The sequence below is a fragment of the Odontesthes bonariensis genome, chromosome 21, assembly GCF_027942865.1.
Source record: "Odontesthes bonariensis isolate fOdoBon6 chromosome 21, fOdoBon6.hap1, whole genome shotgun sequence".
NCBI classification, from domain to species: Eukaryota; Metazoa; Chordata; class Actinopteri; order Atheriniformes; family Atherinopsidae; genus Odontesthes; species Odontesthes bonariensis.
In genome coordinates this window covers 14,577,701-14,720,184 of record NC_134526.1, presented here as the reverse complement: position 1 = coordinate 14,720,184, position 142,484 = coordinate 14,577,701, and the positions used below count along the sequence as shown (strand labels likewise).

The window sequence follows — 142,484 nt, the reverse complement described above, 5'->3', positions numbered from 1 at the left end:
CAGAGCAGAAGAGGAATGATGCAAATGATCAAAACATTTGATATGATCGACATGAGGGATTCTCTGGCAAAGAATACTTTTGTTTGAACAAGCACTCTTAGAGGAAATTTTTATTCACAGTTTTATGTTTATTGATATATATATTTGTTTTTTTTCAATTAACTGGAATGGCATTGGTTGGATCTAGTTTTTTAAAGTGATTCCTAATGTTGTTGTTTTTTTTTTCTAAAGTGTCACCACACTGGCTGACTCAAAGTGTTGAATTAGCTGGACAGAATTTAAAGAAAAAAAAGGATTGGACTTGCTCGGTCTATGCACTCAGTCTGTTTTCTATTCTATAGGTGTTATCAGCTCACATTCTCCCAGTACAAATGGACTTTATTTTACCTTATTTGAACACGCCGTAAAGTTTGTAATAGATGGAACTGGAGAACACTTCAACAACTTAAACAACCAATCTGACATTTAAGTTTCTTCAGAAAAGCACAAACGACGGCACTGCTATCAGGCATTGACCAAAAATGGTTTTGAGAAGAAAATGAACACTCTTTGTGCAGATTCACTGCTTGGACTCCTAATAATGAATTTAGCAAAAAAAGAAGAGTCAAAGAAATCTTCAGTGAACAACCTAAAATGACATATAGTACTAATCAAAAAGTTTGGACACACCTATTCCTCAGTTTTGATTGTGAATGTCTGCCTACTACTCAATATCTATATAAATATGTATCAGGATCAAAATAAGATTAATGTGATTAATCAAAAAACTTTATAGGCCTGTGATTTTATCATCACACGGTGCGTATGCCTCACCCTAGGTTGCTTCTTTAGCACAGTGTGCCATTCTGCATGTTCCATGTGTACAGACTTTGACAGCAAGGTGCTTCATAGCTTGAGAAATGGGATAAAATAATAGAAAAAATCTATAATTTTCTCATCTATTTGAAATTATTCACTGCCTCATGAAAAGTCAAACATGAGATTTTACTGGGGCACAGCTGATCAATAATAGGAACACATCTTAGAAAAAAAGGTATAGAGTATCTTAAAGGAGTTTGAGGCTGCTCTTTCAGATAATCTCTTTGGTAAACAAGTTCAATGACTTAACCAAAGGCTGTCTTGAAGGTCCCTCTTTGAAGTAATTCCACTAGAGTAGTACCGGGTCTGCCTTAGATCTTCTACTTCTGTTTTCCTCTCATTTTGATCTTTGTCCAGCTGAGACATCTCTCTTTCTCTCTGGAAGTGACAGAGGAAGAAGTGGGTGGAAGAGGCTGGCCTTACTGCACGAGACAGACTCTGTGGTGTTGAAATGGAGTTTGAGCTTGGGCAGTGCTCAACTCTGGACAACAACAAGTGTACTAAATAAAGAGAAAAGGCAGGTTTCCAGCTGTCCACCTACACACAGTGGTACAAGCTGCATCAATGACAGTATAAGGTGACTCCTCTTTAAGTCTGCTAAACCAAAAAGATAAACATGTTCACTTCAGATTGTTGAAATCATTCATTTTTAGTTAATTAAGTGAGGTCTGGTGTTATTTAAATGGGCAGAAGTCACATTCTTAAGTCAAAACATACATTTTAAAAGTACAGTGTATGCACTCTGTAGTGTACATTGGCATGACCATGCAGAAGGTGTAAAAATGGGATGTTGACAAAGTTGACACACTAAGCTTTACTCTGTCTATCTGGACCTCTTTTCCACCCATCACCCTCTGCATTTCATGGCCAGTACCACATAGTTCCTGTTATGCTTAATTAGTACATGACTACAGAATCATAGCATATGCTCTGTTGGGTTGTGGCTGCCCAAAATGTGTGTTTCTATAACGAATTGTTGGTGGGAAAGTGAAGGTTTTTGAACAGTAATGAATGCAACTAGTGCAATGGTGGTAGTGAGTTTGGTGGGCGGTGTTTGGCAGTGGTGCAGCCCTGTGGGTTTGGAGGTCCCCCGTGTTTATGCTTTTGACAGACACTGTACTGGCCCCCGGGCTAGGTCTCTGAGGGACCCCCCTTCTGGCTGCTGCTCTCACTTCTGTCTGCTTTCCCTGGCTGATCCATAAAAAATAAGCAGCTGTAGGCCTGGACATGCGCTGTGGACTTTCTCTGACATCCCACTGTAAATGACAGGGCTCAACCTCGGCACTTCACATACAAACAGCACTGCTATGCTTACTGTGTTACACCAGTACCAGCTGAAACCTCTATTGCACCTCTTACATTGCAGTGCAGTGAACCAAGTTTGCTCTGAAATTTTAATTTGTATAAACTATGTGATTCAACTGATTGGTAGGTCTAAACAATATTTCAAATGTCTTCATGCAGCTGTGTATCACCCAAGCTCCACCTCTGAGCCTCATTTTCAGGACCACCTCACTGTGGTAGTCCTGGCCAGACTCACACAAAACATGCTGGACTGCATCTGAGTCCAACAAATGGGTCTTGGCCTCATCTCACCAGAGAATGTGATTCCAACATTTATCAGGCTTCTTTTTATATTCTTCAGAAAAGGTTGACCTTGCACTTTGGTGTAAGAGAGCAAAAGATTTTTCTTGGATTACATTACAATACCTGCACCATGTCTAGTGACCTTGCCCATCAGTTTTTCAGTCATTATGGGGAAAAGGACAGATTTGACCTGTGGGATTATGTCTTGTTCTAACCCTCCTGACTGTGTTTTAATTAATCAGTATTGTTTGTATTACATTGTTGTCCTTGTGGAGATGTACAATCCTTTCGTTTTTTTTGTTCATTTGGTCATTTGTTTAGCCAATGTGAAGCCATGAGCCAGAAGTGCTGAGACACAATCTATAGGTCCAAAACTGAGAAAATGCTGGTATTCAGAGGCTATTTTCTATACAAGTTCATGCAATTAGGCCAATTGGGATCAAAGCTGTTATTGATTTTCATTCATTGATTACATAACTTCAAAATGATGGGTTGGTGAGTATGTTTCCATGCACAGCTGAGCCAAGTTATTGCCATTATTAATCCAGTTGTTATACATATTGTACTATCACTAAATAAACACAGACATATCCATGAAATGATGAAATACTTAGGCTTTAATAAAGTGTGATTTTATTCCCTTGATATACTCAATGAATTCACGCCTGTGGTGAATATATGAGGGGGCAATAATTTGATGAAAGGCTACAAACCACAAACCAAAACTGAAGCAAAGCATAGTTCCTAAACTTCTAAAATATTTCCCATACCGCCCCTCTGATCAAACAAAAACATATTTTACCATAGCAACAAGAGAAAATCCTGCGTTTTATATCCACTTACCTATGTATCATTTTTCTAGCAATCATAAAGCTGCAGCAATTTTATGTGTCAGAATGTTTTTTAAAACCTGTGAGTACTGCACAATCTTCAGATCTACGTTCCCCTGGACCCTATCAGAGCAAGCTGTCTGGAGGGTACTTCCACGCTTCAGAGAAGTATCATAATTTTTTGGCATAGGAGCCTCAGTTACGGTGCTGAGTCTGGCCTTTTCATGACACATGTAAACACACAGATATAAGTCAGCTCCTCACAGTCAGGGGTTCATTTTCAGGCAAGGCCCACAGTTGGCTGAAACCACAAAGCAGTCATATAATGCACAGAGTGTAAAAGCCAGTCAAATGGGCCTTAGAAAGCACCTTGGGTATGATTCCCTTTCAGCTGAAAACTAGAAAACTCTGGCAATCAGGCTGGCTGTGAGCCTAACTTGGTTTTATAAGAGGTCCTGATGACAGACCTTTAGCTGCTCACTGAGTTCTATGTGACCACACTCTTCAAGTCTGTGCAATCAACACTTCATCTAGATCGGATTCTGATAAAGGTTCATGTTGTTCTGCGTGCAACTGAACTCTCCATACAGTTAAATTCCTTTTTCTAAAGACTTCTAAATCTTTAGGTCTCATGTGGCCTTTTTATCATTTCAAAATTATTGCCAAAGTGTGGCTATTTCTTTCTCTGAAAGAAACCCGAAGACTGATATAAGCTTTTATATCCAGTGGAATACACAGCTGCATGCTCTCCTTTCTGCTTCATTGAAAACAGCATAAATCAGGAAAAGTTCAATCACAAATCAGCTGCCTGACTGATTCATGTTGGACTAGAAAAACACAGTGTCATCATCACTCTTTACTTAAATCCCTTACAGTGGCAACCATAAACAGCCACGATATGAGTTTGATTTGTGACAATATTTCTAGGACATGAATACAAATAATTATCTGATTAATGAAGTTTATAATTTGAAGAAAGGCTGACCAACATAGACTCTGACTCTATTGCAACTATTGCTGCCAGTTGCTGCAGCAGTGGTCGTGCAGTTACCACATTCATGTGTTAATCGCATAACATACCAATTTGGTTTGCTGTTATGCTCTTTGTCAATTAACTGTCCTAATTTGAATGTTTTGTGAGTTTATGAGGACAACATTTTATGTAAACACTAAACTGAAAGACCCAACGCACAGTGTCATGCCAGATATTCTGAAGTCAGCCCACGCAGCCTCCATCGGGGCCTCAGGGGAGAGCCCAGATATGCCTCCGTCAGGGCCAAAGATGGTTTTGAAGTCTTAAAGCCTTTCCTCCTTACATGAACATCTTTACAGTTGTATCATTAGACAACTGCTGAACAACAAAAGTGTTATGTTCTCTGATAGAAAAACAAAACATCCATGAAAAGTGCTGATATCTTTTAGATGTTTACTGAAAATCACTTGTTGTTGGAGACCTTTATGTTTTCTCATGAGGACAAGCACTTGCTCACTGTGAATCTGGGATTGTTTTACACTCAGAGTGTTCAGAGTGCAGATATTGAAACACAACATCTGGTGTTTAATCAGACAGGAAATTTCTGATTATATGTCTTCTTTTTTTTCTCTCCGTATTGCGTGTTTGCGTCTGTGTGTTTGCATGCACGTTTGGAGCCTCTGAGTATCTACATGTGTACACAAGAGGAAGCAAGGCCTCCAGGAATGTGATACACCATCCCACTCAGGAAGAGAGTCCAAGTCACACACCAGATAACACCCCAGTAGAGTGGGTGCAGTGGATGTTTAGTTAAGGTTGCATGCATTATGCATGTCTTCTCACTGTAAAAGTGCACATGTGTCAAATGGCTCCCATCATCATCACTCTACTCAACAGATCCGCTTCCATGCTACAGGGGTCTCTCGAGGAGACCCAGGCTCAATATTGGAGGGGAAATCAGTCATGACACTAATGAGGCCCTTGAAAAATGCTGCGAGATCCAGTTAAATTATCCTTATTCATAATACTCAGAGGGCTTTTATTTCAGATTGATTTCATCTGTCAAATAATCTATTCAAAGAACAAGTTGTGCTCAAAACACAGAGTATATTGTATATCAGAAATCATTCATTCTATCTTTCATATTGCATGCTTTAACATCTCATAAAACCCAGTGAGATCTACCTGCCCATCTGACCTCTTTTTCCCTTACATCTGCTCACTTCCCCCTGGGGTCGGCTGATAGTTATAGATCCTCTGCTTATGTATCGACCTGTTTTAATAGACTCAACTTTCTCAGTATCAAGTCACTCACACAAGATTTTATCTGCTGTGGTGTTTTCTGATGCACAAAGGCAGCTCTTCCTTTCGGAAGGTTTCAACGCGATTCCAGTAGAGCTGTTGTGGGAAATGCCTCGGCAGCAGGCCGTCGCCTTTGACCTGCAAATAGCAGGAAGAAGCCATAGTTTGACCCTCAGGGGGCCATTTCCAGACAGGGAATCTAGAGTGCTGAAGGAACTTGTGCGGTTTTGATATCCGTTTTCTGCTGAACAGGAAACAGAGGTGAATGGTACGAGGAGTCATCTGTTGATCATCTGGGATATTGTGCCAGAGAGGGCACCACCTGTATCCCATAGAAAACGGTTTTATAGTTTCAGGAGGCAGAAAAAGCTCCTCTCTTTCTTGGTATAGTTGACTCATCTAAATAATTTCAAATGTAAAATCAGCTGTCATCACATCACATACTGTATGAAACCCTCCAAAGCAAGCAGCAATGTGTTTCATTCCTGCAGTTAAAGTAAGTGGTCACCATGGAGGTTATGGACATTATATATTATTGGCTTTGCCCACCCAGTAAACTAATTCATCACACTGCACAAAAAGTCACATAAGGTTTGTTTCATTTTGAGAAAAGATTGATGAGCCGCAGTCTGATGAATATTCTGATACTCCAACAGGTATGCTAACTGGGAGCATGTCTCGGTGTGAGGTTGCCTCTATTTTAGTAACAGACGGGGAGGCTCAGGGGCTGCTGCAGACACCGTGGCGCTACAAGTCCCAAGCAATGTTAGTCCTGCTGTGCTGGCTGAGGGGTTTTACACCTGAATGTGATAGGGCCCCGGGACGTGTGTCTTGTAAGCTTAAGACCCCCTACAGCGCCTGTCCCTGCCTCAGCTGTGCCTACCTCCACAGCGCCTGTCAAAACAAGGATTTCTATTGCTGGAGGAGTTTTAAGTGAGTTGTGGCTCTGACAGTGATAAATGACCTTGTCCAATGAAAATTAATTTGAATGACTTTATTTGTACAGCACAGCTGACAACAAATACAAATTTCAATTGAGCATCTGATGAACTGGCACATAAGTGATGTGTATTCTGCAAGAAATTCTCCTGGTGATCCTTCAGGGAATAAAAGAGTAACAGTACAGTTTTTCTTTTCCTTTCAGTCACTTCACATGTGATTTACCTTTGCTATAACAAAAGAGAGCCTGTCACTTGAAACAGAGTCGTGTTACAGTTATGTCATTTGATCTGATGCACTTATGGGCTGTGAACAGCAGCCTTACTGATATTTGGAAAACTGTCGATAATGTCACTTTAAGCACAGCACACTGTATCTGTTTTCATGGAGCTCAGCCTTTTGCGCCAAAGTAAACAAACTGATTTGGGGTGGGGTGTGATAGAATTTACAGGGGGTAGGATCGTGTTATAGACTGTGACGCATGCAGATCTTGCCAGGATCAGGAGAAGCATGTTGGGTTGATGACAAGGCAGAGGTGGTCAAGAAAACTGATCCTTTCCCTCAGAGATGGACCGAAGCATCAAGTCCTCCAGTTTTGGGACAAAGCCACTGTGTACCTTGTGAGGTTGTATCACCTCTCCCATCCCATGTTAGCCCACATCACCTCCTACTCTGCCCCGTCCATCCCCACCTCTACTTGTACTTTGATTCCAAGCCAAAGCAAACAGTAAACTCCTGGCAACCGCGGCCCGTGTTCCCATGGCGACGGTGCACAGCACCAGCGTAGATGATTTGGATCTGCTGCAGAAGACAAAGAGGCCAATTCAAAGTCGGCCGCAAGGTTTGGATGCAGGCTGAGGTTTCTGCTGGACACTGGGCCTTAATACACAAGAAGAAGAAAAAAAAAAGAAAAACAACCACACAGGAGCGTGCAAGACTTATCACATCCAATCAAGCAAGTGATATTAACACATCCTGTCACTTGAAGGAGACTAAGTGAACAAAGAGGCCACTTGTCAGAGCTGGATTGGTGTAATAGGGGTGTAATGTAGAACTTCAGCAAGTGTAATTAAGTCTGTGTACTGTTGACAGAGTCGTGCTGTGCCTGGCTTTAAAATACGGTCGATGTGTCAGTGTGTGGAAGGTGGGTACATGTAAGGTTTGTAAGGTTATTTCAAATTATGTTTTTCAGCCAATGTTCTTAAAAAAATAATCATTATAACTCATCCACTGTATAGCTTTTTTAGCTGTAGCATGCAATTGCTAATATCCAGTGAATAATTAAGTACAGGGAGTTTGAGAAATTCTTTCATTTCAGGTTCAATAGTGTCAGATCAAAACGATAAAACCAGACTAAGTTCGAGGATACATTATTCCAAGTTCAAAGTTTAAAGATGTTTCCTTTGGTGGAAAATGAGGAGTTTTCATCGAAATCAAATCAAATCAAATTTATTTGTATAGCACATTTTATGTACAAACAATTCAAAGTGCTTTACATAAAATAAAAGCATTGCAGCAGGGAAGCATTAAAAATACATAAAAGAATATAAAGAGAAACAAATAAAATCCTTTAAATGAATTTAAAAACAAGCAACAGTCAAGATAAGTTAAAAGATACCGTGCAGAAATATTAGTATTATTATTAATATTATTAGAAATATTAGTTTACATATCCAGAGAATTAAACTAATCTTAAGAAATTAATTCTTACTTTAATTTATGTGTTAGACATAATAAGACAGATGAGAGACATTAACAGAAATACTGTAGCATACTGTGCTACTGTATAACTGTGATAATCTGTGACACATTTACATTGTCTGTGACATTAATCAATTTTAGAACATCTTACGAAAATAAAAATCCCTTTAAAACATCGGACTCTAAACAATTTTTCAAAAACCTACATAGGGCGATTAGATGAAAAAATAGTAATCAAAAAGAGTAGCTATTCTAGAAGCTTAAAGCAAACTGTAGTGGTAAAAAATGTTCCTGTGACATCAACCTTCTTTTGCAATTAAGCACACCTCAAAGTATTTTGGATGCCTGGGGGAAAAAGGCTGAACCACGTGATCTGTAACTCAGACAATTTGTGCCAAATAAAACCTGAATAAATCAAAGCCATATTTCAGTGTTGCCTCACAGAGATGTAAATCTGGGGCTCAGAAAGGCTCTGTGGCCTCGCCCTGGGACTGGATGTAGTGTGTTATTGTTGATTAAAATGGATTATGGCTGAGATTACAGTCTGTCTCCTCCCAAAGTCCGCTCTAAACTTGCCCAGCGCCAGCGGTCCAGGTCACGCTGAAGAGAAATGGAGTCAGTGAGAGAGGCTCTTTCAAACGAGCTCCCCAGTCTGTCTGACTGTGGTTTAGTGACACAGTGGCTTTTTTATTTTTTATTGCACCACAGAAGGAAGAGGGGTTGATTGAGAAAGGAGAAGGAAAAGGAAAAAAAAAGAGGCAGGCTGACACAGAAAAGACCAACAAAACAGAGTGACAAACATTCAACACCCAGGCAGAGGAAACTATCAGAATGCACTTAAGAACTATTCAGCCTTGTCCCCTGGGTGGACTTCTACTACTACTACAATTAATGTATCCTTTATGCATATGCAAGTATCTATCTATAACACTCTATGAATCTTACAACTCTGACTAACCGATCTCATTTATGTGAGTACGTTTACCTCAAATATATTTTTTCAGCAACGATGAAGTGCAAACTCATTTAATAACAATTGATAGCATGAGACATCAGCCTTGGTTTCAAAATGAGGTTCTCTTAACGTAACTTTGTGGAAGAAACATCAAAATAATAGATCAGAATGTTAAATGTTACAGAAACGAGTTTAAAATGATCAAAGCTTAAAGAAGCTACCATATGTCTAATCACGTTTGTATTAGTAAAACAGTACACAGTAATATCAGGACACATCATAAATCATTTCAGTTTAAACTTCTCTGTCTGTCATGTTTTTCGTCATGGGTTTTAAATTAGAATAACAGACAAAATTTTTTTTTAAAAAGACAAGCTACAATTCACTTGATTACCTCTGGCTTAGCGAGAGAAATTTTGTCTGGGTGGCTGAAGTGTGTGTAACAGCCAGAGTGGTTTTGTTGTCATACGGCAGTATTTATTTCTGTTTTTAATTAAGGAAAATGATTCCCATCTGTTAAAAGGTTATTGTTGTGCTCGTTATAAAGAGTTTCAGCAGAACTCTTGATTAATTGAGCATGTCTTCGGTGCTGCACTCGAGCTGACGCTGACCAACCAATTATCATAATCCAGGGCTGTTTATTTTCTCTCCACTGCCAGTCATGACACGTTGGCTGAGCCAGTGGTTCAACAGAGCAAGACCCAGTGACAAGAGATGCTCAGTAGCCGGCATGATAGAGGGAGGAGACAGGACTAGGTCTGTTCAGTCTGTCAGTCAGCCATAAGGCTGTAGAGACTGAAAGTTGATCTGTCTGGGTTGGCTGATCTTGCTGCACACTGCAACAGGGATTAAGAAAACACAATCAGATCGAAATTAGTTGTGAGCTGATTTACTGTATCAACTGTGATTTGTGATTCTAATTTTCAACTTTATTGTGTGGCCTTCAGTCTTCTAAGAGCACACAGACAGAGCGTGTTGTGTGCTGCCACAAGGGCCACAAGAAATGCTTTTGCTTCATTTTTTGGTGCTGCAATGCATATATGAATCTTACAATGAGGAGTAAAGAAGGTTTAGTCACGACTGTTGAAGAATAGGAAATATTCAATCAGCCAAAAATAATAACATCCAACACTTGGAAAATAAAGCAAAAAGTTTCATCAAGGCCTTATTGTATGTTAACATGTTTTGGATTACAGTATACGTTTGCTGTCCTCCTTTCGTCAAGTCACCAGTGTTGCTGTGGCATGTCAACAAATGTCTAGAGTCTAAATCAAAGTTTGCTCACGATTGTTTTGCTTTCCAACAAAATGGAACATTTACTGTGTGTCTTCCATTCAAATTTTTGGCAAGAGAGAGTAAATGTCAAAGTTAATATGAGGTTATCGGGAGGGAAAAAGTAATTAAACTCCCTCACCTCAGAATGAGTCTTTTTACCGTACATGCTGGCAGATATTTCTCCCTTTTCCTCTGTCTAGACATGCAGGGCAGGACCACAGCTTAAATACTGGACAAAAGAACCATACAGGTCTCTGGAGAGTCATGCAAGACCAACCTAATATTTTAGAGCGCTCTACTATGAGTTGTAGAAGTGAATCAAACTGGATGAACCACCGTGTTTGCTGCTAGTTAGTCTGTACAGTGGATTAGAGTTGTAGAAGAACAGAAGCTCCTCTAATATAAAAGCATGCAGGTGAGGATCGTCATCACCCCAAACCTGCTTTTGTTGTCTGGTATTTCAAGCTCCTGTGCAAGTAGCCACGCAAGTTTAACAGCGGCCAGGAGGGAAATTTCATTTCCTTTCCTGTTTTACCTGTTTGATAATGGCCTTTTCCAGAAACCTGCTCCGTCCTGACCTTTATTTCCACCTGTTATAGTCATGGTCTGCCTCATGTCACTCACCTCATAACATTGACAACAACAGCTAACAGGGTGTTAATTGCTACATTTACTACTCAGGACCTTGGTTCAATTTCTAGCAGCAAGCATGCCTTCGCTTTAAACTAAAAGCACAACCCATTGTTGAAGTCGACAACAGCTCGTGTGTATTTGGAGAATTTTCTAAACACCTATTATGTACTGAAAGAAAGATACCCAATTTAGCTCAACAGAGTAGGTAACTGATGGTTGTAAAAAATATATATATTTCTCAAGAGACAAACTCAGGGGGTGTGTTGTTTTGCTTGGGAATAGTTTGCAAGAGACCTGGAGCAAAGCATGAAACAGCCATTGTGCCCCCACTTTAACAAGTTGTTCAAATACAATTTTCTTAACAGCTTCTGCAACTTGTATTTGTGTGGGAAAATATCCATCCCAGTCTCACGAGAAAACGTGTAATAGGTACATTTGACAACATGCCCAAAATAATGTGTTACAATAAAGACAGATGTGAGATGGTATTGTTTTTCACTGGCTTTTGTTTTGTATAAGGAAGCCTTCAGGTGGTGTTATGAGTTCATGTGACATGATCTAACCATATATTGATATCATTCCTATCTATGTATATACATATTTTTGCTTAACCTTTACCAACCGTGACTAACAGCCAATTAAAAAAGTGAATATTTGTTGTTCGATTCAAACTTGGTTCTCTTGCATGGCACTCCATAGTGTCGGACCACCAACCACCCACTCACATGTCCTTTTTCTGTTTCAGCACACACATTTTTAACAATGTTTTACAATTCCAATTCCAAATGAAGTTGGGACGCTAAGCAAAAAGTAAATAAACACAGTATGCAATTATTAGTTCATCTCATTCAACAATACGGTAACCATGAATATTCATAATCATAGTGTCTATGGAACTGGCAACTTGCACATCTGGAAGGCGCCATGAACCCTGAGAGGTAATAACAGGTTTTATGCTCCCATCCAGATTATGTACTGTATTTTCCAGGGAGGGTCTTGCATATCTAAGCAAGATAATGCTTAATATTTAATATGTTAAATTGAGACATTTCATATTAAAAATGTTGGTTTTTACAGTATACAGTATGGCGAACACTAGCTCTTTCTTGGATACAATGCTAGAATTTGAAATATCAGTTAAAGTGATTCTTTCAGCAGCTTATGCATTTCACACATTGTACCCTCTCTGCCAAGAGACTCACAATTTTCTATTATTCTAATCTTGAGCTGGCTGTCAAGTAAGGAAATTAAAGTGAAATACATCCCCCTGTGTAGCTCTTGCACTTCACAGTGATTGTCATCTTTACAGCCAACAATGTTGCTGTAAACATGATTTTTCATGTGACTGAATAAATCAGCGCTCAAATATTTGAGATCTGCCTAGCAACAGCAATCAAATGGCGAGAGCTTTGCTGATGGTAAGAAGTGTTTTGGGGGCACTAAACGCAGCTAAGCGTAAAAACCAAGCAAGGTAAAAAAAAGTTTTATTATGAGCTTGTAGAATTTGTACATTTTAAAACTCAGTTTCATAAGGTTTTGGGTCTAAGGCTCAGGTCAGTGAGGACAAAACTCACACTTCCTGACATTGACCTCTTCTCAGACTTCTTTATCCCTGACAGAATGAATCAGGAGCATAGTTTGGAGAAAGCTGAAGACGGAAAATAATTTCGGAAAATATTTGGATTTTCATATAGCTCGACAAACACATCATATGTTGAAAATACAAACACATGCGTGACAGACACAGGAGTCTGCATGTCTTGCCACCCTCTTGTCTCAATCTACCCTCCCCACACACTCTGTAAACATCCCTAAATGCTTAGGAGGACGGGGGAACTAGTCAATGCCATAAATAACAGTATGACAGGCACATACTGTTACCCAATCTCATTCCACCCATCATCACATATTTAAAGGGAACTTTTCACCAGTGTGAAGTGCCCTGAGATGACTTCTAATGCAAATCTATGAACTGAATTAAATACTTATGCGATCCCAATGAATCCCCGAAAATGTAAATATTACGGTTGTTTTTAATACATAAAGTTGTGCACAATAAAGAAACAGCTGAACAAATAAATTGATAACTAAACGGGATCTTAGTGAACTCACAACACATACCAGTACTTAAGTTCCTTATTTATTTCCTGAAAGAATCACAATTCTATTGGACCGTCCAACCCGCAAAGACAATCGCAATATCTCACTAAAGACACAAATGAAGATGTTTATAATGCACTGATTAATTAGATACTCAGCTGTATAATTATGGTGAAGAAATAGGTTACGAAAGTATCAAAATCATGAGAGATAATAAAAGAAAATATACAAAAAAAATATATATTTTATTTATCTTTAAAATACCACATTCATGTGGCAATCTCAATAATGGATAATAATTTTGGGTTTATATTACTTTGTATAATGGCAGCCTTTAGTCTCAACATAAAGCTTTGTTTTGGGAATTAACAGGTTTAATATTGTTAAAAAATATATCCAGCATTTGATGTATTCAGAGTTTTGGTTTTGTAAAAACAAGGGAATCAAGATAATTAGGTTGAGGTTTGTTTGTTTTGTTCTTTCCATTGCGTACATATGCTTTGTGCCTTCTCTGATATTAATTAAGCATACAAAGATACATGCATGCATAATATCCTGCAGGTCCCTGCATGTGCATGCATTTAGAGTTTGGCTGAGGGTTGTAAATCCAGTTCCACTTTTGGAAAATAGTGACATGACAAAGCCTCTGCGTCAAAACAAAAAGTGGTCATTGCGTAACAAATAAAGGTAAAAGGGCTATGTGTTTATAATCATATTCACATGAAAGGATTTAAAATGACATATTTGCAATTTTGCAGCATGATTCCTCTTTTTAGTATTTTTTCTTGTCCTTAAAAAAAGACTAGGGCCAGAGATACAAACATTTACATTCACAAAAGTCTGTTTTTTACTGATGCAGAGGGACTGTATACAGTAGGACTGCCATGGTCCATAAATGTAAATCAGCATAGCTTTTCTGAGAACGAAATACACACTGGCTGTGGGTCAGGCCTCCGAGGATTGGCATTTTTTTTTGCAAGCTTGATTCACGGTGATGCAACAGTGCAGTAGTCAAATGCTGCTGGCTGTCCACTGCTCCACTGAGATTATGGCCTGGTGGGATTTAGGAGATTTAAATTATCTCAAGTGGAACATTACCGCTGTTTGGTGCCTAATGTAAACTGCTCTTAAAGTGCTCTCTTTGAGAAGCTCACTGGTTCTTAGCCCTCATGAGAGACACCCGTGAAGAACTGTATCACAGCCATCTTTAATGATTCAAATGCTCAGAGGAGAAACAAAAGTGTTCGCAGTGGACCTGCAACCAAATTAAATGAACCAGAAACATGTGGATTTGAGTTTGCACGTACACTTTTGAGCCTGCGCACCAAGTTATTTTGTACGTTTGTTAAACAAATATTTATTTTCTCCTGCCAGATACACAAAATTGCCAAGATTCATGCAAGCCACTGAACATTAGCCTCCATATGCTTGCATATGTTCAGATCATTCCATTGTGAATTTTAAGGCCTAATGGCCTGAGTTGAAATCAGTGAAGTATTTGTAAATTAGAATCTGATAGTTATAGTTGGTAACACAGTTGCTGGCAAGGGTTAAGGTTTGAGCTCTTGAGTAACAGAGAACAATGTTTAACAACTCTGAATCTCTAACCACTGTAACTTTGTGCAAATGGACTGCAAACATTCAAGATAGACATCACGCAGATACTGAACAAATCTGCTGATCTGCAGATGAAATAGCCAGTTCAGCTATTAACAAAACAGGGTACATTTGTGTGCTATTAGGGCCATTTATGTTCAAAGAGATGGAAACAACAAGCTGATTTGCTTAACATCACACAGCCCTCGTTTCAATCTACAGTAAGAGCCTGTGTGTGTGTCTGGGTGTGTGTGTGAGTCAGCCCAAACTGAGAGGAAAATATTCTTGCTTTAGATTGGATAATAACATTGCAAATCTGATAAATTCAATCTTACTCACAGCTTATTAGATCTGGCGAATTTAACACTGAATAATGGTCATTTAGTTTTGACCAGCAGTTTGGGTGCATTTAAAGGTTGTACATAATGGTTTAAAGGACAAATCCAAACTTATTTTCCATCACATAATGCTGCATTTTGCCGACTCATTGCTGCTTTTAATGAGTGATGCGGTCTGACTTGGAAAGAAGAGGGAAAACAAAAAGCTCAAAACTTATATCAATGTTTCAACATGTTGGAAATCAAGTACAAAACTAACAGAACTCTGCGTCTACACTGTACATGTTTGACTATGTGTATTTCAGTGTGTGTTTCAGCACTCATCAAAATTCCTGAGGGATAATCCCATAATTGGAGCAGATAGCACAGGAAGTTTATTCAGGTGGGCTTTTTAAACAGGACTGTCTGCTTCTCTACTGTATAAGAGAAAGTCAAGCACAAAAGCCTGAAAAAGGAAGACTGTTTAGGTGTTTTCCACAGGTACAAGATAGTAAGTTTATGCAGAAAAAGAATTGCTTTAAACCTTGCTGTCTCAAAATGTTGGGTGTATTCAGCGAATATGTTCAGGTCATTGAATATCAACATCCAAAACCAAATAAATTGATGGCGTATCCTATAGATACAGTACATAATGCTGAGGACACAGGCATAATACTTGGTTTAAACTCAATGTGCAAAAAAAAAAAATTCAAGGCAGCACTTTGGGCACCCAAAACAAACTCTCTGGGTCAGAGACAGGAAGCAGATGGCCTTCCTTCACCCTCCGCGTGGGATCATATACCCTCCATAAGCCTATTAACACCTCAAATACAGTAGCTGCGCCATCAAGGTGTGCATTAAACTATCGCTGCACATCTTTAGTTTGGCCCTCGTTGTTGTCTTTCTTGTAGAACACAAACACAAACTCACAGAGGCTGAGATAATTACTTGTAAACTGAAGAACAGTGTGAAAACCCAGTTGAAACCATGTGGTTTTAAACTGCCTCCTCCTCACCATGTTTTTGGAATCACTTCCAGCTGCTCCACAGCCACTAATGGCACCTTGGGCCCACGTTGCTGTTTTAACACTGGCCAAGTCTCAGACCCCTCCTGCCTGCTAGAAGCTTAGGAGGTTTTCAACTACTGTTGAACAAATGATTTTAGCCCACATTACGAGCAATAAAAGACATCCTGCTGAGTGTCCTGAACATTGTGTTCATGCACATTAGCAGATCTTAGCATTTGAAAACAGTAGCTTTTTATTTATTTCATTTCAATATTTTTTTTTTCAAATATAAGTTGAAGGAAAGCCTTCAACGTGTGCTGTGCACCATTCAAAGCTTTCAACAGTAAGTGGTGTAGGTGTGTGTGAGTTGAATGCATTATTCTGCTTATTTCCACAATAGTAACTCTGTCTTTTATCCTACTGTCTGATTTTAGTGATAGGCATTATACCTGCAAATCCTACAAGCAACCCTACAAATTACTGTATCATCAGGGACCTATAGAATTTAGAATAAACAAAACCTGAGAGACTTTTTTCCATCCAAATGCATCCTCGCATGGTTCAAAACAACCTTTGATTTTGTTTGTAGTATATGTTACCTCCCGTGGTTGTGAAAGCAATTGCATGTGACTTAAAAGAAGACCATCTTTGCAGGGGTTGAAAAAAGATCATTTTAGCCTTAGCCATGATATTTTTCTAACTCTTACCAACTAATGTTATTTCCTAAAACCAACCAGGAAGAGACAAAAGGTATTTTCGTCAGGTGTTGTGTTATCAATTGAACATAACACAAAAGCAGAAATGCTTTTGTCATATGTTCGTCTTGAACTTGTGTCAAGGAAAAAGATATAATGACTGAAAGTTTTACGTGTTACCATGCCATCCAACTATATTTTGAAAGTATCTCCCGAACAATGTCCTCACATTTTGGCGATAACGGCTCCACAACTGTCAGGCCAGACTGAACAGCTTTGTGCTCTGTGGATAAAAGTTTCTTAGGTGACTTCTGTAATAAAGGAAGTCCTATTATTCTTCTCACCAGGCCAGAGTGAGATTTGAAAAGGTATAAACCACTGCCATTTTTCCGTAACCTGAAAATAATAAATCACTATAATTGATACGTGTAACAATCAATTATAGTGATGTCCTTGAATCTGTTCTAAACATTCTCCTGATCTGCTCAGTTTGTTGCAACAGAAAATATACTCCATGACATTAGGGATAATAGTTGTATACCAGATTAACTTTACTCTAACAGGATAGATAAACATGACATGTTTCATGGCAGGGCTATTTGTATTCAGCTTTCATCATTTTTGAAGGGACCACACTTGGTGTGCTGGAGGTTATCAAAAACATCATCTGAGTAAGAAGGCTCAAGCTGATAACCTCTGACCTCACTCTGCTGTCAGTTGTAGAAACAAGTTTTACAACTTGTGTTAAGGGTCAGAGTGAAAGAAGCGTGTAAATAATAATTCAATATAAATGACAGCAATGTAAAAAATTCTATTGTAGAAAATGTGTCAATAAGTCTCCACAGTATAAGGTTGTAACATGCTGGACTGCAAATTACAGCTGACGGAGCTGCATATTTCTTCATATGTTAAATCTGTCCATTGATTTTCTGTAAGGACTGTGAAGTGAAAGCATGGCAGTTAGAAGAAGAGATACTCTGTGTTTACCTTACCTTGTTCTTGTCATCGTGTCAGTTACTCAGCAGCATAAGTTTGTATTAGTGAAAACTGAAAGCTTGACATGTGAATACATGCATTTATGCTCACATGCATATGTTCACATGTTCTTACGTTGATGACTGTCTACAAGCTACATTGGCCGGTCAGATGGCCAATTAGTGCATGAACCCTTTTGCCCCATCTGCAGAGTAGGAGCAGGGCACATCTGGTGTCAATACATCTTAATAAACTTATTGTAATACTCCTTTTCCTGGACTGAGCGTGCTGGGGCAGGAGCCCATTTAAAAACCTGTCAAGCTGCTGCGGTGTCTGTTTGTGTGGAGCCAGATTGCCATCATAAGATCAGCAAAGGTACTGCAGGGTAGTAAAAGCTGAACTTCCTCTTCATTTAACCTCAAATTAAGTGCTTTGAATTTCCTGTGCAGTGTGTTTTTGAGATTAAATACCAGTTCTCATAGGCATGTTCTATGCAAGGGTTTATTTTATGTGGGGTGTTTGAGTGATTGCGGATGGTTGAATCCTGTCTCTCATTGAAAGCTTTTGGAATTTCAGAGTCCACGGAAAATTAAGATCAAAACATCAGATAAATAGAGCTTTTCTGCATAAGAACCTGTGTCTTATTTAACAGTTAGAAAATAACAGGTAATACTGTAGGAAATGAACCGAATAGACTAAAGGGAACTTAGAGAGTAAATCTATCCACCGTGCAACGTACAGAAAAGGTTATTAGATACCCAATGTTATGAAATTATACACGTGTTCCGCCGTAAAATATCTTTCATTTAAAAGCAACCAAAACTTTATGGTTTGTGTGTTTTCCCTTGATTGTCTTGGAGCATGATAATGCATACATTTCAACAATCCCAGCAAAAACCAAATGGGCCATTTATAGTATCAAAAAGGAAAACCAAATATTGACGTCAAAGATGACGAATTGGCCGATGCCATTGGTAATGCCCAGGCAGAAATGAAAGTGGTTTACACAGAAGAAGAAAAAACCTCAGCAATTTTGTTACGCTGCCTACATGTGCTTGCCAAACCCTAAATTAATATGCACAGGGAGGAATTCCCCGGAGTACAGATTACCTCATGCTGTCCCACTGCAGGCATGCCATCATCTCCTGGCATTCTCCATCTTCCTCAGGATGTGATGTTTCGGAAGGCTGACGTCTCTGGGGTTAGAGGCAGAGAGACACTGTAGATCTCCAGGTGGGTGGGATGCTGTGTGAATATGCCACATGCACTTCCAGCGCCAAACATAGACTGGATAGTTACGGGCCTAAAAGAATCCTCTGACCTCAGTATGGACTCAATAATCTTATTGTGAAAAACATAGAATAAAGTGGCAAGAAATACTATTTTTCAAATCTGTTATGATCTTTTTCTGATGTCTTGCCATCAGATTTTTGTCACTTTACTTATGTAAATTCTCAAATCATGTTGTTTGTATATAAACAGACTTCAGTTTTATAATGCATTTGTAGAATGTTGCACTAAGATACTGTACTAATAAAGATGAATTGATTCAAGAAGCACTGATTGGATCGATGCTTAGATGAGATTGAATAGGCGCATTTGTTAATGGCTATATGGAGCTTTAGCCTCCATGTGAACAACAGGATGCTTTACTTTACTAACTATCAACCATCGAAGGAGGTTTTTTTCCTCCCAATCGTCACCCTGTGCATGTTCACGTTCAGTTGTTGCAGCTGCCATGAAAGAAGATGCACTGGCTTTTGTACAAGAATAGAAATAATCCTAAAGGTAGTTTGTTCCTACCCTTAAATGTGACCCATAACGGTACCCGGTAAAATAAGGCCTCTACAAGCAGCGGGAGGTACATATAGGTACATCAGAGCATACTCTTATAGCAAATGTTCATGACCAACATTTGACTTCCGCTGGGTTTAAGCTATAACAGTAGTTGATTGGGGTGAGAAAAACAATCTAGTAAGTAAAAGAATATATTTTTATTTTTCTTCTACAACACAACCATTACCTTCACGGATGCCATTTTTTTACATTTCACTTCACATGCAGTTGCTCTCACAACTACTAGAGGTTGCATATTGGGTGGAGGACAATCTCCTATTATAACAGCAACAGTTCTTGCTAAAATTATTTTCAAAGGACAACCAAGGTAACGCAAGAGTTTACGAGGAGCTCCTTGTGACTTTATGGCTGTGTATGAACCCTCGTGCTCCAGGCGATGCTTTCACCCTCAGGACCAGAATTTATTTGACATGTAGGTTTGCTGTTGTAGAGCACTGAGACCCTGAGGAGCTGCTGCACTGACAGACCCACAGAAAATAAAGGGAGGGATACAGGGCTTCCTCCCAGAGAGAATAATCACCCCACCAAGAGGATACACATAAACACATCCTCTCTTTGCAGCTGCTGAACATGTGCATTTCCATACAGCTCAACTAAAGACACTTAGTTGGCGACACATTCACACCTGTTAGCGCCGTCAGTGACAGCCGGCCCTGACTGACAACTTCCCTCTGGCCATCATCACCTCTCAATCGCAGGAGCACAGTCCAAGCAAACAGTCCATCAGCAGCACCTTGGAAGGCTCTGCCATACGGCATTAGTATCAACAGTCTTTCTGCATTTCTGCTGATTGCCACACAAAATGCTCTTCTTGTTAATAGAAGCTTATTTATAGAATATGAGACACCAGTTGGGGATAATTTGATGTTTATAAAACTGGACACAAAATTTTGTTGTATGTGATCTCTGTGCACACGTTACTGTATTTGGACTCTTTTATGTATTTGGGGCCAAAGAAAAAGACGATTATAGTCTGGCATTCAATTTTGGTTACATGAAAAAAATTACATTTCTTCCATTTATGTGTTCAAGAGATTTAAGACTGGACATTTTTTAATGATGATTTAGACAATGATAAATCAGGAGATTTCTGATCAATGTCATCATAGCACAACACCTTGTTTTCATGTGCGTGAGATTTGTTTGATCTGCGGCGAGTGATGGGTGTTGTTGGTGAAAAGAAAAGGGGGAGAGAAATAGTTTGTGATGGATCAAGGTGTGCAGGGGAGACATTTACGTATACGGATGGGTATAAATCTGAGATAGCACCTCAAGACTCAGAGGCAAATGACAGCTTTACATGTTTCCAACACAGAAACAGATCAACAGAATGCCGCTGCTCAGCACAGGATTTCATGGATATCACACTGTATATCCTGTGCAAGCACATCCAGGCTGAAGAAAGCAACCTCAATGCTTCTGTCTCTCTTCATAACAGGTAATAAATTGGCAGCTCATTCTCTGCAGAGGGAGTCAGGATGTTAAACGCCTTTCTAGCATGAACTCTGATCCCTTATTGTCTGCTTATCTGCACTAAAGACCTACAGATGAACGAGTCTAAAGGGGGATGAAGGCTGTGTGGTAAAGTCATCACACAGTGATGTAAAGCAGGCACATGCCGAGACTTCTCCGCAACAGTTCAAAACAAAATGAAATACTTGTTTGAGTTTTGTCTCACTTTTTTCCACAGGCTGCCTCCTTCCCTTCCATCTTGCCCTTTCCCAGATTTATTAATGTTATTCTAGACATCATCTGCATAATGTATGTTAGAGATTTACATGGTTGACCACATTTTGGTTCAGTGTCAAGGTCTGACACAGTGAGCCTGACTCAGGGAGCTGCTGAGCCCCCCGTTTGACCCAGAAGATGTGAACTACTGATGTGTCTAAATGTACTTAAAATAACAAACTGTTCATCTCCTCTCCGTGAATCCTACTTGTTTTCCAAGAGGGGGTGCACAATACTTAAAAGGCTGATATATTACCCACTGATAAATGTAATAAATATTGTGAACTTAAAAGGGGTAAAACAACTGCACATGGATGTGTCTACATCTGGATACATTCTTCATTTATTTTAGTTTTTACTAAAAATTCACTGTAAAAAGTTGTAATATAAGCATTATGATTTTCAATGTAATTTTAGCAAAGTATTGTATCTTTTTGTTGCTTACTGCATTTTAGAATCACATTTTTGTTCCTTTTTTTTTACTAGAAATAAATCACTGTACTTTATTCTTGAAAATTATTCCAACACAGTGCTGGTACAATGCACTAAATTATAGTATCTGAATCTGTTTCAAACAGCCATGGCAAAAAAAGAATAAAGAAAGATATGTAATACCTAAAAGTATATAATACTCAGATATGCGTTTTAAATTGTTTTCATTTAATTGTGACAGACTGTTTCAAAGCTACAGTGTGTAACGATAACTGACAAAGGATCTAGCTGGAGAAAGCAAAACCACCTCAAATGGCATTAATTTACAAACAAAAAATTGCATTTATATCAGTAGTCTAAATTACCTATTGCGTGGAAGACAAGCAAATTCGGTCAGTGATTTCCATCTTGGAAAATCTGTTAGTGTTGACTCTGCATATTCATGTTTTCACCTCTGGAGTTCATTAAAAGGGATGTGAAAGAAGAGTCAGTCTCCTCACATTCTCTCATGCAGATAGACCCACTACGCAAATAGATATAAATGGTTTATTCTAAGGTTACAGAAACATAATAATTCATTTACCAAAGCGATTAGATGGTCATTCCAAAGCTTTTTTTTTGATAATATAATTATTTTTGTTTTAGTCCTTTTACATCCATGACGTAAGCATGAATCTGAAAACCTCTCTCCAGAATTAGCTTTGTACACAGTATAATCAAAGAGTGTTTCTTGTGTTTAATTTTCTTCATGATTTTCATGATTTCAGTCAGAAATTACTTTACAAAATCATTTGTTGAAAACAAATAGAAAGTAATTATTGATCATGACAATCAGTCTTGACTATCAATCATTCTTATTTGTACTCACTAATAAGTACATTAACAGTGGCCCAAAATGTCTATTTTCCATTTCTCATTTTGCTCCGGCAAGTTCTTAAAGAACAACTTGTCTCCAACAAGTTGAACTGACCTTGGTTATCTGACAGTTAGGAAACTGTTATCTGTGTAGGCCGGAGGCCTTCCAGGTTATCACCCTCTCCCCCTCCACTCATCCTCTCAGCCCGGAGAAGTTCAACCTTTTTGCCTAAAGCCCCAAGCTTTACTGATAACGGGATCTTTGGACCACTAAAAAAAACAAAACTGTAAACAGTATCACCGTATGAGGTTATCTAATGTTTCCCTGAGCTCATTGTTGATATTCCTTACTGTTGAATCTGGCAGCAGAGAGGAAGCCTTCAGAGAACCCTTAAGGTCAACAAGCTATCCTGATACTTCCTCCCTCTGTGAGTGTTTTCTGACACCTACGGGCTGTTGTCCCGTTGTATCACTGGAGTTTCTGAGAACTTCTTTTGATACCATATCACATACAGTCATAATGCAGCAACACATAATGCAACACACGCAGCTTCACAGACTCCTTTGTCAGGATTTTAAAAGTGCATGAATTGTCTACACCAATGCAATCCCCTTTGTTTTGTTGATGGACCCAGCTGCTTGTAGCTGTTTATACAGTCGTTACTCTTGTTGGTGTACAGCCCACATCACCAACTCTGTTGCTGATGCTCAGATGTGAGAATGAACCCATTTGTAACTTTAAAATTGTCAAGGCTCTCACATTGTTCTGTTACATAACTGTGATCTCTTCCAAACACTCATGCCAGGATAATAAGCAGCTTTATAAAAGAGGTTGGCATGGATGTGTCATCAAAATGTGTCTTTTTTTTTTTTAATGACAAATTTTAAATGTAAGGCTTGTTAATATATTTAGGCTTACAGAGAGCAAAAAAAAAAAGTTTGCATTTACAGTTAAAGACGTTGCTGCTCTGAGTTACACACACTGAGAGCTGACCCTTAGATGGTTGAATGTAATCTAAGCAGAGTGAGACCCCATCGGGACACTTTATTTTACAATCACATTCAGAGAGAGGAGGAGCCGATTTACTTTCGATACTTAGCAACATTTATTTTAGTCAGAACACTCATTTATAACATCTAATTACATGTGACCCTCCTGTTATCACCAGCTAAATATCATGTAATTCAAGATAAGTTGTAATTAGTCAGTACTGATTGTGCAACCTTTATGTATACAGTTTGGAAATCCATCCTATGGGGCATTACAAGATAGAGTAAACAGACTATTTTTCAAAGCCAGAAGCACTACTGAAGAATATTTATAAATGGTCTGATTCAGGCATTTCATACATTTCATTATAAACTCAGGTTTTCTAAGACCCCAAACCTTCTTGAACCGCAATCTTGATTTGCCTGAAAATATTGCTGCTGTCGACAAAAGAAAAATATACACATTTCATTTTGGAAATCAGAGACAGAACATGAGCAGCCTGCCAGTGAGCAGCAGTAATAACGAAACAACTGCCCCTGGCAGGAAATGACACGCATGTCGTTCCTGGGCATCTCAAAGTGGTGCTGACTTGCCCAAAATAGGCCCTGCCAGTAACAACAACATTACACACAGATCTCTCTATGTGTGCAAGTTAAAAAATCAGCGGTTGGCAGCTGTTCCTTCCCCTCATTATTTCCATCTACTTCCCCTGCTAGAAAATCCTCAGTCCTCTGATGCCATCTCTAATAGCCAAGACAACCAACAAATCACAGAATGATCCTCAACAAGGGCTCAGCTTATGCTGGATACTGGCTGAGCAGAAATGAGATGGATGATGTGAAGACATATTGTACCAGGTGCCTCGGTTTGAGGCTATTAAGTCTATAGGTAATGGGAAGCCTACTCACTGATGGGCCAAGTTAAATATTGCTCTTTATGTACAGATATTGGCCTTTCATTAAAACTACACATGCTATATTAAAATTCCTCTGAGTCACATTGACCTGATCATTCAAATCATGTAAAGAGTCGGTGGAAAAACGTTTTGTTCACGATGCTCGATGTTCACATCCATTTTTAAATAACAAATTTAGACTGTAAAAATACTGAAACTTAAACCTTTGATAGTTCATATTTTCATATTAACAAAGGATCACTTGTCTCTTCTAAGTTGGTGAAATTCACAGAGAAGCTGCAGCTTTAAACACTTTTCAGTTCCTTGTTGTGGTTTTTAAGTCAAAGACATTCCCAAATTACATAAGTGTTTCTGGAAAATGCTGCCGATGTCACAAGATATGCTAGATATTGGGGTTTATTTGGCAGATGGGGAACCATACTTTTTTTTTTGCAGGAGACTGCTGCTACCAAAATGACAAAGAATATTAGACCTGTAGTGAGCTTTACCTACAGTCTTACACAGATTTTTTTTCTCTCTTTTGTGTTATTAAGTCATTTTGATTGTTTTGTGTGAGTTGCCCAGTCTTGACGATATTGATCATTTATGTCTGCTTTCTCTTAAAAAAAAAGGTTTGTGACACCAAAAAAATGGATTTGAACATCTCAGTTTCAATGTCTCTGCGCTGAAACCATGACCATGATCCAAAAGAAAAAAAATCAAGATGTTGACATAGTTTCATGTAAAAATCTTATTCTTTTTTGAATTGCAAATTGTAATATAAACTGCACCATTGCACATAGAATCAGCTACTTTTACAGCATGACTGTAGGCAAAAAAAGGAGAAATTTACAAACAAATCCACGATTAAAAGTAATTTTCCTGTACTTTCAACAGATACAGAAACCCAAGAATTCCATTTTAGCAAAGAGGAATGCTGGACAAAGTGCTAATCATTGCACACCTTCTAGCAACATAGTGTGTAAATGGCGGAATGTGTTCAGTCAGAGGCTTCTGCACCACTGGGGCACAGATCGGTACAGCAGGTTTACGCCTGCCTTTTAAACCGCACAATGACCGCTTACAATGACTTATGACTGTTATTTATTTTATATATAGAATAAATTATGGGTCTGTGGTGGTTAGCACTGTCGCCTTACAGCAAGAGGGTTCCTGGGTCGAATCGCAGCCGAGGCCTTCTGTGTGCAGATTGCATGTTCTCCCCGCGCGGGTCTGGGTTCTCTCTGGGTACTCCAGCTTTGTCCCACCATCCAAAAACATGCATGTTAGTTAACACACCCTGAGTTGAGAGGACACACACCAAGTCTCATTTTGAAAACTGCATTTGCAACATTGACACAATGTCTCGCTGAATAGTTCTGCGTAATTGCAGTGTATTTGATAGATGTGCATACATTGCAACACACACTTATTACTTTTAGGCCCAGCCCCAGAAGTATGACAATGTCATTTGGGGGAGTATCTACCTGCTGCAACACTATAATTTCTCATACCTGTATACATATGTTTGACCATTGCATGATCTATGTGGTTCTGTTCAGCTGAAGTCATCATCTCACATATCTCTGGCAACACTTCGTTTCAGAGGTTAATGCAGGCGAGACTGCAGCTAACAAGGAGCTGGACTGATTTATTTAAACTATGTCCACTTCTCACATGCAACAGCAGTGTGTATTCTAGGTGGTGTTGCGTTTCACTATAGCAGTGCATGCACTCATCACAAGGACAAATATACAGCTAAACGTTTCTGCATTGCATTGGAGCTCTTAATGGCTACATTGCTTATTTTGCACCGCTGCCAGGGAGAGCAAGAATTGTCTGGGGCGCACAAAGAAAGCCGCCCCAGTGAGCCATAGTTGTGGGCTCAAGGCTACTTTGCTTTGTCTGCAGCCACTGTACTCTGCTCAAGAATCCCTATCTGTGGAATTATAATTGAGGATAAATATTATCTAGTGAAATCGGAGAGGGTGTTGTGTATTTGTGCTGGGGCCAAGAGGAGAAGCTCTGTGAAACTGAATACCAGCTCAGGCCCTGACTATAGGAGAGCTTAGATGGAGGCAGGGGACCCATCTCCCTCTTTGGCCTGTTGTTGGCATCAGGGAATACTGAGGTGAAAGGTCGAGGTAGAAAGTAACATGCTCTCCTCAGCTAAAACTGCATATCATGGGCTACAGTTAACATAACTACTGAAAGATGAACAAGCCAATGTTTATAACAAATACAGGGGCAGGGGATTACTTTCACTCAAGACGAGCCTGGTACTGAGGGTCTTGGCTTTGTGACGTACAGTCTTTTCTTCTAGTCTCTCATCACCAGGTGGAGAAAAACAACCCATAATCCAACTTCTCTAATCTTGTAGAGGATAACTGTCAGCACCTCCATACACTATGAAATGCTTTCCTGGCTTGTTACAACACTGGCACCAGTAGTAATCACTTCCAAATCCTGTTGTATCCATGATAAACAAAACCTCTAGCACAGTCAATATCTATTCACAGCCAAAGGCCGTCTGACAACAAAGACCATCAAGGACAAGAGAGAGAGTGAAAGGAGATGGAAGAAAGCTAGAAAGAGAGAAGAGTGTGAGAGGAAGCAAATGGTGAAAAAAGACAAGGGAACAAAGAGCAGAGACAGAGGGAGAATTGTATCTAATTGTATTATATAACACTCTCAGTGGTGTGCCAGGCAGCAACTGTTTTCTCTCTTTCAAATAAAGGTTGTCTGTTGTAAAAGCTCCAGGCATTTCTCAGTCGTGATGTAAGTGGATACTCTGTTGTTTGATTTATGCAATGTAATCCAAACTCCTGCAAGAATAAAAAACTCGACACGTCAAATTTCTGGAAACCTTAGAATAAAAACTCATAGAATCCAAAAACTACACAAATAGTGAGCACCTCAATCTTTTTTTTTTACATTTCTTTATAAAGGACACCACTGGACAGAAAGGATAAATAAAGCCAGGACTCTCAGGGACAGACACAGTCAGAGTGGAAAGACAGTCTGACATGTAAGCTAAATCATTCTGTCTAATTTGGGAATGTTTGCATAAGACCAGAAAGGTAGGTGGCTCTAAACACCATTTATAATCCATTTCACTTTGCAGTGTGTAGAGTTGAGAAGCGCAGCTAAGGATCTGCTGGAGCAACTTACTGTAGGAGCCGCTGCCGAAGCACCTTTATGCAGCATCTTTTCCAAACAAATGTCAGTGAGAACAGCAGGAGCTTCTGACAATGTAAATGTACCTGACATATAACCTAACCTTGGCTTCTTCTTATTACTTAGGATATGGTAGATGCATTTCTTGGCTTCTCAAACAGCCTCTCATCTTACAATAACAATTTGATTCAATATGTGGTATTATTGTTATGGAGCGCAAAGGCAGAGCTGTTTGGCTGTAACAGACAGTTAGTATTGAAATTCAAGCTGCAGTAACGAAGCAGGTGAAGTTAAGTTTTCTCACTCCGAGGTGAGTTCAGCAGGGGACTTGGAAATGTGCAAACGCAGACATTTTCAATGGAGGAAAGTTCTCAATTTCACTTTTACCAGTAAGCAGTTAGAATGAACAGCAAAGCTGCAGGAAAGAAAAAAAAAAAAAAAAAAAAAAAAAAAACACCAGAAATCGTATGCTGCCTTGTTCTTTTCACATTTTAAGAGGAACCAAATCTTAATGCTCTTCAGTTTGCATGTACTTGCTGGGAAACTTGTCCATGCAAATGGAATAAAAGAAAAAAAAAATCTCAAAATGCCATGCCTCTCATAATCCCATGTGGTATGTTCCCACTTAACCAGTAATTGTATTTTCTCTTCACATATTTAATAGAACAACATGGCAGCAGCGTTCTTAATTTTTTCCTTCTGCTTGGAGGACAACTCAAGTGTTGAGTGCAAGGAGAAGTGCACACAATTAACTAATATAATTCACAGATGTGCTCACAGAGTTTTTTTTCCCTCTCTGTTCTTCTCTGCATTGCACAGCAGGCTGGACAACTTGAGAGATTAGACACGGCCTCTGCGCTCTCACCCTATCGTGACCTACTGGCACATACATTTCATATGACGTAGTAATTAAAATACACTAATTTGATAATAATGCAATAACAGCAGCACCCTAAAGGGCTAATTTAAAGAAAACATTTCCCCAGACCGCCAGTAAAGCATAAAGCCCCATAGAAAATACAGTAGCCATTTGGTGTGCTTGCTGAGGTCTCCGGGGTATTTCAGGGTACTGATTTCATACCACAGTCATTAAAATATTTGTTCCCTTTTGGCTGCGAGCGCCTGCCTGGCGTCAAAGCCTGTGAATGATATCGGATCCCCAAGGTGTAAACTCGATGAATATCTGAGGTTGTTTTGGAAAGGGTTAAGTTTGAAGCTCCTCCACGGCTCAAGGCACAGCAGAGATTCAAAGCCAAACCTCACATTAAAGAATCTCAGAGGGGTTAACAGATGCACAAGATAAACTCAAGACAAATGTGAATGGGGAAAACTGATTCCGACCAGGAGCTAAATTGAACTTTTCTTCATTTTAAAATATTATTTTGTGACACCAACTTCACATAGCAGTTCACAGGAGGGCAACCAGATGGAGAAAGAATGCGGGATTACATGTGATGAAATGAAACCTACAAATCATGCATGAGGTTTTGTTGTGCTCTGAAACAAAACCAAAACCATTACTAAATAGGTGGGTTAAATTTCACGTACAGTCTTCAGTTACTCCTGTTCAAGTAATGTTTTTGCTTCTTTAAAATGGACCACTCTTGACCCAGTTTTACTAGATCTGGAGACAAAACGTACCAGTGTAGTCCATGTTTTTTTAGATTGATTGTCAAAAAATGCTAGAATATCATTATTATTATTATTATCAACAGTGCACTGACAGTTCTGAAAGCACCCCACCATGGCACTCAAACTCTCCAGCATGTTATCCAGCTTTGTTAATCACTATCATTTCCCCATAAAAGTGTCATGACCTGATCCAAAATTCTCATCAACCTTCAATGCAAACTGTGAACCATGATGCAAAGTAATTGTGTCCCTAATTCCTCCTCATTGAGAAACGTAGAAAAAAAAAACAACATCTATTTTTCTATGTCCCTTTGTACCGTTAGGATTGTGGCTTTGGAGCCTACAGAAGTGGAAGTGAACCGATTGAGCTTGCTCAATGAAGCTTGTTCTGCAAGCATGTGCAAATCATGCCTCTGACCCATTTGTGGGCATGTTTATTGACCCCGTGTACAGTTCTTCTTTACTAATGAGCATGGAAGACACAACTAGATAGCATCATGCATTCCTGGTAAAAATCATCTGGATGATAGCTGTGGCTGTCAACTTAAAATAAGACTGTACACACTGATGCGAGGGCCTAACATACCCTTCTTTTGGTAGAAGATAAAACAAAGTGCATGTAAAGACCATTTGAAATACAATGGTAAAAACCTAAAATGCCAATTCTTGTAGAAAACATTTACTTCAGACTCCCGGAGGGTGGTCACTGATATGGTTTATGTTTATAGGCAAAGTCTTCCATTTGTCATTGTTATGCTAAACACTACTTTGGCACAGAGGAAATTGAATCAAGAAGCCGTCCAGCGGCAATCTTGAGGCTGTCTTGTCTTTATCATTTCCATCAGCCTGATCAGAAACACATTGAGCTCCCACCAACAGAGGGTCAAAAAGTCACAAAACCTTTGGCAGGCAGACATTTCCTGAGCACTGCATCATATCTAGCCTGTGCTGAATTTTGGCAGTGATGCAATACGTACAAAGGGAGTGATGAGCTTACCCAATATCACTGAAGCTGTTGAAAACTATACATCAATAACAGGAAGCAAGTAAAATTTTTAGATCTACCTCACAGATTTCTTTGATAAATGGTTGTTCCAGTGAAATCTGCTGTGTAATATTAGTAGATTAATTACGTTACAGGACATTCCTGCCTAAATGTACAGTACACTTTTTTTTTTTATTTGTTTATTTAGTCATTTATTATTATTATTAGTTAGTAGTAGTATTTTTGACTAGAATTGGTATTATTGTTGTTGTTGTTAATACAATCATTGTAAATATTTAAAAAAAATGTTGAGCTACTTGACTAATTTGAATTTCCCCCATTGGGGGATGAATAAAGTATTTTTCTATTCGTCTTTCTATTCTATACTTAAACATTGTGCTGTAAGCACCAAAGCCTGAACGTCACGTATCCCTGTTCTACAAGGAGAATGATCGAAGTGACACATACGTTTTATTGAAAGCATCACCAAGTACAGATTTGAAATAATGAAACTAAGTGTTTCCTATTGATTTCTATTCAGTAAATATCAACAGTAAAGAAAAGTTGAAGAAAACGAAATGGAAAAAAGTTGGACTGTCGGATATCAAATTAAAAACTAGAATAAAGGTACATCAATGACATAAGGAATGGAAGCATAAGAAAGCTAAACAGTGATAATAATCTTTTTTTTTTTTTTTTTTTTTCCTAAAATGGGATTCAATGACCAAAACTGTTTAGGGACACATAATTCCTGATAGCTCTAAGCTGGAAGTTTAATTTCCAAGTCCCCAGATTTAACCCATATTTTTTACCTGAGTGAAAGCAGATTTTTTTTTAAACTCACAGCAAAAAGACTTCAACTGTATAGAAACTTACTCCATGTTGAGTCCTACAGAAAGTTATACAAAACAAAATAAATCCCCAAATTTCACATCTTCATGTACGTACATAAACTGCACGCATTATCTTTCCAGAGGCAGTCATTAGTGTTCTGGAAAAAAAGGCACATCTGCTATGAATAAATATGAGCAAAAACATGATCTGTCAATACTGTCATTTCAAGATGTAAACTTGATCCAAGGGATTTAATGATTTTAAATAACGAGGGCAAACAAAAGATGTTTTTGCCACCTCCCCCCCACGATTGTTTGTCATCATCACTGACCACGCTCCTGCTTGAAGGTAACAATGAACTTCCAGGCTTCGACATAATGTGACAGGCAAATCTCCTCTGGGAAAAGCTCCTCCACATCTGGGGGAATGTCCATGTCTTTGCGCTCCATGTAAGAAACCAGCGTGTCTTTCAAGCTTTAAGAGACAAACAAAGCACTGTAAATCAGATCTGGCCTTGCAACGGTAATCCAAACAGTAACGATATATTCATTTAAGCATACATATCTAAAGTGTTTTGACCTGCACATAATCAGCAAAAAAAACTATCAGTTCTCAAGTCAAAATCACATAAGAAATAAGTGCAGATGATAACATTTTTGTATGTTACTGACATCATTAGTGAACCAAACGGACAGAAACCAACTCCAAGTTCAATAAATGCCACAAACGTAGGCTGAAGGCGCCGCTGAAAAACATTCACTTCGCTTTTGTTTGGATCCAAATCCAACTTATGTGGGTATACACCAACCATTCAAACTGTTGTTTCATATGCTTTCACAATAAAAGGATGGTCATGAAGGCTTATCTATCGCCTCCTTGTGGCCCTTTTACACACTGCACCACTATGTTACCACTGTGTTCTGAAATCCATTATTTCAAGTGCTGGAGCCAGGCAAAATTAAAAAAAAAAAAAAAAAAAAAAAAAAAAGGATGGTTTTGTTAAATTAATGAATTGTTTAATTCATATGGCAGCATTTAATTGTGTCAACACCCCCAAAGAAAAGCCTTCATCTTGGGTACACTTTGCCATCCAAGCAGGCAATTAGCTTGCTGTGGGGTAATATGTAATGCGATGTACAATAACAAATGACCCAGCAGCAAACGGGGCAGAAATCACATAGCCTGAGAGGCTGTAGTTTCCAAATACGTTTTCTATTTTCTACAACCTAAGAGGAATTTCAAAATAATTCTTTTCATTATCCAAGATATAGATCTCAGCCTCGATGAGCAACAAAAATGACAAGATGGTAACTATTTTTACCCCCAGTCAGGCCTGTAGGTATCAGGAGCGTTGGGCTTTTTGAGGACCAGCACCAGGAACTCGTGCATCTCCAGCAGGAAGGTATCAGCGCTGCTCTTCGAGAAGAAAGCAGTCAGCAGCCTGTGCTCATCCTCACTCAGGGCCTCTTTGTACTTCTCTGAAACTCCCACAAATGGATCCTAATGAACACAGAAAAAGCACGGAAATAGCATTTACTGAATCTATAGCACCACACATCACCACTACTACAAATGACAATAATGCAATTTCTACCATTGTATCTGTATGCAGGTAGAACAAAGTCACTTACTCTCTTGAGCCGCAGCATATTTTCTGATTTGAGCGAGGCCAACAGCTGCCATAGAGCCACACAATGCTTTAGACAACACATGCTCAAGGCCTGCGGGCAAAACAAGGGGACCATTCAACTTAATTGCATGTAACGCACATAAACAAGACACACCAAATAAGTACATGTTCGCTTAAATCAAATAAAGTAGCATTTGAAGTCAGATAACTAAAAAAAAAAAAGAAACTTTTATATGGAGGCAAATTTTGACAGTTTTCATATACAATTTAACCAGACTGTCTAGACAACTTGTTCTGTGGATGAGAGAGAACATGCAGCACGATAATATATCTAGCGTCTCAGATATGCCGACCTTGAGGATATGCTGAGCCATCTGGTTTCCCATCTGCAGCACCTCCTCCAGGTAGCAGGACAGCTGCATATGAGGCTCTCCCCCAGTCATGGCAAGGAAGCCGAGGGCCACTTCCAGCGTGGACAGGGCTTCACACACCTCACTGTAGGAGTGCAGCTCTCCGGCCACAGAAAAGAGGGTGAGAGTCTGAAGAGGCTCCTGTTGAAACACAGACACTCATGAGCCTTTGCGACACATGTGTGACAAATAAATACCGGCAATGGTAGAGAAACGACTGTATATCACAGCTTACTTGTTTGACTTTTGCTTTTACATCCTTGAAGATAATCTCATAGTTACGGTCATGTCTGTTCACTAGTGTTGGAATGCCCTGTGATAAAAGGTCACACATGAAGGGGAGAAGTCTTAATGATTTTGCACCATATTTTTCCACATGCAGTGATTTTGCTTTTCATTTTACTTACATTGAGAGTGATGAGAGGTTTGCCCAGCAGGAAGCGGGAGATGATCTGCTGCTGGATCTTTGGCAAATCGTACTCGTGAACCGTCTCCTGGCCCCTCTCGATGCTGTACTGGGTACTGGACAGAACCAGGGGCATCACATCCCTCTCCAGCTCGTAACGAATCACATGCAGGTCTGTGAGATCTGCAGGACTCACTTTGTAGCTGCGATGTAGATAAATAGAAAAATCACTTCAGAGATGGAGTGGTGCTGTTAATAAGCTATTTTCTGTCTCCTTTACATTTAATTCTCTTATTGTCTCATCTTTAAAACATGGAGTGTGCATTTGCAGGGGAGATTCACACTCTGTCCTCTTACAGCCAAACGATTGCAAGTGAGAAAAATGTGACATGAGCGCCCCCACCTGGTCTCCTCTCCAGTGTGCTTATCTACACAGTAGACAAGGTCGTTGTGCAGAGTAATTAAGTAGCTGACAAGGGCCGTAGAGCACAGGCCTGCGCCTTGTCGCCGTGGTATCAGGACCTTGAAGTCGCTGCTGAGGTCCAGGTCCTTTTGGCAGAATTCAGCTGGGATCTTAATCTCACCTAAATGACATTTTAATTCATGTGAGATGATGAAGTAGGACAGTTTATGGTAACAGAGTGGGCTGACTGTTGGGGTTTGCGTGTACCGTTGGTTGCCAGACACACTCTGAGCTGATTCCAGGTTGTCAAGAAGATTCGGATGTACTTCTCATACCAGGCTTTAAGTGAAACTGCACAAAAAAAAAAGAAGAAAACTTTTTTTTTTTGTAAGCGTACAGATGTCAGCCAGAAAAATAGACATGAGGCACACTGAACTGGCTGAACAAAGCCTATTTACAAATAGCTGTTATCATCAGTGGCTGTCATGTGGGGAAGAGATTTTCCCTCTTTAACAATATTCAATCGTTGTCTCTTTTCTGCCTAAATAAAGAATCACCCCTTGTCAGGTGGATCTATAAACTCTATGCTCCCAGCTGTTTTACTTTGACATTTCTGAGTAAGCAGTAATGAGTTTCGTGGAGCTTTGCATCCCTTGTGTTTGTGAGTCATTCAGTTGACAAGGCTAAGATCCAGTGGTGCACGAGGTGTCAGTACCTGCTTTCTGACTGTCAAGAAACTCAGCAATGGTGTCGCAAGTCAGCTCAGCAATGTTTTGAAGCTTCTTAACCAGATCCCTCTGGAGCGTGAGGATGTCGGGAAGGTGCTTCACCAGTTGGACCTCCGCTTCCTATGAAAGAAAAATAAATCACAGAAACTACTGTATTCCCCCTGAAAAGAATACAGCTGAACCATAACGCTGATATTGAACAAGTAATTGTGTAGAAGTAAACTGTTTGGATGCTGCTTTCTTACCCGATGCAGAAATCTCCATAGCACTGGCAGCGTGTCTTTGCCATCATTCTGCTCTACGATGTGGGCGAGGCTCAGCAGAGACACCTTCTCCCTGCAGCTCCACACAGCAGAACAATGGATCAGAGAATTTGCCGGAATGGACGACAAGAAGAGCCGAGGATCGCCAAACACGAGCTTCATGACTGGACTGGCAGAGATGCGGGAGTCAGCCCGGATGAATGTGTTCACTTCCTTTAGCCGTCTATCCAAGTGCTGTGGAAGATAAGGTGATAAAAGAAAACATGTTGCGCGAAGATCTTTGAGAACATGTGACACAGAATCAATTCTAAAGAATGATACCACGTGCTTTGATTCATTCATTACCTTCAGCTGAGGTGTAATGATAGCATTACTCATTTCAGTCTCCCATCCATTTCTAGCCTCTTTGGTGGAGAGCAGATTGTCATAAGGAACAGGCCCTGAAAAACAAGTCCACATTATTTAAAACAGTTTTAGCAATATAATGTAGGTTTGATCCATTAATTGAGCAAGAAATTCCACATAATAACCGTGACCAATAAATCGTACATTTGTTTCAAGTGTCACTCTAAAGTTGCATAGAAATTACAAAATGGCTAAGGATAATTCCCGGCCACTAGAGGTCACTCTCTGTTTTCTCCTGGACATAATGGTGAAAGCAACACACGATGTGCCTCTTTACAGGATAATAATGAAGCAGAAGGAAAAAGATACCACATATTAGAACACTATAGTGAACTTCTGTTAAGGGTTAGATAACAAGTGTTGTTGTCATTATGTCTTTGTAAATACTCCCAAGCACATAATGAATGTGGAATGGCTTGTGTGGAAATGTAGCATTAAATTAGCTGTTTCTTACATTTCTGTTGGTGGGGTTCCAGGAAGCTACTGATGAGAAGGTGAACTGTGCTGATCGTGTCATCGGTCCCTTTACCCAGAGACCTGATCAGATGTTGCAAATCTTTTCTCAGATGTGCAAGAAGAAATGGTCCCGGGTCATTAACCGGAGGATTGACGATTGCAGAAATAGACTACAAAGCAAAAAAACAAAAAAAAGAAACAGAGAATGACTGAGCAGACAACCATATTTTTATTAAAGTTATCAGACTTGGACTCAAACACATTACTTGGATTATTACATTATTTTTTGTTGTTAAAAGCAGCACCTTTAAGACCAACTACCTGTATGTCGCTGCAGGCACCGAGCAGCATTGCCATGTGAGTGAGCATCCGGACAATGGTGAAGGGAACAGGGGACATGCTCTTTGTGTCCATCATGTCTGGATTGTCCCTGCGTGTAGGGTCACCAAGGATGTGGCCTCTCTGAGTGCGGTCACCCCTGGCAGAAAAAATTGGAAGACAGAATTAAAGGAAATATACAAATAAATTCACAGTCATTTTTTTATTTTGCTTTACGTATTTTTGCCCAATTTTGGTAGATCACTTACTGCAAACCAACAACCCGAAATCCCTGCACAGGCGCGTGGTTGTTTCCTCCAATCACAGCGCCACAGTCCACACATCGACTTGTTTGCATTGGCTGGCCACACTGGAGAAAGAGAAATTGGAAACAGATAAAGTCATTAAAAATTCTGAGAAAAAAAAAAAAGAAAAGAAAAAAGAAAAAGGAATTATTACAATCTTGTTAAGAATCAGATCAGAATATACCTCGCCAATGGTGCAGGGATGACCATTAGGACATGCTGTGAAAAGATTACATTAAAAATACTACTGTAAAATTGTTTAGCATGGCTGTATGACTTCTTAAACTGACACAAATCAAATGGGACATAGGAAAGGATAGTTCCTTTGTTCATTACTTACTGTACCACTGCACATGACCCAGAGCTTGTTGAGCCACAGCTACCATGTCCTCTGGCATGGTGGGCAAGAAAGCCGCCTGTACCAAGAGAAAAAAAGGTTTAAATTCATTTAAAAGAAAAAGAGGGTTAGATATTATTGCTTACAGCAGCTATTATCTGTACCTGCATTTTGGCAGGTGCCATTGCTAGTTGCTGCAGGGGAGCCAGAATCCCCTGGTTTGCACAGAGCAAGACGACAGCCAAGTGAATAGTTATTTCCACTGACAAACTATGAACCCCTGAAACCCTTGGATGGACAGACAAAGGCCCCAATTTATTGGTCACCAGACCCTGGGCAAAGGCCTTTGCCTCTGGGCTGGCAAGAGCTTTGGATGTCTGGATGTAAGTCGCCAGGGATTCCAGTTGCTGTTGGCAGAAATGTACAAACAAATATGCAACTACTGTATAAAAGAAAGGAACAAATGTGACATGAATGAATACATCTACTGTACAAGCAATTGGAGAAGGCACATTTTTATTTATTTAACTTAGGAAGCACGTGTGGGTGTGTAACTCTGAATAAATTAGCCGTTCAAACTAATACAAGTTTCCATTGTAGAAAATTTATAATCAGTTTAAATGACAGGATTCCTTGGTTAATTCCGTTTTGACTTCCGAGTATAACCAACTACTGTTTGTGAGATAGCAAACCGGAAAAGGTTCCTGTAGAGAACAGTAAGATAATGTTGCTTACTACTCAAAAAAAACATGCAGAGTTAATTCATATAAGGTTATTAATGTCCCTATGACACAGTTAGCAGAATGCTATTTGCAGGCAGGCAGCCCCCCTTCAGAAAAGCCCTGCCTGTTTTGGAAAAATCTAGCCAAGGCTTTGGAAAAACCCTATCTGCTTTTAGATTGCTTTTCCAAAGTGTGGTTGGGCACTGCCCACACAAAGACCTGATGTATTTGTGTGTGACATCAGGTCTTGACTGGTTAATTGAAGGACCTACCTCAGGCTTGGGATGGAAGCTGGCGTTGGCTTGCTTGTAAAGGGTGGTGACTTCTCTGTACAGTGCCAGCAGAAGATATATTGTTTTCCGCTGTGGTAGGCATTTGCACCCCTATGAAAAAAAAATAAATAAATAAATAAATCATACAAGCAAGCCCTGAAATGAGGAGTCCTGACCCGATGCCGAGTTACCAACAAAACAGAGGAATAAAATTACCTCACAAGCGTCGTCCAGTCCGTCCGCTTTCCCTTCCATTAGGGCCTTTGCAACAGCCTCTCGGATAGTCTTGTAATCTTCTCCATGCACAAGATACTGGTCTAAGGGGGTGTCCTCTTTACTCTGGATGTAGTGGACCAGAACATTCAATTAGCACCGCATTTAAAATAGAACAACCTCGTCTTCATTTGGCCACTAATACTGAAAATCACTGAGTGGATAACTGAACCTGTTGAAGAACTTCCTCAGGGAAGATCCAATGCATTTGATCCATTTTGAGGAGTTTCTGGACAAACTCCACACCATGTTGGCTGCAAATCTTTCGGATCAAATATACACGATACCAGTTGTTCCCACTCCGCCTGCACAGGTTCACTGCACTGTCCAGGAAGGCTGTGGTTCCACCTTGACCACATTCCTGGGAGCCTAGTTAAAGGTTGACAAGAGAATGAGAAATTACTTTACGGGAAAACAAACACATTCTGAAAGGGGAAAAAAAACAGAAAGTAAGAGTAGGTGAGAAACTACAGTGATTAAGTCACACACCTTTGGCTCTTAGTTTTTCCACAATCAAGCGTGCAGTCATATCCAGGTCCATTCGCACTCTGGCCAACTGCTGCAGGTACTCCACAGTAGCATTTTCAGCAGACTGAGCATGCAATTGCAGGAAGTCAGTCAGGAAGGCACTTTCATCTTGCAGATAGGTCTGTTTATCTGCATTGGATCTGAACTGTAACCTCTCAAACATGGAATCCTAGACAAAATGACAGTAAAATCATTAAAGACAAGGTAACATACTGCAATCCAACTGGAGCTTTCGAAACCACACATACCTCAAGACAGTTGATGTACAAGCAGGAGAGCTCGGATTTGTCCGTCTCATTCAAGAGGTTGCTCTGCTCAACGGCCACCAGGTGCTGCTGCAGATATTCTTTGACGTTGTCAAAGCTTCAAAAGGAGGGAAATTGTTATAAATGAGAAACTCCATCAAAAATTTTAGAAGCATAGCCAGTAATACAACTAACGCAACGGGTAATCATATACGTCACCTATATTTCAGCAGGAGTTTGAGCACTACTGAGCGAACCACTGGATTTTGATCCACAGAGTCATCAAATGGAGAGAGCACTTTTGTCAGCATTTGGCGATTACCTGTAAAAAGGATATCCAGAGATGACCAAACATATACTTATACACAACAGACATGGATGCACGTACATAAACACGTATGTAAGATGAGAAGATTGCAGAACCTCTGAGGAAGGGAATAGTATTGGCCTCCACCATGAGGAAAGACAGCAAATGAAGAATGACCGCTGCACATGGTGGAGAGTTGTCCTTGAAGCACATGGTAGACACCAGGTCTATAAAGAATGCATTGCACTGCTTCCTGAACTGAGCTTGCTGGTTGACTAAAACCCTGCACAAAAAAAAGAGCCACAAAGATGCTCGTTGAATTGTAACACGGGCAGCACGATAGTTTTCAGAACCTCTGGCACTAATACCAAAACATGAAAAGACTCTGAACTAAAGTAAATATCTTTATCAGATGTAAAACTAATCAAAATCAAATTACTAACCTTATATCATCTGAGGGAACGATGGGAAACTCATCGTTAACTGGTTGCATACAAAGGGGACAGAACATTTGACCTGGGACCAACCACTGTTTGATGCAGGCCACACAGTAGATGTGATCACAAGGCAGGCAGAGTGGATCTTTGGGGTCTCCCATGCACACAGGACACAGTGTGCGCCCAAACCTGGATTAAAAAGATTCACCATCAACTGAAGATCCAGGTTTCACTTTGAGATTAAAAGGATTCTGCATCTTTTACTGAAGCAATGTCACAGAGGACACAATCTGAAACCTTTTTTCATGGCTGTACCAAATACAACACAGACAGTTTCATGCTGAATTTTACCTGAAGATGCGTTCCACTGCTCCATCTTTGCAGGTTTTCAGCAAACCGATCACTGCCTCAAATGGCTGCTGAGTTTTGAGGTCAGAATTTTTTTCCAGTATCTTGATGGCAAAGGGCGTGTAATAAGTTTATTAAGTTCATTTTTAAAGAGAAATCTCATGGAGGTGGCTTCTAATTTACTGAATTTAAAGCGAAAACAAACCTGGCCAAGCCTTCGTGTAGTCTCCAGAACTAAAGGTGACAGCTTCTTCTCCAACTCCTCGATTCCCAGCAACATGTGCTCAACAAACAGAGAGAGAGAATATATCCGATTCCAGCCAGATCTAAAAACAGAGGAACAGCAAAAATTGTTAATTCAAGCACAGCTCATGCAGTTATCTAATGACAAACTAAAATCTGCTAGACTTACTGGACTCTGCTGGCGATTATCTTGCTCCTCTCTCCATAATGTCTCATACTGTCTTCTGAACAGATCAGCTCAATGGGAACCTGGAGTTTTTTCACCTGCCTGAGCCAGGCTTGTCTTTGAGCATCTGTGTCCAGAACTCTGGGCTCCAGGTGCTCCAAACAGGCAAAAGCAGCATACACGTCGAGAACCTTGGAAACAGGCAGGATATCATCACTACACATTACAGGCCCATATAAGGGCAACTCAGGCAACAGAAGAAACCATTAAGTCAAACACAAGTTTTGAATAAGTTTCCTTATCGTGCCTGACGAAAAAGCACAACTAGTCGATTGCGCCTCACCAGTTCAACATCCTCTTTTGCACGAGGATTGCCCAGGAGGTCCTTGGTCACCTGGGGTTCGATCTGCATCATTCTTGAGAGGTTCTGCAACCGGTTTTTGAACTCATGATAAGCAACATGGACCCACGGGAGAGATATCACTGCCTCCGTGTCATTTAGCTGCAGTCGCAGCTCACTGACACAACAATTCAAGGCACCACAGAGGAGCTAGAAAAGCAGATAATGTGCATTAATATATATATATGCCTGCAGATCTTCACACAGATACAGTGTAAAATGTCAGGGCTTAAAGTGTTTTTGACAAACAACCTCGAGATCTTCGTGACAAGTGACATTCATTGACATGGAGATAAAATCCTGAAGGTAGCGCTGGTAAAACTCCATCTGCATCTCTGGATCTGCTTTCGATATGTAGCGCCCAAGTGGTGTCTTCCAGAAGAACTTAACGAGCTTTTCTTGAGTTTGTCCTGACAGGCACATAAATCAAATTTAAATACAAAAAAATTTACAATATCAGCATAGAAGAAAAGACCCGATAACGTGCCATTACCTTCATGTTGCAGTGAATGAACCCAAAGTTCCTCCAGATAATCCTTAATCCTCCAGCTGAAGGGCATGCTGCAACTCATGCTTCTGTCTTGGTTTATGTAGTTCTGGACGAGGATTGTTCTCGTCTCAGAGCTGTGGATAGTTTGAATGTTACTACCTACAGGAGATTGGTTTCTTTAAAGACATGGTTGGTAATCCTGTTCAGAAACACATTTTGTAATACTGGGTGAAATGGTCCGTCTATCCTGAGAGAAATCTATACAAGATGTATTTAGAAAAAGGGACGAAAATAATCAGACCTCTGTGGCAGCTGCAGGACTGAGAAAAAGCTGACCAATCCGAGATCAGCGTCCCGCTGATCTCGGATTGGTCGCCTACAAAAAACCAATCAGATGCCTCTGCTTTCTGCCTACGCCCCCCTCTGTCGGCTCCCTGCTCCGTGTGCGCACGCGGTTCTACCGGCTTTGGAGGAAGCACTGACGGAATGGGGAGGGGGGGTGGAGCTTAGAGGAGGGGACACTTTCGAATCTTGCTAGCTCTCTTGCTAGCTCTCTAGGATTACCTACCATAGCTTTAATAGAAAGAACTATAATGCTATGACTTACTTGCGGTCCATCTTTATGTGTAAGATTTCCAGCAGCTCTTCATTGCTAAAGATATCCAACCACAGCCTCTTCACAAACTCAGAGCAGTTCGTATCCAGCAGCAGGTCCATGTTTTGGTCACGGTCGATGATTGAGATTAGATGTGCTAGTAACGGCACAACCACAGCCTGAACACGCTTCCATAAGGTGTGCCTGTCATGAATGCGAAAAAAATAGATAAATAAATAAAAGGAGGTTAACAGCAGTTCTCAAAAAAGCTACAAAAATTAAAAAAAAAAATACTTATTAGGCAGTTAGGACAGTATTTTTCTACATACATAGCAATATTCCTACTATTGGCCTTATTCTGCATAAGTCATTTTATTCTAATTACAATGCTAACATGAGGAACAGTCATGCTGTCATTTACATTTCACAGAGCATTGTTCCATTAACCTTTCATGTCTATGTTACCAGTGCAGAGTGCGCTTATTCAAACCCTTCACTTTTTTTTTTATCAAGGCCATCCTGTTTTGCACAGAGGGGAGCTGCTTCATTCAATGAACCTCACTAATGGGAAGTCAACACTTGGAATCATGTCATTTTCAGCAGGCAGCCATGTTTTAAAAAAGACAGATGCCTTTGTTTTGGCTTTAACAAAGTCTAATTAGAAATTATTCTGTTCACAGAACCTTAGAAAGAAACTAGTTCAAATTTATTTTAAAATTCTTTGTGCAGCGTTTCATCAGATCTAAAATAACAACTGGTGGTGTTATCTTTCATCCTTCCGGTTCCCAGTTGTCATCTAATGCAACACTAAGGCGAGTAGTTGGCAAATGCTGTGTACGTTGCAAAACGTTTGGTAAACTCAAGGTGTTTTTATGTCTACATAATGTCACTTTAAAAGGGAATAGTCCCCATAGCTTCATTTGATTATTTTTTTACCATTTTCTGGGTTAATGTGATCAGAAATAGCTGTTTATATGGTCAGAGTAAGGTCTCAATAGGTTAATAATGGAACATTGTTGTCCATGTAAATATAATCAAAAATGATTAAACAGAGGGTAACTGGACTTAATTTATTGATTATTGAATATGTTTTAGTTAGAACTGAAAAACCTTTTGCGGATGAGAAGTGAAATGCCTTCAAAAACCAAGACAATAAGTCCAGTGTGTTTCTATTCAAGCTACCGTGACCTGGTTGACTCAGACTCTACATCGACACATGTAATTTTACCCTTCTAGACTGATACACTCACCTGAAGGTGCCTCCTTCTTGTAAGGCATCAATGTTTGAGGCCTCCTTGAGGACCCAGTTGCTTTTGATGGATGAGAATGCGTTGCCATCATGTGTCGCCAACAAAGAGTGAAGATGTTTCTTCACCATTTGCAGAAATTCCCCTGACGAAAGATGCAGTGATCAGCACTGAAACCAACCAAAAAAAGCAATCAACTAAATTCAATTGTGGTTTGTACCTTTCATTTCATCACTGTCACTCAGGAGTGTCAGGAGGATCTCAACTCTCCGAGTACTGCGGAAGCCACTTTCCACTTGGTCCCTCAGCATGCCGACAGCACTCTGCACGCAGCTCCGCAGCAGCGCTGTGGTGTCCACAACGTTATCCGAGCCCTGCGGTTGAAAAGCAAAAATACGTGAAAATCGGACTTTTGAAAACCCAGTGCTACATGATACATTGTTGTTCGACAACAAATAGCAAAGTAACAAAGTAGAAATAGTATCATGTGAATTTGTTTTCTCACATTAAAAGAAAAAAAAAAAAATACTCACACTTTCTTTGACCTCCTCTTGCTCAGTCTCGGTGTACATGTTTTCCACCTCCATGGCTGCAAAAACAAGGGTTTTGGAATTTAATTCCGCAAAACACTGAAATTTGTAGGAAACATAATAAGAAGAGAGTATGTTTCTCTATAACTCTATTAAAACGTTCAGTTACCTTCAGGCTGAATCATCGGCATTTCAAACATTTCGCTGATTGTCATGTTTTGTAAGGTTTTGATGTCTGAAACAATGTCTTTTGAGCGTCTGAGGTCATCGATATGGACTGATCTCCAGGGGCCTGTAAATAGTGATATATCTTGGATTATTCTCTATTCTTCAGTCATTGTGGTAAAAACAAAACAAAAAAAGACAATAACAACCAATAACAAGTCGCATTAATCTTACCTCCATGAAAGCCGATGTAAGAAGTCCCTCCTTCCATTCTTGGCAGTCTTGTGATAAAGTAGACAAACACCTTGCTTCCCATGCTCCCCTGAGTTACCTTGTTGATTTCATTTATTGATGAATACCTAAAAATGGGCAAAAACAATCATTATGGCTATATGACAGTGGTGAAAATCTTACAGAACAAAAATACTGGACCTACTTTGCAGATGCAATGAGATTGGCACTCTGAGAGTCTTCATCAAAATCACACTGAATGATGAGGATCCTGTTGCATGGTTCAGTGTTTCTGACTCCACTTTCACTGGTGAGGAAGTTTCTATGACCAAACAGGGATTCAATCAACAAGTTTCAACCTTCAATCTCAGACAGTCAAGTACATTCTTGTTAAAAGTTCAATTGAATGCTTACAGCAAAGCTAAACTTACAATGAAGAGGTCAAAAGATCTGAATAGCTTTAATGCCATTGCAGTAACTAAATAGTGAAAGTTGTACTGAATCAACAATTGTATTTCTGATTGCTTGTGAGTATGAAGTGGGAAATATACTGTCATTAAGAAACAAACCTGATCTTCTTCAGAAATGAGTGCTCTGTGTCAAACTGCTGCAGTGAGAGAAGCTCAACACTATGCAGCTTTTGCTCAAGAGGTTCCAAGTCAAACGCCGTCAGAAGTCTAGAGAATGTCGTCACCTATGGTTTAAAATCATAATTAGACCTTATAAGATTAAAACCAGCAGGATAAATCTGAAAATGGTTAGTTAGTTTTAGTTACCTCTGTATAGAAGGAGCAACAATTGACTTCCTGTCTTGTGTGAGCAAGGATGTAATCAGCCAAACAGCTATTATTCTGCTCCTCAAAGTAGACCCTGGCAAAGTATTCACTCTCCACTTTTGGTAGACCTGTGCAGTCTAATCGCACCACTGAGTCTGGCGTAGCACATTTAAGGAGTATGAGTTTGGCCTCATCCAACAATCTCCTCTCAGCATCTGAGATATCCAAACTGTCCTTCTGCTCTTCAATAACTTGAAGAACCACAGAAGCGCAGGTGTCTGAATGGTAGCCAATGAAGACATCTGGGGGCTGGTAGTTGTACGTCTGAGCCGCCGCTGCATGCTGATTGTTGAGAGATGCAAAAAGCTTCACCCATCTCTCCAGTTCCTCCACCATCCTCTTCTGTTCAGTTCTGAGGACAGTGTGGATGTCCAGATAGTGTTTCTCCAGCCTGTTGATCAGAGGTATTGGGAACTGTTTGTAGACCACCTCTCTTTCCTCTATGACAATCAGGCGGAAATCTTTGTGCACCCTGCATTTCACACGATGGGTTCCCAGTCCCAGGTCCACATATTTCTGCCCTCCCAAGCAGACGTAGTATTGGTTGAGGGCATCGTAGAGACTTTCGTAAAGGTTTTGCAAGTTTAGGAGCACAACTATTTGGCCAGTCTCCATGCATATCTTTACTCTGTTGATGTTGCGACAGATTTGGGTATACTCCTGGTCTTTTGGGAAGCTGGACCCAAAGATTATTTCTGGTTGACCGCCCTCTGTGAAGAACGTTTGCTGCAGGATCTGTAGGGCAGCATAATTTTTTGTTAGCACCAGGAGGTAGCGACACTCTTCTTCCTGTCCAACTGCTTGAATGTTTTCTTTCACAAACTCAATGGCGCTGATGTTCTCCAGGTTTGGTGTAATCTTCAGTCTTGTGGTAAAGACAGTAACTGCATCGACATCATCCATGCCGCTGAAATTTCTCATCACCACCTTCGCGGTCTCTTCTGCTGTGGGCTTCCGTTGAGAGGCCTTGGCCACTGCAAAGATCATCTTAATCAAGCTGTAATAGTCACGTAGGCCAAAAAAGCCTTTCCCTTGTTTGCAGCAGACGTCCAAATAGGCTTTTGCAAAGGATTTGAAGAAATTCCGAACTCTCTCCAAAACCATTAAATCTGATGAGCATATGCCTTTAGCACTCTCAATGAGCTCCCTCTCATCAGGGTCACCACGGGAGACAAAAATGCCTCTGTTCATCTTTGCAGGGTCTAGTGCCCAGTTGGAGATGCCAATGAATCCAACCTTTTTGTGTGGTAGTGGCTCATCATCAATGCATCCCTCCTCTAGCAATGGGTGAAGAGTCTTCAGTGGCATCTTTGGAGAGTCCTCTGCTAGGCCAATCTCATCAAGAACCACAACTGAAATGTACTCATTCAAGTTTTTTCCTTCCTGGAAGCGTCCACATTGCTTGAATGTATTGATGATGCCATCCGGTGTTGAGTGAGGGCTACACTGAAAGGACACCAAATGGATCTGTTTGAGCATTTTGTAGAGGTCCGAATGAGCAGCTTGGCCCTGCATTGCATCTGCCACCAGTGTTTTAGACAGAGATTTTGAACTTCCAGGTTTTCCAACCAGGAAGAGAGGAATTCTTAACTCAATGCAGAGAACCATCATGAACACATTCTCTTTGAGGGCACTGTTTCTTGCAATAGTATCCCCCATTGGCACACCACTTAAAAGTAGATCCTGCATGAGTGAGATTTCGTGCATCACCCTTTGAGGTGTTGAGGTGTATGGTGCTGGCAATCGTCTGCTGATTTTCTGTCTGTATTTATCCTTATTTTCGAGGCAGGCATGATAGCAGACTCCTATGGCCAAGACTAGAGACCAGAGGACAGGATCTCTGATGTCAGGATACATCTCATGCCCTTCATTCATACCGTCACTTTGACTACTCTCAAATTTGTGAAGTTCTGAAAAGAACATTTCGTGGTGGTCATGGAACCAAACAAAGGCCTGCATGCAGCGTTCCACATCTCTCAGGCTGACGAAGCTGCATTCATCGTTTCTTGTCCGCATGTACTTCTGTGAAGCTGAAAGGACATCAGTGATGCACTTGATGTAACTTTGATCAATTGCATTGCTTTTAACCACTCTTTGAACAATTTGTTGAATGTATATTTCCTCTGTGTGATCATTCAACTGTCCAAAGTCCCACACCAGAGGGATCATGCTTGGTGGTAATGCTTGAACTCTGTACACAAGCTGTCGGAGAGGGATGGACCCCAGCTTTTCATCTGTCTCTTCGGCTCGAACTCTGTACCCAAGGCCTGCAGATTCTAATCTCTGAATCATCTCGTCTGTGTGCTTCCGGTATGGGTTGCATGCAGCAATGATCCGCAATCCAGAGTTGGGTGTCAAACATGTCCCCTTCACGGTCTTGTCGCAAAGGATCTCCTTGATACTGCTGATGGCTTCTGTAGTGTTGGCCTCATCAAAGAAGAGAACAGAGTCAAATCCATAGTCTTGTTTGTTGATAGAAGCAATATCCTCCGCTTCTCTGACTTTGGTGTAGATCATCTCTGAAGTTGTCCCTCCATGTACCTTGACCAGCTTCATGTTCTCAGTGGCCACCCCACCCCTCTTCAGTTCACAAAGGAACTTGATGAGCCTTGTTTTACCACATCCTGTCTCACCCATAATAATGACAGGGATGCCACACCTGAACCGCATGTGGATTGCCAGCATCTTCAATATATTGTCAGTTGTAAGTTCATATGTTTCATCTGGATCAATAGGCCACTGGATACCAAGGACACTGCAGATTCGCTCTATTTTGTCCCATCTCGGAAGGCAATCAAAGTTGATGTTGAAAGGGACTCTCTGAAGCATTAAGCCTTCATACAACGCCTTTGTCATGACATTGTTTTTTATCACCCTTCCAGAGGTGGGGTCTATGGCATCAACATTGTTCTGCTCATTGGGCTGAAGATGAAAACCAATGAAGGTCATTGACACGTGGTCGTCATTAAAGAAGATGTATGGATGCGGTTCTGTTTCCCATCTTTTCCTGATAAGAAAGGGAGCCAGGTCTTCATCCCTGACATCAGTCAGATTGCAGTGCATCCTGCCAGGACTCTGGTCAGAGATGCTGAGAGATGGCGTGGCAAAGTCCTTTGCCATCAGAATCATGAAGTCCACCACAAATGTTTTGAATCCACTTAGTGTGTCTCCAGTGAAAGTGGCGTCGCAAAAAACAGACGTCTCACAGTCTTTCAGCTGAAAGTTAAGAAACCAAGTAAAATTTCTCAGTTCTGCCCAGGAAGGGTCCATGATGCCACAGTACATGAGAAACATCTGAAGACATTCCACATGTGAACCCTCAACACCCTGATATGTGAACACATCTAAATCACTGTGGTTATGAAAGCGTGTGAGGTACTGGTATGGCCGCTGGAAGGCTTCACTCCTGAACTCCTCATCATCCATAAGTGGGTCATCACTGCTCACGATGGTAGGATCCTCTTGCTTCATTGTCTCTAGCATCAGAACCTCTTTGGGTGATCGGCAGAAAATATTTGGGAACACATCAGTGAATGTGCTGTTCACGGTTTGATCCTATGGAGAAAAACGGCAAGAAAGTCACAGCCTAAGGTAAGCAACAATTTAAAAATGACAAAACGAAATGATTCATGCTGGGACCATATCCTTGTAAAAAAAAAAAAAATAAAAAAAAAAAAAATTATTATTATTATTTTTTTTTTTTAAATATACATTTATCCTACCTGCCGAGTGACATTTCTGGTCGACTTGACAGTGGGCTCTAAGATTTCAATGACATACAGCTGCTTGTCATTGCACCTCCACATCTTTCCGTCAGAGTCCATCAAATAGCGCAAAATCAGCATTTTGAAAAGGAACTCCTGAAGACCCTTCTGCACCTTTTCAAAAAACACAACATAGCCCATTGAGACTATTTCTAAGGTGTCAAGACGTGTTGTACTAAAAAGCCTGCAGAGCTACACACTAAGCATTAACATAGTTAGTTACCGATGACGTGACATCAAAGTGGAACATAGCGAGTTCTTTCCGTTTAGGGGTGTCCAACAAAGATTGAAGGATGACAGTCTCATCAACGTTTGGTTCAGTCAAGCGAATACATTTCATCGTGGATTTTTTGGTCGAGTGCTTCAGTTTTTTGTAGAGCCTCTTGACGTACAGAGATTTGCCTTCAATCAAAAAGGTTATTACAGCAGTTAATACTTACATGAGTGAAACACGGTCTATGAGTGAGTTTTATCAATTTGAAATAGTTCATATACACACCGACACCAGCCCTTTTAGAGGAGATGACACCAACGCAAAGTCTGTCTTTAAATGCTGCTGCAGCACTGCGCCGCTCTGCTGGAACAGTGTAGTGTTCCTGGAGGTACCTCTGGATCTTCACAAATGGCTCCTGGGGGACCATGTGCAGTCTGTACGGACTGAAGGCTGACGGAAGGTAAGCGTTTTCCCTTTCTGAGCTGCAAATGATAACAAGTCGGTAGTCCTTCCTACTCTGCAATTTCATACGCTGGAAAAAGTTTTCAACTCTGGAGCTCACATCATAAGTGAGGCGATCCCCATACAGCAGTGAATAGATCTTCTGGCCCCTGTACCCTGTGCTTAGACAGCGTCTGAGGAATAGCTCCACCTGTTCGTATGGAGTTGAGGAGTTGCACAGTAGGACTTCATCGTACGTGGGAAGTCTTTCATTTGCACTGCTCATGTAAATGGAGATGCAAGATGTCAAGACATCGTCATGTGGACAAACAACAAGGTTCGGGTTTCCAGTGACCAGACCTTGAGGTAGCTGTCTCATAATGAAATTCCCAGTGTTATCATCAGAAATGTCTTCTTCTTCGTCGTCTTCTTCGTTCTCATCTTCTTTGTTGGCCAATATTTCCAAGAGTCTTCCGAGATTTTTTATGTCAAGAATGTTTGGGAGAAAACTCTTCATGTTTTTCATGTAAGCATTCCATATCTGATCAAATGCTTGAAGACCCTGTGCTTGTTCCAAAAGACTCGGCAAAGAATCTAATGTGTTGGCCAAGTCTGGCTCTCCCTGCTCATTAGTCGGCACCACAACAAAAGTCTGAAACTCAATGTCTTCATTTTGCTCTTGTGGTTTGGTGATGATTTCATACTGAAGTACATGCCAGACTTGCCTCAGGTCTGAGGATGTGCAGTTTGGCTTGATGAAGGAAAGCATCATGAGAACTTGGTCATCTACACTGGTCACATTTTGCTGAGTAAGCTCGCTGCACAGGTAGACAATCTGTTCAGCTGTGTAGTAGTTCAAATAGTAATGGTGGGATCTCTGTTTGTCTACAAAATCCATCCAGTAGTCCAGACATTTCTCCATTTTCCTGCAAAGTTCAGGCAGCTGCTCCTCTATGCTGCCCTCCACAATGACACTGAGAACGCTGTCCAAGTTGAAGTCCATCACAATGCTGGGTTCCTTGCTACTTAGAGAGCAGTTCATCTGCACCTCCCAGTTTCTGAACAGTGGATTTCCAGCGTTGTAAAGAGCAATGAAGGCCTCAGCCAGTCTCTGAACACTGGCAAAAACCTGTAAAGCAAAAACAATCCTACAGTCAGATGCAATCGAGTATATTCACGAGCATAAAAGATTTCAAGGTTCTGTTAAAAAGTGCAAAATTTTTGTGACAAAAATCACTTATAATTTAGTCTAAACTAAGCAAATAATTTTAGAATACCTTCAACACGGGTAACACCAAACTGATGACTAACAAAAGCCAGATACATGGGCGTTTGTTGCATTATTCAACAGCAACACAAGCTGGTGAGCTTAACCTGGAATTTCTGTTGCTCTAGAATGCAACTTTTTTGGTGTGGTTGTTTTCACCATTGCTGCACGAGTGTTTCTGCAACATTCTATCCAGATCAGAACATACGACTAGTATCGTAGTCATCTTCAAATACAATCCATTGATGTCCAATACAGTTAGTCGCAGATGGGCTCAACTAATTATGTCTAAACACATTAAAGCAAACAGGATGAACCACAATGCGGAGTGCCAAAAGAGAGAGTCTCGATATTTTGTCACAATAAATTTTGATTTTCTCATTGTGGGTTATTAGTTATATATTGTAGCGAACTGCAGATATTTGTAATACATTTGAAATTTAACAAACATTGTGAGCAGAAAGTGAAGGGGTCTTAATACAGTGTTTATGAAAGGAAAATGAGTCAATATACCTCTGCAAAATGATCAACTTCATTCTGCCCTTGATCCCCTTTCCCAGACATGAGCATCAGTTTGTTCTGTAACTCCCTCAGCTCCTCAAGAGAGTAGCAGCGCAACAACCGACCCTCATCATGCTCCTCTGGAATCTGCAGCTTTAGAGCCGTGTCAAGACTCAACTGGATCGAAAAACAGAAATACGCTTATATAAGCATCATAGACACAGTATATACAAAAATCCTTATTTGTTCCTTTTTACCATCATTTACCTTTTTTACATCGCGTGCATTGATCAGGTAGATGCCCTTGTTGTTGATAGCCGATGCTAATGAGAGAGATGACAGCTCCACTGACCCATGACTGTCTTTCACAGTCTTCAACCACTCCAGATGGCGTGCACTGTCCCGCTAAAGGAAATAATACTCCTCTTTACCTTGCTGGGTAATTATTATTTTCTCTCTTTTATAATTAGAATTAAACAAAGAGACTTTACTGCATTATACAGACATTTATATGGACCCCTGTAGTTAGATATTAATACCGTATAATTTGCCAAGAAGAACACGGAGAACCTGATGAATAGTGCCGGTTTTATATCAAACCTCATAACTATGAGGTGTGCTTTTACCAGTTTTTGTGGAAGTTTGCCATCATTCTCCAAAGATCTCCACAGCTTCTTGAGCACTTCTTTGAAGGCACGAAAACCTGAGTCTGGTTTGAGCTCATAAAGCACTGAAGAGTAGCCAAGGACCGCATCGTGGAAGCAAGCGACCCGATCCACATCCATGTCATTCTCCCCCGCAGAAATGGAAGCCAGGTCAACAAACACCTTCAACTCATTGATATCTAAGGATGACATTCAGACAAACATTTTTTTTTTTTTTTAAATATCATTTTCAAATTACACCTGAAAGAAAATTGATGCTTTGACAACTATACTAACCTTCAAGAGCATCCTTCACCCATTTTACAAAATGTCCTCTGAGTCCCAGCTCCTCTAGACACAGTCTGCGGGGCTCCGTAATGTCCACCAGAGCCACCTTTGCCTGCATCAAGTCATTGTCAATGCGACTGAGTGGCTCCTTCTGAAAATCTGTGTCAATCTGAGGTGAGAGAGGAGTCAAAGTTAAGGTTAAGTTTTCCCAAATGAGTCTGGGGACAGTATATTCCATTTCCGCTCAGTGTAATACCTGTACTTGTATGCATCATGTGCACTAATCCCAAAACATGGTCACTTACAACTTCCAGCAGCGTTTCCAAAACTCTGAAGTCTCCTTGCAGTCCCAGCGTCTCTTTGACCATCGTGATAATTCTAGCGGAGGCCACGGCTAGATGAAGCTCGTGATATTGTTCGATCTGTTCTACCCTGCTGTGGATCCACTGTTTGTCGGTTGATTTATCAACTTTGCACATGATGTCCAGTTCCTGTATGAGATCATCGTACTTGCCCTTGTATGCTTTGAAAAGCTGGTTGACCTCTTCCAGCCTTATGCTGCCATTCTTCAGACAACTGTACGTCTCGTTGTATTCGGCAGAACAACCCATGAAAATATTTTCGTATATTTCTTCTGGTGTTGCCATTATATCCACTACTGAATGCTCACTGGGTTCGTCATCCTCCATTTCTTCAGCAGCAAAGTTTTTTGCATGTTTTTCCCAGCACATTATGAACAGATAACTGTCTTTAAATGTGAACAGGACTTCTGCCATCTCTCTGATTTCCTCATTCAGGTCGAAGTAGGTGACTCTACCGGCCATTGGAGAGGCCATTCTTTCAAACTGATGAACCTCCATGAAATGGTCTAAGGGCATCATCTCCATGTTGACTCGACTCTTGTCCTCCAGCTCAGCCACATCGACTATAATGAAAATTAAATAAGCATGTATTACATCTCTGCAGCAAACCACAGGGACTAAATCTACTGAGATGGCAACTATACCCGTCATGTGTTCCTCAAGTTTGTGGCTCATTGTTAAAATCACATCCACAAGCTCCTTTTCATGGTATAACGCTTTCACTTCATTTTGTCTGCATTGCAACAGCCGTCTCATTTTGGCGATATCCCTGTACTGCCCATTCTCAGCAAGGCAGTCTGTTCATGTCAAATAAAAAAAAGAAAACACTTAAATATCTCAGCATTGTGCACACTATCACGCCATATCACTTTAAACAGCAATTCCAAAAAAAAAATTTTTTTAAAAATGGGACACTTTGTAAAATCTAAATAAAAACAGAAAAAAAAAAAATTCTCATAAACCAATATTTCATTTACAACGTAGAAAACATATCAAATGCCAAAAGTGAGGTTTTTTTTACAATTCCCTGAACATTATTTGTTCATCTTAAATTTGATGGCAGAAAAAGAAAAGTTTGGATGGGAGCAATAAAAGGATGAAAAAGTAAGTGGTACTGAAAAGAAACTGCGAGAGGAACATGTTGCAGCTAATTAGGTTCATTGGTAACTGGTCAGGAGCATGATTGGGCATAAAGAGAACTTTAAGAAAGGCAGAGTCTCTCAGATGTAAAGATAGATAAGAGGTTCAGCCATATGCAATTTTCAGAAGGATTGTTATATTGTGCAGACTTTGAATATGCCATCATCTACAGTACATTTGTTCATGGGAAACCGCTGATAATCAATATTTCTGGTCTGATCTTCGCGCACGCAGGCACCATTGCAATAAAAACAGGCATGATTGTGCCATGGTTATCACTGCAAGGACTCAAGAACACTCAGAAATCATTGTCTGTGAACACAGTTCACCGTGCCATCCGCAAAATGCAGGTTGAAGCTCTATCATACAGAAGAAGAAGCCACGAGGGAGCATTCACAAATGCTGCAGTCTTCTCTGTACAAAAGCTCATCTGAAAAGTTTGCGAGATTCCCTGCATTTACAGTTTTTATTTGCACCTTACACAGTGTTCAAACTCTTTTGGAATTGAGATTTGAAATTTTAAACAAATCTCTCTAGAAAATCCCGTTCTTACCGATCTGCAGGAGTTCTAAGAAGACATCTCGCCTCTCAAGAATAATGCTGAGGAGGCTGATCTTAATGCGTCCTCCGACCAGCCGATTGTTTATGGCAGTGAATGATGATATTGCTTCGGAAATCCTGTCCGTCGCATCCCGAGTGAGATTCTCAAGCGCCTTTTTGTCTGAGCATGGAAAAAACAGCATTCAAAAGGTCAGTTCTGTTTATTTATTTATTTACTAGTATAATTAGAGCATATTTCTACCCTACAAAATATTTCTGTTGGGTTTTTTTTCTTATATACCATATAGCTTGAAAATTTCTTTGGCAGCACTCCAGGACAGAAGGTGTCGAAGGACCTCTTCTTCATCTTGCTGATAACTCCCTCGTCTGTCCCTTGGCCAGGATTTTTGGATAATGGTAGAGATGAGTTTCTCAAACTTCCAGTTTATGTTGAGCCTTTCAAACAGTTTGCCTTCAGACTTTGTCTGCATACATTGAGAAACAATAAAAAAAATTTTAAAAAATTTATTTAAAAATTGATGCTGTGAACCTCTGAATTTCAGAAGACCTATTATTTCCATCAACCTATTTTTAGCATCAGTAATCTGTCATCTTGGCATTTGAATAATGTTGACATCATTGCTGAATACAGCTGAGACTGTGGGAAACTATGCAATCAAGAGAAATGTTCGAATAGAATCGTAAATCTTCTTACCTGGCACAAAGTTGTAACCGCTTCAAGAGCGCACTTCTCAATGCCGGCAGCAACATGTGGATGGGAACCACTCAGTTCCTCTATCTTTGTGCAGTAGAATTCAATTTGATTCATAGCAGACTCCTAACAACACACAACCACATTAATGAATGACAAATATTGCACTTCAACCAAAAACATGTCTAAAACCTCTCCGCGTGTCACTCACCTTCTTGTATTTTCCCTCAAAGTCCACAGTAAATGTCTGCTTCCACTCTTGGGTGCAGCTTTCATCTTCGAAGTTGATGGAGATTACGTTGTTCCAAATCTGTAATTTACAAATAATTAAAGTCCCATGGTTCAGCATAATCTGAGAATGATGGATTCTAGACATCCAAATGTATACTTAATGCTTGAAAGAAAAAAAAGGGGAAAAAATATAACAAGCTGCTCACTTCAATCTCCTCTGTCATCTTAACTTGGTAAATGGATGATGCAGATATAGCCCTGCTGAGCATATTCTGTCTGAAGGACTGACTCATCCACTTTCTCATGATGTCCATGGCCTGAGAGATCACCATGTCTTTGGCATATTGTCGTTCTCCATTTTGTTCTTGAGTTTCCTGAATGTAAAAATAGTAGCGTTTTTGAGTACAGGCAATTGTCAGAAAAACCAATGCTGACTGGTATAAACTATACTTTATATGCTGTACCTGTTGCTTGTTACATCGAACAAAGTCTGACACCGATGCAACCAGATTCATGCATGCCACAGGAATATCAGGGTAGTTTTGAGTATATAATCCTGGCTTGACCCCTTTGCAGATTTTCTCTAACAGTCTCACTGCTATTACCAGGCACTCTTTCCTGTAAGCCTCTGTGACATATCTATGATAAAACAGAAACAAAAGCAGATGAGAATAAAAATACACCCATATAGTGGAGCTTAAAACCATGTAAACCTTTGGAAATTTCTATATTCTGGCAATTTTGTTTTTATCAAATCCTAAACACAGTCTGTGTAATTGTGCAGTGTTGGCGCTCAAACTCTTTGGAAATGCTTTTTTGAATCTCATTATAAAAAAGACTCCAAGAAAATGACGTTCACTCTCAAATGTATAATTCCCCTGAATACATAAGCGATTGGCTTCTCGTCACTTAAAGTAATGAAAACCTAAAGATTTTTTTAGATCATACATATGCAGACATATTGGAAATTCTAAAGGGCCGAGTATAGAAAATCAAACATATGTATAGACAGAATTCATGGTATACCTGTATTTTTCCTCAATAAGACGCACTTGGATGTGGGCCAGAATTTCAGTTACTGCCTTTAAATAAATAAAAAATAAATACATTATTATATAATACATAATATCATGTCAAATGTATTAATTCTCATTGGATTGAGGCTGTATAATCAAAGGAAAGTAAAAACACACAATTATTTTGGAGCTATAGCGGTCTTATAATATTCCAGTGTGAGGTATGTGATGATATCTGAAAGAAGACTCAAGTTCAACACTTCTTGCTTCCAATACAGAAGCATCTGTGTATATGCACTCACCTGAAAGTTGCTAGCAGTAATATCCTGAGAAACCTTGTAAGTGAAAACATTAAGCATGTCCAAAAGCTCAGGGTTTATGATGTTGCTACAATCCAACAGGTCATCAATTGGCATCAGATACAAGCAGGATCGAACTGAGAGCGAGTCCACCTGCATCAAGTGACTGTGGCTTTTCATCACGTTTAGAAGCGCTCTAAAAGCAAAAAATAATCACAAAAACACAGTGATACAGATCCATTTGCAAAGAACTGAAGCAATGTTATACAGTAAGGCCTGTTAGTGGATGCAGTGGGAGTCTTACTTCCTATCTTGACTGCTGATGTATGTTGAATTGACAATGTCAATTCCTTGCAAACCCGCCCAGGCCAAGACACTCTTCGAGTTTCCAGAAGTCTGTACTTCAAAGGGCTTTACGGTGCCTTTGAGGAGGTGCAGAAGTGGTAGTACCAGAATCCATCGAGGCATTCCAGCTGTTTTCACAGCTTTTATCAGAGCCACCAACATTTCTGGCAAACTACAACAAAAATTTGTTCAAGCTTAAAGTCTACCAATACTGTGTACTTCCAAGAGTACCACAAACATAGGTGCTTACCTTTTGAGAACAGACACACTCTGGGAAAAGTCTGTCCAATACTCAAGGAATTTGTCTTTCTCTAGTTTGGGTAAACACAGAGCATTACAGAGCCCATGGAGCTCAGCATTATCAAATCTGATTTGGTACTGCTTCATCACATGAAGCATGATCACAGCTGCTCTCATCGTGTCCTGAATGTAGAGACTCTTTCCATCTCCATCCTTCAGCTGAGGAATCACATTTGTCAGCATGAACTCCTTCAGCATTTTCTTCACCTATGATATTACAAAACAGACGCAGAGAGTTGAAGTGGCATTACCGGGGGGGAGGGGGGGGGGGTGTCTTGATTCTGCACAAAAACACTCAATACTTACATCATCTTCCCCAAAGTCTAAGGAGTACCATTTCTTTGATCTCTCTTCATACACAAAAGGATTCCCAAAAACCTGAAAGAACTGAGTCAGCTGGATTTGAAAACTCTTCAAGTTGGTATCACTCCAGCTCCTGAGAAGATCAAATATGGTCTCCAGCATCAAATTCCCAGCTATATGTCTGCCTTTAATCAGACTGTCACGTTGTTCAGGCCAAATTTTTTCCTTTACGCGTTTGAGTAGGTTTTTTGATGGCTCAGCACAGATGATGTCATCATATTGATGCCAGTCCCCTTTAAAAAAAATAACACAACAGTACATAACATGGGTAACTGTAAATGGAACGCATGTGGAAAACATTGAATGTAAGTGAAATTAAAATTAGTTTGATTAAGTGAGGGTTAGATTTACCATCCTCAGTGATGAGCTGGGATTTCACAAACAAACATCTGTTGGTGTTGTGTTGGGAAGAATCAAGTTTGTATATGTACTCGTACTCATACTCTTGCTTTTTGTGCTTGTAGACAACATATTTGTATGGTATCGACACAGATGCAGCATCACTTCTTCTGGTTGTCAGACTGCCTTCGACCAGAAACCCGTGCTCTCCAAGATCCCTGCAGGAATGCATGAAAAGAAACAGGTATTACCAATGTATATGGTGGTTAAAAATAAATAAAAAAGCAGTAACAGCCCTGCATGTCCATGCATACACAAAAGAGCTAAAGCTATTAATCTAAACCACTGGCAGTTCTGAACCCATAACAACCTTTTGAGGGGTTTTTATCTTTTCCTCAGCACAATGAATCAAACTTACCAGCCAAGCAACTTAATATACTGTATATCTATACTGTATATTACAGTCTGTTCAAGAAAACATACCTGCTCACAAACAGTTCAGACACATTTTCCTCCCATGTACCAATGTGTTTCCCTGCTCTGATAAAGATTTGATCTTCCCCTGGATTAAATTTGAAGTCCTTTGAGAGAACTGCATGGAAGTAAATCGTGAGTCTGTCGCGTGCAGAGATGGTCTTGTTCTGCGTCGGCCTGCACAAAGCATGAACAATATAAAACTGCAGTGTTACATTCAATGCACAAGACAGAAAAGTTCATGAAAAGCAATATATTGTATTGACAGAGATGGATCACCTTTTGGGGGGCCCGGCTGGGCTGTTAGATTTTGTGTTATCCTTTCTGCCCTCTTTGGAGTCTTTGTCACCATCGGAAGACTCCTCAACAACCACCACTTCCTCTTTGTCCTCTGGATCCACACTGGAGCCTGAGTTTTCAGCCTGTGATATTAAATATAAACACCTTAAACTCATGAGAACGGTTATATAAAATGTATAAAATGTAGGTGTAATACCTGTAATACCTTTGATTGTGCTTCACTCTGCTTCGGTTTCTGCCCCTGCTGACCTTTCCCCTTCTGTTTCTGCTCCTGTTGACCCTTTCCTTGCTGTTTCTGATCCTGCTGTTTATTTCCCTTCTGTTTGGGTTCACCTGTCAGTTTTGCTGTCGAATCCTCATTGGCATTCTGGTCCAGCATAGCTTGCTCAGTATTTACTCTTTCTTTCTTGTTCTTTGAGTTTTTCATGGCAGTCTTTTGGTCTTCGGGATTAGTGGGCTGTGTCCCTTCACCTGAACCTGGCTGAGAGGTCTGGTTCTTTGAGACGGAAGGCTGAGCTGGAGTGTCACCTGGTGCTGCCTTGAGCATCTGATCCTGTGCTGATTTCTCTGCATCGTTCTCTCCCTCTTTCGGTTCCTTAGACTGTGGACCACCTGTAGCTTCCTCAGACTGCCATCCTGTGCATGCCCCACCTGTAGCTTCCTCAGACTGCCCTCCTGTGCATGCCCCACCTGTAGCTTCCTCAGACTGCCCTCCTGTGCATGCCCCACCTGTAGCTCCCTCAGACTGCCCTCCTGTGCTTGCCCCAACCGTAGAAGCAGGCTTTTCACGCTGAATGACTTGTGTGTCTTGTGAGGCGCCCGTATCGTTAGCAACCAATGAACTGGGCTGTGCTTGCGGTGAGGAGAACTCATTTGGTTGTTCAGTCATCGCGTTGTCTGAACTTTCACTGTCGGTGGAGTCTTCTCTGTCATGTTTCTTCTTCGTCTGGTTGTCTCCAACAGAAGTGTGCGATCGGTCAGACAGGCTTTGATCTTGATCCGATGACATGTTGCCATCTTTCTTTTTTTTGTTCCTCTTCCTCTTTTTTCTCTAAAAAGGAAAAGAAAAATGGAACTAAAATCTGTTCTGCAAAGGAAGGTTAAATAAAATCTGGAAAAAAGATATAAACATGTTCCATCTCTAAAATCTAAACTAGAATCTATTCCAAATGATACAAATTCAGAATAATTAGCATTATTATTATAACCGGGCGCTCACACCAAAAGCGTCAAAATCGCCTGATGTACTTGTATCGTACAGCTCTGGGAAACCGGAGACTGCAATAATTCATTTATCCTATGATTTCTTTTCTTTCTGCTTTTTTTTCCGCCTTCGGAATCCAGATCGGTCGCTGCTCATTTGCAGAAATTTGAGCCTCTCTCAACTTTCGACGCATCCAACGCGCCGCTCACAACGCCGGTCGCTCATCGACGCCAGTCTACATTGAAAATGAATGGCAGCTGGCCGCCGTGGCCGCTCAAGGCGCTTGTGGTGTGAGCGCCCAGTAAGTGTTTAACTGGAATTTTGTCTTTAGACATGCAGTTGTCATTGCTATGCCATAGTCGATGCCATTCTGACATAAATACTAACATCACTAGATGTTTGCCATGAGGATGAATTTAGAGCATTTCAGAAAAAGAGCGTCCGCTTTCTATTAGCAGCAGATGACTTTCAGAAATAAAGACCCAAGCATGCAGAGCAGCCGTGAGCCCCGCTGCTCCCACCAGGGTTATTCAAGTCGAAATCAACTCGTCTTGGCATGTCAGCTGGCACAAAATGGTGCCAAAGGGGTGCACTAAAAATCATTAGTTGTTACATTTAGTACTACATGCCTGCCCTTTATATCTTGGCAGCTGCACATAAAGCTCAAAAACTGTTAACATCAAAAGAATGTTAATGTTATCAGCAAATAGGTCAGACAGTTACTGATAAGTGACCAAATCAAGGTGATCAAGTTAATGATTGAATATTTTCTGATGTACAGGAGTAGAATATAATGTTTTCCAGTGTACGTTAGATCTAATAACCAGCTGAAGGCTATAAAAAAAAGATTTGTTGGCATGTTGGGAGAAGATACAAGGACTGATAAAACACATTCTGACAAGTAAATACATGGTTCCCATGGTAACGCGACGCGAAAAATACAAGTTGTTTCACGGTAACAGCAAAGCTTGGTGGGTCAAGTGGTTTGGATAGTTAACTTTGGCAATGCTTTCAGCTGAGAATCAACAGTACGAGTTGTTAATTCAACACTGAGTTCTGGTAAAAAAAGCAGATTTTTAGGGCCTGCACAGTGTTGTGGTGGTTAGCACCATCGCCGCACAGGTTGCAAACTCTCCCCATGTATGCATGGGATCTCTCCGGGTACTCCGGCTTCCTCCGTCCGCCCCAAAAAATGCAAGTTAGGTTAAAGGGATAGTTCGCCTCTTTTGACATGAAGCTGTATGACATCCCATATTAGCAATATCATTTGACTTACCCCCCGCTGCGTCCTGTGAGCCGAGTTCCAGCCTCGTTTTGGCGTTGACGAAGGTAGTCCGGCTAGTTTGCTGGGGTCCCAAAAATAAAGCGTCTTGCTTCTCAAAACAATATGCGTTCAAAAGAGTAATACATTTGCGTCACAAAATCGTCCCTCAAGAAAAAGTCAGACCTCAATATCGCTTGGCGCTATTTCTCTCTACCTTCGTATCACTACGGGCTGTGTAAACTGCGCAGACCGAAGTGCAGACCGAGCACTCCCCTGCTTCCGAGCAGTAAACACCGTAACAGGTGCGGCTATCGCTAGGTAGCTGTACGCATTGATATGAAGGGAGGAAAAATAGCGGCAAGCAATTTTGAGGTCTGACTTTTTCTGGAGGCACGATTTTGTGATGCAAATGTATTACTCTTTTGAACACATGTTTTTTTGAGAAGCAAGACACTTTATTTTCGGGACCCTAGCAAACTAGCCGGACAAAACGAGGCCGGAACTCGGCTCACAGGACACAGCAGGGGGTAAGTCAATGTTCATAAATGATATTGCTAATATGGGATGTCATACAGCTTCATGTTAAAAGAGGCGAACTATCCCTTTAACTGGTCACTCTAAATTGACCCTACTGGATGGTTGTTTGTCTCATTTGTCTCTATGTGGCCCTGTGATGGACTGGCGACCTGTCCAGGGTGTACACCCCCTCTCGCCCGACGCTGGATAGGCTCCTATGACCCCGAGTTGGATTAAGCCGGTATAGAAAAAGGATGGATGGATATCCTGCCTGACAACTATTGTTGTGGAGAAAAATGAGTCGGACGCGCCGTGGTCAGCCTCTTATGGGGAATTTATTGAACAGACCGTCACAGAGACAAGTACATTTCAGAATGCCCGGAAATTCCCTTTGACCTCAGTTTGTGATAATCTTTTATACTCTCCTGACTCATTCAATACGTGGCCCAAACCCAATCTCTTTTCGGCGCCTGGCTTTCGCCATTATCTAGACAGAGCTCATCCTAACCTCACACAATATTCATGAACCGGACAACAAGGCACACTGTGTAATTAGGACAAGTGTCATGGCTCTGCTCTCCCACAGTATCAAATGATGCTTCAGTCTGAGCACTCAATTTGGGATATCATCAAGAATCAGTTAAAAGTCTGTCGCTCTTCCCAGACAATATAATATGACTGTAATTCAGTCACAACAGTCAACAAATCCTAACAGTAGAATTAAAAAGTTTCTAAAACAACACATCAAAGGATATTGAACATTATAACCCTCATACAGGTAGGATTTCTTGCAGTAATTAGGTATAATAGTGCATCAGGCAAATATTGTCCACTACACTCACCTTTTTCTTTGGGTTGAGTTGCTCATCATTTGGACGTTTGGGAGATTTATTGGCTTCGTTGTTCTCTGCAACCGGAGCATTTTTCAGAGACTCCAAGTCCTCCGTTCTTCTCTCCAGGTCTGCTACCAAGGATTTAGGCTCATTTCCTGAATCTGGATTAAAGACGTGCAGTTTAACAAATGACGGAATGTGTGATTAAGTCAATAAATAAATCAGACTTCAGACCCAGACGTGGACAAACTCGCTTTGGCGGTTTAGATTTCACAGCTGTGTGCCCGCTCAGACTTACGGTGCTTTCTTATCATAGTATCAAAAATGCATTTGCATTTCAAATCAAAGTCAAATCACCTTGCAAATTCAAATTCTAGTATTTAGACCGTGACATAAAGAAAATATATCCATGCATTATCACTGAGGACTATCTATGCCATTTATTTCCTTTTGTTTGATATTCTTTATTTCTGTTTTGATAAAAAAAAATAAAAATTTAAAAACACAGAAATTTTAGAATAAAACTCTGAAATTATCTACTTACCCTGTGTGTTTGCAGGTTGAACACAAAGTCTCTCGCCACAATTACTACAGAACTTGGCTCCTTTCTCCACAATATCATGGTCACATTTTAAGCACTTCATATTCGGGCATCAATCTACAAAAAAAAAAAAAAAAAACTATTTTCAGTCAATGCCCAACCCTGAAGCAGTTCCCTTTCACTTTCAGTTTTGCCAGTGGCGGTCTCATGATAGTGCGATCAGGTCTGCAACAATCACGCGGGGCATATTCAGACTTTGAACAGCCTTACCCAACAAATTAGCCAATTAACTCTTTAAGTATTGAAATGGAGGAATCCTGCTGCAATGGTGCTGGTTATAACCACTACCCACACAAACAGTCCCACCAACTGAGATCCACAGAAATTTTAGTGCCTCAAAAAAAAACTTTATCCTGAAGATTCAAAAAGATGCTTATACGGGGGTGTTTCTGGGTGTATCTAGAAAACTCATACTAGCTTTTGTCTTTTCTAATCATCTAGTTGGATGTTTGTTTAAAGGCTGACGATATTATGAAACATGTTGAAATCACTCTTCTCACAAAATATTGTCAAGTCATACTTATTTAAATATACATTCAGAACATAATACGTTGCTCTGATGCATAAATCAATGTGGTAAAGGTCCGATATTTGGTAAGAGTCAAAAGTGAAACTTATGACTGATTCACTGGTATTGCAGGCATTCGTTTTTATTTTTTCTTGGATGAGTCAGATGGTTAATGCTATCACTTGCATGTCAGTATGGTTCCATTTGTAAAAGAAAAAATATATCTTAAAACCCATTCATGACGTAACTGGCTAATGAAAATTGTAGTGTAAACACTTGCGGTAAACGGAGTAAATTAGATTCCAGGTTGGTGGTCTTAGTTTTTAAAAAGGTGGAACAAACATACACACACATACTAAGCATTGTTTAACACCTATTTAAGTAGCATCCGCAGGATAGGAAGCACAAGTGTAGTTTAAGTTGGCTTTCTTTTCTTTTTGTTCTTTTCACTTTTACATACAAATCGGTCGGATGTCAGTTTTTCCGGTATCGAGCGAGTGCTCGCCCTAGTCAACGATCTTTGGCTTAGTAGCTTAGCCAATCACCTATTTGGCTTGCAAACAACATGTTTCTAGTCACTTCCTGTTTGTTTTGACAACAAAACTGGGAATAAAGGCCAAACAACCACTTTGGCAGCAAACATTATCAGTTCGATAACAATTGTCATCTGCAGTGAAAGCTCCGAGCCACAATGAACCAGCACCCTTGCTATAATTAAGCAGTGTGTGGGCTAACTAGCTTTACTGCGCAGCTAACATTAGCTACGGCCAGCCTCACTTTCGCTAGAAATGGATCCTTATACCGTGCGGATGCAATGACAGGTGTCAACCAGAGTACATCTCGCTGTTAACCCACTTATGCCACACTTACTCGGACGTGTCCTGTGACAAGTCCGATAGCCACTCCAGCTAATAAAGTTATCTTATCGCTACTTTGTCATAACGTGTTACATACTCTCCATCATGGAGCAGGCAGCATTCAAACACTTACCAGAGCTGATTGCGTCGCTACGTTTCCCTCTGTTCAGCAAGGCAAAAGCAGCCAAATCATCCCCGCTACCGATCAGGCCACGTGCCTGCGTACTGACGGCCGAATCCTCTTTTCATTTCCTCTCCTCGTTTCTTAAAGTTTCGTTTTTTCAGAAGTGGGCGTCGGCTATAATAAAGCTATAATAAAGTTTACAGCCTAAGTTAATCATATCAATACCGGTTTGGCAGGGACCACAGAGCAAGTTTCCCTACAACGTCCGAAAATTCCTTGCAACCACAACTTTTAAACTGACAATAATTTCCATACAGGTAAATTAACTCATTTGTGTGGATAACAACGAGGAGAGGAGAGTGAGTCTATAGGTACCTGTGACAACAATATCTTTCACTTTGAGCATTTTTTCTTTCTTTCTTTTGATAACAAACCTTAGTAATAAAGTAATATATCACATTTTATATTATTATAATATATATATAAATATATACAGTATGTAGGCTATATGAGATAGCCTGCTACAGGCGCATATCACAGATGGGAATAAGTGTGGTCAGATTCTCATTTGCATCGTGGTTGTCTTGTCAGTAGCCCTTAACAATTTCTCCCCCCATCTTTCCTTAACCCCATGATGTTTACCAAAGAGGCGGGGGAAAGATCACAGCAAATATGGGATAGGAGGTTATTTTTTTAAATGATTTAAATGAAGACAGTATTAACCCAATATATTACATGTTCGGTCTCATTAAATTCATTGACTATACATCAATTTAGGCCTCTACGATATGCCAAAAACAGTTGATTGGTCAATAGGGGATCATAATCATGATTTTGTACAAAGGCAGCAGCCAGGAAGGGTTGAATCTCTGAGGAGTAAAGATGTTGCTCAGGGGGGGCATCACTTCTCTGGACTCATGGGTTATATTAGTGCTCTTGACAGGGCTCATTTACACTTCTGTGAAGGCAGTATGAAAGCAGAAAAGATCATCAAGATTTTAGAACAACATCACATAGAACATGGTTAACACTGTTGCCTCACAGCCAGAGGGTTCCTGGTTCATATCCCAGCTGGAGCCTTCCTGTGTGGACTTTGCATGCGGGGGTTAGTGTGAGTGCAAAGGCTTTGTCCCACGGCTGTAGCAATACTTTCTCACATGGCATAAGAGAGTCATAAACCTGAAATTGAGCAGCTCCACTGGGCATTCAGTGTGGCGTGTAAGAAGTGGGACAAAAGCTTTGTCTCGTCTTGTATTTTCAGACTTGCAGAATTGATCTGTACTTGAAGATTGGATTTGTATGCGTTGTCACACATACTTATGCCGATACAAGTTGCAGTACATAGGTCAAAGTTGCAAAACCTGTAAACCTGTAAACCTGTCTCTGCTCCATATTTTACAGCAAAGGCAGAGTCAGGCTGATTTCAGTGTCTCAAAAACATCATGGACTTTAGCAGATGTGGCATGAGAATTGGGGGTGCACGGTGGTGCCTCACAGTGGGAGGGTTCCAGGTTCAACTCTCAGCTGGGGCTTTTCTATGTGGAGTTTGCATGTTCTCCCTGTGTATGTGTGGGTTCTCTCCGGGTACTCCGGCTTCCTCGCTCTGTCCAAAAACATGCATGTTAGGTTAATTGGTGTCTCTAAAAATTTGTCCTTAGGAGTGAGTGTGAGCGTGTGTGTGGTTGTTCGTCTCATGTGTCTCTGTGATGGACTGGCAACCTGTCCAGGGTGAACCCTGCCTCTCGCCCGATGACGGATTCAGCGGGTATAGAAAATGGATGGCATGAGAATTAATTCTAATTCTCAAACAAAATTCATAACTTCACCAGCATCTCCACGCAAAGCTACACGTAAAAATCCCTCATCCCTCTTGATGGTACAATATGTGAAATATTAGTGTTTGAATTTCAAATTTTGATACTTTTGTCTAAGATAATGAGGATTGTGGGATGGACAATTAATTGCTCTTGATATCCAGTTTACTCATTCATGCACGCAGCAGTTTGTTTCTGCAAGCACATTGAAGTATTGTCTCTTGATAACTTTTGCTTCCTTTTTTTACTTCGAACAAGGCCAAGCTTCTTATCAGTGGCCACCAGCAGAAGATTACTGTGGAATAACTGTAGGCTACTGGAATTCCCTCATTATGAGTAAAAGCGTGGCAGTAACATCCCTCTGATAAAGAACACTGGGAGGAAACAGAGAACCCTTAACTCAGTCAGTGTTGACTTCGGGCAAAGGCAAGTTCGTTTGGTTCACCTTTTAAAGCTACATGCGGGTTTATGTTGTGTGATGGCTGCTAACAGCAGGGTGTTATTTAAAGAATGATCAGACAGAGAGCTGGTTCTGAAACAGGTTTGTGGCAGAGCTAATTAGAAAAGAATGTGCAGTAGAAAAATGGAAGTGTGCAGCGGTTTTACTTTTGGAAGAACTGTGCCTTATAATGAGCTCCACACCACGCTGTTCCTGTAAGTTTACAGTAAAGGGTAACATGTTCAACCTGCAGGTGTTTATTGTTACACAGAGCGCCCTGCATTGCATGCAGGTTGACCTTTTATCCTGTTATCCTGAGCCTCTCTACAGCTCTCACATGGCATGCACTCAACCACTGAGAAGCTCATAGTTTGGGCATGTTACAACAATGAGCACTTAATTCAAAGTTGATGCTATGCTCTTACATTGTCAGCAGAGGGCAGAATGAGCCAGGATTTGACCACACCTGTATAACAAAAGGATTTCACACCTGACAGCAGTGGTCACCTAAAAAAGTCACATCACATGACTGAAACACCAATCTGGGGTGTTTCGGAGAGATAACTCCACTTTGGCTTTTCAGATGAATTTTGTCCAGGCACATTGCCATGGTAACAAGGACTATACTCATACAAAAGGAGTTCAGGTTGTAAAATTCTGACATTATGAAACTTGTCCTTCACCATAAAAGAAGAAACAGGGACATAATGATACTAATAATAATAATACTAAAGATACTAATGGCAAAAACATACTTTTAGAAATGATGTATCGGAATGTAAATGTGAAAGTGAAAGTGGAATCTGAATAAGCATACAAGTGGAATCAGGAACAGTCACTGCCAGTGGGGAGTTCAGGGGTTTTCCAGGGTTTCTCTTTTATTCAGTCACATGCAGAAAAACACAATTTAGATATTTCATTGATTTACACTGGAGGCCCTCTACTGAAAAGCAGGTGTTAGTAAAAAAATATGTTCACCTTTAGATTAATGCACTTCTCCCTTCTTACAGGTACAGTCCCTTCTTACAAATCAGTGTTTTTCTTGTTGCTTTCAGCTGTCCAATATCACAGTTCATGGCTCACATAGATAGTTTATTTAACTGGTTTTTGCAGACATTCAAATTTTTACAGCCCGACGAACTAGCCACAGTTTTCTGTGTTTCGGTTGGGAATGTAATATAGGAGGCTCTCGGCAGAGAGACTACATAGAGAAAATGAATGTTCACGATGCCGGAATAAAGAAAAAAGAAAGCACAAGTCAAGAACATCTGTGAACAGTTATGAGCAAAATACTGAGGCCAGTTAACAGCCATTTAAACTAACTCATGAAAAAGAAAAGACTCTTCTCGATGAAATGCTTAAATATTCTTGATATTATGAATATTGACTTTGATATTTGTGCCAGCTATCCTATAAATTTCCAAATTTTGATGGAGTAACCCCCCACCCCCTCTAAAACACAGATGTTTACTACTATCACTCAAAATGATGCTGTCTGATGTCTTTAAGGCTCAGTATATGAAGGATTTAGTGGCTGGGTCCTGAAAAAGAAAAGAGATGTGTTTGCACCACGGGTGCCTTAAGCAAATAGTTATTAATGAAATGTGTGCTTATTGGACTTTACCTGCACACTGTGCTGTAAATCACAGACGCATCATCATCATCATCATCATCATGGGAGTCCATCTGCTGCACCCTGCGGGTTTAGACAGTTAAAGAGTGACTCTGATGTAATATAAATAACTCTTTAAAAATATGGTTTCAGCTGAGAAAACATCTCACATGTCTGGCTTTCTCTTGGTGTTGAAGTTGATAGTTGTGTACACGACTTCTGGCTCACATAGAGTTCTTTCTTGCTTTTGGCTTGAATCAAACGCAGGCAAGTTGACATAGATTGCATTCTAGATCATAAATCATAGACATGAAATAGAAAAAGAATTATGTTTCCCTGCATGTATCAGTTCTGAGCAACCGCATGTTTTTTTGTTTTTTTTACACACAGTTGGATAGCAAACAACAACACGTTCTCACTTATCTGATTTCAGTGGTAGTGCAGAATTTGGATATGGTTAACAGATAACTGTTTAATCTGTGAGTGCGCACTAATAACATCCACAAACAAAATCTGACAGTAATAATATCTCCACCTGTGACTCGAGCTCACAGTCAGTTTCTGGTGCTGTGGACCTTTTTTTCCCAAATCTGAAATATATAAACAGACTTTTTAACATTGTCACCTGATTTCTGTGATTGATATATAACGGTGTTGAGTAAATGCTGCGTACCTGCGGATGGCAGCAACAGCGATCACAGTGAGAATCATAGCAATGCAGCAATTCACAGCAGTAATTATGAGTATGGTTCTTTTGTTGTTCACAGAGTGCGCTGAAAAACAAATGCTTCAAACTTAAAACACAGTGTGATTTATTGCATTTGCTTAAGAAAAATGTATAATGCAGGCAGGCAGCCTCCCTCCAGCCTGCTTGCGCTTGACTCAGAGCGCGGATCTCGAAAACACATGAGAAGCCTACATACAGAATCAAACGCGTACAGCACAGCTTTATGCCAATTACGCACACAGGCTCCACACCTCCACACACGCATCGCATCTGCAATCATAACTCATCAGGGGAAATCACATTTTGCCAATATTTTAGAGACCCCCCAACATTTCCCAAATCATGTTTTCGGGGGGGTCTCGTGTCAGTTTCAGGGGGTTTCGGATCCCCCGAGTCCCCCCGTAGTTCGAACCCTGGTTCTTGCGTAATCTTGCCTGCCAACAAAGGTCAAACGCCTCTTAATATAACTTCAGTGGAAACATAGAGCTGAATGCATACATTCCCTTTGATTTCAACAAAAATCGACTAATTGATTTGCCGTAAGTTACATCTAAAGTGAAAAATTTGGCATTGAATGGCAACTGATTTTAAGCTTTAGAAAAAGCATTTCAAGCGTCGGTTTATCATGATCTTACAACTGGAGAAATCTGAATATGTTAACCCATTTACCTCTGACCTTTAACGTCACCACAGAGGAGTTGTGGCTTCCATGCTCGTTGGTGGCGGTGCAGAAATACTGGCCATCATCTCTCTGGGAAATGCTCCTAAAATGATGTGCAGCCTGGTGACTGACAGCTGTAATGCTATTATTGTGTATCTTAAACCAGGCGTAATTCTCCACTGTTGGGTTTCCATGGCTGCTGCAGATCAGAGTGACATTGTTTCCAGGATCTACCACTGCTGAGGGTGTGACAGACACCGATGTGTTCTTAGGGCTGTCTAAAAGAAAACTAGAGTTATTCGCTTGTCAGACAAATCAGGCTGCAGACTCTCAAACTGATTAGTTTGGCATTTGCGTGTTTATATGTTCAAGCTGACAGAGATTCGCTAATAAAAGGAAAATGTTGAGACATCATCGGATGTAGTTCCCGATGATGGTGCTCCTGTTCAGTACTTACATTCAACATCAATATGCATGACTTCTGAAGTTGTTCCTGAGTGACTTTTTAGAGAACACGTGTAGTTTCCAGAGTTTGTGGAGGACATATTTCTTAAATACACCACCGGCCCCTCATTTATGGATTGCCCATCCTTAAACCAGTTGAATGCGGAAGGTTTACCATCATCGCAGCTGTTGGTGCAGGTAAGATTCACTGAATCCCCTTCCTTCACTGTTTTATTTCCATCATGTTTTGTCATGGAAATGTTCAAATCTGGAAGAGCAAAGTACAGCTTGTACAAACAACTCCGCAATCACAGCTGTGCTCTGTCCATGGGAGAGACAAAGAAAACTTACCAACAATCTTTAGCGTTGAGCCACTTGTCCCACTGAATTTGTCGGCCGTGGTTATAAATCTGAAAACGAATTTTCCTGTATCCTCATGCTCCACTTGAAGTATTTCAAGGGAGCAGTTGTGTTGTTTGTCGCCAATATACTGAAATCTTGGAGATCTGTCAGGATCTGAGCTACTGTCGTACAGAAAAGGGCCATTAAAAATGTCATGCCTTTCATGAACCCACTTCACACTCTTTACCAACTCATTGTCAGGATAGGTAAATGAACAAGGAATGACAACGGAGGATCCTCTCACTGCACAAATGTGCTGCTGGCGATACTCCACATTCCAAGTACTGCAGAGAACACCTGTAACATGTTTTAATCTAGGTTTTATTTCGTCATCTTAATCTTATCTTGAAAAAGAAATCTATTATAAAATCTTGCACTTACCTTCTAGAATAAGTAGCATCAGAGTCCATTTCAGGTTTCCTTGCTCAGCGCACATGGTTAAACCTTTCCGTTAAGTAATGATTACGTTTTTAGTGAGTTTTCATAGAAAGCTCTGTAAAGAGCCGAAACAGAAAATACAAAGAAACTCTACATTTCAATGCAAGCTCATATACATATGAAACTAGGCCCTGCAGAGAACACGAGGTTCTGTTCTCCGAATGATAGCAGAGTCAGAGGCATTGTGGTATTATTGTGGTAAGTAACTGCATGACCCACTTTCCGTGGAGCCTTGGTTTACAGCAGATGTCCTAAAATGTATATATATATGTTTTGTTTTTTGTTTTTTTTTCACTGTAGAATTCACTGGTACACTTTTTTTTTTTATCAGTCATGATGAGTCATCTGGTGAGTGATACCACTGCCTCCATGTCTCGCATACAGGATAGGTTTTCGAGGCTAAAATACAACGCTTTCGTCTAGTACAATGTTTGTCATTTAAACCCAAAAAGTTCTGTTTTGCTCATATGTGACCGTGAAACATTCTTACAACCCCATTCTGGTTTGTCCGTGTAGCAGCCATTAAATCTGAAAGTGGACTGGTGGAGTCTTCTCCTTTGTTCATGTCCTGACACCCATCCATACATACATATGTGGGGTAACTTTCATTTGTTATTCATGGGCCTCATTCAACTCGTTTTTTAAACAAGAAAACATTATATCATTTTGACCATAACGTACACATTTGCTGGACAAATCCTACATTGTGTACTGTTTATCACAGAGTAATCTTCTTCACTGTTTACAGAGGGCACTGAATGGAAATCATTCAAATTTTGTAATTGGGGGCACAAAATACAATAACATATTGTGCTCCTGGTCAAAAGTGACCAATATGAATAATTGAGTAAAGAAAAAAGCCCATATCTATACAAGAAAACATATTTAAAAAGCAATGCCTGAACACATTAACATTTTTTTTGTCTAAACAAACATAATAGTGTCTTCCAAACACTCCTCACTTCTGTAACTCTTTTTTCACTCTTGGAGATAACATTTTTTTTTTTTTAAACACAGTAACAAAAATATAAACAAAATAATCACAATCAATCAACCATTGTAACAAAAACACTAAAACTAAATATTTAAAATCCACCAGTCACTGGTCTGTGACCTACATAACGTCTTTGAACGAGTCGCTCACTGACATCTGTTGTTTCATGAACATGTTGGGCAATGCTTCGTGGTCGCTGCATTTGCTAACTGTGGGCACCACGAAATGTGAACACAAGCTTCCTTTTGCATCCCCCTTCTCTGGTGGGCGCAGACTTTGTTGTTGATGTTCACATGTCTCTCACCAACGAAGAAGAGAATGGTGTTCAAAGAAGGTGTCGAAGGGTTCAACCATGGCTTTTCTCAACTCTTCAAGGAACAGTCTCCTCTTGAAGTCTTTTCCCTTCATCCAGCCTTGATCTCCATGCTAAAAGAACATCACCATGTGCCAGCACAGTCATTCTTTTCCACGAGTATGTACTGGTAACCTACAAAGAAAGCGATCAGTGAATAGAATAATGATACTTCATGTCTTGCAAAGTAACATGAAAAAAAAAGAAGCACTGTTTATAATTTATACATTTATGTTGAGATAATTGTTCACAAATTCAATGAGGATTTTACAAAATCTTATTTTTATAGTGCAGATAGAACAATCTAAAGACTAAAGTGTGTGTCAGTAAATGTTAATTTTGAGAAAAAGCCATCCCTATCTGTGGTCGTCAGTACGGCTGGAGGCAACTTTGCTGGTTCACTCGGCACATACTGTTTGAAGGGACATCGTCCTCTAAAAGGAATAAGATGCTCTTTAATTGACGCTGATTCTGCCAAACTTCCCTGATTGGTGCCAACTTGTGTCGACGGCGGCCTGCTCTTGTGTGTGAATCACATTTGACAACATATGAAGTTAGTTGCATGAAAATTCACATTACACATTAAAAGTTGTAAACAGGACTTTATGCCATCCACCTGGGTCACCCTGGTGACATTTTCAGATGAAAACCGACCTTTTGGCTCAGATGGGGAAGCCATCCAGGAAAAAATCCCATTTTTGGACTGAAAAGTCGCAACAACTTTAGCTGGGTTTGAGTGATATTTTTTTATATTAATTAACTGCCAACAAGTGTGGTTCCCATGGAGTAAAAGTTGAAATAGAGTTAGGATACCTGAGGTGGTTATAAAGGGATTTAAGGTGTATGTATGGGTGCTCAAAGGCACCAGCATGGTGAAGTGTGGGAATGTGCTTAAACTCTATTTTATGCTTCAATTGTAGTCTTACTCATCAATTTCTGATGGCCAGTGATTCTCAAATTTCATTCTGTGTTCAGATAACGTGTGTAAATGAAGTCATTGAACCTTATGGCAAACAGATGATACAGACGGCATTTTCTGGAGAGAAAACTTAAAAAATTTGTCAGATTTGATGCAATAGGAAGATTAATGGACTTATTTTACTGTCAAATCATCTTCTAATCCCAGAGGTATATAATAATAAAAGGTATTATCATATTTTTGTCACATTTCCTTTTTTGCAGCCCTTACCTTGTCATGTGTTTAGCATTTTATTTAGATTTCTTTCTTTAATATGCACTCAGGATTGTCATGATCATATACACAATGTTTACTTTCTTTCAGTCCAAACAAAGTGCATGTTCCTACACTGAATATCCCTTCATAACGGCACAGCAGTAAAACTTGGACGGTTTAATATATGAGAGGTTTCACAGTTGGTGCCTTTAAAAGAAGAAAAAAATGTTTTCAATGGATCTTGATCCAGTAAAAACTAATAAACCAACGATAAGTGAGTGTTTGCCGTGCTTTACCTGCACAATGTGCTGTAGATCACATCTCCATAGTGGGAGTCTCATGCTCCCTGTTGATGGTACAGTCTGTCAGTATTTGTGAGATTAATGCAGATTAATTGTTTGTTTATTTTTTTTTTTTCTTCTTATTTTTTCTATAGTTGCATAACGGTCACATACAAGCCTGCTGACATTGTCTGTATTCTGAATACAATTCTGAACACAAATTGTAGGATTAACAAGTAAACAGTGCTTTTGCCCTCTTATATCAAATTCTTCTTTTGATTTCATTTGTGAATGTTTAAATGATCCCTCCACCCACGAGTACACAACAGAAACATTCTCTCTTTTCTCCCACATTATGAAAGTGGCAGTTTTGAATTGCTTTCTCGATTCAGTTTCAGATCACCTCTGTCCAACTGCCTGTATTTTTAGACCCGTGCACCATGTGTACCAGAAAGAGACAAAACAATCATATGTGTAAAAAAAAAAAAAACAGGGCTACATGTACTTTCGCTTCAAAGTCTACTTTAGGTACCCATGCTAAGCCTGAAATAAATCTGACAAATCTCATGGGCATTGTTACTTTATTAGCATATGAAAAGAGTATGATACACAAAATATCAGCACACCATTGAGCAACGACTAAGACAGTACAGTCTTATTTGTTACCCATCATACCAATAAAGGCTTTATTTAGTGATTAACAAATCTAATGGTACTAAATGGCACATTTTTAGTAGGCTTATATGTCCATTATATGCACACATAAGCTTATACAGTCATTGTGGTAAAAAGTAAGTACATTTTCATTCAATTCTAAGGTTTTATGTATCGCATTATTAGATTTACCAGGTCTTACAATGAGGTAAATACAACCTTACATGAGCAACAACACGACATATTGCACCATGTCATTATTTATTTGACAAAAACTGAACCAAAATGCAGAAAAAAAAGTTTGTGAAAACCAAAGTACATTCAAAAATCTAAAAGCTCGTAGAACCACCTTTCTCAATCAATACTTTGAAGTCATTGTGGTCTGTATGATTTTATCAGTTTGTCATATTGTAGTGTTGCAGTTTTGGTCCTTTGTGGTGTTGCTTCAGGTCATTTGCGATCATTTGTTTATGCACAGACCTCTAAAGGTCCCTTAGCATTTTAATCAGGCTGGCTGAGGTCTGGACTATGACTGCGCCATTGCAATAGCTTCATTCTTTTCTTTCTCAGATATTCTGATATAGATTTGTTACTGGGGCGGCTGTAGCTCAGGAGGAAGAGCAGTCACCCACCAATCGGAAGGTCAGTTGTGAGTAGGAAGCACGTAGTTTTGCATAGACTAAGACGTGTTATATGAGTGTGTGTGAATGTGGCATGTAGTGTTAGCAGTGCTTTGAGTGGTCGGCTAGACTAGAAAAGTGCTATACAAGTACAGTCCCTTTACTGTACTTTGGGTCATTTTAGTGTTGCATGACACAGTTTATGACAGCACCTTGCTTCTACTTACCATCTTAATTCCTATGGAAGCAATAAGGGTGCTGCAATATGTCATGTGATTGTACAATTGAGGTGATATTTACCTCATTTTAAGACCCAGCGAGGACCAGATGGTTTTTTTGTTAATGTCCCACAACAAAAAAAACTTAGTTTTAAAGTGGGTGTACTTACTTTTTGCCGTGACTGCAAGCTGTATATAAACAGATATATTACATTTTTTATATATGAAAGATTTCAGACTAGAACTCTAACATTGCCATCTTAAACCTGTTGCTACCAAATAAATTCAAGATAACCATGTTTTTTCACCCCAACACTCAAGTTCTCAGGCTGTAAATCAGGTCGGCGTCACAATGCATGCTTCACCTCTTCCTGTTTAAATGCCAGACATATGCAGAGGCCTATGTTCCATACAGATATGATCTGATGCAGCTTTGTTGTGGTCGAAGCACAGTCACAGCACAGTTAACACTCCAACATCTTTTCTTTTTTTTTATACTGTCAGACAGGATGACAACAAAGTGTTACTATTGCTGGTGAGCATGTGTTCAATTATTTGTTGAAACATTCTTAATACATTTGCATTTTATTTCTAACTGGTCATAATAAATGATAAACAAGGTTAGAAGAGGACACTGACTGTCCAGTATCAGTATTCACCATTAAAACAATTTTAAAAGGAAAGAAGTCCAGGTAAGGTATGTTCCCTACCTGCCTGAAATGATTTTAGACCAATAAAGGCAAACAAGACTTACTGAAATTGCCTGTCACTCAAAACACAACTGGGTCAAGTCCTTCAGCTTCACCATTTTAGGTCTGTCTCAAAAGTTGGAGATAACATCGTGGCGCTGATGTGAAAGCATAAAGAAGCAACAACAACAAAAGCTAAACCACAACAGTTGACTTTAGGGAAAGGGAAGGAACGTATTTCTTCTGACTGAACAGAGTTGAGGGGTCCGGTCAGGTGATGAAAGTTTGATGTTTTCTTTCTCAGTAGGGATGACATGAGTGTCTCACCCCATCCTCCTTTCTTGTAATTGTTTCCAAAGAGCATTTTAACATTAGGACAATTTCATAAAAATGTTACATAAATGTTCTCTGAAGTCTTTTTTATCATCCAAAAATAATCACCATTCTCATTTATTTTATGATTGAGAGAAAATGTTTTTGTTTTTTTTATTTAATTAAAATTTTTACTTCATTTTGACAAATTAGCTTTCAATCAATTTTGAGGAATCGTTTCTTCATCAACTTTCCTCTACATTTTTGTGACTGGTGTTTTTTTTTTTTTTTTCTTTTGAAGATTTTTTCCTTTATTTTGTCCCCTCCCTTCTCCCTCCGGTGTGTAAAGGATCACTCTCTCTGGGGTAGTTTGACGAAACAGCGGGGACGGTGACGGGGACCTTTAAAAGAACTCCGGACACGAGAATACGAGCAGTGAGCTGGTGAGCTGAGCCTACAACAGGACCATCTGCCGAAGGAGAGGCGCACACTGCAGCCACAGCGCTTGGAGACATGGAGTTGCCCTCCAAACTAGTGATGCCCATCGTAATGATTTTCGTGATGGTCGCTTGCAGCCCGACGGAAGCATGGTACAAACAGGTGGCCGGTCCCAGCTATTACTCGGTGGGTAGGGCGTCCGGCTTGCTGTCCGGTATCCGGAGGTCATCGCTCGTGAGAAGAGAGGAGCCTCCGTCAGACAGCGAAGAGTCTGCGACCAGCAACATGTTGTCCGAGTTCATCATGCGCAACTCCATTTTGAAGATGATGGTCAGTGCTTATCAACTTTATCCTCCCACGAACCTCCCTTTTCTAAGTTAGTTAGATGGGTTTAATAGTAGAATACCTTATGACAGGTGGGAATGCTTTGACGATTGGACTGCTAAATCCGCTTCCAAACTACCATAGATAGCCGAGGAGCTGTTCTTTCAGCACCACATGGACGCTTTTCATTACAAGACACTTTAACGGTCTTACTGTAGGGTTAACCTGGTGAAATGCTGGAGTATTAATATATTTCAAACTGTACGATGTAAAGAAAAAACAAACAAACAGTGCATTAAATCTATCTTCAATGTCAGTCAAATATTAAAGTCAGTTTAATTATTATTTACAGGATTGTTACAAATTCAGAATAGTGTAACTGTATTCATCCTGTATTACTTTTGGGCTTCACAAGCTCTTAAAGTTTAGCAATTAAATCAAGCACCCATTTTTTTTTTTTATTATGTATATTGGCAGTATTTTTTAAACCTTTTCACAAGTGTGTAGAATCCTTATAGATTCTGGTTATAGATGCTTCATCTCATCCTAAAGCATTGTCTTCATTTATCTTTTGTGTCTCCAAATAGCCCGTCTGTATCAAAGACGTCACCCCAAACCTGCAGAGCTGCCAATTCTTCCAGGAAGTCAAGGGATCATTAAAGTGTAAGGCAGACGTCTTCCTCTCCTTGGATCCCGCAGACTGTGATGGAGACTGAAACAGTAAATCTGGCAGCTGCGCTGGATGATGAAGCCTACTCCTTGGGGGAGTGGCATTTATTTATTTATTTTTTAAAAGCTGTATATTTAACGCAACAGACAATGCCCTCGATAGAAAACATTGCTCTTTCATGTACCATCATTCACAATGTGAGGTGTATTTACGATGACGTGTGAAGTCTTTAAATTGTAGAAGGTAATGTATATATTTGATCCGAGTTTTCATGAATAAATTATTCACATTGCAGCCCATGTGGAAAATGCTACAAGCACAACTCATTATTGTATGAAATTTGATTCCTAACATCACCAAAAATAACTTGCTGACTATTTTCTTTCAGATTTGAATGCATTACTAAAACACTGTAAAGTGAAATAAATTTCCACTTCTTCATAGTGTACTTGGTGGTGATCGATAACATCAAAGAAAATTAGTACGTTTCTCAGAAATTTGTAGTCAACATGCTTAGATTTGATTCTATGTGCCATTTTCTTGACTGATATAGATGGTGTTTTGGTTGGAGAGGGAAGAAACAAAGTTAACTTCATGGAAGGAGTTATGAGCACAACAAAAGCGTCAAAATGATCAGTCATCAGGAAACATTTTAATTAAAAAGATATGAAAATTAAAAAAGGATAACTCACCGCTTAAATAATTCAATTAAATTGCACAAACATCAACACAAAAAACAGCTGTGATAGAATTTGTATCACTGTAATGAAAAACTTAAAACGGTCTCAAAACAAAGAGTTTTGAGACCTACAACAGCTGAAAAGCTGCTAGGTTCTCCTTGATAATCTGATCAATGACCATGTGGAAGACCAGCTGTATGTTTGCAGTATCTGTGGCAGTGGTGAAGTGGTGGTACACAGGCTTGTTGGTACTGCTGTTACACATGGAGAACATGGCAGTGATATGGTGGGCTGCAGCATCCACATCACCATCTGCTCCTGGGGATGAAGAAAGAATGAATATATATATATATATTTATTTCTAACTTTTGTTTTGATCTCAAAGATCCATTCATGAAATATTAATTACAAACAAGGCACTGGCAGATTTTCCTACTGAATACCCAAATGTTTAAAATGTGATGCAACACTGCAGAGTTCTGAATCTGGAATATGTATGACCATGGTCCAGTGAGAATGAATAATAATACAAACAAAGGACTAGATGTCGATCTCTAACAAGGGGGGGTTCTCGCCATGAAATGGTGAACATGTTTTTCATCCAGTAAAACCATAAAGAGATACGTGAAAAAAAAACAAATCAAGGACCGTGAAACTTTTTTTTTTTTTTTATAAAACCTCACTTCTGCTGGCCAACCTGGGGAGAATCTAATTTTTCTTCAGGTTAGGGATCAGAACCCAACAGGTGTAGTTACAGTGTAAATGAGTGTTTCCAACAGACTAACTTCTACTTAAATCAAAAATGGTCAAATATTTGCACCCAATGTATCATTCACAGATCTGAAGTCCTTTACATTACAAAAAAAGAATCAAGCAAAAGCGTTGCACACTCATGATGACATGAAAGATTAACCTGCCAAACTGGCATTATACTGTGTAATCAAACAATGAAAACTAATAGGAAAAACAGTCTTCTTCAGTGTACCTTTATAGCAAGAAAGATACAATCTCAAGTGTCTCCCAGAATGTAGGATCTTCTCACAGAAAAGGTCAGTTTTGTTCATGAAAAGAATCTGCAAGAGATTCAAATAAATAAAAAAAATAAGTGATGATATTCAAAAAGACCATCTGAAGCTGCTCATCAATGCAGCTTCTAAAGCCATAACTAATGGGTCTAAAATACATCACATTTCTGTATCCACTTGTAGTAAAATATCTCATCTGAAGTATATATCTTAATCACCATGTCTTGCAACGTCTAAAGCATTGTGATGCTTCACAATTATTGTTTACACTTTCTATGTATTAGCACTAAAATCCATTATATTGGAGACAGTGTACATCTCTAAACTTAAAAGTGCTACCCTAAAGCAAGTATTCTACACTGCAGTGAAAGATCAGCAAGTTGCATTGGACATCAGAACCAAAACATGCAAATGCATTCTGCATGAATGTAAGACGAGCATGCAGTTCAGTCCATAAAAACAAAGCTGTTGCTTGAAAGAGCTCCGACATAGAGTTCTTTTAGAACCATGTTAAAGATTCCCTGTGATGCCATTCAATGAGATTATACAGGAGACGAATCAGTGTGCGGCTTATTGTTAAAGCTTAAAAAAAAAAAAAAAAAAAAACAATTGCAGTAGGTTCCTTTGACAATGAGACACATTGAATTTTAGATTTGTTTTCAAATGGCAGGTGAAGTATCGAGTCATCTCCTGGAGATGTACAGATCTATCACTTTCAACTACCTCTTTACAAAGTGTCCTCGTACTGTTGAGGGAGAAAGAACTGGCTGCCAAGCATTTAAACACAGAATCATATGAAAATGACTCAAGAGGAAACGGCTGGAAGGTAACACTCATCCTTTAATGCTTTGTGTTAATTAACTGTCCAACGAGTGAGTGAATCATACCCATTTAAACAGACCCCCACATGCTGAGTAAGACGGATTTCAAGCAAACTAATCATGATGGCTTTTAAATATACTTGCAGGCAACTAACTAAGCTAAATGACCTGCTCTACAATTCAATTAAACTTTTAATGCCACTTGTGTACATCAAATGCAATCTCACATCTGCAGTTCCCCATTTACACAGAAAGTACTGTATGATTACAGGAAAAGCTTAAACGGTAAAAGGCCATAAAAACAACTCTAAAGTCATGCCTGATTGGAAACTAAAGAGTGAGGTCTTTAAGAAACTGAGAAATTAGTTACGAAAGATAAACTTACCAGAGTGATTTTTTGGAAGACTGTGTTAGTGCAGATTGATGAAAAAAGTCCAAGACTTTCCTGAAGCCGATTCTGATGTGGGCATATATAGAGGAGTGTAAAGTCAGTGAAAAAAGAGCAACTTAAGACATAAATGAAGCCATCTTTACTGGCTTACCACTGAAGGATCCTCCAATTGGGTCATATCATAGTCGCTGAGGGCCACAACAAACAACACGGCATGAATACGATCAAAACAGCTCATCCACTTCCTCCTCTCACTTTGCTGGCCTCCGACATCGTATAATCTGTCAACGGACATGGCAAAACGTCACGATTCCTACAAAAGATTTTTGTGCAGGCAAACTGATTACAGGAACAAAGAAATAAACGCATCCATGATCCTCATGTTCATTAGTTTAGAATTACTGTAACATTTTGAATACTCTGGATGTTTTCTGCGGTCAACTTAACTTTTTATCATTTTTTTTAATAAAAAAAAAAAATCCAGAAAAAATTGAATTTTCCAAAGTCGAAGGAACAACTTTCTGTGCAAGATTTCTTTAAAAAGTATTTGGTTTTTCAGAAACGGTGGAAAAAAAACCTCACCACAAACAGGATATTACTGTTAAATTAAGCATAGTTTTGGAAAGGTCCTTCCGTATGATGTAGCACCAAGTGAAGCTCAGGGTCTTTGTGACACAGATAATGAGTTTCCATTTTGACCAAAGAGTCTCCAGGTGCGAGATTGCCGTACTCATGTGTCATCAGCAATGAGGCATTTATCTTCTGGGTCAAGAGTCAGTTTTAACAAGCTGCGGGACAATAAGTGCCAACTGAACTGACAGCAGCAGTTTATGTAGTAGAGAGAAATCCCTGGATTCTCTTCCATACCCATTTGTAGACCTGATCCTGTTCTTTTAGTACAAACCTGAATTTAGTTCAGTTCCAGATAGTTGAGACGGAATCCCTTTTAGACCCACTTTTAAAACATTTGCATGAAAATGCCGATGCAAGTTTTGCATCCAGAAGTTTTAGGAAAGGAGTTGATTCCTTCAAGAATCTGCATTATATTAAGTCCTGTTCTGTACGAATTCCTATTTTATACGACCACCCACACAGGAAATGATGTCAACGCACAGCGAAGTAGGCAGAAAACACCATGAAAGGTCTGTCTGAAAACAGCAGCTCAAAAAGCAAAAAAGAAGAGTTTAAATTATTCACTGCTCATATATATATATATATATATATATTTTTTTTCCACATTGGTGTCAATGTTCCTGTATAACCAGGCAGAGTGAGAACATAAATTTTTCATGTCCGATTCATCCCAGGAAGATGCCTCCCTCCTGCTGCTCAGGGGTGTTCAGCTTCACTTGATGGGGAGGCTGAGTCTCCAGAGCCTGATCTGAGACAGTGTCCCTGCTTTAATTCTTGATGCATTTATTGCATTTTTTTTTTTTAATGCCACATTGTCATTCCCATGTCAACTGTGAAATAGATGAGGGTGATGAATACAAAAGTATTCCTGAAGAAAAAAAAACAAAAAAAAAACCTATTTCAACATCTTTTACAAGCCAAGCTGATGAGAAAGTCACGCAAACAAAACCATCATGTTAACGTTGTGCTTGTAAACCCCCTCAAGTAAAACCAAGCCATAGCTTTCTCCACAGCACTCCAAGCCACCAAACCTAAACTGGCAACTAGCAGATTTCAAGCATGACTCATCTAATTAACCTTTTCTAGTTATGTGTTAACATACTGAAGTTCATCATCCCATGCCGATTTCTCTTTCTTTTACTCTCGGTGGCCTAGTTTCAATCATTAAAACAAGTCGATACATAGTATTATAATGATACTGCGGGCGCACAGCACTGCGACTCCGCTAATTTCAATAAGACTTACCGGAAGATTGTTTCATTTGCTTGAAACTGTGTCTCAATGATTCCATTGGTCCTCACTCTGACTCTCAGAACATCTGTCTCAGTGGGGATGTAGTTGGGCCTGATGATTCGACTCATACTCTCAAAGAAACTGGAGAGTGACAGGAGAAGTAGAAAGAAGCCAGCAAGATCAACGCTTCAATAAGTATTACCAGATACACACTTCATCCCTTCTTTTTTTCCCCGATTTATTTGGGTTCAAGAAATCACTTCTAATATCTAACCAACTTGAGATCACACACCAAGAGTTTTAGCTTTTGATAAATTGCGTTTTAACTCACTGAACAACCACAATTTTGAATCGGTTCAAATAAAATCAGTTCTGAGAGATGCCTAACATTCAGCCTAAGACAAAGGGACAAGTTGCTGAACTGTGCAAAAATATTAAATGTCCACCATAAATGTGATGCCTTGATCTGAAATGACGATGCTTAAACATATTTTCACATAAGAAAAGTGTTACTAATTCTACCAGCCTACCATGTACCAATTTTTATGCATCTACGGAGGGATTCAAGTTAATAAATCCATGATTAGAATAGTTTTCTATATCACAAATTACGTCAAGAGATAACTTCCTCTAAGCGCAACATCAACAGTTCATTTCAAGCCCACGCTACTATCAGAAGTCATTTTACACGGTCAGGTGCCCGGGGAAGTCAAGTGTGTCACGACACAGTCTAATCCAACGTTTCTGGAGGGAGAAATCAATGCGGGGTCCAACAGAGTGAGACCGCTGAAAGAGAGCCAGCCGAGGTTTCACATAATCCCCCAGCCACCAACTTTATCGAGCTCCGATAATGAAGCTGTCACACCTCCATCTTTCTGGAGTCCAGGCACCTGGAGTAGATTTTATCTTGACAGATTGACTCCCTGTTGCCTCAGAGATAAAAACTTCCATTCAGTCCTTTAATTCTACACCCATTCAAAGACAAAATTATAGAAGAAAATAGATAAATGAAAAAAAAATAAAATAAAATGAATGAGCAGTAAATTAATTCTGAAAGGTATTTCATAAGAGAAGGGAGACTGTTTTAGTCAGCAACAGATAAAATTAGTAAGAGGTTACGATCATCATTTTGAAGGGGAGCAACCTGGTTTTTATTGTTTTACTGCAATGCCTTTGATGATAATGGTCTTTCTAAATTATCTGCATTTACCGTTTTTCTTTTTAAAACCACACTGCTTACCACAGACTTGGTGATTATGAGCCATTCTAAAAACTAACTAGTGCAAGTGTTTTTAATGACATGACTTCCCGTCTGTGTGCGGAAAAATCTAATGGAATCCAACGCATCTGCTCTGCCATAAAATCTACACGCGTGATGATAATAATGACACTTTATTGTTAACTGCTGATTAAAAAAAATGAAAATAAAAATGTTCAACCCATTCAGACCCGATTAAACATGTGCATCAACTTTCAAGCAAGATGAAACACTGAACATCTTCAAGACAATATAGACTGACTATTCAATAATAGACTGATGTATTCCAGTTCTTTGAACATTGGCATAAAAATCAGTCCCTTTGGGTACCTCTTAGCAGCTGTGTAACAATTTAAATAACTGACGGCAACAATATGGGGGAAAAAAAAAAAAAAAAAAAAACTTTCACACGATAGCAAAGAATCTGTTTTGGTAAGGTTCAAGTCATGAAGACCAAGAAAATTTATCAGGTGAAATACTACAAAAGGTAAGTTCAACCACCTATTTGACTGCAAAAGAAAGAATAAATTCAACAACTTTAACTGTTGCCTTTTTAACACACATCTGCAAAAAAAATAAAAAATAAAAGCATGCATCAGGAATAATTATCCTAAAAACTCCTAGTCCCACAACAGATCGCTTGATGAGGCCAATACCAAACAATTTGCGATGGTCCTCAAAGTTTTATGACCTTAGAGAGAAAGAGAAATTTACCTCAAAAGAGAATGCAAGACAACTCTGAAATCACACAGACAACAACATAAAAAGACCTTTTTTGCAAACGGAACAGATGGAAATCCTGACAAAAACAACTGAAAGACAAAAAAAAAAAAAAAAAAAAAAAAAGCCTTTTTATAGATCAGCTCAATTTTTTATCTTCAGCTAGTCACAGTAACAAGACTTTTGAACACCTTTTGCATCTCACTGTACATGTCCGTTTGTGTTTCTTGAAAAGGACAATTCTTCGGTAGTGGCTAATCATTAAATTTAGCCATTTGTCCACAGGAACCTCAAATTTTCACCTGATAATATTGTTTTGCACAAATGCAAAACAATAATGGCCTTTATGAAAATGTATTCCACTCTTCAGCTGATGATGCAAGACAGATACTCAACAAAATACTCAACAACCTACGCAGAGTTGTGAGGTGGGATTTCATGTAGGCTGCCCCCTTTTTAATTACCTGTTGAAAGGGCATAATTGTGAGGCTGAAGGACAGCGACTGGAAAAAAAAAACAAGTTCTGTTCACATAAAAGATGAAAATGGTCAACACACCGACGTAGGCAAACCAGCTTAATTCTAAAAATGTCCATTTTTAATAATCTATGCACATATTTGCGAAGCAGGCCCAAAGAATCCACAAAACATCCACCTTTAGTCTCCTCAAGCTACAGCATCACACACACACGCTGCCCTTTCACCTCTTAAACAAGCAAACCTGTCCCTTTTATCATGCTCGTTTCATCTGCCCCACCTTGATTTCCATCCTCCTGCATATCTGCAAACAGTTTCTTTTTTAATGTCCCAATTAAGCCCTCCATTCCACAAATGTCACGCAAATCATTTCCTGCAGGCGAGTTATTCTCAGCGCTGCCTTTACCGTTGCCGTGTATTGACACGAGATGACGACACTCTTCTTACTGGGCAATTTCCCTTGACATTTTCACAGTCAGTCATAATTGGGGGCGTTGTGCAACTTAAAATCACTTAAGGTCAGCGTACTCACTAGAGTGCAGAGTCATTCAGCTTAAACTCCCAACCCCTGGCTGTAGCGGCTCTCACCCCTGGGTCGGCCCAAAGTGCACAGAAAGCGTGAGCCACGAAAGGAAGCAGCTCCCAGTCATCTCCCAAACACTGGCTGCAGGACAGGATGGATCGGGCATGTTTCTGACCATGAAAGAAAAGTATAAAAACGTTACATTGCTGACTTGTTTGGAAAAATAAGAAATAAAGTAAGCGTTTTATCGGATATGCACTGCAGATCGGGCTACATGAAGATAGTCATTTCTTTCTCCTGCTGTTCCTACTTTTAGGCTTACATAAACACCTTGTATCAATTTATGATCTGCAGCTCAATGTGTAATGTGGATGATAAAGATTTCCTCCTGGTATTAGAAATGGGATCCCATCTCAACATGCATTTCAGTCTGACAGGGCTGGCTGACTTAAACAAGACCTAGATGCATGTGAGTTGGAGCCTGACCACCTCCAAATCCTGTCTGACAGACACAATCTCACAGAGCGATCTGCATGCATTCAGGTAGATTTTTCCCCTTATTCAACTGCCCGTTAATACGAGGTGTAATTTAGGCAATAAAGGTCAGGCATCTATACTGATCGTGGTGAGGAATGGACAGCTTGAGAGTGACATCTACTGTGATAAAGAGGAGTTGCAATAGGACTCGACTATAAAAAGACCTGTAACTCACCTTGTTTTTCTTGTTGGCAAGGTTTATCCGCAGCATGCCCATTCCTTGTAGAACTATCTTCATAGAGGTCAAGAGGTTGTCCAATACTGCAGGCTTTGATGAACATTAGGACTTATTTATTGAATGTGCAGTCATTGACAGTGAAAAACAGGTTTGATGTTGTTGTTGTTGTTGTTTTTTAAACCCTTTAGTTTCTATTCGCGTTCTCGTTTCAAAAGCGTCGAGTACCTTGAAACTAATGAGCTCCTGTCTGGAGAAGCCATGGCTGTAGAGTATCTTTATCTGTTTGATCACTGTACTCTTTCCACTCTCTGCAGCTCCTGGCGCAAACCAATGAAATTATTTCAATTAAAACTGCCAAAGCCTAAGCGGACAAAAACAAAAAACAAAAATGCTTCAAATTTACCAAGTATGAGGATTTTGACCACATTCCTCTCAGCCCGGGCATGCTCGCAGAGGTCTTCTTCGATTTTAGCGTTCCTCATTTTTGCCTTTTTATCCTCCTCTCTGATATCCTGATGAAGGCACAGTCCCATGCAGATCTAAAGGAGATGTGAGAGTCTCTTGCTTTAAACCTCAGTGATCTGGGAGTATCGCCAAGAAATAAGTCCAATTGCAACCAAAGTATAAATATAATACACAATTGGTATTAGTGTTTCATATTTAGAAACTTTAACGTGTTAAAGCAATAAAAATAAATGCAAAAAGAAGCAGCTCATTCTGAAAGTGTTTTATCGTTTCAACACTTTTTTCCAAGTTCCCAAACAGATAAAAGAGTTGTACCTGCAGCGGGAGTGGCAGCGTTTTTAAGCAACAAAACATCTGTCTGCTGGCGCTTCTCACGCTGTTGTCTCGTTTGATTCTCAGATGAAACTGCCAGCAAAACGACGGAAGCTTTTAGTTGGTTTGTTTGTGTAATTTTCCTCAAAGAAAAAAAACAAACGGAGGCGAAAATGAGCATAATTAGTGGCACGTGTGCCAAGCAATGTCTTCCAAAATAAAAATAAATAAAAAAATCCCACCGGAACAGACAATTAATTCCCTTCAAAATAAGCGTCCACTTCAATTAAACCAATTTGGTAACGTCATCAAATATTAGAAAAGATAACTGCAGTCTCGATTCAATTGAATCATCATTGCTGATTACACAGATATGTCATAATAACGAGTTAGCCTAATAAACTACTAAAAATGGATCTTTAGGCCTACGCACAACAGAATAATTAGATGGCAAAGCCATTTTTTTTTTTTACACATTTTAGAAACTCACTTCTCGAAGAAGCATCAAAAGTGAATATGAATGCAATGACATGTTCTCATAACAACTTCATGCGCTTCTCAAGCCAATCAGAAAAGTTTACAACCAATTAGACTTCCACAAACAATCCTTTAAAGTGATGGACTGCATCGTCACTGTAACATACTTATACTACTTCCTGACTTAGGGCCACCAAGGAATGGAAAAAGCATCCTGGTGGTTTGAAAAGGTGAGGATTTTTAGATTTTCTTTACTCACCAGGTCAAAGAAATGGATTAAAGGAACAAGTGCTTTCAGCATAATTAATGGGCATTGATTAGGGAGTAATGGGCTCCATACAACATTGAAACTTGTAGGTGTACTTAGGGGATGGTTTGGAAATTGAACATGTGTTAGCATGTGTATGTGTTATTGGAGCGTGGGAGTACTACTGTCTGACTGTATGTGTATGTAAAGCTTACAGAACTTTGCTCTGAACTTAATCAGTCTGTATGATAAGCTCATTATGGTGACATGACATTTAAAAAACTAATGTGTGACTCATATGTTGCAAAAATTCAGAATGGATCATCTTTTCTTATCAAAACATGGCCTTGACATAAAGGGTTATGTAACTAGTGTCGCTTTATCATTTATCCCAAAGTGTGCAGTTTCAACAGAAATAAACAGGACATGGAAATCTGGGCACACCTTTTCTGTTAAAATGAAAACAAGACACGGAATAGCTTTTCGGAATATTACTATTATCAGCAATGGTATACTCTAATCCAATCAGTTTCTACATTATGTCAACTGAGAGTTGTCAATAACATAGAGATCATAGCTCACACTAAATACATTCTAACTCAACAGAGAGACATTATTATGCTTTGAAATATGGGACCATCTACACAGCAGTCAGTGGAGAGGAGGTGAGTAAAATATACTTCTACAAAAAATATAATTTTTTTTTTCCCATTTCATATACAGAGGTTAAATCATTCATGACTCAAGTGACAGTCTACTTCACGTTCAAGCCAACAACATTTTGCATTTGTCATGTTTATCTCCTAATGCCATGAAAACTAAAGGTTAAAACGGTGGTTTTCTCTACGCTATCATAAATCGAAGGAGTGTTGGTTTAAAAAAAACAAAAAACAATTGCACTCAGAAGGCCAGACCTTCATGCCATGACAGTGTACATTTTGGAGTTAAAAACAACTCTATTATTAAAACAGAAAAGTTCTGGGGATTTCTGAGCAGTGCAAAGTGGAGCAGAATCTGGTTGCACAGTACGTGAGGTCCTAAAGGAGTCAGTCGTAGGTACAACAGTGTCTTAATTCTAACTGACGTTAGAACAGAGGAGCAGGGAAAAACATCCCGTGACCCTCTAGTGGACAGAGAGCTTGCAATCACTTAGTAATACTTACATACATACAGTATATACACAGATTGATAAGTTGTGAGGCTAAGCCCATTGCTGGGCAAAAAGCAGCAATAGCTCCACAGAAATGACCAATCAAATCATTTCCTTGTTTTATAATTAAATGCCTGATCAGCCTATAAAGGTCACACACTTCTTGTGCCAAAAGCCAACGATACGATTCAACTTTCTTTTGAAGGCAAAAAAAGGTACTTCAGGAATTCAAAATATCCAAACACGTAAAATAGACATTTGAAGATATAGTGACATCTTCCCATCATCATCATCATCTTATCTTTTATCTCATTATACACATATATAGTACACCTGGCAATCCTGCAGCAGAGCACCACTGTTTCACTGCAGGCTACTGTTTTTAGCCAGGATCATGTGTAGAAGGTGTTGTTACACTTTAAAAAAGAGCTGATTTTACTGCATGGTTTATGTAAATTGAGCTTGTCAGTGTTAAGTTGAATCCACAGTTGGTGGGCCTACAGCACAGCTTGGGCTCTCTCTTTAGTCTTTTCCTCCTCTTGCCGCTTCATGGCCTGGATTACAGCAATCTCTTTGGCCTCTTTCTTCTGGTTCCTTGCCTCAAATAGCAACCTAAATTCAGCAAAGGTAGGTGAAAACAATCAATACAAGCAAATTTTATTAACAGCTATTATATAACTTATTAGTGCTGCAAGTTAACTTTATCCAGCTTTGTTTCCTTAAACATACTGAAAATGCCAGAGGATATATCATAATGTCAGACCTGTTTTTTATTATCCTTTGTACAATTGCATCTGTTGTGAGGCTGTTCCCACTATCAACCATACGCAGGATTCCTTTTCTCCTCGGCTCCTGGGTATGAAGAAGAAATTATCAAACAAATGATCACTGCAGACCGCTGTAGTGTTTCCAAAGTACGACTGTATAACATGACGTACAGCATATGGGTCAGATCCATCCTTGTCGGGGTATATCTCAGTCTTGCCATGGCAAACTAGATCCACCTGAAGACACAAAGATCAAAACATCTATTCTGATTGATTCTGATTCCACGCTGTGGTGAGAAGTTATCGTATTGCCTGTGCTTACTTTTAAATGGTCCAGCAAATCTTTTGTCACTGCAAATGGTGCACCAATCACCACTTCTGATACGTACTGTAAAAAGAAAAAACAAACAAAGCACATGGAATTATTTATATGACTACAAAGACACCCACAATGAGGTTACAATGCACTGGGTCGACTGACAAAGCTAAATAAGAGGAACACACTCGACAAGCCAGGACGCTGAGCGTTCTCTCGTGGACATTCATGATGGGGTAGTTTTTCCCTTTGTAACGATTCACCTCCTGAAAAAAAAAAATGGAAAACAAATAAACATGTAGAAAAAGCCAACAATCCTCTCAGAGGAGGTGAACATGCCACAAAGGGGTTTCAGACTGAGTAATAAAAGCCTCACCTGGTCGAAGTGCAGCCCCACTATGATGTATGGCCTTTCTGCGAGCTTGTGTGCTGCTTCCAGGAAGTCCACATGGCCAATGTCTGACAGGAGACACGTCAAGGACAACAACGTATTTCATACTAGATGACCATCTCTCAGGATTTTAAATGCTCACTATTGTTCAGAGGCCCACGGATGTGAAATCTGTGTGACAACTAAACACAACTAAACAAGACAACAAAGCAGAGAACAAAAGATTTGAAACATTTCAGAGAAGAGAGATGTTTCAGAAAGTGCAAATGAGAAAACACATTTCAGAGAACACAAAACGAGAAAATAGAACTAAACCAACACACTCTGTTGGCATTTATCTCCCTTCACCTGCTGAATAGCTCTTTGTGCAACTTTTCTGACAGCACCGACAGGTGATCTTATCAGATTTTGTGTTCATCTTGTTCTGATGTCAAACCAAGGCGATAAATGCTGTTTTCACGTTGTTGCAATTTGCCAGAAAGAGAATAAGTTCTTGTGTTCTGTCAAATGTTGAGTGTTCTGTTTGGCTGTTCTGTTCTCGAAAATCATATTTTGTGAAAAGTTACGTTCTTTTACGTTTGGATGTGTGTATTTGTTCTTTCTTTCCTTTCTTTTTATATTATTTGGTTTTGTTGTATCACGCCTAAACTGTTGCGATTATAAACAGAAACTACACTTAATGACATGGTGGAAAGTGTTGTGTTTTCATAAATTTAGAATGTTTTATTTGAAAAAGGATACGGAAAAGGTCAAAGGCTCCTGCCACATAGATGATTGTGTCTCCAGGTTGAGGCTCCTGGCCAGAGGCGAACTGAATGATCTTCTGAGAGGTCTGCAGGAACTGAGACACTCCTGTCCAAGGACTGTGACCCTTCTTATAATGTGACACCCCACGATAAAGAAATACACAACGTGAGCATAAATTCAATGAAGCAGCAAGAAGACAGATGCACATCAGTATATTCATCGTCCCAGACCAGAATGGATCTTCGTGGGACATCACTGCCACCCAGTGGCTAACTCAAAGCAGTACCACAAATCCAGAAGACATTCATTCAACCCTCGCCAAATTAGCACCATCACTCTTTGAGTCTCAACTTTCCACATCCAGGAACAGAAGCGGAGTTCACTGTTTACTGGCAAGGCTCCTACATAACTAAATTGGTCCACAATAAAGGCAGTTATTGAATGGTGACTGACATCTGGCCCTAACAGGACTTTCCCTACTTGAATGACTAAACAGTTGAGGAACAGGAAGCAAAAGAGCCGAGAATTTTGTTCTGAACAGACGCCACTGGCGGGTTTTGCTAGAAGCTGACGATTTTACATGCACTGTGAGGAAAATGTCAGATTTTTACCTTTCCAAAGTTGTCTGTGTGCTGCTGATAGTCTGAGCTGTCCTGAAAAGAGGATAGGAAAAACTTAGGTTTGTTCTCTGAGCTGAGGGCGAACTTAGAGAATTCGGTTTTACTCACGATGTTGCTGTGGTGTGCTTTGGTCATCAGGAGCATCCTGCCAACCAGGTCTGTGGTTGAGACTCCCTGCGTCCTCTTACACTCCCTGCAACCAAATGTTAAGTGACCTAATGAAATACACGCAAGCAGCCCACTTGGGCTCTTCGCATTACCGTCTGCATATTAGAACGGGAAAGCTCACCTGTAGCGCCCTGACTTCTTCACCTCTTCATATGTATCTTTCCCATCCACAGTGAGTGTTATATCGTCTGAAAGACCATGACACACTCAGTGATCTTATGCAATCAGATTTTCTTTTTTTTTTAACTTCTTTTAATGCATTTGTGTTTCTAAATAAATCAGCGTGGTGATACAGTACCTCCATGCACACAGAAGTCGCAGTTGTACTTGTTGAGGGTCTCGAGAGTGGTGACATATGGAGCTCCTTCCACGACTTCATCCACCCATTTGATGGCCCGCACCATCTTGTATCTCTCTGCCTGAGTGAAGACTGGCGGACCCTTGTGCTTTGCAATTTCACCTGAAATGAAGTGATGTATAGATTAAAAATAAATGGGTAAAACACAGCCACAGACCAAAACATTGCTGACATATCTGGATATATACCCTAAACTGCGCAGGCATTCTGCTTTTTCACAATGTCAGAATCCCTGAATGTGCCATGAGAGGCTGAGGCACAGATGAGTCGCCCAAATTCTTCCATCTTATCTGATTCAAGAATCTGACTTCACTGTTTATATAGATGCTAAAGAAAATGATAAAAAAAGATGTACACTTACAGGCCCAAAAAATATGTATCAAATTCAAGTTCCATTTTAAATGTGGAAGGCGCTTCTGCTTACTAACCAAAGATGTATGTTGTGTTATCAATAAGATTCAGTCGATGTATTTCCTGGTAAAAGTCAGCCAAGACAGACCCACACCATGTCCTTGGATCAATATTTGAGTTTCTCATGTTCTTTCTCGTTAAGCAGAACACACCTCTTCTGCAATCTTTAACTGGGAGAGTGTGTGAGAGGACCTTTATAGCTCACCGAGAGCTATTTGTTTTCTTTGCGTCCTTTCCTTCTCTAAATGCCAGGAGCCGATGGATAAAAGTCCACAGTAAAGATTGGTGGGGAAATGCTGAATGGTAGCAACATTTGCACACGACTTGATGATCGTTCACGATGTTATGAAGGTTAGATGGATGGATTTACAGCCTGATTGTACTCTGAGCATTTTTGGAGAATCAAGATCCATGTGAAAACAGCCAGTATTAATCTATGCCATAAGAGTTCCTTGTAGGGTTTCAGAAAACCACTTACTGGGGGAGCAAAATCTCAGTTCAGACCAAACAGAGCCAAAACCTAATGTGAAACCCGATTTAAAGCCCTTCGTGCATCTTGTTGAATTCTCTGTTGCAGGAAAACCAGAGAAACTCTGGTTCTATCACTCTTTGAGGGAGGCTTATGGTGACGGAACTTAGTTTACTCGGTGAAGGAAAACCAGGAAATCTGCTCACTCCATACTGCACTGCAGCCAGAATGACTGCCATCTTCACATTATCATAACAAGCATGTATCTGGAGCCTTACTGTCAGTGTGTACTCCAACAATGAGGTGATCTCCCATAGCTTTGGCCTGCCGCAGCTGGTTTGAGTGGCCATAATGCACCATGTCATAGCTGTGAAGGAGAAACACGAGTAGAAAGAGTTTACATTTACAACATTTACAAAGTTTACATACAGTTCATCACAGTTGCACAACCGCTGATGAAACGAAGCACTGCGGAAAATTGGCTCTTTCTTGAAACGCAGTGATAAAATTTGGAAACTTTGTAGTATATTCTGGATGTAGTATCTTCTTAGAAATTTTTGAAGCATGTGATTAAAATATGCATGTCTTTTGTGAGTCCTGACCCTTGGTGGAAGAATTTCTTGATCTCATGGATCCTCTTAAGCTCATGCAGTCGGTGGCCGGACCGACACACATTAAAAGGGACGCACACTGGACCTCATGCTGTCCTTTGCTTTAGAGTTATGTGTCAGTAAGATTTATGCTGTTTTATTCACTGTTACGCTGCCTTGCTCTCAGGTTAAGCCATGTGCTGTGTGCGCAAAATTGACTCTTTAACAGCGTCTCCCTTTTCTGCAGCTTTCAGGGGTTCTACTTATACTGACGTATTGGACTCGGTGGCTCGTTTTAGGATAAAATGTTCTAAACCAGTGACAGTGTCAGACAGTGGCTCGGTGATGCAACTCTCACTCTCAGATGTAGACGTGTTGAAAGAAAGTGGAAGAAGGAACATCTTTAACTTTCCATATATATTTCCAGAAACACCAGAAAGTACCAGAGAGCCCCGTTTTTATCAAACCTTGTGTCTGATAATTACCACAAGCCTTGTTTTCTTTTTAACTCTCTTAACTCTTATAAATTCATGTGAGTCCACTTTTGTTGTAACTTTACCTGCACTTTGTTTTCCCTTTAAAGACAAGATTTTAACAATCAGGGTTGTAAATAGGTTTTAAGTTCAGATTTAATTACCAGGCCTACAATGGCGCGTGAGTTGGGGGGTAACTTGTTCCACATCCTGAACACAGCAACAACAAAAGAGCGATCGTTATGATATAACAGATGGTTACGACAGAGCCACTGGCCCATTACGTTCTTACTGTCATCCAGTTGCAAAGACTCTTGGCATGATCTTTGACTGTGCCTTTAAATCTGAGAAACAGATAAGTCAGTAATCAAGATGATCTCTTTTCAGTTAAGGCTCCTCAATGAGATGAAGGCCCACATCCTTTTACTGGACTTTGAGAGAGTTATTCATGCTCTTATTAGCTCTAGTTTAGATTATTGTAATTCTTTGTATGCTGGTGTTATCAGTCAGCACTTCTGTACTTTTGTATAGGCCCCTGCCCTCTAACTGGAAAGAAACAGTGCCATCACAGGACACCTGTTCTCCAGACCGTGACAGGATCCAGTTTAAAATTTGATTGCTCGCTTGTAAGAGACTCAAAGGCATGACGCCACCTTACCTGTCTGAACTTTTCAAGCGTTACGCTCTATTCAGAGCACTGAGGTCTATGAATCATCTAGATCCAAGCTAAAAGGAAAAGCTGACAGTTCGGTTGTGGCTCCTAATGTGCAAAATCTATTTTTTCCCATCGGCTTTTAGATCTGGTTTAGCGTCAGATCTTGGCTTTTATCATGCAAGCACTGTTTACTTTATTTTTATTCTTAGAATTTATTGGATGATTTACTATTTAATTGTTGATTATATTTATATTTGTTCAGTTTGTATGTGACTTTGGTCAACTGTGGTTATTTTTTAAATGTGTCATAGAAATTAAGTTTGACTTGACTCGGAATCTTTTTCAAACCTTTGATGAAAGCAAATGTAAATAAAAAGTAGTCTCCACCTAACCTGAAAGCGATTCAAACATTATTGTTGTTTTTTTAAGTTAAAATTTGCAAAACTATGATACTTTGATATTCTCAGTGCTCTGTTGTGAACCCATCAATATGGTCTGCACATTTGATCTCAGCAGTAAGATATCTGATAAAAGACTGAACATAAAAAGTAAATGGTTAGGTGTGTTCTTCCCTCCCTCTCTTCATCTCCCCAGCTATGATACCATCTGTGATAATTAGATTAGCACAGATAGGAGACTGAGATTGTAACAGATGCAATCTAGCATAGTAACAGGGAACAGATGGGCATTAGCCTCCTTTCACAGTCACTACTGCTAACAGCTGAGATCAGACTGATATTTCTATTTCCTTTGTGCTTATCCATTTAGCAACAGCAGCTACTGCACTTCCTCAAGTGAAGCACACTCAGAAGAAAAAAAAATTAGGAAAACAATGCTACCACTTCTACATTATATACAGGGTAACATAATCCCATGTTGTTTTCAGCCCTGGGCTATGCTAATGACAAACAGCATCTCCACCTTGCTGCAGTGTCATTATACACAGCCTGGCTGCAAATAGCCTTAGCTGCAGCTGTTTAGGGCACTGAAATACCATTTAAAAGACATAGAATACAACTAAAATGCACTTTCACATCATTATTCTGAGAGGAAAGAGGCTTCTTGGCAAGGGGCTTATGAGCCACAAATGGTCTGTGTGTTGTCAAACTGGTTGAATGGGATCGATGTGAGCAGTTTCTTAGGTGACAGAGAAAGCCAAGAAGAATGTAACAGGGAGGAGCATTTGGAGGTGAATGAAAAGAGGTGAAAACCCAGAGCCTCAGACTGAGTTACATAAGAGCAGGAGGCTGCTTTGGGGGTTTTATACCAGAAAGATGCCCAATGAGCGACTGTGTTCCTGTTGTATTTTTCAACAGGCATGGATCACGGGCGTATCACTGTGTGATGATGAAATATTAATTAGGGAGACCTGTTAGCAGAGACTGAAAACAGCAAGTAAGCTTCTCAAGGGCAAAAACAGGCAGACGTGTGTGAACACGGTGATAGAATGAAATGGGCATGTGATGGAAATGCCAGCAGAAAGCAACCAAGGAGTTGAACAATTTTGCATTTAACTCTCAATACACGCAACGTCTAAAGGACAGTAAGCCGAAAATGAATTAATAGTTCACCATTGGCTAACTGAGGGTTTGAAAAGCATGTTTACAGTCTTGTCTGTACACACAACTTCAGCTGATAGTTGAAGTGGACTTTACACCCTTTCTTGGTGATGCTTCGCTGACAAATGATCTTTAAACCCTGTCGCGTCACTTCAGGGTGACAAATAAGAACTGAGTGTCCCTTTGTGCAAGCAAAGAAATGTCCAAGTGACTGTGCTCTTTCCTTGGAATTTTCCTCTCACACTGCTGACAAAGCAGCATGCCAGTACATCCTATTAATGTCCAGCGTAGGGACTCAAAGAACAATGTGCTCAGTGACAGGCAGGATAGCGCGAGCTACAGCAGCCTGAGCAGGTGTGGGCCAGAGGGGTTAGAGGGGTTAATGATCTGAGTTCTGTTGACATTGGCTCTCTTTGCATGCTCACCCCACCGGTTAATATTCCGGCATCCCAAATATTCCGCAACATGCCATCAAACCAAAGATACGCAGCCACACATAAATGGCAGGAATTCTACTAGAGAAAGCCCCCATAATCCTGGCCTTCATACACAAAAATTCAAATCATCTATGCTGTTGCTGCAGCATGCAGCCACCAAGGCTTGGTGTTTTCTCTCTCTTACTGAATCTGCTGATCAGTTTCTCAGTGAACTGGGTAATGGCTTTCTTAAAAAATGCCAGTGAATAGCTTATGGTGACATGTTGATATAGCTGGCTTTATTCAACTGACACTCCAAAAACCCAAATGACCTCTGGTCACTGACACATCTGGCAGCATGACCAAAATCCTTACACAGAAGAAGACACTGGTGAACATTTAGTGTTGGAGCTTGAAAAATGTCTCAAATCAGCTGAACATCAAACCAGTTGTTCCAATGATTTTAATATATTTTCAATTTCTTTTTCTCTTTTTTAATCAATAATCTATAACAACATAACTTCCCTTGAAGGTTTAATGGAGTGTAATGTAAATTAATTCAGTTAAATTCACTGGTTTCAGGTGGAAGCAGGAGCCTGAACACTGGGGAAGTCATAACCTCTCAAAGTAAACTTTCTTCATGCTAAGGTAAGGATTAAAGGCTAAATATTGATTGTTTCTTGTGTTTCGGGTGCAGTACCCTGATACAAGCCAACATGTGATGCGTTGTTCGGTTAGGCTGGCAGGGACAGAGAGTAATTCTACATCTCCTCCGCTTTGGGGGAGCTCAGCTTTGCAGAGGACTCTCACCAAAGTATAAATGTGAGGTGACAGAAGGATCACACTGCCGACTCAGCACTAAAAGCAAGAGTAGGATGACAGTGTAGAGTATTTTCCTACCTCGGCTTTATTATGTTGACTCCGCCAAGACCAACCAACGAAATCCTGCTCAGCTTATTCATTTTTATTACCGTGATAGCTCATGGCATAAGTTACATATCGTTAGCCTAATTGCATAATTTCCTAAGTCTAAGACTAACAGGCTAACAATGTGCATTTCTGACACAGTACAATGTGTTTATAAAATCCCCTTTAAGCCCAAATGTTATCTTCTACAACATAAATGAGCTCAATTTGGACTCTCGTTCACTTTTCAGATAAATTGTTTGTTTGCAAATATTTGTACCGCAAATATTAACATTATGTACAAAATATATGGTTTTTGGACATTAAAGGGATAGTTTGCCTCTTTTGACATGAAGCTGTATGACATCCCATATTAGCAGTATCATTTATTAAATTTGACTTATCCCGTTAAACTAAAGGAGACGAGAAAACAAAACTCTTTTTGCATTTCTGCTTTGTCACGCGTTGTTGTTGTTTCTCCACTGGATGTGAATATAGGCTCTAATTTTGCGTCCCTACCCTGCATGTCCACATTAATTCATCACCAGTATTACATTAAAGCCTCCATCTGGCTCTTTGTGAGTATCTTGCTTGACTCTAATGTGACTATCTAATATCCTGTGACATTACGGTGGTAAAAGACCTATTGGGAGGGATGTGAAGATTCAGCAACCAACCATGGCACTGAAACAAAGCTTATAAAATACTTATTTTTATTCGCACCTGCTGTTTTGAATGAAAAGTAAGAACAGCGTGCGTTAGTCATTGCTGCCTGTCCAGTCAACAGGTGAGAGGTGGATTTCCCTCAGTACAGATATGTCATTTAAATTGACAGTCTGGAGAGATGCAGAGTTTTTTAGTTTTTTTTTTTTGTTTGTTTCTTTGTTTAAAAGAACATAGAAGGAAAACCCTAACAGATAGATGCATGTTTGACAAATGATGGATAAGAAATGTTTGCAAAGAAAACTTATACAGTGTTTGCAAAAACATTGCATTGAAGCCTGAATGAAAGTGGCCCTCAGGTCTCAGCTCAGTTTAGCACAGAAAATAAAGCAGAATTCTGACGTGATTTTTACTTTGAAAACCAATGATGACACACACAGTTATTAACTTGTATTTACCTTGTGGTCGTCATTTGTACTTGGAACTAAATCCTGAACAAACTGAGGAAAACCAAGACATTTTGCAGACATTTTTTGATATAACGTCATTCATCATTAGCACCATAAACATGAACCCTGACCACACGACTTATCGTGATCAGTAGCCTCACTACACTGAATTGTGATCAATAGCAGCAGGAAACATCAAACCTGCCCATATGTTATTATGTAATAGTGTTTTACTGTGATGGCCCAGAAATGTAATGCAAGGTAAAAGTGGTGTAATGTAAACTGATGACATGATTGGAAAATGGATGGTATTTTGTTGATGTCTTTGTGTAAAATGATGAAAGCACTCATTGGATGATAGACGCTACGGAACATTCCGTTAAAAGTTTTGCCTGTGCTGAACTGATGGGGGATTAAGCAGCGTCCTGCAACCTGCAGCAGGCCTGTGCCGGTGTCAGGTGACAGGCTTACACACTCATTCAAACGAGCAAAGTGCAGACGACGGGGACAGTGCCGTGGGACTTTCATCACACAACCAATAATCCGATGAGAAGACGCCAAACTCACCAGCCATCGCACCAAACCCGGATTCTTCGCCTCCTCTTCTCGGGACTGCACGCTGCAGCGCCGGGGGTCGTCCCTGCGTCTTTCCCGGCTGCTGTGCTCACTTGGTGGTGGTGATGACCGTTCTTGATCATTATGTAGCCGCAGAAGAGTCCCAACAAAAGCACGACTCGCAAAGAGTGGTTTCGTCACGACTTGCGTCGGGTGAGGTGTTTGCCGCACCGTGTCAGGTGCGCGTCCCGTCTCGGTGCCGGACAGCGGGTTACTGTGTCAGCAGCGGCAGGGGCAGCGGTGGCGGCAGAAGACACAGCAGCGATGCGATGCGATGCGCCAACGCCTCCTCCTCCAGCAACGACGCAGGGACGCACGGGCACGTCGCGCGTCAAGTTAGTCAAGACGCGCAGAGGACGCGCAAGGGAAGGGCGCACCATCCTTAAACCTGCACCCTCCACATAGTCGTAGATGGGATTTATTTTGAAAAGTCAGAGCCCAGCTCAGTGTTTCTCGCTTGATGCGAAGCGAGTCGTATGACTGGGAGCTTGTGTGCGTAATGCAGCTGGCACGTTGTTACATAACACAGACGTTCCACTCTCACGTGACAATACATGGCTTCAGATGCCTGATTAGTTGTCTTTAATGGCAGACATGTGAGAGAAGTCATTATCATTAAGATAGGCTTACTTAGAGTTTATTCGACTAAATGCGGCAAATTACAACCATAATACAGATAAGAACAATAAATGTTTATTCTATCTGCTTTTTGCAATCCTACACGGATTTCTCTTGCATGATTGGGAGGAAAATACAGCCAGCTCACACATCAGAGCACATTAGCGTTGATCACCTTTATACCATCTGAACTGACATTTCCTACAAAAGAATATGATTCCAGAGCACAGACAGTTTCAACCAGCCATGACATAAATGTGTACATCAGTAAACATTCTACAGTAAATCATTCAGGATTCATTCCACTTTTAGGTCATTTCAGGGTGTTTTGTACCAACCAACATCGTTGAAATATTGGGGGGAAAAAAGAAATAGAAAAAAGTGTGACAGTAACTCACCTATTGAATGCCTCTTAATATAGTTAATTCCTGAACAATCTGCCTTCACACAAAGAGTTAACATCTCTCTTTTGCAAAAATACAAACTATTGAAACTGCAGAATTTCACGTGTCAGACTCTAAAAGTTAAAATGTGTAAGTTACAACATGAATAAGCAGTCTCAAACAAGCTGTAGGACATCCTACTACAAGTGGTCACCCCTCTAAACGGCTGACTGACATTCATGTTGAGGAGCAACAGTGCATTACTCTAACTTCAACACAACAGGTTGAATACGGCTAATTTTACCTTGGTAAGTCTCTTTGGGGGAATCCTTCTGTTGGAAGGATGTGGTGTCATCTCGTGGAAAAACCCTGTTGGATCATATGTGGTTCTTACACTAAAGTGCCAGCAGAGGGAAACCTAAGCCCACATAGCTGAGCAGGCACACAGTAACTCCCCGGCAGTTCAAACATCCTCAGCTCTGTTGTCTGGTCTCTTCATCTGCGTGACATCTTTTCTCAGAATATTGAGTAGCAACACCTCTAGCAAACCATAAAGATTATGAAAACAAGACTTTTCTCACATCGGACTTAACCGACCGAAATCATTTTCAATGCGAGCAAAAACAAATCTATTGGCCAAATGTATCAATGATAGGGCATATCCTGCGCTATGATGGTATTTTGCAGAATATAGCCCCCCATGTCAAGTTTTGGCAGGGCACGTGTTGTAAATTATCAGTCATGCTGATGGCGATGGCAACATTAATTGTACAGCAGGTTGTGGTCTGAGAACTGGGGCAGGCACCTGCTGCAGAAGTGGGTGAAGATGAAGAATGCTGTCCTAGATAGCCCCCCCCCCCCCCCCCCCCCCAGCTCACCTTAACCCAACCCACCAAATTAATCAACTCTTCAGAGGCCATGTGGGTGTCTGGGGCAGGCATCCAAGGAGAGAAGAGCGTGTTTTAAGGCACAGGTCATACAGACCTGTAGAGGCCTCCTGCGTTTACGAGAATATCACTGCAACCACACTGATGCTCTGCGGTTTGGACTTGCCCTGCAGGTTGAAGTGGTAAGATGTCGCTTGTCTTCAGCCATCTGTCTCTTTGTCTGAGCGAGTTTTCTCATGAGATGGGTTCTGAATGTGCTGGGGTTGAAACGCTGCTGAGGAGGCTGATGTTTGATGAGGCGCACTGAGACAGGAGGAGGAGGGGGGGGGGGGGGGGTGTAGAAGCTCCACAGGGAGCAGAGATGACTAACTCACCACTCCTCCTAATCTAGGACAAGCACACCTAGACATCCTTCATGACTCTAATGTTTTACTCGTGTCGGGCCAAAAATACGTCCACTGAGGTTAGCCAAAGTGGGTCGCCCAATAGCTTTTTTTGGATCACAGAAAAAGAAATTGTGCCATCTAAATGATCGCTGTCTTCTAAAACCCACCCTGGACAGCAAAAAGCCTTCTCCGCCAGTTTATTTTTACAAGTATCAAACTGGGTCAATGACGCCACAGAATATAACAAAACCCAATTTCCACCGTGTTTAAAAGACTCGAATGACAGCAGTGATGCCGAGGCTCATTTTCCAAAACATTTTATTGTTCTTATAGAAAATAAAGTAAGCTGTATCAACAAACATACAATATATACATCAATAACTTAGACACCTCAGAGAATCACATTTAAATCCACAGTTGTTACTGTATATGAATACATAGTACTTATCTACAGATTGCAAAAAGTACAATAATTTAATTTATAAATAGTTACAATTAACTATTCTGTTTTCATACAAAGTACTGCAATATTTTATTACAACCCATACAGAAAAATAACAAAAACAGATTATTAACTTCGGATTACTCGCTTAAGTCAGATTTCCATAACTTTGAAACACAGACCCACTCCACAGAGTAAGAGGAAAAAACTGTTTACAAAGCGTATTTCCCACTGAAAAAGAAAAGTCTTGAGAGCTGTTCTACTCGACTGCCACAGAAGTGCTTTTATTTATCCTCTCGAACAGGATTCTTCTTCTTCTTTTAAAAAAAAAAAAAAAAAAAAGCAGTAACGAAATACAAATTAAATCTGCAGAACAAATTACAGTCTTAAAATCTGTTTCAAATACACACAACACAGAATGAGAACAAAACTGCTGGGGGTCAATGCCACAGCAAACAACGAGCATAAATGACTGGTGTAGCAGCAGAGGAACCTCACTCGTACAAACACACTCACACACACACACACACACACACAGGTATTCCATAGAAACCGAAAAATATTGCAAGAGGCCCTTGTGACTGAATCTTTTGTAGCATCCACTTCACTTTATGCGCAGAACGTCAAAATAACAGAAGAATATTTCCGTCACAGTCTACATCCAATTCATGGATCTGTAACTCAGCTAATTTAAGACCAGAGGAACCGAGTAAGGCTCGAGTGCATTTGTTTCGTGGTTCCTTTGAATTATTACGCTTTAAATGCTAGAAAATGAGGGCCAATTGCTCTTCAACTCATGGAAGCAAAAAACAGTTTACTAAAAAAATAAATAAATAAATAAATAAAACAACATACCAGCAAGAACAATTAAACAACAGACTCCAGCAACTTTGACAATATTGATTACTCTTACATCTACTCTCTCACACCTTTCCACTGAGTTGCATATTAAGGGTCACTTTTTCACAATGGTCATTAATACCTACTGCAGCTACATACTATACACTGGTATGTGTGAGAAAGGGTCGTCATCTCGAGATTCAAAGATTGGTCAACAGCGCCACTCGAACACCTTAAAGACACTTGACACGAAAAAGATTCACTCCACAAGACTGCCACAGCAATACGGACGCCAACATCAATACTGGGCTATGTCAAGAGTCACATATATATTTTCCCACAGTTAACCAGCCACTGCAGATAGCTAAGCATGTTGATAAAGTGAGGATACTCGCGCACAGACAGTATAATCAGCACCCAGATCTCTGGCATGGAGTTTTGCTGAGACGAACTTTTGAGAGCGTCCGCAGATTTAACACCTCGCCCGACACTGTAAGACGTTCCGACCAGCAGGAGAGTGAGACCTGGATGAAGTTCATTCCGTTAATGTCGTTACACAACCGCTTTCACCTTGAGGTGTGCAACTGCTTCAGTGTTAAACTCCTTTTAGAGGAGCGGGGGAAGCGATACAACACTTGGCACAGAGGAAGCGCTGCTGGCAGCAGTTCATGATTGTAATTCTACGTGGTCGTGCTGTTTCTGAGTGTGGATTGAAGCCCTTTAATGACATGCTTAATATAAGGAAGAAAAAAAAAAAACACAACAGAAGAAAAAAAAAAAAAAAAAAAAGAGCTGCCATCCCTGCTTCTTTGTTTTTCATCTCAAAGGATTTGTTCATTTTTCACAGCCTGTTTTGTCCTGAGCAAAACAAGCAGGAGCTTAGTGCATACATACAAACTGTCAGCCGAACCCTACCGCTTTAAATCAGAAGACCCGTGGGGAAACCTGCAGCAGTGACGCTGTACCTTATGGTGGTTTCCCGTCAAGTTCCCTTCCGTAATATTTAAGTTATAGTCTCGACACATTGGTTTGTCAAGAAACGTATCCACAGACAAACTGCATTTTAAGGGTAATTCTTTCTGCGGCCTACAATCTAATCAGATCAAGTAAGAGGCTGGAATGACACTGAATTCTTCCCAGATGTGAAGCCATTGTATTTCAAGTTAGGGAGGGTGCATTTAAAAGGCATCAGACATCGCGGCGCAACCATTATTCCCCATCACTTTGAGCCTCAGAAGTCTTTAGAATGAATGTCCTCTGATGCCATTTTACCAATTTCTGTCTTACGCTGCTCCGTGTGGTAAACTCTTAATGACAATATGATTTGTAACTAACACCAAGGAAGCGGAGGATATCACAGATGCCAATACGCACAAAGACAATTGACCTTGTTTACACCATCTAGTTTAGCTCTACAGAATTGTTTTAAATAGCACAGCATTGACATCTATACAGTGAACGACACTGTCAACTTGTCACTTACACGTCACATCACGCGCTACCCCACTGTACGCGCCTAGTCACTAAAAAAAGCTATCAGACTTCAATAGTAAGCCACTTTCGGTACAATTGCAAAAAAGATGTCACAGGGTTTCATTTTTTTTTTTTTTTTTTTTTTACAATTTTTTTTTTTGGGACCATTTTCTTTTTCTGTATTTCTATAAACAATGGAAGTTAATCTACCTAGTAATAAAAACCAAGAACTCAACATTAGACAAAGTTTTCTACACTTTAACAACAGTAAAGCTTGTGTAAAGACTCTCTTTTGGAAATATATGACGGCCCTGTTGACAAGTAATTACAAAAAAAAAAAAAAAAATGCTGTTTTATACATATATATAGATATATATATATATATGTATTTATCTTTTTAAAGAGAAACAACACATTTTCTCTATGAGCAAATTGTCTGTGGTTTTCACTGTCCCCACAAAACATGAGGATATCACTGTGATAACATTCAGGTTTTCGGATATTGTAGAAGATTCTTGTCATACTGGAATGGTGCCCAGCTCTGGAACAACACTTCTAAGAACTGCTGATCGCTTTCATTGAACCATAACTATGAAAGATCTCTTTGTGTTTTCAGTGCATACATATATTATTGCATCTACCAGTCGTGTCGACAACGGCAACTTCACTGAAGCCTGTCATGGATGCATAAACAGAAAATGAATGCTAGGTTTGGGAGCATTATTTCATGCCTATATTCTTGACAGACAACAAACCAAAACAAAAAAAAAACAGTATCAGAAATTAGACTCATTCACCAGTTTTGGATTAGTCAGGTTGTTTTGAAGACTTGGAGCATTAAGACCAATGGTGTGACCATTTGTCATTACTTCTTATTGAAGTCAGTGCAGAATAACAAGCAATGGGCTTCATGTGGTTAGATGTTCGTTTGCTCATCCTCCAGTCTGTGTAAAGGAGAGGAATGGCACCTACGAGTAATCGTTTCACTGGTTGTACACGTCTGATATTCTTCAAATGCCAATTCTTTGGACAGAAAGGAAAAAGAAGACTTAACAGCTCAGTCTTAAGGAGGTAAGCACATTACATCCACTATTTTTCAAAAGCAATCAGATAATAACAGTCTGAATTTGAGACTAATTAGTTACTACCCTAGCACAACCACATAGACCTGGGTTACTAACAAGCACAGACTGCTGATTCATATAATTAGGGGTGAATTGGGAAGCATACTGTTTGTGTTAGTGCCAAAGTAAAACCGAGAACTTACACAAGACATCCTGTGCCATGTTAGAATGCACTGACAAGTTAAGCCTTGAAAATCTTCCTCGTGCCCACTGCTACTACGACCTAGCCTCCGTTTTGGATTTGACGATGGTGATGACGCTGGTGGCACCTACTTTACCAGGGATGAGGGGCCCTATCACAGAGGCCATAGGTCCCCTTGTTGAGGTGACAGGATTGCGTGCCACAGTCCTGGCAAAGCTTTGGAGGGCCTCGTACTTTGAACGCAGAGCGTCCAGCTCCACCTTCATGCTGGCGTTCTCCGTGGCCAGCTTGTCCACTTCCTGCTGCAGCTGAGCCTTTTGCTTTTCCAGCTCCTCTTTCTGGGTGACGCGCTTGACTCGGCAGCTTGCGGCGTAGCCGCGGTTTTTCAGGGTGCGCCGCCGCTGTTTCAGCTGTAGGATTTCTTCTTTCGTCAGCCCTCGTAAATGCTGGTTCAATTCCCGCACTGACATGGTCACCAGCTCATCATCTGTTAGGCTGGTGCCATTTTCCCCAGGCTCCCGCTTCACCTGCAGATGCAGAACTAGTTAGTGCTGGTCTTTTTACTGACATTTGTATATTAAAGGTGCCACTGCTTTGGTGAATGCCATGAAAGCTTTTTACCTTTAAGGCCTTGTTTCCCTTGTTTGTGGTAGTCATGCCACGAGAGCTGCGTCCACCTGTACTGCTAGTTGTTCTGTGAAATGAGAAGTCATAAACAACAGCATGAGAAAAGGCTAATTAAACTATTTCTCAAAAAGAAGCTCCAGCAGGACTACATCCCAAGGATAAAAGTAGGTCAAGGACTTCAGTCTTTGAAGTGAAACTAAGTTTTTCGAACAATTGATACATGGACTTTTGCTGCACCTACCACAGCAAAAACTTCAATGATTTGCACTCCTGCATAGGTTAGGCTGAAGGGGGAAAGGAAATACAATGAGGCAAAAGTGCATGAAAGGTCTCTCTCTTGAATGCTGTGTACAAACAGTATTGTGGGTAGTCACAAGGAGAACGGTATCTAATTGGCTGGAAGCAATTGGAAATTTCTTGGAAAACAGAACTTAAGGGGAAGTCTTTCTCATGTACATCCACGCTCAGCTAAAATACGCTCATTAAAGGGATACAGGGCAGCCACTCTACACGGTGGCACTTTTCTTGGCCCAGGCTCTGATATAATCTCATGAATAAAAAAAAAAGGGGATATATTGCAACTGATGCAGAGACAAAGTACCATCCAGAATAACAGGGCTGCACTGCAGTTTATTCTATCAAACCAGTACTGGGGGAACACCAAGAGAAGCTGTGCAGGCAAGAAATCTAACCTATGGGTGTTAAGACAGATCAGGTGCTTTCTACAGTGTGAGCTCTGTCACAGGATAAGTACACACACACACACACACACACACACACACACACACACAGTTGTGGCCCTGGGTGCTTTACACCACACACGGTAGATGCTGTGTCAGCGACACAGGCACCCACCACAGTCAGCCTAGCCAGCACATTGCCTCGGTAAGCTGATTTGCACAGCCAGCACAGTGTGTTACTACCGAGCATATAAACAAACACACACAGGCACTTACAACTTTTTTAAACATCAAAACAGGAAACAAAGGCATCCCCCCCTTAAACAAAAATAGAATCAAAAGAACCACTACAAGGAACTCCTGACAGAGCATGTGTTTCTAGCCTCGGTGCACATTAAGCTAGTCGTGTGCGGTGTGCAGAAAGAGCTCAGTAACGGAAGGAAAAAAAAAACCAGATGAGTCGTAACTATGAAGTGCACTAAGATGGCCAGGATATTTCCATGGCAACAAAAGGGTGCTACAGGTGGGCCGGTCACCTGAGCCAAAGTGGGAGAGACAGACGCTTGTTAAAAATGACCTAAATACGGCACAATCAAACAAGCTGGGGACATAACATGAGGTCAGATTGTGACTGGAGTTCTTGATGCTTTTACTTCAAAAAATCCTCTGGCTCCTCATGCAGCAACCATGTTTCTCTGCAGAAGATGACTATGTAGGGAAACAATAAAAATAAAAAAAACTTTCACATTCTACTGAGGACTTTTTAGATGAGATACTTTCATCCCTGATGGGCTGGCTATGAATATCTGTCTGATAGTAACACCTACCTTTCACAGGCCTATGTGGTGACTCATTTCCAGTCATTATTTGGACCACAGATGCAAAGCATAATGGGATAATGGTCTGCCTGATGATGCAAAGATAATGGACAAATAGACAGGAAAGTACTACACTAATAGCTACTGGGATAAGAGTTAGAATTTAAAAAAAAAAAAAAAAAAAAAAGAAAGACAAAAAATCTTTGCATCTCCCCAATTCTATATTAAGCGTATCATTTTCCTTTTGGCAGCCTGGACCCAACACTGTTCAAAAAGCAGTTGGAATCTTGATAATGCAAAGAAATGGCACATATTATTGTTTGAGGAGGCGGGTTCTGTCACACAGCTCTGGAGGATAACATAGTAGGCATGGCTTGGCATGGTGAGAGCTCACCATATGACACCGAGGAAAGATTTCGCCCAGGCTGCAAGCCTCCAGCACAGGCTACTGCCAACAGACGGCTACCAATGACAGGGCATGGCAGAACAACACAGACAAGGTCCAACGCACAGCTGCTCCCTTCCACTACCGGGCATGTCATTCCTCACAGACACAAAGAAGCATGCACACAAATAGAAACGGAGGCAAAGAAAGGAAAACACACCTAAAACCTTCCATAAGCAATGTCATGGTGATGTCAGAGGTGCTGCAGTGAGTGCTTTGATTGTGACAGGATGGCATAGAATTTGATCAAATGCTAGTGTATATTACCTCTGGTTAATTATTGTCTAGCCAAAGGAACAGCAGGTGAAAGCTGCAGCTTGGAGCACAGGGGCACTGAAGGTAGAGCCAAAGTGCGGGGACACAGACGTCTTTTGTAGATGCTTGCTGAATTTTTATGAATCGCCTGGAAGAACGCTGACAAATCAGAGCTGATTGCTTGTGGAGGAGAGACATCACACCCACAGGAAATAGAAAATGCTGAGTGTGGTCACCCAGAGAAAGGTAATGGCAGGAGACAGAGAAGAAGAGAGGGAGGGAAAGAGAGGCTGAGATGATAGGAACAGGAGAGAGGAAAAAGCCTTGTGTAAAATGCATGGTCAACACATTTAGAGGAGCTTGAGTAGAACAGGAGAAGCTGGAAAAAATAAAAAATAAAATGCACTGATTTCAGCAAGGACCGAAACCAAGGTGCCAATTAAGAAGTTGTCAAGTTGAGCTAACAAAACAAGAGCAACTTGGGCAGCCATCAAAGCTGTCTTCGTTCGTCTAAATCTACAGAGGGGACGCTCAGATTAATACTCAAGAAGAATAATGATGAATAAATACCTGGGAAATAAATCTGGTGCAACAAATGCTGATGTGACATGATAGGCCTGTTTCTGAGCATGTGGCATGCTTTAATGATCTCCCCTCCATAGGATCTTACCAGGGGGATTCCAGGGATGGACACCATTAGTTAGGGGTCTCTTTGTTGAGGGGGAACCAAAGCTACAGCTTCCACACACTGCATCCCTATGATGAATATTTATATCTGTCGTTTGCTGCCTAAGGTGGGGGTGGGAGACGGCGCGGGGGTGGGAGGCTGAATAAAGATGCTCAGGAGGTGATTCTTCAAGGATACATCCAAGGCTCTTCCATCAACAACTGTCGCAAAATGGCGGCAGGCTGGTGGGGGTGGGGAGGGGTGTATTTCTGGTAGTGGAGATGGCACACATGGTGGTTCAGGGCTGCAGGGAGGGCCAGCTCCACTTGACAGCAGTGTAACAAGATTATCAGGACCATAAGAGCAAACAAAAACCCCAGCAACCTGCCTCAGAATCCAGATTACGACAGCGCCTGCTTTCTGAATACTAAACATGGCTGAGAAGGACTAAAAGGATATACGGTTTGCTGAGACAGGGCAGTGGGTTGCGGATCACCTCACTCATCATACACACAAGCACACACACACAAAGGTATCCACATAGAGAGAGAGATTACTAAAATCGCTGAAGCAAATACAAATATAAATTGTCATGATCAATCCTTGAAAAGGAGCTTTTGAGCACTTTGCACTGGCAGCCTGCTAATGAAGTGAATAAAACTCGACAGCAGAGGTGCATGCTGATGAAAGACTGTTTTCAGGAAAACACATGCAGCATCCAACAATAGCAACTCGGTTCAGTGAAAATAGCAGCTGAATAACAACTAACACACTCCGCGGAAGCCACATGATGTGGCTACTTTTACACATATGGCTTATTTGAATGTCTTTCCTCTGCCATCACCAGCTGAGACACAACACCTGTGGCCCAAATGTATGGAAGACCATACATTAACATTAAGCACCACTCTTCTTTGCAAAGCCCATATGATTAAGTAGGTAGTGCTAAGATATTAAGTCACTTTGATCAGTTGTTCAGTTTGCCTTATCAATAATAAATGAGGTTTGTAGCATCTCAATCATCAGGCACTTTTAAAGGAGGAAATTGAACGATAATAACCACATTTATGTTTAAAAGCACATTAGAAAAGTGCATTAAACATGAAAGAAGCTCTTTCTCATGATTGTCTTGTCCGCTTGTAATTTCAGCACTATCAGCCAACACTTTCAGCCTGCATGCCAAAAACAGCCGTTCCCATCAATTGTTTTGCTTGATCAGAGCCTCTACTTTTAGTCCCTCCCTTCTAATTCAGATTTGAAAAAGATCGCCCCGATACTCAGATCTAATCATTTCTCCTGTCAGCTGAGCAAAGTCAATTATCAAGCAAGCTCCATGTGTCGGGCGCCATTTAACTGCAAATTAAAAATCAGACTCCTCTAATAGCTCTGGAAGAGATATGGCATGAGTGGTGTAAACTTGTGGATGGGGAAAACACTGTGCGAGTGGTGTCTGTGTAAAAGAGAGGTACGATGAGAAGAGGGGAGGGAAGCTATTAACTACTAAGTATTCAGAGCGTGAAATAAGAGTGACAAAGAGAGGGAGAGGAGAAATCATTCAGCAGCTTTTAGAGAGAAATGTGATACGCTTGTAGTAGAGGGGGAAATACTAAGCCAGTATTTTGGACCGGTGGAAGTTCTTTGCACGACTGAAACAGCAAACTACCCCAAATTTTATGCCCGTCTTTAAAGAGAACTGACCCGTGCGATGAAGGGTTATTCAGCTGTTCGCAAAAGTCTGTACATCATCCCACACGTGCTGCTGACAGATCTGGAAGATGGCTAGGGCTGTCACAACAATCAATTATTGTTCACGACTACCTGCAATTCAGAAAATTGCATCTATTGTTCATTTTCATGCCACCATAACAATACAAGTCTCATGATAATTTAATAATACTCAACGTAATGTATAAATATTGCATTTTAGGTTTTGTACACAAAAAAAGAAATTTGCACACGGCAGATATGACATAAATAATCACCGCCTTATACAAAGCCCATCGATGAAATACACCGCTGGCTAAATACCACATTTCACCATCTGTCAAATAACACCATTTGATAGTGTTACTGGTTCAAGTTTCATAAACTGCCAACTAATCAAGTTACCGAGCTCCTCTTTTCATTCGGATTACGGACCAAAATGTGATTTTAGAACGACGTACGTGACGCTTACGTCAATAGATGTTCACAAAAATGCAGCCAGTCAAACATGAGAAGTGATGGATGCGCCTTAATGAGGAGCCGTTTGTGGCCATAGTCTCAGCTGTCGGTCAGTCAGCTCTGTCGAACGTTTGAAAGCGGAACAGAAAGACGACCTTTCCGTCACTTTCACCCGGGTGACTAAAGACGCTTGTGGAAAGTGGAAAGCGACGACAAGTTTCGCAAATAATCATGATCACATTATTATGTCATTGTTGCAACAGGCCAATGTACTACTTAAAAAAAAAGAAAAAAAAAAAAGAAAACAGTAATCAATATGGATATAAAATACAGCAAAGTAGAGAAAAGGCTCAGACAACATACGGGAATCATTTTAATCCAAGGATTTAGGGACTATTTCTTTGGAAGTTTTAAAAATGGAATTTATTCGTGTTGAAAGTTGGAACAATTTAGTCTCAACTTATTAACTGCTCAAATTTGAGCCAATGGCTTTGGTAGCCATGTTTCTATGTTTACAAAGAAATGCATGAAGTGGGACAAGAATGAATGTTGTATTTTTATTTAAATGGTCTATATATAAATTACATTGTATGTATTATATTTATGTTGTATACATGTTTCTCTCTTTCAGGTATTTAATTTGTACATCATCATTTTCAAGACATATAAACACCTTTATACTATCAATAAAAAGAAAAATAAAGGCACAATTGACATTACAATGAAAGCTTTTCATAATCAACATATATGGGTAAATAAGGCACTGAGGGAATATTTCTCATCTCACATATGTGGTTATTCTCTCCTCGGAGTTCAAAAACATATGCCAATTTCAAATTTACTTTAGTTGTTTGTTAAAATAAGGCAATCGAAACCTGAAGAAAGATAAGCGAGAGACAAACACAAATTCCGCAACTTTACACAGTAAAAATGAAAAAAAGAAAAGAAAAAAACAAGAAAACTGTAGAACATCACGTGGCGCATTTATGCCTGCATTCTGCAACCAGTCCATGTCTTTTATAGTGCAAACATGAATCACCACCCTTGAGGGCCTTCGTATTTTCTGATTATGTGAGGCTGATTTAAAAGGACTAGTTTGCAGTAAATGATGTTTCGATACTTGGAGAATCTACTCCCATGCTCAGTAGCTGCTCTCTACTCTCATAGATGCTCTGTTAGTACAAACAGAAGGTGAGGAGAATCAACTGGCCTTCCACAGTATCTGCCTGCAGGACTTGATTAAACAAGAAGAGAATAGCTCTTGATACTCCAACCTTGCACTGGCAGAGGAAGTAAGGGTTACAGGCAACCCACACACTGGCAAAATACCTAGGAGTTTTACTAGAGCTTGCCTTCATTTTAAATGCATATTGCAATGACCTAACAATGCAGCCTTTGCAGCTCACATGCTAAACAGAGCAGTTGTTATACATAGATAGACCACACAACTTTGTGGACTCTTTTCAGTTGGAACACCCCTCTGTGATGAGAGCTCAGAGGCTCCAAAAAAAAAAAAAGACAAGACAACAAATGTGTCGCTGTGATTTTTCCTGTGGAGAGCCTTGATTCAAACAGATTCAAGCCAAAGTGTTATTACCTGAAAATAAAAAGAGATGCCAATTTCTATTAATAACTGTGTTATTAATAGAAATACTCACACTCACGTGATTGTCCAGAGACGACGATTAAAAATTGATAAAAGCATCAGCTACTTCACTTTTGCCATTTAACCGTTTGGTCATACGCAGAGATCCACAAGCATTTGCAAAAAATATCTGTTAACTCAGTCAATACTAGCTAAAGTCACTATGATTCAGTCTGAGCTCCCTCACAATGTTGGTTGTACACACAAGCTCCTACTATCTCCGACTAAATCGTGGCTCCTAAAACTGCTAAAAAAAAATAATGTAAGGAGACAAATCCTGAGTGATTCACTAGTTTCATTTCGACTTTGTTTCTTACACAGTTGTAGTAGTTGCCTTGATCGCTTTCTCCTAAAGACAGACCAACACCGACCTGTCCCGCGCAGACATTAGCCAAGATAAAAGTAGGTTACATGAAAAAGAGCAGCCAGCAGAAAGCCATACTTACCAACGTGGGTCTTATATTGACTATCCTAAATGATGAATAAACAGAGCACTAATGAACATGCCGTGTCGAACTCAAGTTCCAAGAAATTCATCAAACACACTTGCGACTCAGTCTGGATGAAAGTAATACTTTGAGAAGTGGAGCGGACATATCGCAATGCTAAGCAATCATAAACCGCACAACACTTGCAAGAGGTTTCATCACCAACATTCTCCCAACTATTGCAAAAAGGGGGTGAAAAAAGAAAGTATTGATCTTTTTTTCTTCCTTCCTTCCTTCCTCCATCCTTCCAGGCATTTCTATTTCCCCGTTCAGCTAAAGAAGCACTTTTGTGCACAAATCCCACATTCATGTTCTTTTCTGAAGGCTATTAATTGTCCCGAATAGGCGCAACTACTCCCAAGACACAGCTGTATTGGCCATGCAAAGGTGTTTGTGGCCAGACTGTACTCTATGCAGTGTGAAGTCTTGCCTCGTGTTTCATCAACCTCACATATCCTCTTCCAACCTCCGCCGCCTGCCCATTCTGAGAAACGCCACTGGGTACGAGGTGTGCACTCGGTTCACCTCCACAGCGTCCAGCTTTATTTTATCTTCGCTACCTCGATGAAAGAGGGGATCAATCTGAGAGCTGATCTCCGCCATCCCCTGCTTCCATCTACACATCACTGCCAGCATCATCAGCCAATCATATGGACCATCATCTTTCCTTGTTACCTGCCGAGAAAGGCAGAGATGGGCATTATGCTTTATTGCAAAGCCGAGCTTTTGATGTAGGGCTGCCCTGTCTGCTAAACACACTTCAATGCCTTGCTCGCATGAACAGAGATGATGAAATAAGTTGGATATCTGAGCAAGAACGGGTAACTTCTCTCTGTTTAGCCTTGCCTATATGTGGCTCAACAGTTTCCAAGGTGACTTTTCAAATTGCACAGAGACTCTCCATGGATAATTCATTACCTGCGCCCTCTATAAGTGTGTACCCTAATAGGCAGCAAATTTCATCATGTCACAGGCAGGGAAGCAACAGCAGCTGTCAGACCCAAAATAACACAAATTAGGAGTTACACTGCATTAAATTATGTCATAAGGAAGCGGGCTTCCTAGGCGGCATTAAGCATAGTGTCCGGCAAAAAAACAACAAAAGGCACTCTCAGCATGTCACATTTCACTAAACGTGTACTTCAATTGCTGCCTAGATCAGGTGGCCATAATTACACATGACCCAATTTAAAAATCTACTCATTGCGAGACCATTTTTTTTTTATATATATAAATATATCACAACACATGCATAATATCTGCTTATCGTGCAATTTCTTTAATGGCTTTGACGTCGCTGTTGACACCTAAGCAGTTGGACTAAGCGGGCTCGCACGCTGCTTGTTGATGTGCATCATGACAGCGCTGCAATAAAATGTACATTCTCAGCTGAATCTTGATGAGGCCATTGATAAACGCATGATGGTCATCACTTGATGCTCATGGCTTGAGGACCGACTTGCCCAAGAAATGAGCACCATTTCGATTCATCTCCCCCTCTATAATAACGGCGGCTGGGTGATAAACATCGACCCTCATCCAGCGAGTAGACCTTTGTCCGGTGGCGCCGTATTTCGAGGTGGATTCTGAGAACGTCTAAATGCATCATTGTGATGATTCAGCATGATAAAAAATAAAATAATAATAAAAAATAAAAAAAACATCGCTACTTGCTCGTCGGCTTTGGAAATAAAACAGCGCTGCTGTAAAGTGTTTGGCTGCTCCAATAGATCCAAGGACGCTGGGTTTGATTTGGCACAGCCATTGTTACAATTTAACTCGGGGTTAAATGAATTGTCACTTCAGGTGAAGCAATTCAGCAACGAAACGATTGTTTGAACGCGATTCCCTGGCATGTTCAACCCCAGCACGCACAGAAGCTGCACAAAAACATCAACATCATGATCATCGGGATGAATAATCACGTTCGTCTTTGCGAAGAAATGTCACGAGAGAATATTGCAACCAACCTGATCTCGCTAAACCGCTGGTTCGGCTCGCGCTTGCTCCTTTGCACAACGAGGTGATGAAGCAGCAGGTTTGACCAGCGGAGAAGCGCATGAGTTGACAAACCACCGAGAAGCGCCGCGACACGGTGAACGGCACACGAGACGTCCAGACAAACTAATTATCGCAGAGGCGACCCGCGCAGGTTACACGCTTTTGACATTCCACGACACTCCAACCTCACAGCTCTCGCATGTGAAAGTGACAAACAACTCCCCGCCTACAAAACAAGCAAATGAGGAAATCCCCGTGCTCAGCCTGCCTTCTAGAACGGAGGCAATACGGCATCAAATCGTTACCAACTCGGGGGGGGGGGGGGGAATACCATGAACGCGCGAAATGGCTGGCGAGTCCCGCGGCATGCAAGCCAAAATCTGAATGTTTTATTCACAGCACATGAGTGTACAAAAGATTAGCCGCCAGCTCATCGTAGTACTCTAGGAGCCCAGTCTTGTCAGCTCTTAACCAGAACCTAGCGTTTCAAGTTGAAACTTTCAAAATAAGCCCCTTAGTTGAAAGAATATTGTGTATTGAACCGCCTGAGTAAAGCGGACACATTAGTTTGAAATCCCTTTCTTGTATCAATCAAGCTAACTTGACGAGCTAGCTATGCTAACCTATTAAGCTAACCGCTTGTCAGCGACGAGGCGAAGGCATGCACACTCAGCATAACAACACCGCCTCTGTTTGCTTTCCAGACCCACCTGACTTTTAAAAAAATGACGCTCTCGGAAGTCAAAGCTGCCAAACTCCTCTTCTTAACCCCCCGGGCAGGTGGCCGAACATTAGAGGCACATCTGAATTTCGGTTTCTCAGACAAAAGCGATTTCCAGATACCAGCTCTTGCTCTCCTTGTTGATTCCTTTCTTGTATCGAAGCCAGACGTCATCGTGTTTGGTCACGTGTCTTCATTCATGAAAGATCACCTTTCCTCATAAGAAACGCAAACATTAAAAATATATATATATATATTTATATATATGTGTGTGTGTGTGTGTCGTTGTATAGTTTCTATACTCTTAATTAACATGAAAACCCCACTGTTGGTATTTTCTGTATTTGAATAGCCGGGGTTGGATCAGAACGCTTTCGAATGCAAATGATCACTGACTACAAGTCACACTATATCTACACCTAAAATAAATCTATATCAAAAACTCGTTGGATTGAAACAAAGTTATTTGGTCGGAATCATGTCACTTTGAAATTGAAGACATAAAATAGTTCACAAATAACACAGTCATAAATCACATATTCAGGTTAAACAGTTGGTCTCCGCCTGGCTGCAGTTTCCCTCACAAAAACAGCAAGATATTATACTTCCATTTTATTCTTTTGTCAGTAGAAAATTATATATAAAACTGAATAACAGCAAGATATTTATAGTCACCCTTAGGAAAACTGCTCATGTAAAGTTCCTGGTATGTAGAACATATTTTGTTTAAAGTAATGCTGAAACAAAGGGCCCCCTTTCGAAACATGCTCCTATACACATTACAGGTATATAGTGCAGTTTCTTTCCATATTTTCTTAGATGACGTTTTAAAGAACTTGGGGGGAAATACCATGAATGAACGATTGTTGTATTTGGCGCTATATAAATTGAAATTAATTGAAAAAATGAAAGACATAAATTATAGTTGTAATTCCACATTAACTACATTTCTTTCAACTGTAATCGGGCCTCACCCTAGTTACTGATATTTTTATCATATCATCCCCATTTCATGTGATTTGTCACTATCCAACCCTCTATATAAATAATGTAAATGCACATTAAAGTAAATAAATCGCTAAAATGGAGAATTTTAAAGCAATTAATGATTATGTTTTAACAAAACAAGCCCTGTGGAAAGTTTATGGGTTTAAAAACGAGATTTTAGGAATCCATACCAACATAACTATCTTGATTTCCATTTTTTCAGGAGCAGTGAAACGACTGTACATGACCTTCAGTAGGCCAACACATAAAGACTTGAAAACAAAATAACTGCCTGCCAACAATATCTTTATTGCTTTCCCACCAACTGGCAAGGGCACAAAATAACATGACAAAAATGAACAAAATGGCTGAGGATCATCTGAGGAGTTATGCTTGAATTTAAGCACAATTTATTTAACATGCAAATGCTTTAAAAGCCTAAAAGAAAAGAAATTTGGGTATCGCAGAGGGTCAGTTATAGATCCATATGTTGTCACCATATGAGCGGAGTCTGTTCTGAAAGAGGAAATGTTTCCCAGATACAATTTAGATCTTTTATTGGCAGAGTTATGGATCCTTAATTTTTTTTTTAATTAATTCACACCTGACCTGCTGATTATTTTCCTTGTTAAGGCAATTACTCATCGTGTCAGCTATAAATTTGCATATAAAAAACATCTGTTGATATAAAAGATTTATCATTTCAAAGACCAATGACAGTTCAGATATTATTTTTTTCTTTCAGCCTCTTCTCATCCCAAATATAACAAGACATTTTTACAGTTTACTTTTCATTTACACCACTCGGTTATCCTATGCGTTTTTTCCTCAACATTAACTGCCAGTAGTGGTTTACTGACAGCATGTCCCACTGACAGCAACTCCCAGTGATGCGACCAATTACATTGAAGAGCGAAGGTCAGTCCTTCTTGACCCTCGGGTTACTGCTGTTAAAGATACTGATCCCATGAGATCTGACTCCGACAGCGTCTGCATTGACTCCCGGCTGCTGAAGCACTTTGTCCAGAGTTGTCTTCTTAATGGCGGCTGAGGATATCTTCTCCTGGTCAGCCAAAAACTGAAGTTCTCTATCAAGAGACATTTACAGCATGGTATGCGTCATATATATTCATCACAACACAAATAGCTGGCTATTAATAATTTCACAAGTAGGTAAGTTGTAAACCAAATATGGATGAACCTCTCCCTGCAAAATGATTTGCATTTAGCTCCACCTGCTGTCTCAATTATATACTTGATGAAAAATAACCTATTGACCATAATCAGCTATTATGATTCTACTGTGTACCAGTGGAAATAGATACTTGTTTGTTTGTTTCACACTCCATTTAACCTACCTAGTCCTTACACAAGAGGCCTCCACGGCATTTATGAGGAGGCTTCGGAAGCCACCACTCTCCATGACATGAAGCGCGTGGATGGTGGCGCCCCCTGGTGAACACACATTGTCCTTAAGCTGCCCAGGGTGTTGCTCTGAGTCCAACAACATCCGAGCAGCTCCCTTTCAAGAAGAAAGAGAAAATAGATCAACCGATTATGTCACATGTAGCCCACGCTGCATCTGGGTCTTTACTCAGACCCTTAATATATCCAGAGTGTGTTTAGTACGTCTGACATTACTTCACCATGTGCAATAACAATAATAATTAGCTACTGAGTAGCATTGTAAAGACTGTTTATTGTTTATTGTATTTTTGTACATATTGAGATTTTTAATTTTTTTCCCCATCTTATTCTTATTCATCTTTTCTGTAACGAGAGCACTGCAACAAAGGAATTTCCCGCAAGGGATTAATAAAGTAATTCTGATTCTGATACCAGCCAAGGCAAGAGGAAATAATAAACATTGAAACGAAAAAGCAACTGAGTGAGTGCAAAGACTTCGACTACTCATTGCCAGCGATTCCCCCAAAAGAATGTTAAAAAAAAAGCTTTGTCCTAAAATGCTGAGCAGATTCTTAAGGAAGAAAAAAAAAAAAAAGAATCAAATGAAGCAAAACTAGGAAATATACGTTTACACTACTTAGACCAACAGAGAAACAATAATACTGAAAGAAAAATGAACACAGAGACAACAACAGTGCAAAGCCAGAAAGAATACGCACACAGATATATACCTATATATATATAAAATCCAGACATTTGTTTCAAACGTGGAGGTCATACCAGCAGGGCTTGAGCTCCGAGGTGCACAGCCAGTCTCCTGGGGAGGCCCATTTTCACTCCACCATCAGCAAGAGCATCTACAGCTGTGAATGCCTGCAAGGCCACAATCATCCCAATTACAATGATGGAAAGAGGGCAACAATCCAGCGAACACATTTTTCGCAAATGCTGGAGCTAAGGCAGTAATGCTGAAAGCACTAGGCACCGTAAAGTGTAACCAACTCACGTAGGCGGGGCCACTGCCACTCAGTCCAGTGACAGCATCAATCAGGTCCTCCTCCACTTCGGTGCAGTAGCCAACACTGGCCATCAGCTGTTCCAGAAGCTTTCCGTCCTCCACCTCTGCGTATGTGCCTGTGGCATAGACTGTTGCCCCTTCACGCACCACCACAGGAGTGTTGGTCATGCAGCGCATTACCTTTGGAGAGGAGCAATGCTGCTGCAGCTTCTGCAAAGGGTAACAATACACTCCGTTAATGGAGCATCTTAAAATATTATGTTTATGTATTGGAAAGATTTTCTAGTAATCATTCCCCCAGTTCACAGATTTCCTCCTGATGTGCTTCAACTACAAATGTTTTGCTAAAGAAAGAAATAAGTAAGTAAGAACTTTACTCAGTGTTTATGAGTGAAATCAAGTCAAAAAGTAGTCTTTTTAGTACTAAATATACCCTTTGGTTGTAACAAGATATTGTTTAAAGATTAAGCACTAGGTGTGAAAAAGCAGTCAGTAATATGGCTGCGACTTACCTTCTCTATGGAGCTGATAGTGACACCTGCCGCACAGGACACAATAAGATGACGGTCCTCAATATCTGGTCCAATCTCATCAAGTACAAAAGGAATGATGTGGGGCTTCACAGCCAGGAAGAGGACATCACTTTTGCTAACTGTCTCCTTGTTGCTGGTGGTGAAATTCACGCCCAATTTCTAAAAGAAAACTAGATATCAGCACTTCTGAAGATGTAAAAATGAATAGAAATTCCAAGCGTGCACCCACACCAAATGCTTTTCAAAGAAAACAACTGATGTAAAACAGCATCACCATCCTTTGACCGTCTACCCACCCGCAGCTGCTGCACCGTGAGGAGGTCTGTGTCCGGAGAGCTGGCTGTGATTCTGTGCGTGGCAATCACGCCTTGAAGAAGACACGTATCCAGAAAAATAGTTCAATATGTGACTGCAATCTACGTGTATTGACAATACAAGTCAAATCGCATTGATGCATACGAGGCAAAGTAATTCACCTGCAGCCGAGAAGCCTCTCACCAGCGCGTGAGCCAGCTGGCCCGCTCCAATGAAGCCCACACTCATTCTGCCTGTGAACGCACAAAGTTGAAAACATCATCTACTGCTTAAAGTTAGCCATTTCGTCTCGACAGGGACGGATGATCTCTTACTGCAAACTGATGAGCCGTCTGCTACTGGAGTAAACAAACTTACTTCCTGATTCACCGAAGCAGCGAAACGCCTCAACACATGATGACACAGGCCACACTTTTGAGAATATTGGCTACTTAAAAAGAAAACCGCTCACAAAAATACAGGAAAATCTCTAAGTTGACCGGCACAGACACAAAAATGTATGCTATAACCAAACCGTCAACGTGTCCCAGCTGCCTGTTTTTCTTCTACCTGTGGAAATGATTGTGAGCGTCAGAGGAGCCAGCCAATGAGCTTAGAGTTTTAGCCAATACGTAACGGGTTGGACCAATCACAGGAGTGGTACTGCTGACAGGCGGGTGCCGTAAAGCCGAAAAGCCAGTTGCATCAGTTTCTACCTCAGGGCATCAGGCTCTGTGACCTAAATACTAAAGACATTCCAATTGTGTTGCTATCAGTTTTTGTGATTCCCATCATTACTTTCCCATGAACACATAAGTATTAGCGAATATAGGCAAGACAAAAATTCTGATAGGTGTAACCCAGAGGTTGTTATGAGAAACAAATTTAGGCTTAGGCTCATGGAAACCCGTTTTAAAAAAACAACACAAAAACCCCAATGTCATTAGGAAACAAGTCAGGACTTCATATCTCAAAATGAGTTATTATGCAAGCCACTGTACCAAACTGCCCGTACTGTATTTCAAGCAGAGCTACTGAGTTTTGCAGTTATTTTTGTACTTTTACATCGTACCATCGTGTTAAAAGCCAGTTTGATCAAAACTTTTGCTTAGAAGCCAAATCAAGTAGCACCGCTTGATCTGCCAAAATGATCAATGTCCAAACAATAGATGGAGCATATGCTGACATATTCATGTTGTTTATGTGTCAACCAACCTAACATTAATAAGTACTATTTACTACAAATGTTGTTATGTGTTTAGCTTCATGCAGAGCACAAAAGGCTTTTCATTGAGTGTTTTTTTTCTTCCCCCAATGGCGTACATATTACATGCATTCAAACTATTCCTTCAAATACTGACAAATGTTGCCAAAGTTATTAAATTAACTTAGCTTTTGGACATATGCAGAGGTGATAGTAATAACACTTAGCAAATGTTCTCTTAAGTCACATCAAGTCAGCCTGAAAGTTGATAGAAAATGTTCACGGAGGACCGAATTCATACAGAGAAATGGCTGCAAAAATGAAAAAGTCCACATTGAATATGGGACTACGTTTTGGCCATTTATTGAACATACAAAGAAGACAGGATACAGAATGCTACACACAATTTATGCTAAATAAACATTAACAAAAGAAAAAAAAAAAACAGTTTGAAACTGTCAATTGTTATCCTTCAAAAATGTATGTATTGAATACATTTACCATTCAGTATCACCAAATGCCTCTAAAATCTAACCAACAAGAAAGGAAAGCACAGGAAAATGTCTTAAAAGTCGAAAACAAAATCTACATTCAGTGCAAACTGTAACTGTAACTTGCTTGTCTGTTAAATAAAAAAAGTCTCTCCGACATAACACTGTTCTGGCACTCTAAACATCACCCACTCTTCCAGGTTTGTCCATTATTAAACCACACCCACTGTTTAGGGGTGCTTGTGCTGCTCAGATGGAGACACTGCACTGAGATCAGCTCATACATGAACCTGGTCAGCTTCCCACTGTAGGTCATTGCGAAACTGGAGAAAGTTTGTGACGTATAATACTGCTAATCACAGATGCTCTGTGTTAGATGAATACTGGTAGTAAAAGGAGGCACACCTTGAACTGTTAAAGGCAATGGGGCCTTCACATATACTGTGATTTTCTCTGAGGCCTATCGAAGGCGTTTCCTTACACAGCAGAGCTGGAGACAAAGCGAATCCTCTGGGAGTAAACAAGATCTATAAAATATAGTATCAGGTTGACACTGGTGAACACAGCCACCACCAGCTTACTATCCCAGGGACATTCTCCACGGGGGCAGTCCTCTGGACGAGTAGTGGTGCCATACTTCCTGTCAAAGCTGAAGATGGGCCAGATCAGTGTGGTGCTGAGGTAGAGGATCACAGCGAAGAAGGTGTAGACAACCACAAATCGGTCAAATGGAAACTTCAAGGCGGAGGTTCTACCGGACACTGTCACTATGACCACTATCACAGTGACGGAGAAACACAAGCTGTACACCACCACACAGTACTGGGTGGCAATGTGCAGGTTGTACTCACTGTCATTAGCTAGGGCCCCAAAAATAATGCAGGCCACGAAACCCTGGACCACCTTGAGCAGACCAGATACAGTTGCCATGTAGCCCACAACGGCTCCTGGTTTGGCTCTTGTTAGGAAGACCTCGACTCCGTATGGAAAGCAGCAGATGCTGGAGCAGACCGTGACAGCAATGCGGTACATTTGGGCTTCGTAGTTGTCATCGGACCACTCTGTTTGGAGGAAGTAAACAGGGTAGACCACAGAGGCAGTGATGTACATGAGTGTCGCCAGCATGGCAAAAGCTACGGTAAAGTTATCCCAGGATATTGGCATGCAAGTATGCAGCCGTGTAATGTCCAAGGTGAACACAACCAGTGTGACTGCAAAGCTGAAGCACCACACAAACATGCAGAAGGTTCCATAAGAGGCGCTGTAGTCTGCACCGTGGGACACCAGGGCCATTATGGTGCAGCCGAGCAATAGCTGGCACATTCGGGCTGCACCTAAAGGTGAAAGCACAGCGTCTTTGTTGAGGTAGTGTCCCCCATGAGCATCCATGGTGTGTTGATGTCCTTCAGAAAGAGATGTTTTTCTTGGTGAGGCTCTTGTTCTCTTTTTGTTGGTGTGTTGGCGGCCTACTCCTCTCTTTCACATCGACCTCACCCTTTCCTTGAATTCTTTTTTTAGATGGTCCTTAATTACAAATGTCTGTAACTTTTTTACTGACCGTGCTTTGTAATTAGAGCACTTTGCTCGAGATCAGATTACATTTATACACAGCTCTGTAAAAGTTTAAACAGTAGCTTCTAACGATAAAAGATATACAGTTGGACTTTAAAAAGTCCGAGTTAGTTTTCCTCTTTTCAAACAAGTTTTTAAACTGTGCATCTAACACTTGTATCAGACAATCCACCTATAAAGATTTTGTAGAATAACTATGTGAGCCTTTTCTTACTCAACAGTAGGTTTTAAATCTTGCTTTTCCTTTGCTGACTCTCTTCACCTGTTGTTAACCAGTGTGGCACAAGTTCCAAGTTTAGGTCTTTTCCAAAACACTTTTCTTCATACGTTGCGTCCAGACATCAATCTTCCAACAATAGCTCCAAGATCCAACAGGTGGACAAGTCTGTTGTCCTGTCAGTCAAGTCTCACTGTTCGTTGGCCCGTTCCTTGTAATGTCTTCGCTGTAGGCCCTTAACTGTCCATCAAATTCACTGTTGCTCTTTGTCTTGCTGCTCCCGTGTCTTTCTATCTCTCAGATTTAGTTTCCCACTTTTTTCTTCTTGAGCAAGCTCATCCTGTTCCTGCAGTATATGTCACTGTACACTCAGTGGATTGCTACGGGTGGCTGTTTAAATGAAAGTTTGTGACGAGCCCTGGGTTACAGGGCTTGCCAGCTCTATAAATAGGGGGTCTATATTCCACAGAGGGGTGGGAGGCTACATGTGGCTGGCAGAATGGGAGTCGTATTTCTAGGGAGCACCCAGAGAGGCTGAGTCAGAGCTCCCTCAGTATGAAACTGGCATTTACACACAGAGTAATGACAGGGAGGGAGGTTAAGACTCCCATTAGAGACATAAATTACATACAGGTTGAGAGGGATGATTATACACAAGTGATGGCAGATTTGGCCTACACGTATAAGAAGGAGGCAGAAATGGGTTAGCTGTTACCTAAAATACTTCAACCTGAGATATTAGAATGCAGTGATTTTTTTTATTTACACAGTATAAAGCCACGTCCCAAAACAACTCTGGAAGTTGAATCAAATAATACTATGCGATGGGGCGGTCGGCTGTGTAGTGGGTTAACCAGCCGCCCAGTGTACAGAGGCTACAGTCCTCGCTGCAGCTGGCCCCGGTTCGAGTCCCGCACCGAGAGGCCCTTTGCTGCGTGTCTTCCCCCTCTCTCTGCCCCCTGCTTCCTGTCTCTCTCCAACTGTCCTATCATGAAAGGCATAAAAAGCCCAAAAAATATTTTTAAAAAAAAGAATACTATGTGAGTTTTTGGAGGACCCCAAATGGCATCTTTAATCAAATGCAAATTGTGAACATCCAAATGTTTAATAAAAGATTGGATTTAGTGGAGTGCATGTTTACTCAATATGTGAAAAAGTTAGATACGGCCTTTTGTAGCTGTTGAGTTGCTCAAAAGACGAAAAAATTGCATCAAGTGTTGTCATTTAAGGCAGCATCAGTTGGTGTGGATGACTAGAAGTTTGAATATTACTTGTGAAATGCTGGTTCAACACTAAAAGGCTACGTTGGATTTCAGGCCGTTAACACGGTCTTTGGATTTTGCTTTTGTTCTCTGTTTCGTGTGGTCTTTATATGCTCCACATTCTGAATTTTTGTTCACTTCATGTCATTGGTTCTGCTCTTGCATTTAGGCTGGCTCGGTTCCTGATTTAGTTTGCAGAGTTTCTGCCTATGTGTGTTCTGCTGAGTTTATTTCCTTTTTTGTTTCACCAGGTCATTTGTTGATTGCATCACCTGCATCTCACTCCTTGAATAAAGTCCTTGATTGTCATTTCTCAGACGTTTGATTTCGTTTGACATTTCACATTCTACTCCACCACGAAAACACAACATGACAACATGACCGCTATGTAGACACAAAAACATAAAATATTTGCAATATCAAAAGGGCCATCTCAGCTCTTGCTTTCTGGATTTTATTATCTACTTTGAATATGACCTTAAATTACTCCAGCTTGAGTCTAAAATAAGGTTTTCCATACACAAACGGATTTATCATGCGAGGAAAATGCCCACTTACACCAATAAGCAAGCGCCTGAAGAATAAAAGAGTTAGCATAATGCTTGATACAAAAAAAATCCACAAGCAGAGATAGTGTGCTCTCAAGATACAAAACACCAATTTACTCATGGTTTCTACCTGCATGGAAGCTTGCTGTCATAGTTGTGTCAGTGTGTTTTTTAATGAAAGGCTAATTGCAATGTGTGGAGCTTGGGTAAAATAAACACGCTGACTGCACCAGACATAAAAGACAGGACACAGCAGGACAGAGGTCAGAAGACTTCCCAGTGCAGGACAGAACAGTTCTACATTGCTTAGACCCCTCTTCTTTATACATAGTTTGCTAAAACTAAGTGTGTGTTTTTCTTCCTCAGTTTATTTACTCTGAAGTAATTTCAGAGATCGTTTTTGTTGAAATGTAAGGCCGCTTAAAGGCAAGTGTGTTCAACTGCTTCTTTTTCAACTTCCTGTTAATAACACCACACATTTTCTTTGTCTCCCTTATTTGCTTACATCGAATTCCTCGCTGGATAGTTTTGCTCGCTCTCATGGCAGACAACCCCATCAGAAGCAAACCGCCTTGTACTGTATGTTCGTGTTACACCCTTTCGTTCTTCTGTGTCGTCTAGTCAATGTTGTGTTTCCCTTTTTTGCGCCCTCTGTTGAGTCTTGTTTTGTATCTGATAATGTATATTTTGCAAAAGGTACAAAGGGAAAATATGTCACGATTTTACGTCACGTAAAACCTATTCTAACGCAACCGCCACTACTTTCAGTATTATAAGTGAGACTCATTATGATGAATGAAAACAGGTCCACACAAAAATATTTACCTTATAGTATATGTAATGTGTCTTTTCTTTTGGGTCTGGTACAAAGACATGCAATCAACACAAAGAGAAAAACAGCAATGTATTTACAATTTACAAAGAATCACTTCTCTGTGAGAATAGCACTTATAAATATGATTTACATAAACAAAATAAATATGTAAATTACCAATGTAGCTTGAGTTTTTTTTTTACTGTTAAAAAATATGTTACAGAATAAAATTACAGTTAGTAATACTTTTCCTTTTCTGATGTGTTGCGAAATAGAGGTCCTTTAAAAACATCATTAATAAAGACATCATTACATACAACATTGTCATTATATTAAAAAGTGATCTCTATAAGGAAATATAAGAAGGGAGTTACAGGAGTGAACACTTGAACCTATACAAATACTCAAAAAATATACAATACACAATATTTGTCTCCCTTTACATGCTCATTGCATTGAATGTGAGGACTGCTGAGCTACAGAAGTGAGCTAACATGAATGAGTTGTCCTAGGTTTTAACAGTCCTCTAATAATGATGTAACCTCTGAGAAAAAGTTTTAGACTATATGTAATGGCTGTGATGTCAGTATAGCTGTTGATGAAGGGTTACAGAGTCCATTTTAGCACCATTTCAGAATATGTCTAAACTGAATATCATGACATCTTCAGCACAGCCAAAACTCGAAATATACCAGTTGGATTCCAACTCTGTCCACAGGGACATCTCTTAATATCATACAATAACCACTATAAAATGAAGTGTGGACATTTTCTGCCTGTATATTTTAATTTTTGCTACTTTCAACAATTGGAAAGGTAGCTGTTGCTATTGTTCATGCTTTTTTTTTCTTAGTTTCAGAGCTAAAAGAAAGTTCCATCTTGAACTTATACTTTTCTCCTTTTATAATATTTCCCTGCCAAATGCATCACTCGTAGGTTTAATTGTTTCAAATTAGATATCTTTAGAGCAAATAAAACAATCTTGACAAAATTGTTCTGTTTCAGTGTCTATAGTGAGTACTTACAAAAACGGCATCAATATAAAAAAAAATAGAGACCAACATCAATTAGCATCTTTAGAACTTGTGATATTTTTTCCTCTTGCAAAACTAAAGCTAATTTAAGAAGGCAGTGGCAGAGAGCTGTGCCTTGTGACAATAAAGTTTTGAACCTGTGCTTGTCTACAGCAAAGAGATTGTGGAATATAAGTGAAGCACCTTGGCAGAGTGAGGTTTGGACAAAAGTAAACTGAAGGTCTGAGGGGGATGCATCAGAGATAAAAATGGGAGGTGAAGTGAAATGGGTGGTTGGAGGTATCATTCATGGGAAACTGGCCAGAGAGGCTAGCCAGCTCTGCTTAGTTTTAGCTTAGTATGTATATCTGCGTGCGCGTATATGGCCCTTTAGCTGCCGCTGCTGAGCATGCCCAGTAGCTTGCTGGGGTCCATGCCCTGCTGCTGGGCCATCTTCTGCACATCAAACCCCATGTGCATGAGGAACTGAATGACGTTCATCTCTTGTCCTGTGAATTGGTCTCGGATAGTCGGGCAGGTGGGGTTGCAGTGAGGCCACGGGCAGCTGTCAATCAGATGCACGGGGCAAGCTTTGGGTGGAGCTTTGTTGTTCCTGCTGTCGTGCAGGCTGCGGTCCCAGCAGTGAAGCGCTCTGGGCAAAGAGGTGCCTTTAACCTGAATGTCCGTCCAGTAGCTAAAACACAACACAAGAGGGTGCTGTCAGCTCACAGGTAGATCGTTGTACGCTTGAAGTTTCCTGATGCAGTCAGAAGGAAGCTTTGACGATTTAATGATACTTACCTTCTGGTGATAACTTCATGTGATAGGCATGCTGGAGCAAACATAGCCCTGAAAGGGAAAAAACACAACAAAAGTCAGACTGAATCCTTGGAGAAATCCTACTCATATTTTCCACCTGAAATGTAGAGACACGGCCTTACGGGACGTCTTTTAGTGTGTTCCTCAGCTCAATGCCCAGATTCTGGATGTAGCGCCACTGGCCTTCCTGCACAGGCTGGCCTGTTAGCTGGATGTTGTCCACTGTCAATTGAGCTTCGTCAAACAACCACTGGACCACAAAAACAGGGCCTGAACAAGGAGCAAGGAGAAGATGTCTTTAAATATGCTTAATCAACTTAACCTTGACATGAATGTGCCGCACAATTTGGGCTCATAAATGTGCAAATATACATGCAACAAACTAGATCCCAAACTCACTTTTAATTGATGGGAAGACTCTATATCCAAAAAAGCAGTTCCACTCCTCTCCTTCATGGGTTTGTCTACACTTCTCTGGAACCACTCCTCCCCAGTACCTGACAAAGAAAACCGATAGGACATGGCATGTATTTTAGCAACTTTGGTCTCTGTCTCGAAATATTAACACCATGAATATTTTATTGTTTCATTGTTGTCCCATACTTGATTCCTCTCTTGATGGTCTCAGTGGGGGTACAGCTGACAGTGTCAACACAGTCCGTGCAGTGGTACTGCTTGTTGTCCAGGAACCAGCCTGAATCTGAGAGGCCTCGCACTTGTATCCCAGTGTGCCCCAGACCCTCCAGCAGCTCGGACACACGATCCACATTCAGAAGGACCCCTGTACCACCCGCACTGTGCACAGAATCATGACTCATTCTTATTAGTTCACATACAACAGTACAAATTAGACTTACAATTGTGTCTTTAAAACCTGATAACATTGACCCTACCTGCTTCCTGCTAAAAGGAGGACTTTCGCATTGTCCAGACCTTTGCTCAGTAGATCCTTCACAACCTCTTGAATGATTAGCGAGCCCATGAAGGCATAACCATCTGAACAAAACACAAAGTAGAAGCAGAATTGTAAAAAAAAAAAAAAAAAAAAAAAAGGTCAAATAAGGCCAAATAACTGTCCTGATTGTAAGGATTTGGTGATCTCTTACTTTGCTCTGTTTTGGCTGCAGCACCGCTCCAAACGTCACTGGAGCAGTATGGAATGAACCTGCACAAACAACATAAAGTTAAACTTGACAGCTGTGATTTCAAATTGAGCATCATTAGGAACACAAACACGAATCAACTTACACCATGTTTGCATTCCACCAGTGAGGGTTTTCCTCAGGCAGTGGAGACAGGATCCCTGTGCCTACAGAGACGGATCAGCATGTATCATTAGCCGACCTGGCTTCCCCCAGACACATCCTCCTCTTACTCATCATCATTACCAGATGGATTATAGTTATTACAGTGCAATGACAGACGGAGGGATCTCTGTTCCTATAACAGAGGGCGCCAGGTATTCTGCAGCAACATTATGACTGGGTGTCTGTCCTAAATACTCTGTAAATGAGCGCACACACATCCAATCTTTTTTAATTGCCAAGGCATTAAAGTGGCATCCGTTTTTCACCTTATAGGGAAGATTTGCAACAGGACACAGCTGAAGTGGGGGTGTTACTTATAGGAGTCCAGTGAGCTGCACAAACTGGCTAACCTGTTCTTGTTTGGGGCCACTTGGATGAGCTCATCAACCTCCTCATGGTCTCATATCGACTATCACAGTTCTCCTTGTTGAAGCAGTACCAGCCACCTGGACACAGATACACAAAACACGAAATGGATCATTCCCCCCACACCTTGCTCTCTGTTATCGATCATGTGTTCATAGAATGAGAAGTATAATGAAGTCTGTTAACTTTATCAAAATACAAACCCTCAAGGAATATCAGCCACCGCCTGCTTCCCCGAGACTCCTTCAGGTAGTATCTGCAAGAGCAAAAAAATATAAGAAGAAAATTAGCTTGTTGTAACAAGCATTTGAAGCATGTTTGAATGGCTTGCAAATGTCACAAATACGTGATATTATGATTCTGAATTCCTCATGGTTTATTTTACAGTGCCTGCATAACTGCACCTCAACAACAATGCGAGACAGTCTCATCCCACAACTTAGATGCACGGCACATTGTAACACGCTCACTATTTCTGCATCAGTGATGGTGGCCGAGCATAAAAGATAAACCCATGACATCATTGCTTTAATATAAACAAAAGATGTCCTGTTGCTTTGTCGATAGCGATCTCTAAAAAGTGACAGAAAAAAAGCCAAAAAGAAATTCCGCCAACATAAATTCACTGAGGAGAACAATGAGCTTGTGTGTATAACTGATACAGTGATCGAACAGGAGATAAACATCATCCTGTCCCCTATCCTGTCTGTACAGTGCATACCTTTAGGGTATTCTTTAAGAACAAGTAATGCACCATCATCTCTTCATCCAGAGCTCATCATTCCTTCATCCTTACACACAGCATGGATAAAATCAAGGCCCCCACAAAGGTACGGTAAAAGAAATAAAACATCCACACAGTATCATGCTTGTGTAGATGTTAAGACGTGCAACGACTCTGGGGAAGACAAAGTGAGGGCTGAGGTATTTTTTTCCGCAGACTGAGACGTCGAGATGTAGTTAGTGCGCGCTGTATAATGTATAAGAGAAGTCTGCTGTATGTTGTTGGTCCAGAAGAGGGCAATGCTATCATGAATCTTTCAAACAGTGAGATGCATTTATGGCAATGCATCGGTGTTATTTCAGTGGAACACTTGTGTTTTGTGAACTGGCTTCGGCCAACAGAAATAAGGCTTCCTAATTAGATTCAATGTTCTATTGATTTTTTTTTTTAGATAATCGAGTATCAATTCAACTTTACTTTGTCTGATGTGTTGCCAAATGCATTTCAGTTAGTTTAAAGAGAACATACTTGGCTGAATCTCTCAGGTGCTTGCTCAGACAGTGAATCACACTTTGGCTTTGGTTAATGTTTTATTCTATTACTCCAAACCACAGTCAGTGATACAGGCTGAGGGCCCTGCATTATATTTCCAAACAACAAAGTGGAAGCATTCTTGGCAGGACAAACAGGCCAAGATGGAAAGGTGCTGCGTCAACCCACTCACTCTTAACAAGTGCAGCTCCAGGAGATGACTCACACAGCTTGACCGCCTTGGTTCCTATCAATTTCAGGTTGCATCTACTGTATTTGTTTGTATGTAACTGTAACGATACCTCTCTGGAAAATACTGTTAGATGGATTAGCATCCTAAATGATAACTGCCACAGTGAATGAAAAGGCCATCTGCCAGTAACTGTTCCCTTCACTTGTCCTCATGCTGCGTCTCTAAAGAGCTAAGAGCTTTACTGCGCCAGCAGACAGCTCTCTCTACATGGCACTTTGGGGGTTTAGTAGGAATTAGACAGGATTCTAAATCCATAAAGAGACACGTATATAAAGCCCCATTTCAGTTCAGTCGATCTATCACCAAACTGCTCAAAGATAGGTTCTCATTCACAATAACAAACTGTTAAACAAACCTCCTGATGTCGCATTAACATTAACAGTGTTCAAAGGAATTTATGTCATTCTGCAAACTGCAAATACTCAAAAGTACACATGCTCACCATATTAATCAGCAGTTTTCAAGGGAAAACTCTTTACTGTGGTTAGGATGGTTGATAAATGGGAAAAAAAATACTCTTGTGATGAAGTATGTGCAAACGCAGGTGTATGAAAACGCAATTATAAATATATTACGTCATGAATATGAGTAATTATACCTTTAACAGGTGCCAGGGTCCATCCACTTCTTCCTCAATAATCAGCTTAACCCACAATTTCACTCTCTTCAACCACATTGAAAACAGAGTATGCCAGAGCATTATTCCTGTTTTACCCAGCAGAGGAGATCCGTATATTGGTAATATGCCTCCTTCTATCTTGAGTGGTAAAATGGGTATCTATTTACAATAATGTTAGCAGGGGGGTTCCTTGCCAACAAATGTAGTTTTTAAAAAAAAAAATCTACTTTTTTTTAAAAGTAGATTGCATTTTACGCATCTAAGTAGAACCATAAAAGAAGAAACTGGTAAACTTCTAAAACATGACAACTCAGAAGAATGTGCATTGTGTGCAGTCATCAAAAAGTATGGGATATAAAGCGTTGAGGATGGGCGGGGGTCTGAAACTAAGATCTAAACTTTCTGCAGAGCAAATCCTGCATTCTAATTTGAAGCAAAGGAAATGAAGCATAGGCCATGTGGCTCTCCACAAATTTCATGCTTCGCTGACGCAAAGCAGCTGTCTAGCTATCTTATCCAAACTGAGCCACAGTGTGTATTAGGACACTTTTTGTTGTTGTGTTTTTTCCCCCAGAAATAAAATCACAATTGTTGTCGTTCTTCTATTCGTGGAAGCTAATGTGGGCTCTTGTCGAACATTTAAAATGATCCTCTGAGAATATCAAAAATTCACAAGCCAAATATCAAGAGGCTCAAAAGCGACAAGCCCTTTTGACCTCTGTCCAGATGCACGCGGACAGAGGTCAAAGCAATGACCGTCAGAACGGGGAGTGCCCAGCTAAAGTCCTATTGAGGCACAATAACTTCTTTTCAGCGCACACTGACCAGGTGACCCTACCTTGAGGTTGATGTACTCAAATAGGAACCTGACTTGATCACACCGTTGCCCTTTATATTGATCATATGGTGGTACATACCCCGCAGGACTTCCGTCGTTGCAGGTGACTGAAGTATTCTCCAAAAAGTTCAGCTTCATGTCGTAGTCGAGCTTCTGCGCCGAGCACGGGTAGAGGGACTGCGCAAGGTTCTTCACCTGAGTCATGAAGTTATCCATGTTCTCCTCCACCGCGGTGAAATCCAGAGGGAAGCTCTCCGTGGTATCACCCCGGTCCGCCCGGTATGTGGGAGGAGGTGGTGATCGTCGTGGTTGTGGGTTGCGGCCACCCCGGAACCTCCGTGCGCAAAGAGCACCGGACTGCATCAGCACCAGCAGCAGCACGGATGAAACCATTCTGATCGCTGTCATCTTAGATGAGAGACGTTCTTCCTCCAAAATGCAGCGTCTCGTTAGTGATACTGACAGTTTCCCCTGATGGAGCGGAGAAACAAACAGGAATTACGCACGCGTTCAGAGAGGCCACTACACTTGTTGTCCGCTCCCAAATATGTCAATTTAAACGTGATCTAAGCATAAAAGTCCCCTTGCGATAGATCACTGGGATCCGCTAAAATTTCTGAATGTAATTCAAACTTACAAAGAGTGCGCTCGCAACTCTGCTCCTCTGTCAAGACAGACTCAAGCGCCTCTGAACCAAGCGCACAAGCTTGAACGACAACACTAGTGCCATGCTCTTGTATTTTATTCAAACTTTCCCCCCTTGTGTGTCCGTCCAGCCAATCGCAAGAGTGGGGCAGGACTCGGGGCATGATCAAGCGTGGCAGACTACCCCCCCCCCCCCCCCCCTTTTTTTTTAATTTATTGAGGGGGAAAAAATGCCCATGCGTTGGTTCTTTTGATCCGCAATGTTTTATTTGATGTGGTGGTTTTTATTGGCCTTGAAATGCCCATTTCCCATTCTACCACAAATTTACGAAGTGAGAATACGCATCCTGTAATACATTGTAACAAAAAAACAAACAAACACAAAAAGTGGTGCTGAGTTCATACAGAAATTTAAGGCACACAAATATTTCTGAAAATATTATCATTATCACTTTTGTTAATATTACTTTTATCATTCTTATTTTATTTACTATTATGATACACTCGAAAAAAAAGTCAATTCCAGTTCTGACTTGTTGAGATGCTCACGTTTTCTGAAGCCTTCCTTTCTTCTTTGTTTTTTTTTTCCTTTTTTCAAAAAATCCAGACTGGGCCTCCAAAGATCAAAGCAACCATCACTCTTTCTCCCCCCTTTTTTGCCTCCTCCCTCCCACTTCAGTCTTCTCCAAACTTTCCTGCTCTACTGTATATTTTAAGTCGAGCAGAGCATCCTGATGGGAAGCCAGCTTTTTAACACAGGAATGCCTCGTTACGGTTGAGGTAGGCTTCCCTCGAACAACCTCTCATTTTAAGGACACATTTAAGTCAAAGTGTAGCCCACAGGGCAAAGGCAATATTTTGTGCAGGTGATGCGTCATGATGGTATTTGGTTCACTTTTTTATTTTTCTTGAACTTAGTCTGGCCACGTGAAACAAAGTAATTAGATTAAGGATTGGGCAGTGCAGGGATTTATTAAATAGTTGAACCTGTGATTCACAGGTTTTGTTTTGTATCACATCAATTTAAGAGGATTTTACTTCACTGTTGTTGTGTCTAAAGCAGTTTTGATATAAAAATTAGCCATGGGTAGCCTATAAATTAGATTCTATGTCAGTTTTTGTGGTTAAAAGGTGAGAGAGAGCTGCAAGAATCGGATATCATGACATCTAGCAAGATCCTGTTACTTCAGATAGCAGTGTAGCTTGTGAGAGAATCTTCTCCTGTTCTTTTACCTAAACTGTTTATTGCAATCCTTGGATGCAGGAAATGCAAGGTTCAAATTACGTAGAATGTTTGGACTTTCAGGAAGTCCTTTCTGAGCAGTATCAAGGTCACGTTGATCAGAATTTGTTTTCCTTTTTTTTAAAATAGATAAGCTTTTGTGTTAATTTTTTTCACTTTTGCAACTCATATGCTCATATGAAATAATGTCAGAATAGAAAATATGCTAAAGTTTGAAACATTTGTCATACAGACCAAGAAGTGTTATGATCCAGGTAAGATGGATATGAAGTCACCAGCAGTACTGATGGTATTCATTGGGAACTTCAAACACATACTGATATAGATTAAAACATATGGTAAGGCCCAGAAGGAGAGGCTCTGTCACAGATTGAATCTAGTTACCCACACCTCCCTGTTTTATCACACGTCATCCTCAAAAATGTAACCCTGAAATCACTCGCAGATGGACATTGGCCTCTGACACACTCACAGCCATGAAGGGATGCCCCATTCTCTAACTGACCAAGTGTGAGCTGCAGATGCTCATACACTGAAGAATCTGAATGTGTAGAGAGAACATGGACAATTCACAACCGTGGGAGACTCAAAGTTCAAAACACTGGTTAGCTATGCTACTGTTGCGCAAGGTGTTTTTTTTTTTATATATATTTTTTTATACCGTGGCGTGCACCTTGTTTGAACTCTGAGCACTAAGCCTTTCTGGCTTTCACTAGTAATTCCCTCTCTCCCGTTTTTCTTTGCCTGCTATCCTCTTTGTGTAGCATAGACGCAAATTTAACCATGCAAGTCTGAATGGATTAATCCTAGAATTAGGTCATTTGAAAATGACCCAGCTGTTCTGATGGCAGTCCCTCAGAAGTGCCCCCCTTGCCCCCACCCCAACTCTAGGCCTCCTGTGAAAGTCAAAGCTTGTCTTTCATCTCCGATCAGTTGCATGTGCCCTCACAGATCCACAGGTTTTACTGCTTAAGTCTGGGCTGGCAGCATTGATCATGTGACTGCTGCCTGCCTGGCGTTTAGACACATCATAGCTCTGCGAGCCCCTCTCTGTCTATACAGCCTAGCAGCTCAGCTCGCACATCCCTATGTCCATCTCTCCATGTCTGTTAGTTCTGATTTGCACATGCTTTTGCTGAGGGTCTATCCATGATCATCAGATCCTGCTAGTTGGAACTGTTAGGTCAGGTTACATCAAAGAGATCAGGAGGGATCAGCCTCTTGAAAGGGACAGGCTCTGGCTCACATCATCAGAAACAGGTGAGGGTCTTCATTGGAGAACAAAGGAGAGATCACCAACTATAAACTTTTATATTTCATAGAAAAGTTTCTTAAAACTCTTTTAAATTGACACTCTCCAGCACACAGTGCACAAAAAAACAGCGTAACAGCAACATGAAACATATAATAGCAATGTCAGGATTGTGGGATTCATCTGCAGAACTAAATCCCATGAAGGTCACAACAGCAAAGCCTCGGACTTAACGGAATCATGCCACAAAGTGTTTAAGAGGGGAAATCTGTTACACTCGGGACAAAAAGGGACCTGCAAATGTTTGGGAAACAAGTCAGGTGTTTTGACTTAGCTGAAAAATGGTTGAAACCTTCATTATACAGTGGTAAAATCTCTTAATTTCATAATATCCTAAAAAAACAAAGAGAAAAGGCAGTCAGATTTAGACGTGTTGCTTGTCACTGAGGGGTTTCACTTAGAAATTGACATGCCCGTACTGCCGAGAGCTTTGACGCTTGAGACTATCTGCCCCTGTGGAAACATTTCAAGCCTGAGCTTCTGGTCTGTGTCACCTTGAGGCAAACCTCCGGAAGCAGGTCCCCTTAATTTTATGTCAATGCCTTTGTTTAAAACCCAAAACAAACATGTACAGAGGCTTTTGGGTGCTAACACGCTGTAGAACTCCTTTCATGTGCCCTGACCACATGTTCCTGATATTACCCAGAGAATCAGTAAACAACCTTGATCCTGACTGAAGTCAAGAGGTGCCATCTAAGATGTGGATGTAAACGGGGAGTGAGACAGAGTAGCAGAGGCAGGAGACATCTGTCGAGCAGGCTCTCATTTCGTAAGAAGAGGACGTCTATTGGTTGCAGATGATGCTCTGTTTGATAAAAATGAACTCTTTTAAGATAGGACAGCTTTCATTAGGGGTCTCTTTGGCACTAAGGCGTAATCAAATAGTTCAGCTGACAGCTCAGCTGTTTGTTGTTGATGGTCACAAAATAGCTGCTGTTGCCTGTAAACACTTCTGTCACGTCAGTCCCACTAAGCAAGATGGATGTGTTTCTGTCAGGGTGAGGGATTATGCATGTTTTTTTTGTGTGTCCCTGTATGTGTGTTGGAATGTGTTGGTGCACTGGAGGATGACTGAGGTGGACTGGGCCTTGTTGGAGGTATGTGAGTGCATGTGAAGCCGTCCTCCAGGAGTTTTCCATTCATGCCTGGTGCTTGAATCACTCTTTGCAGTGCCCTCTGCCAGGTAGCGACAGAGGAGGGAACAGAGACCAATTACCTTTCAAAACCTGCTATTATTATCATCAGAGAGGCGGCAGCCCTTCTGCCCCTGCGCCTATTCTCATCCTCAGTGAGACACAAGGAGAATCCAGCTCCTTAGCCCCAGAAATGTTTATTTATGCCACAGATATGCCAAAGGACATGGAAAAGCCCTTATTACAGGTCATCACTGTAGAGCCACAACACATTACTCACTTTCTGTCCTTTAACCTGCCATTCTCTATGGGGAAGCTCTTTTGAAGTCCACACCCTGCTGGAAAACATGCTCATTATTCAATTATGTGAGAGCTGTATTTGAAGTTGTTTTTTAAAGATGTAGACTTTAAAGACGCAACAATTACCATTACTTTTTTATTACTTTAAAAAAAAAATTTTTTTTATCTTATTTTGGTTTTATGAAGAATTTGAAATGTCAAAAAGAAAGAGTTGCCAACATGCAACTTAGATCTGATAAGGCTAAAACTCTTGACGTCGGTTTTGAGAACATATATTAAAATCACACTAAGAGAAAAGGTGAAATTGAGAGGAAATGTCATCCAAAAAACAGCAGATTTCCCTTTTCGAGGAAATTGGCCTATAATTTGGTTTAGTCCATTGAACCGCTGTGACACCATTAGCGCATGGTATGTGCCTCATTATTTTTGACACTCTTTTAACACCAAGCAGCCGTTTGCTTTCATCCTTTCTCCAAGATGATGAGGCTACTGTAATCAAAGAAGACAATGATCAGTGCCAGCCTCTTGGCCCAGCCTGGTACCTGCTTTGATGTCATATTTTGGTATATAGTGGGCTGTGGCCGATGCCAGCGAGCACCCATAGTCGCCAGTTGTCTGACAGGCTGCCTTTAATCAGAATTACATCACTCTGCTACTTGACTACTTTCCATGGGCTCTTCCAGGCCTGGGAATTTTCTCCCAGGAATCTGAAATCATCATCCTTGCCTTTACACCCTTAGTTTTAGAATGAAAGACCCATATGCGACTACAGCCTGTGGCATACATACATACTCTGTGTAGAATTATCAGGCCTATTAGAGCACTAACTGTTTTGAGTAGGCCTTTTTGATTAATGAAACAAAATCTTTATCGCATCATAATTTGCGACCTTGTGGAGAGTAGCTCAATGATAATTTATGAAATGTAGAAAATAAAAACAACTGTACACACTGCAAACTAAACATTTCCCTTTCCTTGATTTTTCCTCAACATGGAAGAGAGAGCAGTGATAAATTACAAGGTAGCATCTGAAGTGTTTCCTTTTGGAGGAAAGTGGGGAAACTGCAGCGTGGGTTGGATATTTATAACCACCTTCACTTCTGCTTCCCTTCCCAAAATCAGCTTCACAAGACTGTTGTCTGTCTTCACCTGTAGGTCTGGCGCAGACTGGCTCTATACTTCCCACATCACACAGCTTTTCCTGTAGATGCCCAGTAGATCAAGGTATTCAACGCTCCTTTGACCATCCTGTGACTGGAAACTACAGTTTTGGATTTTTTTCAAAAGGAAAAAAAAAAAACCTTGAAAAGGAATCGAGAATGTGTTTGTTTTTGTCCCAGCAGAGAGGATGTAGAAAATGATTACACATCTTTAATAGCTGAGGGGGGACAGACAGTACGCAACTCATGTAACTGCCAAGTCGAAACTACTCTTTCAGGGATTCAGATGCGAGGGCATGTATCCTCTTACAAACACTGGCAGGTACTGTCTAAGTAGGTATTGTGTGATCCAACCAGAAACATAAACTATAATGAAACCAGTGGTTGAGAACTTCTTCCTACAAAGCCATCCATTACATTTAAATCTGTGCATCATCCCTCAGAGATCTTCATTTTGGTATTGTGGTCACCTGCGGCTGGCTTGCAGAAACATTCATTCAAAACAAGGTAACTTATCTGTTTGGGAATATACAACGCCCGCTTCTCTCTCTCCTGTGTCAGGAAGAGGGCGGTCATTTGTGGGAAGAAGAAAGTGTTACTCAAGCTTAACTCACAGAAGGTAAAAAAAAAAAGGAGCCATGAGTGGGACACATCAGGTTGGTTTCGTGATGACTAATGAGCAGATAACTGCAGCACTACGCACCATGTCTATCACTTTATGATCTATTCATCACTTTCCTGGACTATGTGGATGAAAGATTTATCTTAACACTCCTTGAAAAACAGTGGAAAAGGTGATCCATATCCTCTCTGGATTATTAGTCAGTCCAGTCCAATTGTTGTGTCTCTCTTAGAATGACGGCAATCAATGCAAAAAAAGAGAGGAAAACTAAATAGTAATTTCAAAGTAAGAATCCAAAAGCAAGGAGCATAAAAACAAGACGAAGCATCAACAACACAAACTTTCCTCAAAGAAAATGCCTTCACATCTGGGGGACAGGTGTAGAAAGGTTCCTCTTGTATCAGAAGTGTATCATTAAAAGACTTATTAAAGAGTCCACATAAGTGAGAGTAAAGTGACCATGTACAGCTGAATTTGACACAGGTGCGTCAGTGAAACCAAGAGGCACAGTTATCCCTTTAAAGTAAAGCAGGGCAGGCAGGTAATGTTAAAAAAAAGAACAACTGTAACGTGTCTGAAGCGTAACCTGTTCTCCGGGCCCTCACTTTGAAACCAGATGAAGATCGGCTGCAGCCCTGAAGTCATTACACCTTCAAAGGTAATTAACACATGGCTTTTGTTTGGGCCCGATGAGCCCCAGATTATGTAGGTACAGATGGTCCGGGGGGCCGACGACAGATACCAAGAGCAAGGTGTGCTTGGAAGTGCTTTCATGTCAGCAGGAAGTGCTTGACCCCTGGCCCCCTCTTGACCCCAAATCTAGCCTGTCAACACCACTTCCTTGAGTACTCTGTAAATTCTAACATGTGGACAGAGACAGAAGGTCTTCGGACCTCTGCTCGATAAGCAAGCAGACCCAGCTGGCATCTCTGCTTTGCAATAGACTTTGCCAATTATGCAAATGCGGTGTTATATAAGATCAAAAGCTTGTTTTTATCTATTTTTTAACTAAAGCCTTGTGAGTGAAACAGCAACATTGGTGTTTGGATTCTCTGCAAGCGTGAGAGCTGATGAGAAATGCATTTTCTTATCATGAACAGGTTTGCATCTTTCCTAATGTTTTGTGCTTATGTCCCACTTTTTGCTAAAAACACCAACTGACTTACTGCTGGAGCTGGTAAATAGCAGCAGTTTTTCCAGTGCCATCAAAGCGAAAGAGGTCTTGCCTTGACCTTGAAACCATGTAAAGCTACATTTGGAGACCACTCAGACGAGCCACTTTTCCCTTCGATATCTCTGATCTCTGTTCCAGTGCAGATACCACAGGGACCATGATCAGTTCTCTTTCATTGGCTGAACTTTACGGGAAAACTTTGAATTTTGGAAATACATTTATTCAGATTCTTTCTAAAATCAAGGATGACAAGACCGATGAAAGGAAAGCAGAGTCCTTTCAGAATAGGGAGCTTATTCTAAATTAATGTAGCATTATGACTGAATGACTGGTTTTTGCTTAAACCAAAAACAGTGAAAATGTTCCAAAGAAACAAAGCAATGGATTTCAATTTCCGCTCTAAATGAAATTCCGGCTTTCCCTCTACTATGCCCTCCTTGAATTTACTTTTGGGATCCTCATACTTCCCCAGGTGAATGATGGAATCCTCAATTGGGAAGCACTAATCCTAGATTGTTCAACTGGCGGGTGCTGGTTTGTTGCTATGATCGGTAGAAGTTTATCCACAGTAGATGCTGTAGTTTAATGATTCTTCAAATATCCCAATATCATAGCCTATTCATGCCAACGCTTTACAAGGATGACTTCCAAATTGTGTTTTTGTTACTTGTTAACATTTACTGAAAGAGAGGAACTACCTCATCAGGTTTAATGAAACATTATAGATTGGTGTGAAATGCAGCCTTTCAAAAATGCAGCACATTCCTCAGAAAGTGCCGCTTTGTGACGAGGTCGGAGAGACACCAGACTCTGTTGGCCAAGAGAAATTCAAATTGTACATATAAATGGCTAAGTAGCGTTGAAATGACACTTAGCTTTAAACCTAAAATAACAGTGCTTTTCTTTGGCAACTGGACGGCAGGCTGTAATTACTGGATATCATCTCTGCACATCCTGGTTGTTGGCATGATGCTCTGCCGGATTGTTTTTGTTTCTTGAGTCACTGAGCTCTGTTGTTGTGTGACAAAGAACTGAAACATCCAGGGTAATTTAAATAAATGAGTAACGCTTAGCTCATGGCAGACAAACATCTTGCTGAGATAGATACACAAGGACGTTCTCATAGCAGAAAATATGTCCGACCGGAAGCGTATGAGCAGGTTCAGAATTCAGACAGCAGTTGTAAACTCCACTGCACATGTTGTCAGTCAGAGGCATCAAACAGCTCCAGATCTACATTATCTGTGCTTCTGCAAGCATCAAACACTTTGTGATCCCTACAGTTTAATATGAATTACCTCAAGCAGACACATGGATCTATGGGTCAGCAGCCTGTCTCAGGAGAGTGTTTGATGATGGCATTTTATTGTTCCAGAAGGTCAAGATCTTCAAAGCTCTCCTTCTGTTCTCCGCAGGGCACCCGGGCAGCAGCTGTCGGAATACACTCGGCTTTGTGTTTTTATACGAGAGAAGCGGTAGGTCAAGCCTACCCTCACAGAAATGTTATTACTGGGGGGGTAGGCACTCAGTGGACACCATAATATTGTTGTTCTGCCCTTTTGTGCTGAGGAGCGGGGAGCGTGTGAATCCTGTCGGATGGGACGTCACCACTCACGGGTCTGACGCTGATCAAATAGCCTTTTTGGCATGATTCAGCAGTATGCCCATGAGTGTGAATGAATGTGTATGTGTGTGAACTGTTACAGACAAAACAGACCACCACTTGGGCTTTAGATCAGATTTCTCCTCTTTTGTGCTTTTATAAAGCACCGTGTCAGATCTTTTAGACCAGCGCCACACCAAAGTCTTGTACAGCCAACTGTATTTTGACAGGTTTACGTAGCAGATGATCTGACCTGACTTGCTGCTTGTATTAGAACATACCAAAACATGAATAAATTTTACTATATTGTGGGTTCCTAGGAAAATAACCATACCTTATAGAGGAGACACATTTCTATTATTAATTGTTAATAACTGTTTTAGACCCCCTTTATGTTGAAGTGAGGATTTTCACTGGGCAAAATAAACCTTTGATCA

General features: G+C 40.4%; 9 protein-coding genes across 15 annotated transcripts; 1 reads left to right on the top strand and 8 right to left on the bottom strand.

Moving 5' to 3' along the window:
- Positions 1–30,748: 30,748 nt before the first annotated feature.
- Positions 30,749–64,451, bottom strand: LOC142371006 (E3 ubiquitin-protein ligase rnf213-alpha-like). Of its 2 annotated transcripts, none has more exons than XM_075453577.1 (67): positions 64,281–64,451; positions 62,726–62,839; positions 62,191–62,342; positions 58,570–59,415; positions 58,344–58,486; positions 58,074–58,241; positions 57,603–57,808; positions 57,195–57,484; positions 56,839–57,095; positions 56,548–56,760; positions 56,247–56,439; positions 55,955–56,010; positions 55,393–55,567; positions 55,135–55,302; positions 54,909–55,007; positions 54,701–54,823; positions 54,287–54,470; positions 53,999–54,166; positions 52,950–53,102; positions 52,249–52,868; positions 51,953–52,112; positions 51,638–51,855; positions 51,279–51,416; positions 51,024–51,188; positions 49,088–50,372; positions 48,812–48,990; positions 48,547–48,702; positions 44,765–48,379; positions 44,558–44,682; positions 44,194–44,310; positions 43,992–44,116; positions 43,762–43,884; positions 43,596–43,651; positions 43,283–43,436; positions 43,066–43,207; positions 41,828–42,019; positions 41,224–41,354; positions 40,983–41,140; positions 40,674–40,880; positions 40,334–40,521; positions 40,127–40,247; positions 39,925–40,025; positions 39,580–39,762; positions 39,253–39,419; positions 39,049–39,151; positions 38,833–38,947; positions 38,546–38,753; positions 38,229–38,425; positions 38,000–38,122; positions 37,784–37,894; positions 36,954–37,196; positions 36,793–36,868; positions 36,637–36,671; positions 36,417–36,517; positions 36,151–36,307; positions 35,828–35,999; positions 35,314–35,408; positions 34,951–35,202; positions 34,693–34,825; positions 34,245–34,328; positions 33,978–34,158; positions 33,576–33,777; positions 33,404–33,481; positions 33,112–33,309; positions 32,760–32,849; positions 32,450–32,628; positions 30,749–31,602 (listed from the first exon to the last, which is right to left on the bottom strand). In XM_075453577.1, exons 2-67 carry the CDS (start codon positions 62,823–62,825, stop codon positions 31,452–31,454), a joined length of 15,804 nt encoding a protein of 5,267 aa, XP_075309692.1. In that variant the 5' UTR covers positions 62,826–62,839; positions 64,281–64,451; the 3' UTR covers positions 30,749–31,451. The 2 variants fall into 2 exon arrangements, with proteins under 2 accessions (XP_075309692.1, XP_075309693.1); XM_075453578.1 differs by lacking the exon at positions 64,281–64,451 and adding an exon at positions 64,161–64,250.
- A 2,934-nt stretch (positions 64,452–67,385) lies between these two features.
- On the bottom strand, positions 67,386–70,971 carry LOC142371259 (B-cell receptor CD22-like). 2 transcript variants are annotated; one of them, XM_075453891.1, is made up of 9 exons: positions 70,752–70,971; positions 70,320–70,667; positions 69,982–70,236; positions 69,533–69,802; positions 68,810–68,909; positions 68,672–68,726; positions 68,307–68,425; positions 68,149–68,220; positions 67,386–68,065 (listed from the first exon to the last, which is right to left on the bottom strand). In XM_075453891.1, the coding sequence occupies exons 1-9, from the start codon at positions 70,804–70,806 to the stop codon at positions 68,029–68,031; spliced, it is 1,311 nt and encodes a 436-aa protein (XP_075310006.1). In that variant the 5' UTR covers positions 70,807–70,971; the 3' UTR covers positions 67,386–68,028. The 2 variants fall into 2 exon arrangements, 1 of the variants encoding a protein (XP_075310006.1); XR_012767999.1 differs by lacking the exon at positions 67,386–68,065 and having other exon boundaries at positions 68,150–68,220; positions 68,307–68,387.
- Positions 70,972–76,471: 5,500 nt separating this feature from the next.
- On the top strand, positions 76,472–77,956 carry LOC142371399 (neuropeptide B-like). Its single transcript, XM_075454059.1, has 2 exons — positions 76,472–76,870; positions 77,452–77,956. Exons 1-2 carry the CDS (start codon positions 76,616–76,618, stop codon positions 77,578–77,580), a joined length of 384 nt encoding a protein of 127 aa, XP_075310174.1. The 5' UTR covers positions 76,472–76,615; the 3' UTR covers positions 77,581–77,956.
- Positions 77,957–78,341: 385 nt separating this feature from the next.
- On the bottom strand, positions 78,342–86,915 carry LOC142371485 (guanine nucleotide-binding protein G(o) subunit alpha-like). The gene is made up of 10 exons (XM_075454156.1): positions 86,790–86,915; positions 86,413–86,548; positions 86,235–86,326; positions 86,007–86,099; positions 85,304–85,464; positions 82,330–82,458; positions 80,603–80,732; positions 80,446–80,517; positions 79,200–79,287; positions 78,342–78,532 (listed from the first exon to the last, which is right to left on the bottom strand). The coding sequence occupies exons 1-10, from the start codon at positions 86,826–86,828 to the stop codon at positions 78,342–78,344; spliced, it is 1,131 nt and encodes a 376-aa protein (XP_075310271.1). The 5' UTR covers positions 86,829–86,915.
- Positions 86,916–87,993: 1,078 nt separating this feature from the next.
- On the bottom strand, positions 87,994–99,506 carry LOC142370992 (ethanolamine-phosphate cytidylyltransferase-like). Of its 2 annotated transcripts, none has more exons than XM_075453551.1 (13): positions 99,186–99,506; positions 93,186–93,274; positions 91,968–92,129; positions 91,791–91,857; positions 91,610–91,694; positions 91,493–91,534; positions 90,876–91,008; positions 90,120–90,202; positions 89,932–90,009; positions 89,750–89,815; positions 89,599–89,664; positions 89,424–89,512; positions 87,994–89,272 (listed from the first exon to the last, which is right to left on the bottom strand). In XM_075453551.1, the coding sequence occupies exons 1-13, from the start codon at positions 99,314–99,316 to the stop codon at positions 89,158–89,160; spliced, it is 1,206 nt and encodes a 401-aa protein (XP_075309666.1). In that variant the 5' UTR covers positions 99,317–99,506; the 3' UTR covers positions 87,994–89,157. The 2 variants fall into 2 exon arrangements, with proteins under 2 accessions (XP_075309666.1, XP_075309667.1); XM_075453552.1 differs by having other exon boundaries at positions 90,876–91,005.
- Positions 99,507–101,799: 2,293 nt separating this feature from the next.
- LOC142371682 (transcription factor MafG) lies at positions 101,800–116,111 on the bottom strand. 3 transcript variants are annotated; one of them, XM_075454398.1, is made up of 3 exons: positions 116,028–116,111; positions 106,150–106,222; positions 101,800–106,055 (listed from the first exon to the last, which is right to left on the bottom strand). In XM_075454398.1, exons 2-3 carry the CDS (start codon positions 106,183–106,185, stop codon positions 105,603–105,605), a joined length of 489 nt encoding a protein of 162 aa, XP_075310513.1. In that variant the 5' UTR covers positions 106,186–106,222; positions 116,028–116,111; the 3' UTR covers positions 101,800–105,602. The 3 variants fall into 3 exon arrangements, with proteins under 3 accessions (XP_075310513.1, XP_075310514.1, XP_075310515.1); XM_075454399.1 differs by lacking the exon at positions 116,028–116,111 and adding an exon at positions 115,287–115,363; XM_075454400.1 differs by lacking the exon at positions 116,028–116,111 and adding an exon at positions 110,719–110,803.
- A 1,203-nt stretch (positions 116,112–117,314) lies between these two features.
- Positions 117,315–120,858, bottom strand: pycr1a (pyrroline-5-carboxylate reductase 1a). Of its 2 annotated transcripts, none has more exons than XM_075454319.1 (8): positions 120,613–120,858; positions 120,460–120,531; positions 120,280–120,350; positions 119,963–120,142; positions 119,439–119,660; positions 119,213–119,305; positions 118,384–118,547; positions 117,315–118,113 (listed from the first exon to the last, which is right to left on the bottom strand). In XM_075454319.1, the coding sequence occupies exons 2-8, from the start codon at positions 120,524–120,526 to the stop codon at positions 117,945–117,947; spliced, it is 966 nt and encodes a 321-aa protein (XP_075310434.1). In that variant the 5' UTR covers positions 120,527–120,531; positions 120,613–120,858; the 3' UTR covers positions 117,315–117,944. The 2 variants fall into 2 exon arrangements, with proteins under 2 accessions (XP_075310434.1, XP_075310433.1); XM_075454318.1 differs by having other exon boundaries at positions 120,656–120,858.
- A 962-nt stretch (positions 120,859–121,820) lies between these two features.
- Positions 121,821–124,178, bottom strand: myadml2 (myeloid associated differentiation marker like 2). Its single transcript, XM_075453939.1, has one exon. The coding sequence runs from the start codon at positions 123,359–123,361 to the stop codon at positions 122,450–122,452; it is 912 nt and encodes a 303-aa protein (XP_075310054.1). The 5' UTR covers positions 123,362–124,178; the 3' UTR covers positions 121,821–122,449.
- A 2,201-nt stretch (positions 124,179–126,379) lies between these two features.
- notum1a (notum, palmitoleoyl-protein carboxylesterase a) lies at positions 126,380–133,569 on the bottom strand. The gene is made up of 12 exons (XM_075453752.1): positions 133,493–133,569; positions 132,935–133,326; positions 130,094–130,146; positions 129,875–129,970; positions 129,466–129,526; positions 129,324–129,382; positions 129,111–129,213; positions 128,821–129,012; positions 128,617–128,714; positions 128,340–128,487; positions 128,200–128,247; positions 126,380–128,092 (listed from the first exon to the last, which is right to left on the bottom strand). Exons 2-12 carry the CDS (start codon positions 133,261–133,263, stop codon positions 127,789–127,791), a joined length of 1,491 nt encoding a protein of 496 aa, XP_075309867.1. The 5' UTR covers positions 133,264–133,326; positions 133,493–133,569; the 3' UTR covers positions 126,380–127,788.
- Between the last annotated feature and the right edge of the window lie 8,915 nt (positions 133,570–142,484).

Coding starts and splice junctions, on each gene's coding strand:
- LOC142371259 (XM_075453891.1), bottom strand. CDS start 70,806: ATGTGCGCTGAGCAAGGAAACCTGAAATGGACTCTGATGCTACTTATT. Junction 70,668..70,751: donor GATGCTACTTATTCTAGAAG/GTAAGTGCAAGA, acceptor AACATGTTACAG/GTGTTCTCTGCAGTACTTGG. Junction 68,066..68,148: donor ATTTACAGCACAGTGTGCAG/GTAAAGTCCAAT, acceptor TTTCTTTTTCAG/GACCCAGCCACTAAATCCTT.
- LOC142371682 (XM_075454398.1), bottom strand. CDS start 106,185: ATGACTACCACAAACAAGGGAAACAAGGCCTTAAAG. Junction 106,056..106,149: donor AGGGAAACAAGGCCTTAAAG/GTAAAAAGCTTT, acceptor CTGCATCTGCAG/GTGAAGCGGGAGCCTGGGGA.
- myadml2 (XM_075453939.1), bottom strand. CDS start 123,361: ATGGATGCTCATGGGGGACACTACCTCAACAAAGACGCTGTGCTTTCA.
- pycr1a (XM_075454319.1), bottom strand. CDS start 120,526: ATGAGTGTGGGCTTCATTGGAGCGGGCCAGCTGGCTCACGCGCTGGTG. Junction 119,661..119,962: donor CTATCAGCTCCATAGAGAAG/GTAAGTCGCAGC, acceptor TACCCTTTGCAG/AAGCTGCAGCAGCATTGCTC. Junction 118,548..119,212: donor TCGGAGCTCAAGCCCTGCTG/GTATGACCTCCA, acceptor TCTTCTTGAAAG/GGAGCTGCTCGGATGTTGTT.
- notum1a (XM_075453752.1), bottom strand. CDS start 133,263: ATGACAGCGATCAGAATGGTTTCATCCGTGCTGCTGCTGGTGCTGATG. Junction 129,214..129,323: donor TGCAGCCAAAACAGAGCAAA/GTAAGAGATCAC, acceptor TGTTTTGTTCAG/ATGGTTATGCCTTCATGGGC. Junction 128,248..128,339: donor AACACACTAAAAGACGTCCC/GTAAGGCCGTGT, acceptor TTTCCCTTTCAG/GGCTATGTTTGCTCCAGCAT.
- LOC142371399 (XM_075454059.1), top strand. CDS start 76,616: ATGGAGTTGCCCTCCAAACTAGTGATGCCCATCGTAATGATTTTCGTG. Junction 76,871..77,451: donor ACTCCATTTTGAAGATGATG/GTCAGTGCTTAT, acceptor GTCTCCAAATAG/CCCGTCTGTATCAAAGACGT.
- LOC142371006 (XM_075453577.1), bottom strand. CDS start 62,825: ATGAAGTGCTTAAAATGTGACCATGATATTGTGGAGAAAGGAGCCAAG. Junction 38,123..38,228: donor CTGAGGAAGTTCTTCAACAG/GTTCAGTTATCC, acceptor CACTACATCCAG/AGTAAAGAGGACACCCCCTT. Junction 34,329..34,692: donor TCTTGACAGTCAGAAAGCAG/GTACTGACACCT, acceptor TTTTTTGTGCAG/TTTCACTTAAAGCCTGGTAT.
- LOC142371485 (XM_075454156.1), bottom strand. CDS start 86,828: ATGTTTTGTTGCTTAAAAACGCTGCCACTCCCGCTGCAG. Junction 86,100..86,234: donor AGGAGCTCATTAGTTTCAAG/GTACTCGACGCT, acceptor TGTTCATCAAAG/CCTGCAGTATTGGACAACCT. Junction 85,465..86,006: donor TTGCCAACAAGAAAAACAAG/GTGAGTTACAGG, acceptor TTTCATGGTCAG/AAACATGCCCGATCCATCCT.
- LOC142370992 (XM_075453551.1), bottom strand. CDS start 99,316: ATGATCAAGAACGGTCATCACCACCACCAAGTGAGCACAGCAGCCGGG. Junction 93,275..99,185: donor CGGGTTTGGTGCGATGGCTG/GTGAGTTTGGCG, acceptor TCTCCTTCACAG/CTATGACATGGTGCATTATG. Junction 90,203..90,875: donor AGGAGCCTTTGACCTTTTCC/GTATCCTTTTTC, acceptor GTCTCCTGTCAG/ACATTGGCCATGTGGACTTC.